This window comes from Phyllostomus hastatus, unplaced genomic scaffold (genome assembly GCF_019186645.2).
Source record: "Phyllostomus hastatus isolate PE091 unplaced genomic scaffold, TTU_PhHast_1.1 phas_contig_40, whole genome shotgun sequence".
Taxonomy (NCBI): domain Eukaryota; kingdom Metazoa; phylum Chordata; class Mammalia; order Chiroptera; family Phyllostomidae; genus Phyllostomus; species Phyllostomus hastatus.
This window is the reverse complement of record NW_025333872.1, coordinates 36,321,585-36,465,763: the sequence shown is the minus strand read 5'-3', so window position 1 is coordinate 36,465,763 and position 144,179 is coordinate 36,321,585. Positions and strand designations below refer to the sequence as shown.

At 36.1% G+C, this 144,179-nt stretch overlaps 1 protein-coding gene across 1 annotated transcript; it reads left to right on the top strand.

Annotated features, from left to right (window-relative positions):
* The first annotated feature begins 47,805 nt into the window (after positions 1-47,805).
* IBTK (inhibitor of Bruton tyrosine kinase) lies at positions 47,806-139,143 on the top strand. The gene is made up of 29 exons (XM_045843425.1): positions 47,806-47,985; positions 56,055-56,745; positions 63,099-63,195; positions 64,380-64,504; positions 67,265-67,375; positions 68,334-68,504; positions 69,700-69,817; positions 70,101-70,284; positions 70,670-70,793; positions 72,515-72,692; positions 75,863-76,037; positions 77,239-77,838; positions 78,641-78,727; positions 79,531-79,613; positions 79,695-79,732; positions 80,447-80,543; positions 89,180-89,281; positions 92,962-93,079; positions 95,591-95,651; positions 96,184-96,308; positions 100,640-100,752; positions 104,379-104,527; positions 108,197-108,360; positions 109,766-109,858; positions 110,388-110,531; positions 126,489-126,638; positions 136,223-136,294; positions 136,714-136,846; positions 137,900-139,143. The coding sequence occupies exons 2-29, from the start codon at positions 56,425-56,427 to the stop codon at positions 138,029-138,031; spliced, it is 4,065 nt and encodes a 1,354-aa protein (XP_045699381.1). The 5' UTR covers positions 47,806-47,985; positions 56,055-56,424; the 3' UTR covers positions 138,032-139,143.
* Positions 139,144-144,179: the final 5,036 nt, after the last annotated feature.

The window sequence follows — 144,179 nt, the reverse complement described above, 5'->3', positions numbered from 1 at the left end:
CTGCTCTGACCTAGAAGAATCTTTCAGGAGCTACAGACATAAGAGTGCACCCCAGCACAGGGTAGCCATGAATAGGAGAGCCTTGCAACCTAAAATGGATTTTGATGAGAAGCAGCAACAACAAATAGCAACAATTTTGGCTATGCATTAGTTGAAGAATGAATTTCTTTTTTTTCTTATAGTTTCTTTAAAGATTTTATTTATTTGTTTTTAGAGAAAGGGGAAGGGTGGGAGAAAGAAAGGGAGAGAAACACCCACGTGAGAGAGCAACATCAGTCAACTGCCTCTTGTACACATCCTGACTGAGGACCAGCTAGGCACGTGCCCTGACCAGAAGGAACCAGCGACCTTTTGCTTCGTGGAACGACACTCAGCCAACTGAGCTACACCAGTCAGGGTAAAGAGGAATTTCTAAAATTATGGTGAGGAGATTCTTGTGGTGATCTAGCTCCCACTCAAACATATTCTTAGTAGAGAAGAGAATAGAAGTAAAGAGGGAAAGGTGAACACAAGATTTCATTTTCTGTCTTCATGGATTTCTAAACAAATGAATAATTTCTTGTTGAAGACTTGCCTGTCTATTCATCCTTCTTTTCCACTTTATTTTGTATAATAGTTATAGTTACTTTGTTTATTGCTTATATTCATTTTATCAGAATCTATGCTCCCTGAAGGCATAAATTTCACCCACATTGTTCATAGCTATTGCCCCAGTGCCTAGAAGAGTGTCTGGCATTTAGTAGGTGCTCACTAAATACTTAATGAAAGAATGAATAAATCCCTTTTAGATTGTTGCCTTTCCACATTCATTGATAAATAAAGAATTATGTAATTTTAGAATTGTGTGCCCAAATATGACAACAAAATATTTAGGGAGATGGACCAAGATTGAATATCTACCTGCTAGTTATTTCTGGCTTTAAGATTAGGCAACTTAGTTACTGAGAGCTTCTGCAGTCATTGAGAGCTTCTGCTCTGGAATTGAACTATCTTGGTTTGAATTCTGTCCCTGCTACTTACTAACTGCAAAAACTTCAGCAAGTTAATTAATTTCTCTGTGCCTCAATTTTCTCCTCTGTGAAATGGGATAGTAGTAGGAAGGTAGCTCTGAATATGAAATATACCTAAAGTATTTGAAATGTGGTCTTGCATATAATATATAGAAACAACACTTATTGTAGTGGCTTTCCTGTGAATATCATGAGTTATTTCTCTTTTTTTCAGATTTTATTTCTTTCTTTCTTAGAGAGGGAAGGGAGGGAGAAAGAGAGAGAGAAACATCAATGTGCCATTGCTGGGGGTCATGGCCTGCAACCCAGGCATGTACCCTGACTGGGAATCGAACCTGCGACACTTTGGTTTGCAGCCCGTGCTTAATCCACTGAGCTATGCCAGCCAGGATGAGTTATTTCTTCCATCAATGGTGCTTTCAGTAGATCATAAACACACAGTTACATTTGTTTTCTTGACCTAAATCGGCATTTCTTGGATTACGCAGCTACATGAGCTTTTTGAGAATCAGGATATACAATTTGAGTACAGGAAAACAAAGGAGAGCCACTTCTGGACAATGATGCCCAGATCACAACAACAACAACAATGATGAAATTATAACTATGATTTGTTTAATATTTTTTAAACATTTTATTTATTTATTTTTAGGGAGGGAAGGGAGGGGGGGAGAGAGAAAGACAGAGAGACAGAGGGAGAGAGAGAGAGAGACACATCAATGTGGGGTTGCTGGGGGTTATAGCCTGCAACCCAGGAATGTACCCTGGCTGGGAATCGAACCTGGGACACTTTGGTTCCCAGCCCGCGCTCAATCCACTGAGCTACGCCAGCCAGGGCATTTGTTTAATATTTTATTCAAAACTATCTATCCATCCTTCTAACTAACCATCCATCTACCTACCAGATCTGCTTATTGATTGATCTATCTACCCATCTACCCATCCTACTGTAATTGTATGGCATTATCTATTAAGAAATTATTTATTTATGGATGTTTTCAATTTGAAACACATAGAGCAATAATGTGATGTCAGGTACCATTCTAAGCATTAGAGAAAATTTGCTATTTGTCAGTGTAAACACTCATATGTTCGCTTACTACTTTAGAAATTCTTTTTTAAAATTTCAAACTCAGAAACACACTTTTGTGGAGAGTTAATCTTAATGTTTTTGTTCTTGGTTTTTCTGATTCATATAAGTTTCACATAATCCTATTTCTGCCTTCTAGAGTTAACAGTGAAAGATCATCAGAATGGGTTTCAGTATTAATTAAATAATAGTATTCAAATGCAACCCAACTGTTCCAGCCGACATCCTTAAACTCTCCAAACTACTGGGGATATGCCATTTTATATCCCTCAAAATGAAAAAGTCTCGTCTCTGCTCCAAACACCTTTGAGGATTTTTCAATGACTCACAGTTCTCAGAGTTCTAGCTGGTTGCTTCTTTCACTTCTGCCTAACATTCCTCTTAGGGTGAGCAGAGCTTGCCATTCTCTTTCAAGGGCTTCGCCTGGGACCTCTAACTCTCTTCTTTCATGCCCCCTAGAGCACTGTTTTCATAAAGCTGTTACTTGTAGCTCATTTTAATGTTTTTTTCTGGGTGGGATAGTATGGTGAGAGAAGATGTGATGAAAGGAACGCAATACCAGTAATTTCAACAGAAAACACAAAATATTTTGAAATATTTTCAGACATCACTGTCCTGGGTATTTATGGCAATTTCCCACTATTGAGAATTTCTCACTGTTTGTCTTCTGCCTTATTTTAAGGTTCCTTTCTTCCATGATCCTCCATGATTTCCTTCCTCCCTGTTTCTCAGTCCCTTCACTCAGTTACTCCTCTTTTTAAAGTTTTTCTCAGAAACACAAACAGGAGGTCTGTTCAGAAAAAGTGCAGCCATGATTAATATAATGAGAACAGTTTGTGTGACATCAATATAACCTGGCAACCAAGGAGAGTGGACTGGAATGTACATGTGTGAACAATGACAACTTCACTGCACTAGTCAGTGGGGTCAGTAGACATCATTGAGTGAGCATGTTTACTGTGTGGCTGTCACATTCAAAATGACTGAATGAGTGGAGCAAAAAATCTGCATCAAATTTTGCTTTAAGTTTGAACATTCCTCCACAGAAACTATTCAGATGATTCAGAAGGCTCCATCTAGGGGCAACTGGTGACTGGCAACTTCATAAAAAAAAAATGTGCCTGCTCATGCTTCACATCTCCTGCAGAATTATTTGGCGAAACATCAAATCACCCAGATAATTCAGTCTCCCTCAGTCCAGATTTGGCACCCTGTGACTTCTGACATTCCCCAAAACTAAAATCACCTTTGTAAGGGAAGAGATTTCAGACCATTGATGAGATACAGGAAAATATGACGGGGCAACTGATGGCAACCAGGAGAATTGTGTGAGGTTCCTAGGCACCTACTTTGAAGGGGACTTTAGCCTTATCTTGCCTGGAAGCACTTTATCTACTGTTCCATTTCTAAATGATACCTTTGCAAAATAAAGTAATCTGGTTGTAGGTTCTTGCTTTTCATTACTTTGAATACTTCCTGCCAGTCCCTTCTTGCCTGCAAAGTTTCTTTTGAGAAATCAACTGACAGTCTTATGGGAACTCCATCGTAGGTAACTCTCTGCTTTTCTCTTGCTTCTTTTAAGATTCTTTATCTTTAACCTTTGACATTTTAATTATGATGTGTCTTGATGCGGCCCTCTTTGCATCCATCCTGTTTGGAACTTTCTGTGCTTCTTGGACTTGCATGTCTATTTCCTTCACCAAATTAGGGAAGTTTTCTTTCATTATTTTTTCAAATAAGTTTTCAATTTCTTGCTGTTTCTCTTCTGCTTCTGGCACCCCTATGATTTGGATGTTGGTACATTTAAAGTTGTCCGAAAGGCTCCTTACTCTATCCTTGTTTTATTTTATTTTTTTCACATTTTAATTGTTGTTCAAGTACAGTTATCTCCATTTTCTCTCCACCACTTCCCCCCACCCCAGCCATCCCCACTTCCCACCCTTGATCCTACCCCTCTTTGGCTTTGTCTATGTGTCCTTTATTCATGTTCCTGACACTTGCTGTTCTGATTGAATTTTTTCTTCCTTGTGTTCCAAATCTTTGATTTGATTCTCAGCTTCATCCACTCCACTGTTGATTCCCTATAAACTTTTCTGTATCTCACATAGTGTAAGCTTTATTTCTGCCTGTGTGTTTTTATGCTGTTGAAGTACCAAATGAGTCCCTTGAGCATCCTAATAACCAGTGTTTTGAACTCTACATATGATAGATTTCTTATATCATATAGATTTTGTTTAGGTGTTTTTCTTGACTTTTGTTCTGTTCTTTCATTTGGGCCATGTTTCTTTGTCTCCTCATTTTGTCAGCCTCCCTGTGTTTGTTTCTATGTATTAGGTAGAGCTGCTATGATTCCTTGTCTTACTAGCATGACCTAATGTAGAAAAGCACACCTGTAAGTTGAATGGGGGGGAGCCTTAGGTAATTTCAAGGGTGGGGCAACCCTTGTGAACTAGGTTGATGGAGTCTCAAATATGGTGCATCCGCTCTGTGGCTCTGTGTGGGGATGGCTCATAAAATGGACAATGGCCACTGCCTGGCATCTTTAGTTTTGCATGGGAAGAAGCTGTCCCCCATCACTCACCCTGGTGCCTGACACTTCAGTTCTCCCTGTATGATATCGGTGCCCTTCAAGCTGCTGCCCAAGTGCTGGTGCCCAGAGGGAGTGAGTCTGTGTAATTCTTAAGTCCATCTGCGGGCCCTTTAATAGGATACAGCTGAGAATTGTAGGTTCTCCCACTGACCCAACCCCCACTGATTTTTAAAGCCAGAAGTCATGGTGATTTATCTTCCTGGCACTGGAACTCTGGGCTGCATGGTCTGCTGTAGGGCTGGGATCTCTTGCTCCTGAGATATCCCTCCTGATTTTTATCTATCACATGTAGGTGTGGGACCACCCATTCCATTCCATATCTCTGTGCCTCTGCCCCTCCTACATGTCTGAATGAATGTGACTTCATTAATTCCTTGGTTGTTGGACTTCCATATAGCTTGATTTTCTGATGATTTGGTGTGATAGTTATTTTGTAGTTTAAATGTCAATTTTGCTGTGGTTGTGCAAGGAGGCAAGCCATGTTTACCTATGCCTCTCTCTTGACCAGAAGCCTATCTTCTATCTTCTTCAATAAATGTTTCTATTTTTCATAGTACATGGCTGGATACCTTCTGGACAGACCTCATATGTTCTTACTTTTTTCTCCCTCTTCCCCACTTCTTTCTCAGACAATGACAGGGTGGGCTTTCTTAACCAAGATAACCATCTCATTTGGATGCTTTCCTAAAAACAGTCATCTACCCCAGGATTGAATCATGACATTCCTCATAACAGTTCCAGAAATTATGTGTAGAAGGGGCTTTGTAAGTTTAATTTAATTGAAAGGGAATTGAGACAACTTGTCTTGAAATTGTGTTTGCATAGCAAATAAACAATGTTTAACTTAACTGTACATTAGCCAAAGACCTGACAGAAATCAGTATTCCATTCAAAGGGATTTAACTGAACAGAATTTAATAAAGGGATGGTTTTAGGAAGTATAGACAGGTTAGAGAAACCCACAAGGAATATGGAGGCACGCAGAGACAGTGGGAAGCCATTACACCCCTCCTAGGCCTAGAGGAGTAGGGGAAGAAAATAGTGGCTCTGAGCCTGGTGACAGCTGGATGTGAAAGAGCCAGTAAGAGCAGTTATCTTTGGGGTTACAGGCACCAAAGCAGGAAGAAATACCCTGACCTCTCATTCCTCTTGCCCTCCAAGCTTCTGCAGGTGCTCCCTATGGGTCAAATCTAACCAGAAGCCAGAGGGAAGCCTGGTGAAGTAAAATGTAGGGGTTTCCTACCAATGGCCAGAACAGATGGAGGTGGGGCCTGGGTAATAGAGAATAACTGGGAGGGACTGTACTTTATTTGGGATGATTTTGAAAGCAGAAACTGAGAAAGATCAAGGAGAGCTCAACCACTGTTGGCCACTTCCTAGCAGGCAGAAGCAACTACTGTCAAACTTTACTTCACACAGAAAATTTCCCCTTTTAATACACTACAAGGCTATTGGGGGGATTGGGGGGACAGAGGTTAGGCCTCACCTCCTTCCCTATTTCTGGGAAAAGGCCTGAGTTATGGGCAGAGCAAGGTACAAAGAAAGTTTTCAAGCAGTGTTCACCTTGATCTTATCACCAAGACCCCTACCTCCTTTGCACCACAGGTTAGCTCAAAACATTTGGTATTATAAAAAATAGAAAAGCAACTTTTGAAGCATTAAAACTAACCTGCAACAACTAATCCAGAAGTCAAGTTAAGCTTCAGAAGTCAAACACAATTGAGGCTGTACACTTTTGAACTTAAAATTCTTTTTTTTATTACATCTAAGCTCAAGCTCTCAACCAACCATGAGAAGAGTTTACATTACTCTTTGAAATCAGTGAGGCAAACACAGATTACCAAAAGCTGGAGAGAGGATACAGGGTTGATTCTTTCCTCGGGGCTGAATACTAATTTGAGGGAATGTCTTTGTTCTTTTCATAGGATGGATGCTGCAATATAAGCCCCTGGATACTTCCAGCCAACTTGGACTGCTGCCTGGCCCTTCATCTGATTGTGTCTGAAATTGCAAAGGGAGTAAAGGAAGAATGTCTGGATGAGAATTCCTGTTCAACTCAACTCCCTAGATGTGTCAGTGACTAGTTCAACTGCAGGGAGTAATCCTAGCATGAAGATATGGCTTCTGACCTGCATGTATCTGGCATATAGTATAGTGTCAGAGAGTATCATGAAATTTCTAAGTGGAGAATACTATCTTCTATGAAGTTAGCTCTGATATGACTTAAGGAATAAAAGAGAGAAGTAGCCTTGGACACACATGTTGCTCAAGCACCTCCTTCATATTTTTGGTGTCTAGGATATCCTGTAGAAGTAATTAATTAACTGACCAAATAATTACTTAATTAGATCCTAAAATCCAGTAAGGGTTGAGCTGAGTGCTTTGCATTAATCTCCTAAAAAAAAACAGAAACAAAAACCTGGAGGAGAGAGAATATGAATACGAATAAAAGAATGAGAATGTCTTATCCAAAGTTAATGCCTAGTAGACTGAATACAGGCAATCTTTAATTTTGAAACTCTCCTGACAGAATAGCATCTGATGCTTACTTCTGGATTCTCTCAATTTCAATATCCCTCCAGAGCTGCTTTTCCAGGAGACCATCTCAGCTTTTGACCTTTGAATTCTTCTCTCCAGCCTCCTTCTGACTGGTCAGTGTTCAGGGTTCTCAGCTAAGAACTTGAGAGTAGTGTTGTAGATTAACTAGCCCAGAGAGTCCTTTCCTTTCTCCATTCTTCTACCCTCCTTCCTCCAACCACCTGAAAAACTAAACTTTTAGATCCTGCTCAACCAGCATTTCTTTTGTGCTTTCCTGTGATACAGAACTCTTATTTTGTTGTCCTATTTGTTTGTATGTGAATCTTTCCCCATTTTCTCTCAGTCTTCCATCATTGGCATGACAATAAAACTCATGTTAATCAGTTTTGTATTTACAGCAGTTTTTATAATGCCTAACATACAGTAGGTACTCAATAAATTTTCATTGCGTGAATGAGAACTTGGCCATTATTTCTAAAATTGTGAGTCTGTTTTGTTAGAAAATAGAAGAGAATTCAGAGACATTTTTGCAGCACTCAAAGAACTATGGATATTCTTGACTTAATTAAATAGCTAAATATATAATTATATACTAAGTTGAGTCCCATACTAGATTTTATTATGGAAAAACAGTAACAGTATTAAAGGGTTAAGAAAAGCAGTAAGATGTATAGCTTTAAATGCACATTAGAGTCCAGCAGACCTGGGGTCTATTACTGGCTGTTCTGGTTGTTATTACTGCATAATGAATTGCCCCAACACTAACAGAGCAACAAGGCATTTCTCCCTCAGAGTCTGTCATGCACTTGCAGACGGCCATGAGGCTGCAGACACCTAAAGGCTTGGCTGCTCTGGAAACATGGCTGACAATTGATAGTGGGCTGATAACCAGACTACCTATATACGGCCTGTCTGGCATGGAGGTCTCAGGATAGTCAAATTTCCTACATGCCAGTTAGCTTCTGCCAAAATGAGCATCACCAAAGAGCCAGGTGGAAGTGACATCACCTTTTCTAACCTAGTATCAGGAGTCATACAGTATCATTTCCACTGGATTCTATGTTTTCTGGTGAATTACTAAGGCCAACCAAAGGAAGGGGACATAGACTCTCAATGGGAGAAATGTAAGAGAATTTGTACACTAGCTCTACCACCTAGTGTTTGAATATTCTAGGGAAAATTAGTCATTTGAGCTTTTCTATCTGTAAAATAGGATCCTAGTGAGGATTAAATAAGATAATGTATGCAAAACACTTAGCTCACAGTAAGCTCTGAAATGTTCTTTTATAATTGAGAGACAGCATATAGGCAAAATCCTTAAAGCCTAGAAAATGATATCCATAATTATATTATCTTGAAAACTGGGAAAAGACCTCTACTCTCTTGTATTTTTCTGTAAAAACTTCTTGTGGGATACCAGTGTCCCGTGGAACCATAATTTTAAAAGAATTACATTTTAACAATATTTTTATACATACAATCATTCCAAGTTACGATCAACTAACCCAAATGTGAACTTTTGGAATGCAACCCGTTTGTAACTACAAAGTGGTTTCCATATGTGTGCATGTATATGTGTTATGCAAATACATACAACCTTGCTATTCTGTCAAAAAATAAAAGAAAGAGAGAGAGAGAGAGAAAACGTTTACCAGAAAAAGTCTTTTTGTCACTGATGATATGACTTTGCATTATACTAAACAATACCAGGAGAGAGATTAATGGTTGATCTTCATTTAACACAAAAGCAAGAACTTTAAACACTATCAGAGCCTTTGCCAAAATGTCACATTGATTCAATAGCTAAAAATACAAATAGTAAAGAATAGAAAAATCATGGGTGAAGACAATCATCCTTCTAATCAATCTTTTATAAATTCCCTGTGAGTAATTAACTTTATGCAATACTGTCCAGTGTTCTAACTCCCTCCCTGTCCTTCCTCTTCCCTCAACCCAGAAATATTTGAAATTCAATAGAGAACTCTTGTCACAGAATTATATTAAAATATTTAATTAACAGAAAATTCTGCTTAGCAAGCTATCAAATACAAAGTGATTATTTGGCAACAGTTCCCAGGGATTTCTGAGCAACCTCTGTCCACTGAGCCATTCACTTGAATCACAATCTCTGTCTGACACAATGTTTGTCTTCCTGGGACGCTGTGACAGACTTTAGTTTGCAACCACTTTTATATGCAACTTCCCTGGGCTTTCTAGAACTCTTCACTTAGTGAATCTTCAAAGTAGCCAAGAATTTCTTCTTGTCATCTCTCCTCTCTATAAGCCCTTGCTCCATTTCTCTGGCTGTCATCTATTCACTCATCACCTTCTGGAAAACCATGGAATAAGGAAAACAGAGGGCTGTTCAACCTGGAGAGATATGAGAACTCTCTCTGCTGTTGCTAAGGGGAGGAGAACTTAAGACTCTTTGCTAGTGATCCCCTTCTTGCTTTTCTCTATGATAACTTTCTTGGGCAGAGTAATGTCCCTATCCTAGTTGTCCTTCCAACAGTCTTACTACCTTTCTCCATCTTCCAATGCTCCCTTACCCCACATCCCTGAACAGTCTCATTTTGTGAGATGTCCTGCATACACACAAATGGGATGGGAAAACCCACCTCCAACAATAACAATCTGAAATCAGCGAAGAAAGGAATACAATCCAGTCAATGTTGAATATTAATGAGTTATAAATGAATGGACCAACAGCCAAAGCTTCTCAGATCTCCTGGAAAGATTTCTGTCTTTGCTTTCTTGCCTAAATGATACCCATCTTCAAACACTGTCGTTGTTGTTCTTTTCCCTTTCAGGAACTGCTTTGCTTCACTGGCCTAATACTCCTTTGTTGACCAAGAATCCATTCAAGAATTGGGGAGGCAAAACTCTCTTCCCATTTCCCTTCTTAACAAAATATTTCTTTCAATAGGATATTTGCTTCGTTAGATTTAGTTTTATTATTTGAGCATATCCTTGTGGGTATATATATATATATATACATACACATATATATATACATATATATATACATACACACATATATATATATATATACATACACACACACACACATATATATATATATATATACACATATATATATATACATATATATATATACATATATATATACCTGGATTAAAGAATTGGTACTATTTCAGTAGGACAGTATGTTAATAATTGGTTTCTCTGATAAAATCAAGACTACCTACTATTTGGAAAGTTGTTAGTGGAATCAGAAGAACTGAGACACTGAACACTGTGGGATAAGACTGGTAGACCCTACACTGTTCTGCAGATCATGGCTACCAGTGACTTTAGAGGAAGGTTCTGCAAAGCCATTAGGAACTGTTGTACCCAAGTTAAGATATTGTAAAAGAATATCAAAGCAGGAATAGATCTTAGAAAATTATAGAAGAAAAGTGTTGATATGTGCTTTTCAGCTAATTAATATCTCCATTTTATATACTCAGTTGTTTATTATTTTTAATTGTGGTAAAAAGCATAAAACATAACATTCATCATCGTAACTTTTTTTAACTGTAAAGTTCAGTAGTGTTTACTCTGTCAACATTGTTGTGCCACAGAGCTCCAGCACTTTTTCATCCTGTAAAATTGAAACTGTGTTGTCTATTGAACAACTCCTATTCCCCACAACCCCCTAAGTCCCTGGCATCAGGATTCTACCTTCTGTTTCTATGAATTTGACTACTGCTTGTACTTCATATAAGTGGAATCATAGAGCATTGTCCTTTAGTAACTGGCTTATTTTACTTAGCATAATGTCCTCAAGATTCATCCATGCTGTAACATGTGAAAATTTTTTTTACTTTTTTTTTATTAATCATTGTTCATATACAGTTTTCTCCTTTTTACTCCCAATCCAGTTCCCCCTCCCACCCGCCCCCCTTCCCTCCCATTACCACCCTCCCCTTAGTCTATGACCATGTGTCCTTTAAGTTTGTTCCTGTGAACCCTTCCCACTGTCCCCTTAAATTCCCTCTTCTCTCCCCCTCCGGTCACCATCAGCCTGTCCTCTATTTCAGTGTCTTTGGTTACATTTTTGCTTGTTTCTTTGTTTTGTTATTTAGGTTCCTGTTAAAGGTGAGATCATATGGTATTTGTCTTTCACTGCCTGGCTTGTTTCACTTAGCATAATGTTTTCCAGCTCCATCCACGCTGTTGCATAGGGTAGGAGCTCCTTCTTTCTTTCTGCTGCATAGAATTCCATCGTGTAAATGTACCATAGTTTTTTTGATCCATTCATTTACTGATGGGCATCTTGGTTGCTTCCAGCATCTAGCTATTGTAAATTGTGCTGCTATGAACATTGGGATGCATAGGTTCTTTTGAATTGGTGTTTTAGTATTCTTAGGATAGAGTCCCAGTAGTGGAATTGCAGGGTCAAAAGGCAGATCCATTTTTAGTTTTCTGAGGAAGTTCCATATTGCTTTCCATAGTGGTTGTACCAGTCTGCAGTCCCACCAACAGTGCACTAGGGTCCCCTTTTCTCCACAACCTCTCCAACACTTGTTGTTTGTTGCTTTGTTTATGATGGCCATTCTGTCTGGTGTGAAGTGGTATCTCATTGTGGTTTTAATTTGCATCTCTCTGATAGCTAGCGATATTGAACATCGTTTCATGTGTCTTTGGATCCTCTGTATGTCCTCCTTGGAGAAGTGTCTATTCAAGTCCTTTGCCCACTTTTTTAATTGGATTCCTTGTCTTCTTAGAGTACAGTCGTGTAAGTTCTCTATATATTTTGGAGATTAGACCCTTGTCTGAGGTGTCATTGGCAAATATGTTTTCCCATACAGTTGGTTCTCTTTTAATTTTCATACTGTTTTCTTTAGCTGTGCAGAAGCTTTTAATTTTGATGAGGTCCCATTTGTTTATTCTTTCCTTTATGTCCCTTGCTCTAGGGGACATGTCATTAAAAAAGTCTCTTCGTGAAATATCTGAGATTTTCTTACCTACGTTCTCCTCTAGGACTTTAATAGTGTCATGTTTTATATTTAAGTCTTTTATCCACCTTGAATTAATTTTTGTATATGGTGTAAGTTGGTGCTCAAGTTTCATTTTTTTGCACGTGGCTGTCCAGTTCTCCCAACACCATTTGTTGAAGAGGCTATTTTTATTCCATTTTATATTGCTGCCTCCTTTGTCAAATATTAATTGACCATAGAGACTTGGGCTTATTTCTGGGCTCTCTGTTCTGTTCCATTGGTCTATGTGCCTGTTTTTATGCCAGTACCAGGCTGTTTTGATTACAGTAGCCTTGTAATATAGTTTAGTGTCGGGTATTGTGATCCCTCCTACTTTACTCTTCTTTCTCAATATTGCAGCAGCTATTTCGGGGTCGTTTATAATTCCATATAAATTTTTTGAAGTGTTTGTTCTATGTCTGTGAAATATGCCATTGGTACTTTAATAGGAATTGCATTGAATGTGTAAATTGCTTTGGGTAGTATGGACATTTTGATGATATTAATTCTTCCAATCCATGAACACGGTATATGTTTCCATTTGTTTGTGTCTTCCTTGATTTCTTTCTTCAGTGTTGTGTAGTTTTCTGAATACAGGTCTTTTACCTCTTTGGTTAGGTTTATTCCTAGATATTTTATTTTTTCTTTTTTGCTATTTCAAATGGGATTTTTTTCCTTGATCTCTGCTTCTGCTGTTTCATTGTTGGTGTACAGAAATGCCTTTGATTTCTGGATATTGACTTTGTATCCCGCTGTTTTGCCAAATTCATTTATTAGGTCAAGCAGTTTTTTGGTAGAGTCAATAGGATTTTCTATGTATACTATCATGTCATCTGCAAACAGTGATAGTTTTGTTTCCTCCTTTCCGATTTGGATGCCTTTTATTTCTTTTTTCTTGTCTGATTGCTGTGGCTAAAACTTCCAGTACTATATTGAATAGAAGTGGTGAAAGTGGACAGCCTTGTCTTGTTCCTGATCTTAATGGAAAAGGTTTTAATTTTTTGCCCATTGAGAATGATGTTGGCTGAAGGTCTCTCATATATGGCCTTTATTATGTTGAGGAATGCTCCCTCTATTCCCACTTTGCCGAGTGTTTTTATCATGAATGGGTGCTGTACCTTATCAAATGCTTTTTCTGCATCAATTGATATGATCATGTGGTTTTTGTCTTTGCTTTTGTTTATGTGATGTATTGCATTTACTGACTTGCGAATATTGAACCATCCTTGCATCCCTGGAATGAATCCCACTTGGTCATGGTGTATAATCTTTTTAATGTATTGTTGGATGCGGTTTGCCAGTATTTTGTTGAGGATTTTAGCGTCAATGTTCATCAGTGATATTGGCCTGAAGTTTTCTTTCTTTGTTGTGTCTTTATTTGGTTTTGGAATTAGGATGATGTTGGCCTCATAAAAAGAGTTTGGGAGACTCCCATTTTTTGGATTTTTTGGAATAGTCTGTGAAGGATAGGGGTTAGCTCTTCCTTAAATGCTTTGTAGAATTCTCCTGTGAAACCATCTGGTCCCAGGGCTTTTGTTTGTTGGGAGTTTTTTGATTACTGCTTCAATTTCTTTTGTTGTTATTGGTCTGTTCAGACTTTCTGCTTCTTTTTCATTGAGTTTTGGAAGATTGTATTTTTCTAGAAAGTTGTCCATTTCATCTAGGTTTTCAAATTTCTTGGCATACAGCTCTTTGTAGTAATTTCTTACACTCCTTTGTATTTCTGTGGTATCTGTTGTAATCTCTCCTCTTTCGTTTCTGATTGTGTTTATTTGGGTCTTCTCCCTTTTTTTCTTGATGAGTCTGCTTAAAGGCTTGTCGATTTTGTTTATCTTTTCAAAGAACCAGCTCTTGGGTTCATTGATCCTTAGAATTGTGCTTTTAGTCTCTATGTCATTTAATTCTGCTCTGATCTTGGTTATTTCCTTCCTTCTGCTTGCTCTGGGCTGTCTTCGTTGTTGTTCCTCGAGTTCTTGTAGACGTAGGGTTAGGTTGTTTGTTTGGAAAGTTTCTAACCTTTTTAGGTGGGCCTGTATCGCTATGAACTTCCCTCTCAGGACTGCCTTGGCTGTGTCCCATAAGTTTTGGGTTGTAGTGAGTTCGTTTTCATTTGTTTCCAGAAACCTTTTGATTTCTTCCCTAATATCATTCTTGACCCATTCATTGTTTAATAGCATGCTATTTCATCTCCATGATTTTGAGTGTTTTTGGTTTTTTTTCCCTTCGGGTTGGTTTCTAGCTTCAGTCCCTTGTGGTCTGAGAAAATGCTTAGTATGATTTCAATTTTCTTGAAATTCTTGAGGCTTGTTTTGTGTCCTATCATGTGGTCTATCTTTGAGAATGTTCCATGCACATTTGAAAAGAATGTATATTTAGCTTCTTTTGGATGGAGGGCTCGGTATATATCAGTAAAATCCATTTCATCAAGGGTATTGTTCAATGCCGCAGTATCTTTGTTGATATTTTGTTTAGAAGATCTGTCCATTTTTGATAGTGGGGTGTTAAAATCTCCCACTATAATTGTGTTGCTGTCCATATCTTTCTTGAAGTTCTCTAAGATTTTCTTTATGTATTTCGGTGCTCCTATGTTGGGTGCATATATATTTACAATATTTATGTCTTCTTGATGGATTCTTCCCTTGAGTATTATGAAGTGACCTTCTGGGTCTCTCTTTATGGACCTTTTTTGGAAGTCTATTTTGTCTGATATGAGTATTGCTACCCCAGCTTTTTTTTTCTTGACCATTTGCTTGGAAGATTTGTTTCCAGCCCTTCACTTTCAGCCTGTGTAGGTCTTTTATCCTGAGGTGGGTCTCTTGTAGACAGCAGATATGTGGGTCATTTTTTCTTATCCAATCAGCTATTCTATGTCTTTTGATTGGAGCATTTAATCCATTTACGTTTAAGGTTATTATTGATAGGTACTTATTCATTGTCCTTTATGTATGTGTGTTCCTCTCTCTCTCTCTCTCTCTCTCTCTCTCTCTCTCTCTCTCTCTCTCTCTCTCTTCTCTCCTCCTTAAAGCAGTCCTTTTAGAATCTCTTGCAGAGCTGGTTTGGTCGAGGTGTATTCTTTTAGACTTTTTTTTGTCTGGGAAGCTTCTTATTTGGCCTTCAATCTTGATCGAGAGCCTTGCTGGATATAGTAGCCTTGGTTGCAGACCTCTGGTTCTCATTACGTGAAGTATTTCTTGCCATTCTCTTCTGGCTTGAAGTGTTTCCATTGAGAAGTCAGCTGTTAGCCTTATTGGGGCTCCCTTGTATGTTATTTCCTTCTTCTCCCTTGCTGCCTTTAAGATTCTCTCTTTGTCTTGAAATTTTGTCATTTTAATTATGATGTGCCTTGGGGTGGGTCTCTTTGGGTTCCTCTTGATTGGGACTCTCTGTGTTTCCTGGATTTGTGTGACTTTTTCTCTCGTCAAATTAGGGAAGTTCTCCTTCATTACTTGTTCAACTAGGTTTTCGATCCCTTGCTCTTCTTCTTCACCTTCTGGTATCCCTATTATACGGATATTATTACGTTTCATATTGTCTTGCATTTCTCTTAATCCCTCCTCATTCTTTCTGAGCCTCTTTTCCTTTTCTTGCTCTTTCTGGATGCTGTTTTCTACTTTGTCCTCCAGCTCGCTAATCCGATCTTCTGCTTCATCAATCCTGCTTTTCATTCCTTCTACTGTGTTCTTCAGTTCAGAAATTGTATTCTTCATTTCCTCTTGACCTTTGTTGAGAGTTTCTATTTCCTTTTTCATGTTTATATAGTTTGCAGTGAGATTGATGTAGTTTCCCTCTAATTTGTGAAAGCTCATTGTGAGTTCATTGAACTTCCTGGTAATCATTGTTTTGAACTCACTATCTGATAGTTGGGTTGCCTCTATTTCATTTAGCATTTTTCCTGAGGCTTCCTTGTTTCCCTTGAGTTGGGGGTTGTTTCTTTGTTTTCTCATTGTTCGTGGGTTTCTTCTTTGTTCTTTTTGTTTGTTAATTTGAACAGTTCTGGTTCCCTGTATTTATGGTGTGAACTTCTGTGGTAGAATTTTTGTGTGTTTCAGTGGTGCAAACTCCTTCGTGTATCCTGGTGGTCACAGCTTCCCCCTACTCTTTTTTTGGATCAGTTGGAGGAGTAAGGCAAAATGGTTTAAAACAGCAAGATAGTATACTATGATATTTACTTTAGCAGCCAGTAGAGAAGAGATGGGTTATCCTTTGGCTCCTTATAGTGTAGCCGTGATCCTCCACCCCCCTATCCACGTTTTAGAAAGGATGGAAAGAAGGTAAGACTCTTATTGGGGACGAGAGGATTGTTAGTTGGATCTAGAAAGCTGTGAGGCTGTGGGAGGTCAGCTTCTAAGGTAGGGTTGGACTAAAGATTAGTATATAGGAGTAGTGAGTAACAGAATAGAGACAACCCCCCACAATAGTATAGTTCAGAAAATTGCAAAGTGGGCTGAGATCAGGTAGGGGTATTGAGAAGCATTTACAATTGTATAGACTAGGTCTTACTAGCAGTAATAGTAAAGTGACAGTCTTGTGGCAGAATCTATGAGGTCTAGATAACAAGAATAAAGAGTATAGAACCTTGAGAAGTGTATTAATGGAACGCAGATGAAGGATAGTAACTTATCAATATCTTGTGACTGAGATACCAGGGGGAACCTATCAAATGACAGTATAACCAGCCAAGCAAAGAAGATTATACAGAAAGAGAAAGAGTACCAAAATATTATTAAAATAAAAAATGTCGTAAAAGTGAGAAAAATATAATACAAATTTACAGTAACTTGCAAGATTAAAACAAAAGGAAAGAAAAGCAGAAGATGTGGTGCAGGAGAGCTAAATTTGGAGTGGAAAGAATAATATTAGGTTGAATGGAAGAGAAACATAAGGGATTGCGATATAAAAAATAATGAGAATTGAAAAAAAAGTCACATAAAACACAAGATAAAATCAGTCAACCAACAACAGCCAGAGAAACCAATAAAAACCAAACAAAACCAAGAAACAAACAAACAAACAAACAACAAACAAACAAAAAACCTCTTGTTGGTTTCTAACTGGCCAGACCAGTTTTTCTGATCTTGCTAGCTTCAGCTGGCTGAGGGGCCTTTGAAATGCTTCTCTCTCTCACAACCAGAACTCAGCAAGTCTGTCAGGTACCCGGGGCGCTCCAAGACACACTGGTGCGAGAAAGTGTCTTCCCGATGAAGGTGCGGGAGCCCAGCCGTTTCCAGCTCAGTGTTCCCCGCCAAACGGCTCTCTGACGGAATGTTGGCGCCTTTCCCGGCTCACCGGTCGGCTGGAAATCTCTGAGCCACCACTGAAGGAACGCACCCAGCCCCTCATCCCTCCTGGGATCGCAGCTTGCGATTCCTGCCTCCCTTTGGGGCGCGAGCCCAGCGCGGCCCGCTTGTGCTCACTACGGCTCTGCACTTCCACCGGGCTAAAGATGCCCCTGGTCCTGTTGGCTAGAGGCTCTCACTTCTCGGCCTCTGGGCGGGATTTCATATTCCCTGGGCGATTTTTTTCTCAGTCCAACTGGCCAATCTGTTCCTTCTAGCAACCCGTTCTCCCCTGGAGTTGCTCACCCCCGTATTCGGGGGAGGGAGGGAGCAGCAACTTCCCTCTCCCGGGATCCCTGGGGCAGAGCCCGGAGCACCGGGCGGGCCTGGGGATCTGCGCACCCCCAGAGCCCGTGCTGATTCTTGGGCCCCTTTTGTCCTGTATCTGTCTTCTTACCGTCTGGTTTTCCAATAATTTCTGATGTCCTGCTTTCAAAAGTGATTCGGCAACCCAGCCCACTTGCTCTGCCTCTCCACCGATCCGTGAGTTTCCCCCCTCTTCACAGAAGCCGAGAAAAACGCTGCCTACAGTAAGGCCGCCATCTTCCTCTCCAATTTTTTTTTACTTTTTAAGGCTGAATAATAATCCATTGTAAGAATAGATCACATTTTGTTTATCCATTCATCTGTTGATGGACATTTCAGTTGCTTTCACTTCTTGGCTATTGCGAATGGTGCTACTATAAACATGGGCATGCAAATATTTCTTTGAGACCCTGCTTTCAATTCTATCAGATATATACCCACAAGTGGAATTGCTGGGTCATATAGTAGTTGTATTTTTATTGTTTTGAGGAATTGCCATTTTGTTTTCCATAGCAACTGCACCATTTTACAATCCTACAAATAGTGCACAAATGTTTCTTTTCCCTCACATTCTCATTCTCTTGTTATTTCTTGTCTTTTTAATAATAGCCATTCTAATATGTGTGAGGTGATGTTTCATTGTGGCTTTGATTTGCATTTCTCTAATGATTAGTGATGTTGAGCATCTATTCATATGCTATTGACCATCTGTATATCATGTTTATAGAAATGTCTGTACAAGTCCTTTGCATATATTCCAGTTAGGGTTATTTGTTGTTTCTTTGTTGTTATTGAGTTGCAGGAGTTCTTTACATATTCTGAATATTAACCCCTATCAGATACATGATTTGCAAATATTCTCTCCCATTATGCATGTGGCTTTTCACTCTGTTGATTGTGCCTTTTGATGCACAGAAGTTTTAAAGTTGAATGTAGTCTCATTTGCCTGTATTTGTGTTTGATGCCTGTGCTTTTGTTATCACATCCAAGAAATTATTGCCAAATTCATTGTCATGAGGTTTTCTCTACATATTATCTTCTAAGAGTTGTATAGTTTGAGGTGTTACATTTAGGTCTTCTATTCATTTTGACTTAATTTTTGTATATGGTATAAGATAAGGGTCCAGCTTCATTCTTTTGCATGAGGATATTCAGTTTTCTCAGTATTGTTTGTTGTAGAGACTGTCTTTTATGCCTGTGTTCCAATGTAATTTTTTTTCAATCCTTGCCTGAGGACATGTGTTTATTGATTTGAGAGAGAGAGAGAGAGATGTGAGAGGGAAACATTGATCAGCTGCCTCCTCAGTGTGCACTGACTGGGGCTCAAACCTGCAACCTGGTTATGTGCCCTAGGAATCAAATCCACAAACTTTTGGCATATGGAATGATGCTTTAATCAACTGAGCCACCTTAACAGGGTTTTATTTTATTTTATTTTATTTATTTTATTTTATTTTGAGAGAGGAAGGGAGGGAGACAGATAGAGAGAGAAACACTGATATGCTTCTTGCATGACCCTAACTGGGGACCAGGTCTACAACCCAGGCATGTGCCCTGAATGGGAATCAAACTGGTGACCTTTCAATTTGCAGACCAGCACTTAATCCACTGAGCCATACCATCCAGGGCGAGGGCTGTATTTTTTAAATGAATGCAAGTCTACTGTGATTAAATGACACTGTATAAAGATTAAATCTGTGACCTCTTGTATCAGTCTACATGAATGTAAGTACTCTACCATTTTCTAATTGTATGATCTTCGACAACTTACCTTTCTGTGTCTCATTTTCTTTACCTGTAAAACAAAAATAATGATAGTATATCCCTCACAATGGAATTGTGAAGATTAAATAAAATAAACCTTGTTAGAAAATGCTTGATACATGTAGCTGTCCAGATCTCCCAATGCCATTTGTTGAAGAGGCTATTTTTACTCCATTTTATGCTTCTGTCCCCTTTGTTGAATATTAACTGACCATAAAGACTTGGGTTTATTTTTGGGCTCTCTATTCTGTTCCATTCATCTATGTGTCTGTTCTTATGCCAGTATTAGACTGTTTTGGTTACAGTGGCCTTGTAAAATGAAACTTGAACACCAACTTACGCCATATACAAAAATAAACTCAAGATGAAAAAAAGACTTAAATATAAGTCATGATTCCATAAAAGTCCTCGAGGAGACCATAGGCAGGAAAATGTCAGATATTCCATGCAGCAATATTTTCACTGATGTGTCCCCTAGAGCAAAGGACATAAAGGAAACAATAAACAAATGGGACTTCCTAAAAAAAAAAAAAAGCTCTGTACAGCTAAAGAAAACATCAAAATGAAAAGGGAACCAACTGTATAGGAAAATATGTTTGCCATATGAATGATACATCAGACAAAGGTTTGATCTCCAAAACAGATAAAGAACTCACATGACTCCACTTCAGGAAGACAAACAACCCAATTAAAAAATGGACAAAGTACCTGAACAGATACTTCTACCAGGAGGACATGAAGAGGGCCCAGAGACATATGAAAGGATGCTCAGCATCATGAGCCATCAGAGAGATGCAAATTAAAACTACAATGAGATACCACTTCACACTGGTGAGAATGGCCATCACAAACAAATCAACAAACAACAAGTGCTGAAGAGGATTCGGAGAAAAGGGAACCCTAGTTCACTGTTGGTAAGAATGCAGACTGGTGCAGCCACTGTGGAAAACAGTATGGAATTTCCTCAAAAAACTAAAAATGGATTTGCCTTTTGACCCAGCAATTCCACTGCTGGGATTATATCCTAAGAATCCTGAAACACCAGTTCAAAAGAACCTATGCACCCCAATGTACATAGCAGCACAATTAATAATAGCCAAGTGCTGGAAGCAACTTAAGTGCCCATTAGTAAATGAGTGGATAAAAAAAACTATGGAACATTTACACAATGGAATACTACACAGCAAAAAGAAAGGAGCTCCTACTGTTTGGGACAGCATGGATGGAACTGGAGAGCATTATGCTAGTGAAATAAGCCAGTCAGTGAAAGTACTATATGATCTCACCTATAAGTGGAACCTAATCAACAAAACAAACAAGCAAGCGTAATATAACCAGAGACATGGAAACAAAGAACAAATTGACAGTAACCAGAGGGGAGCGGGGAGGGAGATAACAGGGATAAGAAAGGAAAGGGCCGTCAAGGAACATGTATAAAGAAAGGACTTATGGACAAAGCCAAAGGGGCGAAAGATTGAGAGTGGGAGGTGGTGGTGGGTGGGGCGGGGGAAAGTGGTGGCGGGAAAATGGAGACAACTGTACTTGAACAACAATAGAAAAAAGAAAATGCCTGGTACATAAGAAGTACTCAGTAAATCTTAGCTTTTATTATTGCCTAAATTGATCCCTTTCACCATTTTACTAGGACATATCCAACACAATTATAGCTCTCTAAGGATCTTCAGATCACAGCAACATCCTCAATTCTAGATGCCACCAACACTAATCACACCTATGGTGTCCTTTTTATTGATGTTCCAACACCGGGAGGTTATGTTTCATTTTATCTTAGCCCCATAAAGCCACTTAGCTTGCTGCCTTCTACCCATCACACACTTTCCCTGAATGTAGGAAATAAAGAATGATCAATATTTGGAAAATATAAAAGAACGTAAAGGTCTCTGTAGTTTCTCAGAGTTGGTGTTCAGCATGTATTGATCCATTCGCCTAGAATAGATTCGAAAAGGATCAGAGAGTTTCCCCCCTTTTCTGTGTGGTCTGTTGTGAAGGACTGAGGTCAGATGGAGCATATGAGGGAAAACTGAAGCTTCCAGTACAGCTCAGCTTGACAGGCAGCTATCACAAAAATCTACCTGATTCTGAGATAGTGGCACTACCTATTTCTTTATCTGACCCGTAATGCTGCTTGCATATAGAAGAAACTCAACTTAAATGAAAATAAGTGTATTAACCATATTAACAGCAGAGTACATCAGAACAACCAGGAAGATTTCATAAATCTAAGCAAAGGTGAGCGTTAACATTTGTTCCATCTGGTGTCGCCTGGTGCAGCTGGGGTTAACTGTGTCTCTGTACTTTCAGTTCTTTTCAGATGAATTCTTTCTGTAAGAACTACTGGTTTTTTCCATTGTCTTTTGATCTTCTTCCCTTTCCATCTTAAAAGACCTCTGAAAAACCTGAAGTGTAAATGTTGTTTATTAAGATTGTTCTTGTCCTAATGTTAATGTAAATTATCCAGCTATGCTTGAGATATCAATGTCCAACTGATCTTAATATTAAAAAATGCAGCCATATTGCTGTTTTAATTAAATTGATAGCTATCTTTAGTTCACATTATTTCAACCCAGAAAAGAAAAATGTCAAAAGTGGATATTAAACATTAAGACAGCTTTTATTCTTAATAAAGTATACATCAGTATGTAATTATCAAATAAAAGGTTAATACTTCTTTTAAAACATTGGAACAGAATGATTGCATTGTCAGAGAATACTTCCATGGAAATTTTTAAAGACAAAGACTCTAAATAAATTGAATATTATTCTGATGGGTAATACTTCCAAAATATTCTAATTACTAACAAGATAAGACGTTTCCTTTACCTTTGAAAAGCTTTTCTTAATAAAATAAAGAACATGTATTCTATGGTTTTGAATCAAGACCTATAGACTTAATTATAGGCTTCTCTTATCTCTCTGATTAAAATTAAGTCAAAAGTAGGAGAATCACATTATTCAAATCAAATTTTGTGTGCATGTGCATGCACATGTATGTGTGTGAAATCATAACTCACTTTGAAAGTTTCTCCCCAATTGCTAAATCTAATCCTTGGGTATCATAGCTAGCAAGGTACATGGCAAGCACATACAAGAGGCTCATAAATATTTGAATAAGTGACCTGCTTTCTTTAAGTTTGTTTCTGAAAAAAATTTGTTTTCACCTTTTTTTTTAAAGATTGGACTTAGATGGATCCAATAAAGATGTTATACAGTCATTGTCCAGTCATTGATCCAAAGGTTGTCGATTATAAAGTTGCATGTACATATGTAATAAGGATAGTATTTTGGTGCTATTTGGTCCTGAGTAATTCTTTTTTATTTTTTAAGTTTTTCATTTTATTTTTTCCATTACCATTTAGTCCCCTTATACTTTTCCTCCTTCACAATCACACTGTTGTCCATGTCCGTGAGTATTTTTCCTTTTTTCTCAATCCCTCCACACTGAAACCTTCCCCTTAGCTGTCATCCTTCTCTATCTGTGAGTTTGTCTCTGTTTTGTTTGTTAGTTCAGTTTGTTCATTAGATTCCACATATGAGTGAAATCATATGGTATTTGTCTTTCTCTCACTAATCACCAGAGAAATGCAAATTAAAACCACATTGAGATATCCTCTCACACCTGTCTGAATGGCTATCATCAATAGATCAATAAACAACAAGGACTGGTGAGGATGTGGAGAAAAGGCAACCCTTTCACACTGTTAGTGGGAATGCAGACTGGTGCAGCCACTGTGGAAAGCAGTATGGAGATACCTCAAAAAATTAAAAATGGATCTGCATTTTGACCCAGCAACCCCACTTCTGGGAATATAGCCACAGGAACCCAAAATACTAATTCACAAGAACCTAAGCACCCCTATGTTCATTGCAGTGTTATTTACAATCACCGTGATATGGAAGCAGCACAAGTGGCCTTCAGTAGATGAGTAGATAAAACAACTATGGGACATTTACACAATGCAATACTACTTGGCTGTAAAAAAGAAGAAAATTTTACCCTTTGTAACAATATGGATGCACCTGGAGAGCATTATGTTAAGTGAAATAAACCAGTGAGAAAAAGGTCCTCAGTAGTTCTTGTTCCCAAGGTATAACAAGGCTCCCATATTTTAATCCAAGGGCTGGATTAAATCTGCTGGACTTGGCAGACTCAAATCAAAGTTTCTTTCAAGGTGTGGAGAGGACAACTCATCCAAAATTAAGGTCGAGCCACTGTGTTGAGTGCTATGAGGGAAAAGAAGGATATGATGTAGAGCAGGGGTGTCAAACTTGTTTTCACCAGGGGCCACATCAGCCTCGTGGCTGCCTTCAAAGGACCCAATGTAATTTCAACTCCTTAACAGTTCAGGAGTAGTTACATTTATGCAGTCCTAAAATTATTTCGGCCCTTTGAAGGCAACCTCGAGGCTGATGTGGCCTTCAGGGAAAATGAGTTTGGCACCCCTGACAAAGAGGAAGTCCCTTCCAGGGAGGGAAAAAAAAGTTTCTCCCCTCCCAGAGGAAGATGGTCACAAGTTGGATGCACAACTCTTAGGGTGGAGCTTTGAGGGAAGATGCAGGTGGCAATAGCTAAAGAGACAAAGTAGACTTTCCACTTATAACTTAGTGGACACTAGTTCAAAGACTACTTCAGACTACCTACCAGATGGCAAAGACCAATGGAAAATAATTAGCAAATGCCAAGTAACTGCATTTGCAAGAGTATTTTCCCAAATGATCCTGTCTTTGGAGTAACAGAGGGAAAAACATCCCCAAGAGGGAACAGAACTTTGAATTAGCAAAATATTTAGCATGAACACAACTGTATAATCCAGAAGATACTCTAATTGGGAAGTGAAAGTATCTCTACTTCTGCCAATAAACTGTCCGCTTAAAATGGTTAAAAATTTTGTATACTTTACAATTAAAAAAACTTTACCAACTTTATTCAATTTTTTTATCCTTATCTGAGGACATTTTTTTCCTCGTTGGTTTGAGAGAGAGAGAAAGAGGATGAGAAGAGCAAAGCAGTGAGAGAGAGAAAGAAATATCAATTGGTTGCTTTTTTGTATGTGCCCTGACCAGTGATCCAACCCTCAACCTGGGTATGTGCCCTGACCAGGAATTGAACCCAAAACCCTTTGGTCTACGGGACGATGCTCCAACAAACTGAGTCACACCAGCCAGGTCATATTTTATAATTTTAAAACATTAAAAATTAAATTTACTTCCCACCCCAGTTGTAGGAAGTAAAGAAGCTGTATTTCATTTGCTTATCTGATTATAATACAATTATTAACAAAATGTAACCCTGAACACCTCCCACACATGCACTCCTACACACATACTTCCTATTAAATTCATAAGGCTTTCAGTTCTAGGACCCTTTTCAAACTTTTATTTACTTATATTTATTTTTAGAGAGAGGAAAGAGAGGAACAGAAACATCACTGTGCAAGAGAAACACAAATTGGTTGCCTCTCACATGCCCCCAACCCAAGACCTGGACTTCAATCCAGGTTGTACCCTGACTGGGAATTGAGCCTTCAGCCTCTCAGTCTGAAGGCTGGTGCTCAGTCCACTGAGCCACACTAGGCAACACCAGCCAGGGCCAAACTTTTCTTTATTTTAAGGGATCTCCTTTTTGTAGGTGGAATTCCTCAGGTTTTGGGATTTTGGATATGATCTGGGACTGGATTTTTTTTCTTCTGAGTCCCAAAAGATCACATAATCACATTTACTCATATCTCACTGACGAATATAAAAATAAAATTAGCCTTGGGCCTGTATATTATAGCTTATCCTCCCTACTAATCTCAAAATCTAGAGTATTTGAGGAAGTGAGAGCTTTGAGGAAGTCATGTCTACAGATCACATTCCAAAGGGAACTTTGGAGGTGGTTGGTTGCACACACTTTTTTAACAATAATGTAAAGCCCCTCCGTATGTTTTGTTCACTCCCCCTCTCCATCTCTAATGCATACACTTGGAGCCAGTTTTCCACACTCGTGCTTTCTTCATATGTGGTAGGTGCTGTAACTGTCCACGTCAAAAACCTCTACCCCTAGAAACCAAGAAACCCAGGACACCTTGGCCCTGGCACAGCAATAGAGGTTGTGGGACAGAGACTCATTCCATAGTCTCCCCCAAACTTGACTTTCTCTTCCTCAAAATTTCTCTACCGTAAAAGATTTCCCAGGGACTCTGAAAATGTGCTCACTTGAAGTCAGCTGGATGATGGTTATACCTTTTTTGTAATTAGAGTCAATATACCAATATATTATACCCGGAAGCCTTCTTCACACAGCTAAGAGGAGTTGAACTGAGCAAGCTGTGGACTTTTTAGAAACTATTCCCTGTGTTTATTAACCACATAGTCTACTTTTGAAGCTGATCAGAATGATAATTCATAGCAACATCCAAGTTGCATGACATCTTTTGCCCAGTTGCTGGTGCCTCCCACTTTCTCACTTGCAACTCCCACAACTTCTCACTCACAGTTCATCCTTGTTCCTCTTTGCTGCCGTCCTCCGACTTTTCCACCATAAAATGCAGTGTTTACATCTCATTTCTCAGCAAAATTATGAGATGCATTGAGTGAATTCACATTAATAATATTTTAACACACAACACTTTAAAGTGTCTACAGACCATTTACCAAGGAACGCTAAATTATTTCAAATACTTGTGCCAAAAATAAATGAACCAAGGCTTTTCTGATGTAGTAGCCCAACATATTATTGTGGGTATAAACACAGCTCTGTGATCCTCCAAATTCAGCAATCCTCATTAGATTCTTTCTTCATTAGTGAAAGTAAAAAATGTTCCTCTATGATTTTTTCCATAACTTTCAGTGATGAAATAGGGCATTTGTTTCCTAAGGTAATTCAAACTAATATGAAACTCTTTTCTAATATACAAGTGCCTTTAGAACACCTTAGAATTATTGTAAATGATAAGTAGAATTTATTAAGGTTATAAATTAAAGAGAAATGCTACGTTTTGTTGTCATTAAAAAACAATTCATAGGTTAGTCTTTTCCCCCATATTTTGGCTTAGCAGTGACTCTGATTTTTTTTCTCCTTATTGTTTTCTTTGGTTCCAAGGTATTCCCAGCTGCTGAGAGTCACAAGTTCTGTGTGAATAGCTCCGTGACCTTTTGAGAGGAACCAATGTTTGTAAGCTAAAATATAAAGAAAAAAAGTGTTTACTGAATGTGTGCTGGAAGGAGAAGCCTCATTCGAATCAGCCCTCTTCCACCCCACCCCCGACCCCAACCCAAACTTCCCAACGACTCCTGTGTGTCTCTGTCTCTACCACCACCCCCACCCCCCACCCCTCACCCCCGGCCTTCCTGGACTAGTAGAACTGCTAGCTACAGGGATGTGGTCATCCACTCAGGATCTTTAATGTCTTTAAAATTCTCCCTCTGTGTCCTTTTGTCTCTTGCAGGGAGGAAGCAGCATCTGGCACCCCAGCTCCTGGGATGAGGAATCAAGAAGCAGCCAACCTGCCTTACGAAGTCAGGTGACCTGGGTTACTCCTACCTACCGCCAGCCACAGAAATTACATTTTGTCTGGATATGATCAGATGTCCTCAATTCCCCAGGCCTGAATGCACTTAACCTTGCTTCTCCAAACTGTTGTATATTCCTTACCCACACCCTCAGCCCCTCCATTCTTAGCTCTTAAAAAATATCACAGACACTGCAGTTATCACACATCTTCTGACTTTTCATCATAGCTTTGCATGCCCCTTTCAAATATTCTCTTCCTTTTTCTCTCTTTAACCTCGCAATTTTGCTTTTTTGGCAATCAACCAAAGATTTTTGTGTGCAACTTAAAAGAAATATTACAAGACAAACCCTCCCTGGTGTGAGAGCTACAGAATTATTTGCATATATAATTTCTCTCTGTGCCTTCTGCTAGCATGGACTTTTTTGTCTTCAACCCTTTGATGTAGCAAAAGAATAAATTATGGTATTACTGATAGAACATTAAACCAACAGCCTTCCGAGGCACCGGCAGTTTTAATGAAAACCAACGAAAATTCAAGATTGTACATTTTCTTGTAAATATATTTCTTTTTTCTGTCTGCTCTCTCACATATTATTAATTTGCTCACCTTGTTATTATTCAGTTTCCTATGTGCCAAATAATAAACCTGAAGCTGCCTTTGAGCCAGTCTCTCCCCAGTGGAACTGTACTTACTGATAGAAAATTAAGGTACTGGCAAATCCTTACATAGTATTCAGGGTTATAATTTAAAGATATAGTTAAATTAGTAAACTGCAGCAATTTCAAAAAGGCTAAATGAATTACCTTATCTAACATTTTAGACTAGTCTTTGGGAAGATGGGAAAAGTGGAAGTAAAGGTGTTTATATAGTGCCATCTAGTGGCAGATATATTTAAAAAGTTCTGTTTCATCTAGGGGTCTTTTCAATGAGCGGGAAAACAATTGCTGCTCTTAGGGAGAGGCTTGCAAATTCCAGGTTTTCCCTCCCTCCCTAGCTTCCTTTCTTCCTTCCTCCCTTCCTTCCTTCCTTCCTTCCTTCCTTCCTTCCTTCCTTCCTCCCTCCCTCCCTCCCTCCCTCCCTCCCTCCCTCCCTCCCTCCCTCCCTCCCTCCCTTCCTTCCTTCCTTCCTTCCTTCCTTCCTTCCTTCCTTCCTTCCTTCCTTCCTTTAGCTTCCTATGGGGATAATCCAATCCTGGGGCTCACTTTGTGTCAGTAAGAGTTTTAAGCATTAATCTGCTTTGCAGAGAGCCAAGAAATGAAAAAAGAAAATCAGAGAAATTACTACCTTTTGGTATTTTATTATTTTATTTTTTATTTTATTTATTTTATTGTTTTAATTTTTTATATGTTTATTGATTTTAGAGAGAGAGGAAGGGGAAGATAGAGAGAAACATCTATCAGCTGTCTCCCATCTGTGCCTCAACCAGGGATTAAACCCTCAACCCAGGGAGCTGATGTTACCAGTAATCAAACTCCTAACCTTTTGGTGCCCTAGATGATGCACCAACCAAATTTGTCACACCTGCCAGAGCACTATTTTGGTATTTTAATTTTTAGAGTTTTCCTTGCCACTCCACTTCTGTCTATCTCACTAAAACAAAACACTGATTCTGCTGGAAAATGTTAATAATCTAAGAAAATCTCAATGATCATACCAATTAAAATGTAACAATGCTTTCCTCTTCTAACTCTAGGAGTGGACTGGAATGCAGATGTGTGAACAATGACATCTTCATTGTACTAGTCAGTGGGGACTGTAGATGTCATTGAGTGAACATGTGTACTGTGTGGCCATCACATTCAAGATAACTGAACGAGTAGAGCAATGAATCTGCATTAAGCTTGAATATTACTCAAGGAAACTATTCAGATGATTCTGAAGGCCGCAGCTATGGGCAGTTGATTATTGGCAGCTTCATCAGGACAATGCGCCTGCTCATTCATCATATCTCATGCAGTTATTTGGCGAAACATCAAATCATCCAGGTGACTAAAACAAACTAAAATCACCCTTGAAAGGGAAGAGATTTCAGACCATTGATGAGATCCACGAAAATACAATAGGGCAGTTGATGGTAATTGGGAGAACTATGTGAGGACCCAAGGTTCCTACTTTGAAGGGGACTGAGGCATCATTGTCCTATGTACAATGTTTCTTGTATCTTGTATCTTCAATAAATGTCTCTATTTTTCATAGCACGTGGCTGGATACTTTCTGGACAGACCTCATCTTATGTGGAAATTTTTCCTTAAATAAACATAATCTTCCTCCATGGTTCCCTGACACTTGCCAAAGGGCTCCTTTGGTCTTAATATTTTCTTCATTAAGATACTCATAAATAGCCTGGCCAGTAGCTAAGTTGATTAGAGCATTGCCTGATACACGAAGGTTGAAGGTTGAAGTTTTGTTTCTTGGTCAGGGCACTTACAAGAATCAACCAAATTAATGCATAAATAAGTAGAATAATAAATCAATGTTTCTCTCTCTTTCCCTTCCTCCCTCTCCTTAAAATCAATCAATCAATAAATAAAAATTAAAGGCCTGACCTAGAGAATGTCAGGGCCACATTATGACTTTCATGGACCCTGGGCACTTCTGCCTTCATGGGCTGCTTCCTTCATAAAAATTTTAAAAAATTGTTTTTGAACTTTCAAAAGAATAAATAAATAAATATACTCATAATTATGAAGGTGAACATAACTTTTCAGGATGGTGGGTTTTAGAATGCTATACCTTTACCACGTTAATTAGAATGAGAGGGACTGAATGAGACATACCTGCGTAAGGAATTTCACTTAAAAAGAACCCTAAATGTCTATTTTTAATTTTAGCTAGTCTACTTCAGGCATACCTCACTCTGTGTGCTTTGCTTTGTTGTGTGTCATGGATATTGCATTTTTTACAAACTGAAGGCTAGACACACCACTAGCAAAAAAGATTACGACCCACTTTATTGCAATACTCGCTTTATTGTGGCAGTCTGGAACTGAACCCACGGTGTCTCCAAGGTATGCCTTTATAACATTTTCCTTTCAGCCACAGAAAAGTGATCTCTTGATCACTACCTGTATCCTCTGCCCCCTCAATTCAAGCATCCCATTTTATTGTTGGCATTAGCAGCTATTTCATAATTGCTAGTTAGAATGGATATGTAGTAAAATTTAAGCAGTCATTGAGATCTTTGTTGATTAAAGATTTGTAAGTTAAATACCAGTTTAGGGCATGGTGTTATTTGAAAGGGCCAATCTTCCGCAGCAGGAATTTTAGGGGAAGCATGCCAAGCAATGCTCACTTGGTGTCTGTTTCCAACCCTCTCTAGTGGTGCCAAGTTTGTTACAGGTTAGAAACTGAACATGATCAAGTAGCCCATTTCTAAAATGTAATCATTTAATTTTCACATAATTTTATGAAGTCAGTTTAATTATTTTATAATTATATAACCTGAAATTGTATGCTGCAAGATCATAAGAAATGCACTATCTTGCAACCTTAAATATGGAAAAATTGTAATCAAATCATATACAGAGATTCAATTAAAGTAATTCATAACCTGCCCTGGCTGGTGTGGCTCAGTGGTTTGAGTGCCAGCCTGTGAACTGAAAGGCTGCCGGTTCGATTGCTAGTCAGGGCACATGCCTGGGCTGTGGGCCAGGTCCCCACTGGGGCGCAGGCAAGAGGCAACTGATCTCTGTATGTCTTGTACATCAATGTTTCTTTACCTCTCTTTCTCCCTCCTTCCTCTTCTCTCTAAAAAGTAAATAAGCAAAATCTTTAAAGTAGAATATAATCTGTGTTGTTATCACTTTCTCTCCTTTCCAGGTGGGCATTAATTCAGAGCTTTCCTGTAGATATTGTTAGAAAAGATTTCCTTATATGTTTTTCTAGTTTCTCTTAGTTCTCGAACTTTCTAAAAAACTGTAAGACACTATTGTGTGCTGCTCTTAAAGTGTAATGATACCCAATAGTAAGACAGAATAGCAATTGTTCATGAGAAGACCCTCATCTCAGAACCTGTCTGCTCATCTCTGCTCCACTTTGCCAACAACGTGCAAATAGAATAGGTATCGATGCTGGGTGGTGGCCTGTGTAACCTCATACTACTTCTTAATAATCAGCTAAGCATGTCTATGATGTCCAAAAATATTTCTAGAATATATTGATTTTTTAATTAAAACTTAATGGGTTTTATGGACATTAGTAAGAGGGAAAAGGACATTTCACCTTTGAGATAAACTCAAACTCAGAACTCTAAGGATCCTCAGAAGGATTTTTATGCTTCAGGTGCCAAGGAGAAGTTGACTAAATGGGATGAACAGAAACAGATATTTGCATCTTCGTGGTCTGGAGTCCACAGTCTATAGTTATGTTGTTTGAAGAGGCAATGTAACTGTGTAGTTAGAAAATGGGACGGTGATTCTTGTGTGTTATGGGTAGGAGTGAGAGGAGGAATCACGGGCAGGAACTGGGAGGGACTGATATTACAGGCTCTATTCGGAAAGAAATCAGGGACTGCTTGGACATTGTGCTCTACAGGGAGAGGCCTCAAGGAGTGGGAAAGTCAGTGGAAGTGAAGCTGATAACTTGGGTGCTAGGGCTGTGGCACTGGGAGTCTACCTGAGGTGTGTGTACTGAGCACAGGTGGGGTGGGACTAGAGTGCTAGATGACAGACTTGCATGTCTATGAACAGGAACTGCATACTCTGCATTGCTATCAGTTAATCTACAAATTATAGAATTGTGAAATAGTTCAAAGACAGTGAAAGGCCCAGTGACCCTGTAGGATCAGCTAATTCACCTAGTTTTCTACTGAAGTCATCCAGTAATTGTTTTGGTCCATTCACAGTCTTTCACAATTTTTCCCTACATTGGCAATCATGGAAATAAAAGATCACTTTCAGATGCTGCACAAAATCCTTTTCATCCCTAAATTTCTTCACGAATAACTCTATTTAGAAGTTTTTTCTGATCCCTTTAGCTAATTGTGATATTTCCCTTTTGTGGCTCCACAGTTCCATTGTGTCTCTTTCATGGCAGTATTTCATTTGACCATCAGTAATAGTTATGTATCATTCCCCTTACTGGATTTTGTGTCTCATTTTTGAAGTCCCCTGCAGTAGCTATCAGAGTGCCTGGGTATGTAATGTGTTTAATAGATATGCTTCAAGGAATTTAGTGTAGTTCTTACATCCCATTCAGCTAGACCTAATTAGGTTTGTTTATAAATCGAGATGGCAGCTTCCTGCAAAGTAAGATCTGAAGAACTGATGTCTGCATAGAATTGTTTTCTACTGCATTAACATAAATTGAATAACCCCAGGCCTTGCTTGTTTAGATCCAGTCTATTCCCAAATTTCTCTCTCAAACAACTGTGAGTGCCTAAAATCATTTCCACCATTGAATTTACTAGTGAATTTAGTGAATTAAGACATCATCTCTAAAAGGCTGTTTTAGTACTCTGCTAGCCATTAGCTCCCATTAATAGATCAGCACAGAGTAGTTTACTAATTTAACAGGTCTCAGAAGGATAATAAAGAAAAGGAAGGGGCTCTGACTGGTGTGGCTCAATTGGTTAGATGACATCCTGCACAGCAAAAGGTCGTCAGTTCAATTCCCAGTCAGGGCACATACCTGGGTTGCAGCTTCCATACCTATTGGGAAGCACATGGGACATGTAGGACAGGGAACAGGTTGTTGTTTCTTTCTTACGTTGATGTTTCTCTCCCTCTCTTTCTCCCTCTCTTCCCCCTCTCTAAAAATAAATAAATAAAATCTTTAAAAAAAGAAAACGAAGGGCTTCTCACCTTCCTTTAAACAGTACATGAAGAAATAGAACACTTAGGAGGTGAGGATATGCTGGGTCTATAATTATTAAAGATGAAAAGAAGTCCTTCATGGCCATCATGAGAAGACTTTTTTGCCTTTTCCTCCAGTAAAATTAGAAGCTTAGAAAAATATTTCCATCAAAAAGTGAATAAAAACTTTTTTTAATTAAAAAAGTATTTTTAAGAGTGACTCTTGATTTTTGAAGCACAGGTTAGATCATAATCACCAGCTAATATTTATGGGTTGGTATTACACTGAAATTTTCTTTATGTCACTGGGTATGTGAACAGATCAAGTTTAAAACACTGCCTTTGAAACTAGAAATGACTGTACTGGGACCCAGAAACAGTTGGCATCCTGGCATAAAAGTCACTTGTACCAATTATTTATGCACTAAATGGGTATAGAATTCCAGGTTAAATTACCATGGTTTTGATTCAATTAGCTTTTGATTCAGTGCCTATGTCTTTAATGACAAAGTTATTCCAGGAAAAGTAGGGCTTCAGAAAAGTTTTACCTAGCTAATGTTTCCCTGAAGGGAGGAAGTGAATCACACGAAATTTACATTGACAAATAAAACCACAGTGCATGTCTACTCCCTGTGGATTTTAATTTGCAGCAACAATAAACTGCAAGTAATAGGCCTTAGGTCGAATGATTGATTATAAAGTTCAAATCAGACTTAAGAGGACTTGAGTTGAAAGAGACGAGGTGTCATAGGCCATGTGGTCTGAGAAGCCTTTCAAATGCCGCTCTTTTCACATGTTGATAGGGTGGTTTTATCTCCCACCCTAGATATCTTCATTTGAACCTTTTCATTTTAATTAATTTTTTCAACTCAAGTTGCACCCTGCACTCACAGCACCCAGGGGAAAGGGACAGTGAACATGACCAGGAGAAAGTTTTAACCTGTCAGAGTATGAATTTCCCAACTGAGACTTCCCCTTGGAGAACACTTTCTTCTCCAGATACACTGTTCATGCTGCTTTTTTTCCTCATCATTTATTCATTAACTTATTCTTTCATTTTTACATTGTTTTATTTATTCTTTCATGTTCACTTATTCATTTCTTCAATAAACAACACCTACTGAGAACCTGTTACAGGGTGCAGCCAAGAGGGGGGACCCCAAATGGGCATTTGAAATGGGGTCCAGAACTCAAGGTGTCCAGGAGATTTTAAGATGTCTCCATCCCTTCCCCCACAGGTGTGAGTTGGGGGAATGGGCACACAGAGCAAGAACATGCAGGGCAGCTTTGCAGCTAATTCATGGCATGGTCATTTAACATACCTATAGCCTTTGGCTGGTCACTTAGATATGCTAAATAGTTATGCTCTAGGCCAGGGAGATGGAAAGGGACCCCCTCAAGATGTGACTGGGGGGCAGGTCCCCCAAGTTACAGCGCCTGTGTGGGAGCTTGGAGAAGATTGGCTCCATGACATGGGGTCACACCTGCCCAGACCCACAATGGCAACCAGAAAAGCTAGAAAGGACAGCAGAGTTCTGGCATGTGAGGCCGAGTGTAGGAGTCAGAAATGGGGCTGCAGAGGAAGACTGGCGCGGGGATTTAAATCCAGACATGGCAGCCATTGAAGGGAGAAGCACATGGTTTTGGCTGAATGGGGACTCCTGTGGCCCTGGGAGAAAGGACCATGTGCCTTTGCCAGAGTGGGGACCCCCGCAGCTTTAGAAGGGGGAACCACCACCTGGTTTTAGCAGAGATCTCAGCGACACAGCTGAGGGTGCCAGGAACCCAGGGAGGTCTCCCAGTCAAGACGGAGTACTAAGTGGGAATAACCAGAGGACTGCCTAAGCCATGGACTTCTATTTCCTTTCCTGAGATATGGTACTCTGTACTGGGCAAAGGGGGAAGGAAGGACTGTGTGTGTTTGTGGGTGTTTTAAGGTACTTTGGGATTTTGGTGAAGACATTAGGTCACTACTTTAAGTTTGTATAGCATTAAATAAACATTTCCTTTCCTTTTCACGCATCTCTGGCATTGAGAGATGTCTTTCCTCTGGTGGCGGACATAAAGGACCTGGGGGCTTCTTTCAGTAATAGTATATCATCCCAGCCCCCTCTTGTTTGTTCTATAACAAACCTATGGTGTTTCTTAATGGAGATACTATTGGTATTTGGGGGAAATCATTCTTTGTGCAGGGCTGTCCAGTGTATTGTAAAAGATCTATTATCTTTAATAAATCCACAAAGCAGTTCTCAATTCCAGAGCAACCTAACCCTATGACAGACACACTTCCATTTCCAAACACCACAGGGGAAGAACCCTGGGTATGATCCACTGCTAGAAAGATTATCAGCTGAATAACACAAGGTTGTGGACCTCAAGAAGTTAGTAGGCTTGTAGAGAAAACAGATAAGTAAATACAACACAGTGAAACATGCTATGAAGAGATAAACACAAACTAATGACTCCTGGAGATATTCAACAAGCCTTCTCAGAGGAAGAAATGTTTAAGCTAAGTCTTTAAGCATAAGTAAAAATTAGCCAGATGAAGATTTCTAGGCATTAGAAGAGGTCCAAAGGCCATGTTAGAGTTCAGAAAAATTGTTCAGAAGAGCTGCAAGGAATGTCATGAAGGCTGGGTGCATGGAATTGGTGTTGGGGTAGTGGAGATTAAGAAGACAGAATATGTGATTGTAAGGAGGGTATTACAGGCCAGGCTGAAATACTTAAACTTTATTCTTAGGATAATGGGGCATGGAAGTAGTAGGATCAGATCTGAGTTACAATAATTCAGGAGAACAAATTCACTTTAATGAATTTCAGTGAATACTTAAATGGATACAGTAAGGACTGCTAACACCCTTCAGCCAACGCCCACTAAGACACACTTTTAGGTGAATGAGTTGGTTTTATTACTTGTGGCAAGGGAGAAAACACCAGGAGGAACTGAGGGGTGTTTCAGTAAGAGAGTGTTATAAAGAACCTATTAATCAGGTTTGAGCTTTAGTTGGGTAATTAGAGGAGAGTCTAAGAAAATGGGTGTTTACCCACTACAAAAAAGCAAAGATAAGTCTATGATTGGGTATCTCAATAAATCTTATCTATAGGGAGGGCAGATTAGAGGGAGGATGGGTAAAGAAGTAGTTGTCACCCCTGTCTGGTGTGGCTCGGGGGCTGAGTGCCAGCCTGCAAATTGAAATGTCACCAATTTGATTCCTAGTCTAGGGCCTGGGTTACAAGCCAGGTCTCCAGTAGGGGCCATGCAAGAGGCAACCACACGTTGATGTTTCTCTCCCTCTCTTTCTCCCTCCCTTCTCCTCTTTAGAAAAATAAATAAAGAAAATCTCCAAAAAATTAAAATAAAAGAAGTAGTTGTAGTTCATATTAGCTGTGAGAGTTTAGTGTAGGTTGACTTGGGGTTACGATTGAGTTGAGCATGTGCAACAAGAAGGTCAAGGGAATCATTCACTTAAATGAATGATTAAAATGATGGTATTGGACTCAATTGGCATGAGGGTACCTGGTAAAATTCTCCTTTTTTATATCTTATCTTCTTTGGGCAACATGTGCATTTTCCATGCTATTATCTAATCTAATTAAATTCAAATAAAGGATTATTTATAAGCATTGTACTGTGCTAAATTTTGTGAAAATATAAAAATCTAGGTTTCTGTTTCTAATACTTACATTATATCATTAAGGAGTTCACACACACACACCATTCACTCATTCATTTATTACATTTCCCCTTCCTTCCTTCCTTCCTTCCTTCCTTCCTTCCTCTCTTTCATGGAATTTATTGGGATGACATTGGTTAATAAAATTACATTGGTTTCAGGTATATAATCTATAATACATCATCTGTATATTGTATTGTGTGTTTATCACCCTCATATATTAAACTCTTATAAGCAAGACAAGACAAAATATGAGGAAGAACTCAAGTGAATTTTACAGATGGCAAGTGCAATGGGTTTGAAAGGAACTAGAAGGCAATCTGTGCTACTCGGCTAATGTGGGGTGATTAGAGGAAATTCCCCAGGGCTCTCTTTTCTCATTTAATATGTTAGCATTAGAGAGGGCAGCAGATTTACTTCTGATGTGCTTCTGATGTGAGAGAGAGATGAGGGATCTTTTTTACTTGCTCTGTGACCTTGAGCAAATCAACTGACCCCTTTGGGCATTATCTTTTTCATTTCAAACTTTTCCAAAAAAGATTTTATGTATTTATTTTTTTAGAGAGGAGGAAGGGAGGGAGTAAGAGAGGGAGAGAAACATGGACGTGCATGAGAAACATGCATGTGTGTGAGAAACATGGATCATTTGCCTCTTGCACAATTCCCAACTAGGGACCTGGCCCATAATCCAGGCATGTGCCCTTGTAACTGGGTGCAGCCAATGCGGGAGCCCAAATAGGGATTTGTAATGGGGTCCACAAGTCAGTGTCCAGGAAATATTAGAAAAAAAATATATATAGGATGTCCTCACCCCCACAAGTCAGCAGGGGAATGGGACGCGCGGGGAACAGGGCCTTTGAGAGTTATTTTGAATAGCAACAGTTTTGCAGATAACCCCTAGAATGGTCATTTAACATATGTATAACCTTTAACTGGTTTCATAGATATGTTAAACAACTGTGGTCAAGCTTGGAGCCAGGGGGATGGAGGGCGGTGACTTCAACCCATGAAGTAACTGGGAGGCAACTCCCCTTGGTTACAGAGCTTGTGTAAGAGATTGGAGATGATTGGCTCCACACCACAGGGCTACACCTGCCTAGACTTACTGTGGTAGCCCAGTAAAGCTGGAAAAATACAGGAATGCTAGCAGCTGTGGCCAATTGTGGGAGGAGTCAGAAATGGTGTGGCAGAGGAAGATTGGCGCTGGGATTTGAACCCAGGCATGGGAGCCATGTGGCGTCTTTTTGGGACCATGCAGCTTGGGCAGAGAAGAACCAAGGGTCTTTTGGGGACCGCTCAGCTTGGGCAGAGAAGAACCACGGACTTCTATTTCTTTTTCTGAGATACGGTACCCCAGACTGGGTAGAGGGGGAAGGAAGGACTGTGCATTTGTGGTTATACTAAAGGACTTTGGGATCTCATTGAAGACATTAAGTTATTACTCTTAAGTTTGTAGAACTCTTTAAATAAATAATCCCTTTGCTTTTCACCAATCCCTGGCATTGAGAGACATCTTTCCCTGAGCACAAGGGTGGGTCCTTTCGGCAAAAATATATCGTTCACCTTCCCTGCCCCAGTCTGTTCTACAACACCCTGATGAGGAATTACAACAGCAATCTTTTAATTCACAGACTGGCTGGCATTCAACCTACTGAGCCACACCAGCCAGGGCTCATTTCAAATTTTTTATAATAATTTGTATTCCCATTTCTTTCTCGGGGGTTATTATAACAAATCAAAATATTAATGGGAAACAAAGGATATTAAAGTAACTTCTAAACTGGAAAGCACCAAAGAAAATTAGGCAATGATGATTGTTAAATCTAGGCAGGCCTAGGAGGAATGAAAATTACCAGGCAAGAAAATGGCACTGTGGGAAGCTGCCTGCAGCCCCTACCCAGGAAGATTAGGGTCTGGGGTGGGCTTATCTGGCATAACAGGATGCAGCTTTCACCCAGCAACCAGCTCTAGCCAATCAGACTCTAATACCCCAAACACAGGTTTTTGCATTTAAAAACCCTGCTCTAAGAACAACCGAGCAAGTCCCAACCTTCCTTGGTTAGCTCCACTTTCCACCATGAGTACTAACCTCCCTTGGTTGGCTCCCCATCCTCCCTTGGTTGGCCCCACTTTCCCTCTTATTCCCCACTAATAACCCCTGCTCTCCTTAGTACTCCTAAGCTCTCTGTGTCATCCGGTTTCTTGAGCAGCTCTGACCTAACAATGATGATAATTCATGCTGGCCCTTGGCACACCCAGAGATACCCCAACTTCCCAGCTTTTTTATTTTGTTTTACTTTGTGGTTTTTGTTGTTGTTGTCAGAAATTTTAAATATGTAATGGTGAAAATTTTAGAAGGTATACAAGGAACAGTGACAAGACAGAATAATTGTTATACAAGTCATAACATGGGTGCCTCTGTGATCCTCTCTATCATGATCATTTTGGAAAGCCTCATTGTACAATTATGTAAAATTTTAGAAAGTGCTTATTCAGTTACATTTTATTTACAAATGTAAAACTAGTATCAAGAGATGGATGTATCATAAAACTGGCCATTTCTGTTTGGAGAGAAGAAAAATTCTATTTAAATCAAGTTGCTTGTGTAGGTCTCCTTTTGTAAACCTTGTGAATTAATTTCTTCATATTGTAATCTGACTGAACTGGGTACACATCCCAATACCAACAAGGATTCCAACTCCCATATACATTAATGCAAGGCAGTAATAAGTGTAATAGGGGAAATATTGACTATGGGGTCCTTAAAGATCCTGCCCTGGCTCTCTTCCTCATTATTCTTTTACTTAGGTTAAGATAATTTCTATAAGTCTTCTTTTTTTCTTCTGAACTAGACATTTCATGTTTTTCTCTTGCTTTCTTCTCTCGTCCTTTGCTTTGTCCTCTCGTCCATTCCTCATCTTCTTATACTATAAGGTAATTGCAAAGCTCTTTTCAACATCCCCCTTTCAGAGCCCTTATTGAAGCATATTTAGCAGCAGCAGGGGTTCCCAAGCAGCCTTCCTACCATGTAAGAACCAGTATGGTCCACTCGTAGAGGGTGGGAAGGAGAGCAGTACTGTACGTCATTAGTGAAGTAGTGAAGAAAAATCCATATCCTGACACAAATGTATGCACGGGAGTTCTGGTTTCTTAGGGATTCAGGGAAACAAAAAAGTCAGAAGGTGAGGGTTATCAATAATTGTAAGGTAGCCCAGACTTCTGTTCTTCCTGCTTCCAGAGGTAACAGAGCAGCTATGATCAGGCTCATAACAAAGAAATTCTTGAGGGGTGTTGCATATCCATTTATTACTCTTTAGCCTGATATCAATTTCTTAGTGGCTCTAGTGTGTAGGGATATGTTTTAGCTTTATTTATCACTTCTCAAAGTCCCTCAGAAATTAAAGATGCAATTGAAACTATCAGAATAAAAATCAGCCAGCATTCAAAACTGTGAACAACAGAGTCCACATTGTCTAGTTTATGGAGAAAAGGAATGCTATTAAAATACTGGGCTCCTTAACAACTCTCCAGGAGGGGTTTATAATCAGGTTTACAGGCTACATGCCTGGGAATATTAGGCTACTAGGCTTTCCAGTGAAGACTCTGTCTACCCTTTCTTCTTCTGGACTGAGGAATGGAGGCTTGCACTTTTGCATTGTCAGCAGTGGATATGAGATTCAACTGCTAGGGCATCTATCCTGCCTGCCATTGAAATCTGGATGCTTTTTCAAAAAAATGTATTTCTACGTCTTTACTTTTTAGAAAAGCATTTTATTTTGCAATAATTATAGATTTCCAGGAAAAATAACTTGGAGAGGTCCCTTGTGCCCACCACCCAGTTTCTCCTCATAGTTACATTTTACAACACAGTAACTCAAATTCAAAACAAATTGGCATTGGTACAATCCATAGGTCCTACTACAGATTCAGATTTTACCATTTCTATGTGCAACCATTTGTGTATGTGTATTTGTGTACAGGTTTATGCAAATGTGTAGGTTCATGTAACCACCACTCCAATTCATATACAAAAATCGTCTATCACCACAAAGATCTTTGTTTGGCTACCCTTTTAAAGTTGCACCTACTTCCTCCTGTCTCTAAACCCTTACAAGTATTACTCTATCTCCACTTCTTTACTTTGGTCATTTCAAGAATGTTATGTAAGTAGAATAATGTATGATCTTTTGAGTTTATTTTTTCAATCAGCATATTGCCCTTCAGATCAATATAGGTAATTGTGTATATCAACAGTTAGTTCTTTTTTTATTGTGTAATAGTATTCCACAGTAAGAATATACCATGGCTTAACTGTTCACCCATTGAAGGACATTCTGGTTGTTTTTAGTTTTGGGCTATTAGAAATAAGGTTACTATGAATATTCATGTGCAGGTTCTCTGGTCAACTTTTGAACCAATGTCTTCCTCAGGCAAGTCTGCTTGCCTGAGGAACAGAGCCCAGGCCAGGGTTTATGCTTAAGCCTACAGATCTGTTATCTTCATTGGCTCCTACAAGTCATTTTCAGTATAATTTTGAACATCTACAAAGTAGATACAAGTGTATAATGAACACCTGTGTCCATCACTCAACTTTAACAATTATCATTCTGTCATTTTTTTCATTTATACCTGCACCTACTCTCCCAGTAACACTTGATTATTTTGAAGCAGATCCCAGATAATATAGTTTTATCTGTGGATATTTCAATGTATATCTCTGAAAACTAAGAACTCTTTAAAAATAACTAAAATGCCAGTATACCAACATCACACTTAGGGTTCCTCTAGAATCGGACCCTGAAAACAAAGACTTGAATGCAAATAGTCTATTTGAAAGGAGGAGTGGGGGAATTGAGACAGAAAAGGAAAGGTTGTAAGTTAGACACTGGCAGAAGACTGCTGTAGCAAGCATTAACTCCTCAGAACCTGCAGGCAGCCACATGAGTAGGCAGAGGATTTTGGCAGGCAGAGAGAGCCCTCAGGCAAAGAAATGCAGGTGCTGCCAACTGAGTTCTGGATAACATGCACTGAAGTGGGAAGGGCAGGGACTATAGGCCCTGGGGACTGACAGCATCTCCCACACAAGCCTAAAAACAATTAACAATTAACTAGCCAGTGATCCAATTTCCCCTAGTATATCATAATCTTTTTTTTCACAGATTACATGTCCTAATCATGACCCAAATGAAATTCATGCATTATCATTGATTTACATGCTTTTTAAATCTCTTTTCCTTCAACTCTTCATTTTGAAATTTTTAAACATACAACAAACATGAAAGAATTTCCATGTAACTATACTATAATACTATCACTATGTATCTGCTATGAATATACCATTACCATTTTTAATATACATGCTTTATCACATATCTATCATCTATCGATCTCTTTGTTCAAATTATATTTCTTGATGCATTTTATAGTATACCAGCACCTGTGAAACAAGAGCAGGCTAATTTGTTAGCTTTGCAAGTATGGTATAATCTCAAACCCTGGAAATTATTCACAATTCTCAAATTTTTTCCTGATAACTAATTATAGCAAGGGGTTTATCAATGTTGATAGTTTCAAAGAACAAACTTTGGCTTTGCTATAGTTCTCTATTGGTTTTCTATATTCAATTTCATTGACTTCTGTTCTTCTGAATATTATTTTCTTCTACCTACTTTGGATTTACTTATCTTTTTCTAGCTTCTAAATGTAGAAAGATTAGATCAGCAATTTGACTCTAATGTTTCTAGGCATAGTTATCTTTGTATTTATCATTCCTAAGTTTTGCTGAGCTTCTTGGATCTGTAATTTTACATCTCTCAGTATGCTGGTTTTTCTAAAGTATTTGGTGATTCTAGGTTTTGTGATCATCTATCTATGTTTTAGAGGTTCATTTTTTAAAATGTGCTTATAGAGGAAGCTATGTTTGTTGTATATTCTCCCTGGGGGAGGAATAAGATCTGTGGCCACCACTCGAATAGCTATCAGTAATAGAGGTATGGGGAAGGGTGAGCTGTGCTGCTGAACAGGAAGAGCTAGTGGCTCAGATTCTAAGTATCCTATGTTTCCTGATTATTCCAGAAGTCACCTGCCACATGAGTACTGTCCTATATGCTACCTAGAGATAGATTACAGGTATCTCTGTTGCTGTCATGGAGCGGGGGATAAGGAAGCTTCAGCTGGCCCACTGCTTCTACTATGATACTTCACTAAATTTCTTTGTGGTTTAGTGTAGACTCCTTGCTTCTTATAGCCACTTGTAGATGTGAAACTCTTTTGTTGCTGCTACTACATTTCATAGTAGTCTTGTTTTCTTTTTGTTCAGAGGTGTCAATCTTTTCTTCTGTTCAATCAAGTCTTCTAGCCATCTGTCAGGGAATCCTCATAAGTACTGGACCATCAGTGGCTAACTTTCTTGTTTTCCAATGCACTTGTGAATTTATTTTTAATATGTCTTTTCTGGCAGGTTCAGGGGTTTGTGGCATAAAGAAAAAGCTACAGTAGGTGTTCAGTCTGCCATTTTTAAATTAAACTTGTTTTTCTTTTTTTTAAGCAAGCAGTGGTAATATTTATGTTAAAGCCTGTTTAACTGTGCAGTTAGGTATAGGGATTCAGAGCTAGTCATCCTAAGATGTGCATCTGTGGTATGTGGATTGTTTTGAGCTAAAGTCAACTTTAGTTGCAGGCTCCAGAGAAACATCTGCCCTTCCCCTAACTACCTAGAAGAACTTGAATTAGGGGGCTTGCCCATAGGGCAAGGACCATCTTCTATTTACTAAACATCTGCTCTCCATATGGTCCTGCAATAACCCTTTGACGCCCCCAAGGTACCTGACCTCATCCCTAGCTCAGAATGTCTTATATACCCATTTTCCTTTTCTGTCTTTTAACCTTTTAATCTCCCGTGCATGTGGGGCCTCTGACTGTCATGTATGGGTTCCCATATATATGTGTACATTAAACATAGTTATTTTCTTTTGCTACTTTGTCTCATGTCTATTTGATTATTAGACCAGCCAAAAGAACCTTGAGGAGAGAGGAAAGTTTTTTTCTCCCCACACAGATAAAGAAGGAACACAAGCAATTCTGGGCAAGATGGGATGAGAAAGCAATATCATAAATTCCTAGTCATAGCAAAGGGGAGAATTTGCTGTGTTCATATTGTTCTGATTATAAAAGAATACTAAAGCTTACTGAATCACTGGTTCGATACCTCACAAGCTTTGCTTGTTTTATGTAGGCTTTGAATTTCCCTTGAATTTCTCCAGTACTAGCCTTGAGTTTTTAGATTTGTTGAAACTTTTAAGTTGATATAGTCCTAAAGCTACGTTCAAATGCTGCCATCTTGTGGGCCACTTTTTGTGGAAGCATCCCATTCCTCAATTGCTCTCAGGCAAATACATTCGTCCAAAAGAGTTGAGGTGTGTCAACTTTCATTAAGTGCAAAGTGTTCTATTAAGAGAGCTTTACAAGTAAGCATCTCACTTAAACCTCATAAGAACTTTATAAAGGAAGTACAATTAAACCCATGTTAGAGATGAAGAAACCAAGGCGTAGAGGGGTTATGTAACTTGCCTGGTTACATGAGGTTTCGCAGCTGGTAAGAATAGAAGTAAATTTTATATCTAGGCAGTCTGCCTCCACAGCCCTTGCTTTTCCAGCATCCACATGTAAAAACTAATAAATCTAAAAACAATATAGTGTGTTATAATATGGGTAAGTTATAGGAGTAGTAGAGAGGAGGGGACAACTATTAGGAAAGGGCATCAGGGGAAGCTTCACAGTTGGTGAGGAGGCGGTTTCCTATAAATGGGGATTTGAAGGATAATCATTACATAGAAGAATGTGGCTGGGACCACATCTCTTAGATGTAATAATAAACCCAATAAGTTGTCTGTTGTTTCATCTGCCCAAACCCTGCCTTTTGTAGAGGAACTACTCTTCACTCTGCTTCAACATATGACTCTAATAGAGGTTGTCAATCAGGATATTCTTGACTCCTCACCTAATCTGAACCAATATGAGCTCATCAGGAGACCCTGGAATTGTGCTTGAGGTAGAGGATTCAGTGCTCTCTTCCGTAATGGAAAAGCTGAGGTGTGTGTCCAAAAGCTCCAACCAGCCAAGAATTTTCATATCGAAAACAGTCCAGAGTAGAAGAGAATGAAGCCAAACAATAAGGTTTTAGTCATCTCTAGGCAGCTCTTTTGCTGACATTCCTGTAGTAATAACCATTCTTGCAGAACCTAATCAGGTTTGGGTTTTGATCTATTGAAACCATACAGATTCTAATATTCTCTCTTTTGTCATCAGCTGAAGTAGGTGATATCCTGGCATTTCTTACCTCTATACAACTTAAATGACAGCAAAATACGTTTTGATTATAGATAGCCTTATTCATTTATTTTGAAAAAAAAAGCATTTAGGAGTTTATTACACATGCTATGTGGCTTAAAAACATTTCTGCAGTGCTTTACTCTGCCCTCATCTCCAATTCTATTCCTGCTACCTGGACTATTCTTTTTCTGCTTCTACCTATCTAAATCACTGCAATCTTTTAAAGCCATCTCTAGACTTATTTCTTCCTTTAAGTCTACTTTAGTGTGCTGAAGGCCAGGAGAAGAGGGAGGGTAGTAGCTGTGTGGAGGTGGGTAAAGGGTGAGAAAATGGGGGACATCTGTAATAGTGTCAATAATAAACACTTTTTTAAAGAGAAGTTTCTTCCCTGGCTGGTATGGTTCAGTGGATTGAGTACCGGTCTGTGAACCAGATGATTGCTGGTTCGATTCCTAGTCAGGGCACATGCCTAGGTTGCAGGCCAGGTCCGCAGTGGGCAGTGTGTGAGAGGCAAGTGATGGATGTTTCTCTCATACATAGATGTTTTTCTCCCTTTCTTGCTCCCTTCCCCTCTCTCTAAAAATAAATATTAAAATCTAAAAAAAGTTTAAAAAAGAAATTCTAGTCGACTATTTTCCAAATTCTGATTCTTTAAAATCAATCAAGTAACATTTAATTATTGCAAATACAAAAATAAATTATGAAATTCAAAATGATAGAAAATAAGAATCACTGATAATTTCACAGGGATAATCATTGTGATTGGTATATTTCCTTTTCTTCTATGTGTAAACACAAAAAAAGTTTTAAAAGTCAAGCGAGCCCTGGCTGGCGTAGCTCAGTGGATTGAGCGTGGGCTGTGAACCAAAGTGTCACAGGTTCGATTCTCAGTCAGGGTACATGCCTGGGTTGCAGGCCACAGCCCCCAGCAACTGCACATTGATGTTTCTCTCTCTCTCTCTTTCTCCCTCCCTTCCCTCTCTAAAAATAAATAAATACAATCTTAAAAAAAAAGTCAAGCGAAAATGACTAATTTTGATCTCTTCCTTTCCTAACCACATCTACAATGCATTTTTCATTTAATTGTATTTTGTTTGTACTATTTCCTAACCATTTCAATATTCTGTCCTGAAAATAACCAGTATCTTTGAAGGCACCTAACTTTCCAGGGAAATAGAGAGTAATTACACATCCATTGGTCCATAAAGATCTTTTCTTTTTTGCTTCATCTAGATATCTTCTACTCATTCTTCAGATCTTAGTTCAAGTGTCACTTCTTTGGGAAGTCAGATTAAATTTATCATAATATTCTTTGCAGTACTTGTAAAAATTACAATCAGTTTTTACATTTGAGATTATCTGGGTCTGTATATATTTTTGTTCACTATTGGATCCCCGGTGCTTAACACAGGTGCCTGGCACTTGGCAATTGTTAAAACGAATGAATGACTGTTTTGAGTAATTCCACTGCTTGGGAAATACTTTTTTACTTATAAAAAGTAACATTTGCTATTTATGATGTGTCATTGTGTGGTAGGTATTCTACTACATGCTATACATCTCTATCCATATAATTGCATTTTCATGACCCTAAAATTCACTATTGCCCCTATTTTACAAACGAGGAAACTGAGGCTTCACAAAAGCAAATTACCTTGCCTGAATCCAAATAGGCATCAGATAAAAGATGTAAACTTAGGTCAATGCATTTATCTACATTATTAGCTTTACTTGACATTACTGGCTTCTTTGTTAATGAATATACTAGCCATCATAGGCATAACTTATTTTCAAAATCACTTGTTAAAGTAGGAAGTAAGGCACCTAGAATAAGGGGCAAGGAGACAGAGTATTGTATTGAAAAGGGTAACAGGAGAGTTAGTTATTTTCCCTAACCAGCCCTATGGCTCTGGAATTCCACAAGGAAGGCTACAAATAGAGAGTAAAGTGCAACTCCTTCATTTTACAGATGAGAAACTACAGGTTTGCGTCATTGACAGCGTGGCAGAGCTGTATGCCCAACCCCTAACTTGTAGTGTTCTTTGCTCTTGGTCACATTGCCTTCTTTAAACAAACACTGAGTGCCTACTGTATGAGGCATCCCGCAGCAGTTTCGTTTTCCATTCGGCAATATAGATTATTGGCTATTTTCCTCCCCACCCACCCCTTTTTTTTATTTGACCACTTTTAAAACGCTCCATTGGATGCAGACTTAAAGAGTAATGCAAGCCTTAGGTCAGCACAGAGTAGTGTGACCTGGTGAGTGGCTTGACTCAGGTCTGCCGCCGTTCACACAGCAGACCTATGGAGGCAGTGACACATTCTGACCAAGGGAGTACCTCCCAGATAATCTAGGTGTATGTGCAAGTCATAAAGGGGCGAGGCTGTGTCCCTTCTGGACAGAGCCTTTGGCATTCCGTTGACCCCACTAATAGGGCAACAGGAGGAAACAATTCTGTGCCAGATCTCTTTTTGTCTTCTGCTGTGTGTGGTGACCGGCAGCCGAACGCATTTGGCCAAGTCTCCAGAGCTCTGTCTCTCCACCCAAGTTTATCCTGAATTCTGAGTCTCCAGCTGTCCAGAGAGCAACATTCCTGCTTTCGTGACAGTAGATTCCAAAAGGGCATTTCCACCACAGCTGCTGGCCCTGAGTCCCTAGCCGCTCCCTTTCCCCGCCCCCTGGCACCACCCATTGCCCCAGGCCTGTGGGGTTGAGCTCCCTCTAAGCTCTAAGGGAAAAGCCAAAGCTTCGGAGCTGCCACGCGACGCCTTCTGGGCAGACAGCAACCAATCTTCATGAGGCATATACAAGCCCCAGCCAATCAACGCCTCTCTTATTACTGAGTACAGCCCTCCCCGGCCCTTTCTCCCCGGGCCCCTTCCCGGTGCCTGTAGTTTCGGTTGTAGCTGCAGCTGCCAACAGAGCGCCTCCGGGTCTGGGTCCCGTTCTCTGCTGGCGCCCTTCAGTTCCTCCCATTCGCTTCACTGAGGATGAATTCCTGTGTGGCCTTGTGCCCAACCCACGGAGACCGCCGGCGCACTTTCATCTAGCGACTGGTAGGGAGGGCTCGGCACTGCCTGACAGGGTGGGAAGGACTGAGGGGAAGGCGCCCCTTCACCCGGGGGCCAGCGGGACAGTATTCCCTTTCCACAGAGTGCGGGTGGACCGTGGTGAGGGGACCAAGCATCGCTGATACCCAGTCTCGGCGCCAGACGATGCGGGGCGGGCGCAGTGTCTGGGATCTGCAGCCTTAGTCCCACCACCTCCCTCAGCTAATGAATGGTCTTCTGGCGGGCTAAGTTGTGGACCTGCCTGACACGCCCTCCAACGCTATGGTTTTGCTAGTTTCAGATAGTTTTCCTGAACCACTTCCTTTAGAGCCCTGAACCTTAAATGTGAAGCCATTCCTCGAGATGTTTTCCCCTGCGTGGGGTCACACAGTTTTAGTCCACTCCTGTGGATCCTACTCTTAAATTCAGTGTGAGTTGACTGAGTGGAAAAGGACTGGTTCTTTTTGGGAAGGATAGGGGACAGAGGATAGAGGATTGTTGTATCATGTTTTTGGGCTCTAAAGAAATTTTAAATAGTAGGAACCCAATTCTGTGACTATAAATAAGGTTGATTTTTTTTTCAACAACAATATTCTATTTCTTATTAAAGGTTTTCTACCTGCATTTTAAGGGAGTATTTTGGGTAGAGTAGAATAGGTAATCTAGAGTCTTCCTTTCTACCTGTGATTTTTGGATGGATTACTTAAACTTCTACACCAATTTCCTCATTGTAAAATGGAGCCAATCCTGTTATAACTCCTAGTTATACAGGAGTAATAACTAGGCTGAAAAGAGCACTGAATTAGTTAATATGTGTAAAACAATATGATTGTACACATACAGTTTGAAAGGTGGTAGATACTTGTTAAGTCATGGTCAGATTCGCAGCCCTGTAAAAGTTTGGGTGAAAAACATCCCAAGCAGAATGCTTATAGTTTTCCATATAGTTTGTCATATAGTTTTGCCATTTTCTAACCTGCATACCAATATGTAGGTCCGTTTCCCCCTTTTTCTCAATATTGTTAGGTGCTTATGTATGAATGAATTGCCTTGTTTTTTTCAGAACAACTCAGGAGATAAATAGTTGTTAACAGCTTTTCACAAGTGAGAGATTTGAAGCTTAGAATTGTGACCTGCCCAGGGTCATTTAGCTAGTTAGTGGTGTACCTGGATTACTAGCTTAGGTGTTCAATATCCAGAGTCTGAACTTTGTATGCTAATTGGCATCCTCTTCCTGAAGTCACAAGACTATTTTTAGTATATGAAATACAGGCATACTTTGTTTTATTGCACTTCACAGATGTGATTTTTACTAACAAAAAGATTATGACTCATTTTATTGTGGCCTCGGAGAATAGCATGATCAGATTTGTGCTTTAAGAAGAACTGAACTCTTAACCAAGCACGAGTAGGATTGTGAGCCATTGTTGAGGGCTCAACCTCCACTGACTAACACCTGTGTGGTGGACCAGTCTTCATGGTTCGAATAATTGCCTGTAGTTAGATATACTCCTCCAACTCAGTTTCTTAGAAACACTTTGTCTTCATCACATATAAAGCCCATTTTTAAAAAGATTTTATATTTATTTATTTTTAGAGAGAGAGGGGAATGAGGAAGAGAGGGAGAGAAACAATGATGTGTGAGAGATACTTCAAACTGGTTGCCTCTTGCACACCCCAGCCAGGGACCTGGCCTGAAATCCAGGCATATGTCCTGACTGAAAATTGAACTGGTGACCTTTCAGTTCACAGGCTAACATTCAATCCACTAAGCCAAACCAGCCAGGACTAAAGTACATTTTTAACTTTAATTTTTATTTGTTTTTTTGTTTAGGTTTGTTTTTCTAATTTCCATGGTATATAATCCTTACTTTCCTTCCTGGTTGCTTAATCTGTAATCAGCCAGAAACCTGGGAGTTATCACATCTTTCAAGATCCTAAATTTGTCTCAGAATTGCTTATTTTCTTTATCTCTAAAAAGGGCAGATAAGGCTGTCCATAATCTCGTCCATCTTTGTGTATATATTAGGCCTCACTCATTTCTGTCTTCTGAATTACTTATAATTTTCAGAATGGACCAGGGTGATCCTAGAGCTTTTTATATTGACTGTTTTCTCTGCGTGAAATGTCCATCCACCCTGAATTTACCAGGCAAACGTACTCATTTTAAGTCTTAGTTTAAACATCTCCTGTGTCAGGTCCTTCCTAGACCCCTTTTGTCCACTCCCTTATTCCTATGAGTCACTTGTTTTGTCTTAACCATAATATGTTTATAATCATGATATATTTTAATTACTTGCTTAAATAAAATCAGTCTCCTCCACCAAACTGCTACTGTTTGATGGTAGAGAATGGGTAATAGATAATAAATTGTATTGAATCAATGCAGTTGGTAAATGAGCTAAACCTGTGCCCTGACCGGTGTGGCTCAGTTGGTTGGGCATCATCCCGCAAAACGAAAGGTTTGATTCCTGGTCAGGGCACATACCTGGGATGAAGGCTTTGTACTTGGTTGGGGAGTTTAGAAGAGGCAACTGATCAATCTTCTTCCTCTCTCCCTCCCTACCCCTCTCTAAAAATAAGTAAAATTAAAAAAAGACTAGTTGTCATATTTAAAAATAAAAAGAGCTATACTTTCACCTAAGTATTATTCATGAACCTATATTTATCATCTCATCTACTTACTTTTGTATTCCTAGTACTTTGTGCCCTACTGTGTGGATGCACTGTGAAACAGTGTAGTGTTGTAGAAGTAGCTTTGACTCGACTGTTAAACAGACCTGTGTTTGAATTCTAACTCTTTTACTGGTGGTATGATTTGGGTGGTTTACATAACTTCTCTGTGACATAAAATATTGTGGGGGGGGCTCTGCCCACAGGCTTTCCCTCCCCTCCCCACCCCATCCCCTTCCCCCCACCCCATCTGCCACAGAGTAGAATAAGTCTACCAAGACATGATCTGCTTGGGGAGAAAAGGTAGCCAATCTCTCAAAGGAGAAGGGCCAGGACCCTTTTCTTCAGTGGGCTTTTATTGGGTTCAGTTTGTACAGGAATACAGGTAAAGCTCATCAATCATTGTCAGGCAGTAAGGATCAAACAATAGATAACATGATAAGAACTCTGAGGGCTTATTCTGAGTCAGGGTCTGTTAACTAAAAGGCTATAAAACTTTGGGAAGCAAACTCATTTCCTGCTTGGACCCTTATCAGAAAATTAAGGGCATTCTTAGCAAAGCAGGTTTCACAGGATCTTATGCATTCTTTCTTAGGCCTGATCACCCCTGGGGAACCTGCCCTTTCCAGCACGGGGCTGCACCACCCTCTGTCATTGTTTCAGGCTTAAGTCAGGCAGGGGAAGTAAGGCAGCCAAGAGATTAGGAGACTTCTCACAGACAGAATGAGGACTCAGTCTATGTAGAAACCGAGGGACAAAGGTCCATAACCCCCTTTTGCTATAGCTCCCCAGGTCCTTCCCTGGGGTTCACCATGATCATGCCTGTCTTAGGTCATGCCTCCCTTGAGGAATCTTACCTGTCATTGGCTAACTGGTCATGCACTGGGGGCCAAACAGGGTGAAGTAAAAGGGGCAGAGGCAGCCCCAGAGAGAGAAGCTTTGTCTCCTTAGTGGCTTATGTCCCGAAGGTTGCTCACTTAGCCTTAGCCATGCAGGAGTTACAACTTCTAAAACCAGGCAGGGTGGTTCCCAACAAAATATTCAGTATGTATTAGATGCTTAATATGTATTTCCTTTTGTTTCTTTGTCTTCAGTAACCATTTGTTGAATGCACGAATGAGATTTATACTAGGTATTGCAAATATAGGAGCCTGGAATTTAGGAGAGACATGAGGGCAGGAAACAGATTTGGGGATTATGAGCGTGTAACATGAGAGATTGAAATTATCCAGGGGGAATATCAAGTAGAGTGGAAAAGAAGACTGAAGATGGAACATTGAAAGAAGCCCAGCATTTAAAGATCAGGGGAAGAGGTAATAGTGCCTTTGGAAGAAGTGATAGGAGAGAAAGATCTCTTGCTTAAATGCTTCATTGGTTCCTTGTGCTTTCAGCATCCCTTTAGATTTCTGTAGGAGAGTGTGCTGTTGATGAATCAATGGGACAGTCAAGTAAGATAAGAACTGAAAATACCCAAAAGTATTTGGCAGTTTCAAGGTCATTGTTTCATGGTTTCATTGGAGAAGTGTACAAGGAAACTAGGTAGTGGAGGTGGTAGAACTCAACTGTGAACTTTGGGATTAAAAATGTGTTACCTTTTCATTGCTGAAGAAATAATAGTAATAAAAACTGTTTTCCTGAATGCATATTTGGTGCCAGGCACCATGCTTAGCAGTTTTATTTATTTATCATTACAGTGACTCTGAGGTTGGTGGTATTGCCTCTGTTTTCAGATGAAGAAATGAGGGCTTGGAGAGATTATGTAATTTTTAGAGTTACATAATTGGTAACAGCTGGCATTGCTATATTTGAATAGAAATGTGTAGGGCTCTAATAAATGCTACTCAGTCACTTCTGTATTAATGTATTAATGTTCATAGTATTTGTTCTCTGTGTGCTTCTCTCTATATGTAGATATATACTTTAGGTGACACTACTTTTATATTTAACATTTTATTTTCTCTTTAAATGTTCAAATTACATATAGTAATAAATTAGGGAATTCTTTTCTGCTGTATCTTAAATTCTTTTATGCAGGGTTTGAGTGGTTCACCAATAAGTAGTTTGTTTCAGGTATTTCAAAGACAACTGAAAACACAATGATGACAAAATTTTAGAGCCTCAACAGAATGAAATTAACTAAATTGAATTTTGCCATATACCATATGTTCCATTTTTAACATTTTTAAACTACTCAAGACTGTGGTACCATTTTCTTTATGTCACTTTGTGGTTCAAATTAATATTCTAAGGGGGAATGTTTTTTATAAGTACTATATTAAATTATAAAACTTACAGACTTGAAATAGAACTGGAGCTATAAAGATGAGGAATCTTCTAGTTCTATGCTATCATTTCCCAATGGGGAATCAGAATAGTTAAAAACTAGTTAGATTTAGGGGTTCTGACTCTTAGTACAGTTTGGAGTAGGAGTGGACATTGCAGATTTGGAATGTTTCATATTTGTGTGGCAAACAAAAATTTCCCCTATACATATAGAAAACTCATGTATGTCCCTCTATATAGTCTTTTAATAACTTTTTCCTTGTCAAAGTATACATATATGTGTGTGTATATATATTTTTTAAGATTTTATTTACTTATAGAGAGGGGTGAAGGGAGGGAGAAAAAGAGGGAGAGAAACATCAATGTGTGAAAGATACATCGATGGTTGGTGGCCTTTCATGCTCCTCAACTAGGGACCTGACCTGCAACCCAGGCATGTACCCTGAATGGGAATCAAACCAGTGACCTTTTAGGTTCACAGGCTGGTGCTCAATTCACTGAGCCACACGAGCCAGGGCCAAAGTATATATTTTAAAAGCAAAATGAATAAAACATTTTGAAGAATATAAGTATTTATAATAGTTTGATATCTTGTAGAAGAGAATTAACATACAATTTCTACTATAAAAACTTAAAATATCTAGGCAGTATGAATGAATTGACTACTCATTTAAAATCTAGAGGACAAAAATACTGAAAGAGAAGACAAATAATTAGAAGATATTAAATAAAAAGATGATGAGAGATGCTTAGGATAAAGTAGTATACTCTAGACATAAAATAATATATTGGTGGTTAGATTTCTAACAGGCAGTGAAGAAACAGAAGAACAGTAGGTTATCAAATAGTTGACAAGTGATATTGTATTTCTCCATATCTGAATAAAGCAAAGCGGATAGGGTAGCATTTTGGAAAAAAGGAAGCTAGAGGCTCATATATGATGATTGAGTTTTCTATACTTTCCTGTGACCTCTCCAATCAATATATTAGCATATATTTCTATTTTTTAGACATTTGTTTTTGAATAGGTATATATGCACATGGTAAAGCATTAAAAAGGGGTTCATAGTAATGAGTCTGCCTTTCATTTCTGGCACCAACCATTGGTGTCCTTCCTCAGAACAACCACTATTAACCATTTTCTTATGTATTCTTCTGGACATCTTTGATAGGTATGTACAAATGATATTACAAATGCATCTCATTTTAAAAGATATTTTACAATATATCCTTTATATTATTTGATAGAAATTATATAATTGGTTCATTCTTTTCGATACATATATAATATTCTATTGCATGGACATACCATAATTTCTTTTAACTATTTAGGTTTTTTCCATGTTTTACTCTTCTAAACACTGATACAATGAATGTCCTTGTACTTATGCCATTTTGCACACAGGTATATTTTTATGGGATAAATTTCTAGGATTAAAATTGTCTGGGTCAGAAGGAATGTATATTTTACATCTTGATAAATAACGGGTTGGCCAAAAAGTTCATTTTTGTCTGTACAGTGGCTGTAGTAGTGGTTAGTTGTCTTTAACTTCATTTGAAACAATTTTGTTAGATTGTATTATGACAGCTGTCATATCAGTGTGCATTTAAAAAAACTTACCAAAATTGGTGAGAATTTGTTTAGCCGTTTTAATATTGAAGATGGAAGACAATACATAACATTAGCGGCATATTATGCTTTATTATTTCAAGAAAGGTAAAGATGCAACTGAAATGCAAAAAAAGATTTGTGCAGTGTATAGAGAAGGTGCTGTGACAGATTGAACATGTCAAAGTGGTTTGCGAAGTTTCTTGGTACTTTTGACATTTGGTCACGTAATTCTTTGCTGTGGGGCTGTTTTATGCATTGGAAGATGTTCTAGCAGCACCCCAGCCTCTAGCCAGTAGAAGCCAATAGTGGGAGATAGCTGACATACTCCAAATATCCAAATTGATAAAGTCATTGGTGAAAATGAAAAATGTGTCTTTTATTTTACGGAAAAAAACTATGGGCTTTTGTCCAAGCTAATACTCTTAAATTGCTCTCCATAGAGGTGTTTCTAATTTATACTCTCACCAACCAGGGTGTAGAGTTCACATTTCTCCAGGACTTTATCAATACATAGTAATATCAACCTTTTTAATTTTTGCCATTCTGATAGGTGAAAAATGCACCTATCATAGTTTTAATTTGCATTTCTTATGTATGAAGTAAGGCTCTCTTTAAAAATCCATTTAAATTTCCTTTTTTTTTTTTTTTTGAGAAATGTGATCATGTTTTTTGATTTTTATTCTGTTGGCCTAATGATTTGTAGAGAATATAAAGGAAGATTTTTCTTATTTTTTTGTTTTTAAATTTTTTTCATGAATGTTTTAAAGTGATTGAATTTGTTAATTTTTTGCTTATAACTTTTTGGATTTCAGGTCATACTAAGGAAGTCCTTTTTTTGCTTTGAGATTGTAAAAAAAGTCTGTATTTTCATCTAGTGCTCTAGTGCTTTTATGTCATTTTTTTATGTTTGTCTTTGAGCCATCTAGAATTTATATGGGTTGAAGGAATAAAGTAAGTATTTAAAGTTTTTTTTTTCCATGTAGCTCTCTAGTTGTTTTGACACTTGTTCTTTAATTATCATCTCCTATGATGAAGGACTTTCTAGGTAGAAAGAACATCAATTAGTACAATATCTGGGACTCAATAAAAACTAAGTGTTGAGAGTGTTGGTTATTGTGGTGGTGGTGTTTTTAGTTTTAAGGGGTAAAGTTTTGAGATGAGAGTCCTGTAAAGATGGTAGAGTCAAGTGTGTTTATAAATTGTGGGGACATAGCCAGAAGAGTGTAAAAATACAGGAAAGAAGAGCGAAAGTTTTGAAAGAAAAGAGTTGGACTCCAAAGTATAGACTAGAGGTTAGCCTTAAACATGAGACTGAAGAAAAGCTGGTGAGGATGACTGATATTGACATGTATCAGTAGAATACACTAGATGTGAAGGTGAAAGTTGTTAGACCTTTTTTTGAAATAGGAATTAAAGGCAGTTAAATATAGAAGTAGTTGTATTGTGAAGTACTTGAGGAGAGTGAGAGATTTTGTATTTTTACTTTCTCTTTCCCCTTCTCTTACAGGTCATCCTTGCAATTATGGATATTTAAGAGGATCAGACAGTGTGGAGGGGGAGTTCCCCTCCTCACTCCCCCTTGGTGCTTGACTCCAGGAATAATTTATAAACTGTGGGAAGATTTTTTAAAAAAGAACTTGTATTTGATATAAACTTTATAGTGCTATTTATAACTTTTTGATTTAAGTGCCAAAATCAATTATACAAAGATTTATAGTTTTGTACTCTTGCTATGAGGGTTTAAATTATAATCCTAAACAGGCCATTTATTCTCTCTACATTTTTCTGAATAGCACCTTTATGTCCTGGTTTTTTCATTTTTAAAAATTAGTTTCATTGACTATTCTGAAGAAGTAAGCAGTATAAAAACAATTAGGATGAATTCTTCCATCCCTGACTGCACATCAAAGTGTCGATCCCTGAAGCATGCTTTGGATGTCCTTTCTGTGATAACCAAGGGGAGTGAAAGCCAGATTAAGGCCTTTCTCTCCAGTCACTGTTATAATGCTGCAACTATCACGGATGCCTTTGGCAGAAATGCCCTCCACCTTGTTTCCTCCTGTGGGAAGAAAGGAGTGTTAGAATGGCTTCTTGAGAAAGGAGTGGATCCATTGGTGAAAGATAAGGAGTCAGGATGGACAGCTTTGCATAGAAGCATATTTTATGGACATATTGATTGTGTTTGGTCTCTACTGAAGGTAAGTGTAATTTGTTTATTTAAAACTATTATGGTTTTGTTTTTGAAAGAAGGAAAATAGACTATATCCCTATTTTATCCCACCAGAAATTATGTTGCCTCAAGATAGTCTTTTGATCCTGACGATTTTGGTAATATATGGGTGGCAGTAGCCAGAGAGCCATATTAAACTAATTCAACTTAACTTCATAACCAGTTTGGAAAGATTAGTGCGTCAGATGCTTCTGCTGAACCATTTCATGTCATCTTGGCCTTTCTTATCTCTTACTCCAGCCCCAGCTGTGGTGACCAGCCTACACAGGCTTCTAGCCGTTTCTGTAGGTTTAATCTGCATTTTGTTCCTAGTGTATGCTGCAATGCCTCTTATTTTATTCCTTCCAGCTTGGCAAATGAATGACGAGTCAAAAGTACAGGAGCGTTAAAGCCCCTGTAGAGCAACTCGCATTAATGAAGAATGAGACCTTGTGGTAAATACTTCCTCCTTTTGTCCCTTGATTGGACAGTTATTCTCTGATGTATTTTATAAGGTCCCCAGAATGTCCTGGTCAGATCATGCACTAACATCCTTAATAGTGGCCTCCTCGATAACACATTCTTATATTGGTTTTTCCTCCTCCCTTGATTTACTCTTTTGGTTTCTTACCACTGCATTCTAGGCTGTCTTCCCATGGAAATCACCTGCATACCAGTCTGTCTTATGCTTTGCTTTTGCAGAAGACAGTCAAAACAACCAAAACCAATTTTCTGTATTTGCAATCAGACATCTCCAGTAGTATTAACAGTGGAATAGATTTGTCTGAAGTCCATTTGCTTCTTGTTGTAGGGCACTAACATGAAATTCTCAGGCTTATAAAACTGGTGTATGGGTAGATGCTTTTTAATAAGCTAATGAACTTATCTGCTGTTTTAGGGCTATGTAAAGAGCTGATTTTTAAAGAAATGAGATAGACTACAGCTAGTTCTCCTACCTTTAGAGTTTAAGATGTGCACATTAAAGTGTCAGAGCCTACCATTTCTAGGGAGCTCTAAAATAAAGAAAAAATCCCTAGTTCTTTATTCAGGTTGTAGCTACTTAGGATAATGCAAATGTACATAGTTTAATAAGTTTAGTGTCCAGTTGGTATAAATAAAGTTTAGGACATATTGATAGAACTTACAAAATAAACTCTCCAGAGATCTAAGTATCTGGGATCCATTTGTTATTCATAGCTTGCAACACCATGCACTGGACCCTGAACTTCATATCCTGAAAAAGGCCAAGCTCATGTCTTCCCACATGAATTTGTTTGTTTATTTGTTTATTTTGATTTAATTTTATTGTAATTTTTTTCCTTCAACACTTAGTCCCCTTATACCCTGTTCTCCCCAGCACTCACCATACTGTTGTCCATGTCCGTGAATCCTTTTTCCTTTTTACTCAATGCCTTCGCAACCTCAACTCTCCCTCCCCCGCAAAAAAGCTATCATCCTGCTCTCCCTCTATGAGTTTGTCCCCATGTTCTTTGTTCAATTTGTTCATTAGATTCCACATATGAGTGAAATCATATGGTACTTGTCTTTCTCTGACTGGTTTATTTCATTTAGTATAATGTTCTTCAGGTCCATCCATACTGTTGCAAAGGGTAAAATTTTCTTCTTTTTTTAGGGCCGAATAGTATTCCATTGTGTAAATGTCCCATAGTAGCTTTATCCACTCATCTACTGATGGACACATGGGCTGATTCCATTTCTTGGCAATTGTAAATAACACTGCAACGAACATAGTGGTGCTTAGGTTCTTTTGAATTAGTGTTTTGGGATTCTTTGGCTATATTCCCTGAAGTGGGATCGCTGGGTCAAAAAGCAGATCCATTTTCAGTTTTTTGAGGTATCTCCATTCCATACTGCTTACCATAGTGGCTGCACCAGTCTGCATTCCCACCAACATTGCAAAAGGGTATACCCTTTTCTCCACATCCTTACCAGCCCTTGTTGTTTGTTGATTTACTGATGATAGCTATTCTGACTGGTGTGGGAGGATATCTCATTGTGGTTTTAATTTGCATTTTTCTGATGATTAGTGGCATTGAGCATCTGTTCATATGTCTGAGGCCATCTGTATGTCCTCTTTGGCGAAGCGTGTATTTAAGTTTTTTGCCCATTTTTTAATTGGGTTGGTTGGTTGCTGTTGAGTTTTGTAAGTTCTTTATACAGTTTGGATATTAACCCATAAGATATATCAGTGAATGTGTTCTTTCAGTCTGTGTGTTGTCTTTTTATTTTGTTGATGATTTCCTTTGCTGTACAAAAACTTTTTAGTTTGATGTAGTCCCATTTATTTACTTTTTTCTTTTGTTTCCCTTCCTAGGGAGATATATCTGATAAAATAGTTCTATGAGCAATGTCCAAGATTTTGCTGCCTATGTTTTGTTTTTTTTTTTTTTTTTTTAAATTTCCTGAGGTATGTTTGTGGCTGCTTCTGTAAATAGTATCTGTGTCCATGCACTTCCAAAATGTACTTGTACATACAAGTACTTGTACTTGTAACATTGTACATATGTATTTTTGGAACTGGAAAGGTTGGTGTTTGTACTGCCTGTCACTACCAGAACCTATAAGTAGAGTCAAGGATTGAATATTTATGGGCACTTTGTTCAGATGTCTGGGGAAGTAAGAAGACAGTGGGTTATGTACCCTTGAAAACCATCTTAACCACTGCTTATGTTTTATTCTACAATTTTTATGGTTTTGGGCCTAACATTTAAGTCTTCAATCCATTTTGAATTTATTGTGTGTGGTGTAAGAAAGTGGTCTAGTTTCATTTTTCTACACATATCTGTCCAATTTTCCCATCCACATTTATTTAATACACTATCTTTAGACAGTTGTATGTGCTTGCTTCCTCTGTCAAATATTGACAATAAAGGTATGGATTTATTTCTGGGCTCTATTTTGTTCCATTGATCTGTGTGTCTGTGTTTATGCCCGTACCAGACTGTTTTGATTACTGTGGTCTTGTAGTATATTTTGATATTAGGTAATGTGATTCCTCCAACTTTGTTGTTCTTTCTCAGGATTACAGTTGCTATGTGGGCCCTTTTGTTGTTCCATATAAATTTTTGAAATATTTGTTCTAGATCTGTGAAATATATCATTGGAATCTTGATAGGAATTGCGTTGAATCTATAGATTGCTTTGGGTAGTACGGACATTTTAATATTCTTTCTATCCATGAACACAGTATGTGCTTCTACTTATTTATGTCTTCTTCAGTTTCTTTCTTCAGTGTCTTAATTTTTTAAGTCTTTTTATATTCTTGGTTAGGTTAATTCATCGGTATTTTATTCTTTTTGTAGCAATCCCAGATGGATTTATTATGCCTAACTTTTTAAAATTGGTAGTCGACATACAATTTTAAATTTATTAAAATCTTAGATCACTTCTGATTTTTGTTTTACTTATTTGCTCACTAACTTGAGTGTTTAATGTTCATTGACAGTCCTTGTGAAATCAGATATTGTAACCATCTGGAGCAAAGAAAATTTAAAATTGGTTTTAGTTCATTAAAATCCTTTGTTACGAGGTAAGAGGAGATTTCTCTTTCCTGAGTAATCCAAAACAGGGTATGCCAACATGTTCCAGTTAAGAGTTTAAAAACTATAGTTCATCTCACCCTGTAACTATCCAGGCTGTTGTTGTGTGTGGACAGACAGTGATGACTCTCACCAGCTAAAAGAGAGGAGTCTTAGTAATTGTTCAATGTCTTATTAAACTACCAGGAAATATTAGAAGTTGTACTTGAAAAGGAGCACATTTTATACTTAAAAAGCTCTAATGAAGTAACAATGATATGAATTGAACATAGCTCTCCTTTGCCACATTATAATTTAAAAGACAGAAAATGTGGTAGAGAAAGGATGTGATAACTGCCTTTAATAGGTGGGATGGAATGTTCTATTTCATGTTTGAATTTTATTGTAGAGATATAAAACTAAGTTCATCCTTTAAATTCATCCTTAAAGCACACACACGAGACCAAAATTAAACAATTCTATAAAAATTTTAAGGAAACACATGAAAACATGTATCACACAAATAAGAATTATAAGAATAGAATTGTCTTAATGTCAGTAATTGATGCAGTAGTGACGCAGATCCTGGCTCCTGGGGTCTGCAGCATTATGGATGAGATGTGAGACAAATTCACAGGGACTGCTGAGTCCTGTGGAGGAAAAGGGATGGTGTAGCCACTCTCTCAAGAGGAGAGTGCCCCAACCCTTGCCTTGCCAGGCTTTTTTTTGGGGGTTCAATTTGCACAGGAATAAAGTTCATCAATCATTGTCAGGCAGAAATGATTAAGCAATAGATAACATTCAAAGAAATCTGAGGTCTTATTCTGAGTCAGGGACAGATAGTTAAAAGTCCATAAAACTTTGGGGAACAAACTTACTTCCTGCTTGGTCCCTTATTATTTACATTGAGGGTTTTAGCAAAATAGGTTTCATAGGATTTTATGCACTCCTTCCTAGGCCCAATCACCCTAGGGAACCCACCCTTTCAAGCACAGGGCAGCACCCACCTCCCACATTATTTCAGGCTTAAGTCATTGTCTCTGGCTTAAGTTAGGCAGGGGAAGTAAGGCAGTCAAGAGATTAGAAGACTACTTGCAGACAGAATGAGGACTTGGGCTATGTCAAAGCTGAACGGTGAGGGTCCATCACCCCCTTTTTCTATAGCCCCCAAAGTCCTTCCCTGGGGGCCCTGTGATCGTCCTTGTCTTAGGTCATCCCTCCCTTGAGGAATAACCGATCAAGTGATGGGGGCCAGGCAGGGTAAAGTAAAAGGAGCAGAGGCAGTACCCCTGCCAGAGAGATAACCTTTGTCTTTTTAGTGGCTTATGTCCCGAAGGTTGCTCACTTAGCCTTAGCCATGCAGGGGTTACAACTTCTGAAACCACGCAAGGCAGTTCCCAGCACAGTAGAATCCAAGGCAAAAAGATGTGGAGCATAATTGATCACACTGTGTTTGGGAAGAGTAAATCCTAATTGTAGGTAGTTTTCTGCCGTTGCCTTGAAATCTTTACAGCCATTACCTGGACACAGGATGTTGCTCTTTATATACCAAACAGTGTGCATGTGTGTGTGTGCACACTGACACAGAGCCTCAGCTAGTCTTCTAGGCAACCCTGTGGGGGGGCTCCGCCTGCAAGGCCCCCCTGTCCACCACAGATGAGAATGAGTCTACCAAGACATGATCTATTTGAGGAGAGGTGGCCAGTCTCTTAAAGGAGAAGGACCAGGGTCCTTCTGAGCCTTCTGGAGCTTTTCTTAGTGGGCTTTTATTGGGTTCAGTTTGCACAGGAATACAGGTAAAGCTCATCAGTCATTGTCAGGCAGTAAGGATCAAACAATACATAACATGCAAAGAACTCTGAGGGCTTACTCTGAGTCAGGATCAGTTAGCTAAAAGGCTCTAAAACTTTGAGAAGCAAACTCATTTCCTGCTTGGACCTTTATCAGAAAATTGAGGGCATTCTTAGCAAAACAGGTTTCACAGGATCTTATGTATTCTTTCTAGGCCTGATCACCCCCCAGGAAACAGCCCTTTCCAGCACAGGGCTGTACCACCCTCTGTCATTGTTTCAGGCTTAAGTCAGGCAGGGGGAGTAAGGCAGCCAAGAGATTAGGAAACTTCTCACAGACAGAATGAGTACTCAGGCTATGTCAAAGCCAAGGGGTAAGGGTCCATTACCCCTTTTTTCTATAGCCCCCTAAGTCCTTCCCCGGGGACCCCTTCATGACCATGACTGTCTTAGGTTGTTCCTCCCTTGAAGAATCTTACCCATCATTGGCTAACCGGCCAGGCTCAGGGCCTAACACAGTGAAGTAAAGGGGGCAGAGGCAGCACCCGTGCCAGGGAGATAAGCTTTGTCACCTTAGTGGCTTAGTGGCAGCACCCGTGCCAGGGAGATAAGCTTTGTCTCCTTAGTGGCTTAGGGTCCCAAGGTCTCTCACTCAGCCTTAGCCACAGGGGATTATAGTTTCTGAAGCTAGGCAGGGCAGTTCCCAACACAACCCAAACTGTCCTACCATGGAAAACTTGCACATCTAGTTCATTTTGATTTTAAAAGTTATTTATTCATGTTTTCGAGTCTTTAGTCCACCAAAAATTGGATATTTGATAATTCTTAGTTCTCTTCTGTGTGTGAAAAAAAATGTGCATGGTCATAGGAGATAATGGTCATTAAATGTTTTTTTTAAATGTATTCATGATCTTAATCATCTGGATTTTTAATTAAGAAGAATTAGAAAGTACTGATTATAGGTAAATGGTTATACATACAAATATATATACACATTTTTTTTTCATTTTTAGCACGGTGTTAGTTTGTATATTCAAGATAAAGAAGGCTTGTCAGCTTTGGATCTTGTAATGAAGGATAGACCAACTCATGTAGTATTCAAAAATACTGGTAAGAAAATTTTATGTATATATGTGTGTGTAAAATATATGCATATATGTATGGAATGGGATATACACACATATACATATTTGTATGTATATATTTATATATTTGTGTATGTATAGTCCATTAAGATACAGCTTAGACACTTTTAATGAAATTTTATTTTTGTTAAAATATCTGAGGAAATTTGTGTATATATCTATCTGCAAAGAACTTTTACTTTGGTATATGTTGGTTGATAATTTTGATTCTGTTCAGAACATTCCTATTTATTTTGCATTTTTCAGTTTTAATGTACATTATGTCTATAAGAATAAAGACACAGCCTAAAGAGGGGAGGCATTTAGAATTGTAACTACTATAAAGTCATTAATGTGCATCCAGAAAGTAACGTCAACAATTAAGGTACAGGGAAAAAAGAAGTGATTTTTCTACCTACATATTCTTCTAATTCTTCTTATCCCTCCAATTTGTTTGCCCCTTGAGATCTGGAAATGGAAATTGGCTTTAGAAGAGAAAAGATTTAAATGGGATATTCTATAACTTAAATTTAACTAATGATCAAGCTAAATAAAGACTCATTCTTTTTTTTTTTATTTCTACCTTGGATACAATATTGCAGGTTACAATTATAAAGGAATTACACAGCCTTCCAAAATCAAAATGAAGATGTATATCATAAACTTAGCTGTGATTAAGTTTTAGCCCAGTTTAATAATGGGTGCCCTAATCGGTAGTGTTATTTTGTATCTGTCAAAAGCAAACTTTTGAAAGTTAGTGCTTCTGTAGGAATAGTAATATCACATTTGCTTCATTTATAACCTTATATATATTTTTTAATAACATGTTTAAATAACTATATTCCTCATGGGCACTAAGTGGATATGGCAGGTGTGTTTTACTCATCTGGCAGTTAAACTTTAGCTGCTTAAGAAACAAAGAACAAACATTAGATTGCTTACATTGAGACTGGTCTGTGCTGATTTGGATTTTCTGATTTCCATTCCTAGATTATATAATGTATTAGTAGATTAATTATTTAAAAGAGAGTGTTGGCAATAGCTTTCTAAATATGGTAAATTAGTTCCTGTAAAGAGTCATATATAAGGTAAAGTGATTAGTGGGATATATCTATAATTGAACTGTACTAATGTTTGTTTTAAAATATGAAAAACTAATTTTCATTTTAGATCCTACAGATGTCTACACTTGGGGAGATAATACAAATTTCACCCTGGGTCATGGAAGCCAGAATAGCAAACATCATCCAGAGTTGGTGGATCTGTTCTCCAGGAGTGGGATTTATATTAAGCAGGTATTTTGAAGTGCAATCTAAATACTTTTAGAAATTAAAAAGAATTTTTGCATTTGGTAGCTCATCTTTTCATTTAGATTATGTTAACTTTGTTGAAGGTCTGATAACATTTTTGAAAGAAGAAATCTATAAAAGAACTTTACTAATTTATTTTAGATTTTGTTAGTTAGCCTTAATCATATTTACACTGTGTACAATGCCACAAAACTATGAGATTTGTCAAGCACTGTTAGAAATTAGAAGGCATTATACATATTTTGATTTAACTTTAAAAAGTAGAGCATCTGTTGATTTTCTAGTTTTTGTTTCTGTTTAACAAAAATTAGAGTTTTTCTAGTTTTTCTCAAGTGAATTCATTGTTGAAACTCAGTGTTACCAGTTTTAGGTAAGTGAAACTGAGTTCTCAAATATAAGTGATTGTAAAATTAATTGACATGATTGTAAAGTTTTGGTCTTTGGTCTTCTATCATTATGCTGTATGTTATCTTCCACTTCTGTGGATGAGTATATTGACATAAGTCATCTTCCTTTGACATAAGTCATCTTCCTCTATACCCCTTTGTGTGTGTGTGTGCGTGTGCGTATTAAACTGAGCTTGAACAGGTTTTCAGAATCCTTAAAATGGTATTCCACCCATCAGTAGCCACTAATGATTGAGCAGAGTTGGGGCACTTTAGAAAGATAACCTGTTTTCTTTTTTTTTTTTTTTTAAGATTTTATTTATTCATTTCTAGAGAGGGAAGGGAGGGAGAAAGAGAGAGAGAGAGAGAAACATCAATGTGCGGTTGCTGGGGGTCATGGCCTGCAACCCAGGTATGTACCCTGACTGGGAACCGAACCTGCAACACTGGTTCGCAGCCCGCACTCAATCCACTGAGCTACGCCAGCCAGGAGATAACCTGTTTCCTTTTCAGGTTTCATGAACTGAGATTTTTTTTTCAGGGGCAGGGATTTTTACATAAGAGTGAAGAAATAATGGTAACATTAAGAAAGCAGAGGCTGATTGTACCTTCAGATCCCAAGATATATGTGCTATATAAAAATTGAGCCTATTCCACTTAGAAGAGTTGTAGATGAAACAGTACATCCAGAGAGAATGCTACATTTCAGTTAAGGCAAGGGAATGAGTAATTTGTGAAGAGATTAAGGATGTAAGGTGTTTTATTTATCAGTGAATGAGGGTTGAAGCAGACACTAAGGCCAGGTTTTAAAGGAAGAAAAACAGTCTAAATTTCCATCAGAAAAGAGGAAGCAAGTTTATGGGAATATTTACTGAGCATCAGTTATAGGCATGGGCAAAAGTAGGTTTACAGTTGTGAGTAGGTGAAACAGTTTATTCTTGTATTATTATTTATTTGTATTACAACTGTAAACCTACTTTTTTCCACTGCTGTATATAGAGAGCCCTATTAGTTACTGAAAAGGGCTGATTCTGGAGTATAGTACCAAATGAATTAACTACCATGGGGCAGAGATTGTTAATATTAGCATAATATATTCCTGTGGATAAGGATGCAAAGCTGTGATCAGTTATTTCCTTAAAAAAGTTGAAGGTCTTAAATTCTGGTTGTGGTTGATATAGTAGAACTCAGAAGTTGTAGAATGGCATTCTAATATTGAATATAAAATTGAACAATGTATTTCTGATTTTAGAAATTGATCATTTTCTTTCAGATTTTAACTGTATTATAAAATTAAATACAATTTTGAGTTTTATTTTAGATTTTTCAGATATTGTACAGCTCAATGAGATAATGGCTTTTTCATTATTTATAATAGGCACATATCTTTCTAGAGCTTGCCAACTGGTTTAAGGGTATGTATAAATAGAGCTTTCAATTCAGTTGATAAACTGAACTGAATTTTCTTATTTTCTAAAGGAACTTGACTTTCTGAAAAATAATTCTAGGATTTCATTATTTCTTAACATCTTTTTATTTCATAAGTTAGAAATATTTATAGATGACATAAGAAATATAAATGCAAATAATTTTTCAAAATAAGAAAAAAAATTGTTAAGTGGTATTAATGTAAAGGAATACACTGCACATTAGATGCACTGAAAAACAGCACAGTGTGGCCTGATGGTTAAGTACGTGAATATTTGAAACTTCTCTTGGTTTCCAGTTATTGCCTTCTGCTAATGCAGTTCAACCATTTTAGTGCCTACGTCTTCTGGTGAGAATATGTGAATATGTAAGTGTAATATTAAAGATACATTAGAAAAAATTAGAAGTACAAAAAGGACAAGAAGTATAAAAAAAACTTTACAGTGTTTAACCCACATTCCTCATGTATAGGTAGTGTTTTTAAAAAATACTTTTAACCTTAATATATTTCCATTATTTTCTTTAATAACATTATCACTATTTGGTAATCTTTACATCTCATTTTGCAGTCGGCTCAGCTCTTGCTATTGGGGATTTTATGAAATTGGAAAACAACTGGCTATTACTTTTTGTAGCTGAAGACTTAAGATTTGCATTTTCCTTTGTTAAGTTTCTTCTGTGGGTAACACATGCTTAATTCCTTCTTTGTTCTTTTTTCTATATATCTGTTTTTAGACATAGTTTAAAAGTATGTATATTTTTAATTTTTATTACAGAAAGCTTTAAATGTGTACAAAGTAGAAAGAGTAGTATGAGTCCCCTTGTACCTATCATCCAGCTTAAATAGTAAGCAATAATTTATTATTTCTTTTATAAAATAAAGAATATTTAATTCAGAGAATTTGAATAATATTCTCTTTTTTCCCTATAGGTGGTGCTTTGTAAATTTCACTCAGTGTTTCTGTCTCAGAAAGGGCAGGTCTATACCTGTGGTCATGGTCCCGGAGGACGTTTAGGCCATGCAGATGAACAGACATGCTTGGTAATTGAAATGTTTAGGTAACTTTAGTAAAATTTTGATAAACGGGAAGCTTTAGTTCACTAAAAAAAAGGTTTTGACCAACTAGAAGGAAGAAAATAATATACCAATTGATCATGGTTTTTTAAAAATCAGTGATTTTTCTGGTATATTATGTTCAAATTAAAAATTTAGATATGATGCTATATTCTAGAGCATCAAGGGAAAATTTTCTTATAGCAAATATTGAGAAGGGAGTACTGGTATATTTACTGTTGATTAAGGGTTCTTTAAAAAGGAGAGAAAACTATTGTCATAGCTTCCATTTTTTGAGGGTTTATTATATTCTAGGCATTGTTCATAAACCTGTAACAGCCCTGTGACATTATAGGCATTATTATCCTCTTTTTATACACAGTGACAATAACAACAATCATTTATGGATTGCTTACTTAGTGCCAGAGACTGTTGTATTTTATACTTACCAACTTATTACTCCTAACATCAATCCAGTTATCATCTAAAATAAAATTATTTTGTATTCAGGTGAAGGAATTGAACTACTGAGAGGTTAAAAGACCTGATTGAGATCAAATAGCTAGTAAATGTCTCTTTGAAGGGATTCCTGTGTTTTTGATTCCTGTAACTTTGTTTCCTGTATTTTTATTTATTTCTTTAATACAACAATGAATTCTTTGGCTGAAAAGCTCCCTGTATTTATACCAAACAGATTTGCACTTGGTATATAATAAGGACTAAAAAATCATTTGTTGAATCAAATTGTTTTATCAAAATGTCTTACTGGGGTTTTGTGTTTTACAAATAAACTAGTGTCTTATTAAACTCATCTGTTCTTTGCTGAATTGTAGAACTTACCATGATAGACCATATACCAGTCATGTCATTTGAGATACAGTATCATATTCTATTTATATATGTATGTAAGTGGTTTTAATATGCTAAGGTTAATTTTGTTTTGTAGGTCCCTAGGCTTGTGGAAGGACTGAGTGGTCATAATTGTTCCCAAGTGGCAGCTGCTGAGGATCATACTGTTGTGTTAACTGAAGATGGATGTGTATATACATTTGGTGTCAATACTTATCATCAATTAGGAATTATTCCTCCACCTTCCAGTTGTAATGTACCTAGACAGGTAAACTTCTCTTTTTTAAACAATAAGGTGATTATTTGCTGTAAAACCTATATGGACCAAAAGATGGAAGGTATTGACAGAGCAACTTATTTTATGTTCATTGCTTATATATATTTCACAGGAGAAATCAAGTACAGTACAAGTTAGCATTTGTTTGGAGTAAGAAAGAAAGCATTTGGGATATTAGACACCAAACTGCCTTAGATTAACTCCTAAGTATTCATAAGCTGAGGGGTACCCAGATTTTTGGGGTTTAAGTCCTCCTTAACAAAAAAAACACCAACTTTGTAAATACAAAATGGGCTATGCAAGTGAGGCACCTAGAAGCCTAAGCTTATTGGCTTCATAGTAAAGCAGCCTCTGTGTAGAAATCTCACCTGGTAAGTTGGTGTGAAGGAATATAGGCCCAAAAGCCACTGCTCTTTGTTCTAACTTTCCCCCTCACATTTGTACAACCACCACCAGAAGGTACCCTCTCTTCAGCTTCAGGAACCTAGTATACTGAGCTGGGACTGGTGCTGTAAATTAATGTTTCTAGAATCATCACCCATAACAAATGTGTTTTCAGCTCATAACATTTGCATTTTAGATGTTAAATTTCTTCACTGGATTTAATCCTCTGGATTTAAAATTATTATTAGATTCATATTTTCATATTAATAAGCTTTTAAATCCAATGATTTTCCAGTTGGGAGGACTAATGAATTAATAGAAATTATCCCAAAATAATTGGAGGTAGTCTCTAATTGTACTTTTTTTTTTCCAACTTTGGAATTTGTGGATATTTAATCATTTTGTAGATTTCTTTAGGAATGGTAGAATATTATTCCCATTCTTATTCTCATTGTGTGGCTACCTCAGAGCTCTGGGTTGATAGGGATATATCTAGTATTCTCAACTGGGAGCAGTTTTGCTCACCAGGAGCTGTTTGGCCATGTCTAGATATAATTTTAGTTGTCACTACTTGGGGCAGGAGTGAGAGTGGTGCTACTGGCATCCAGCGGGTGGAGTCTGGGGATGTTGTAAACCTCCTACAATAATACTCAAGGCAGTTCCCCACAACAAAGAATCATCTGGCCCAAAATGCTATTAGTACCATTCTTGAGAGACCCTGGTTATGCTACATATAAAAGCACCATATTTTCTAATAAGACTGAGAATGCTAAACTGCAGTCTTATTTGTCTTTTGGAATAGATGCAGGCAAAATACCTGAAAGGAAGAACAATCATTGGAGTAGCAGCAGGCAGGTTTCATACAGTGCTGTGGACTAGAGAAGCTGTTTACACAATGGGACTAAATGGTGGACAACTGGGTAAGAAATCCTTGATGACACTATCTGAAAAATAAATTGGATTCTTTTTTTTTTTAAATTTTATTTATTCTTTAGAGAGGGAAGGGAGGGAGAAAGAGAGAGAGAGAAACATCAATGTGTGGTTGCTGGGGGTCATGGCCTGCAACCCAGGCATGTACCCTGACTGGGAATCAAACCTGTGACACTTTGGTTCGCAGCCTGCGCTCAATTCACTGAGCTACACCAGCCAGGAAATTGGATTCTTAAAATGGGTACTTTATGATTTATTTGTGTAACTTTTTAGGTTATTTACTAGATCCCAATGGAGAAAAGTGTGTAACTGCTCCTCGTCAAGTCTCTGCCCTTCATCATAAGGACATCATTACTCTATCTTTGGTTGCTGCAAGTGATGGGGCCACAGTCTGTGTTACCACCAGTGGAGATATTTACTTACTTACAGACTATCAGTGCAAGAAGATGGCTTCTAAGTATGTGTATTTCTGTGAAAGAACCTTAACTTTAGTAATAGTTTAACTCTTCCAGCAAATATCAGTATCAGCTTTATGCTATGTTCTGAAATGCCAAATGGAGAAAACCAAGGATTTCTCTATTTTGTTTTGAGGTTAAAAATTTTTATTTGCTGTTAAGATGCAAATAGGTTTAGGATCTTTTAGCCTTGTCAGTTATTTAAACTGGAGTGAATGCATGCATTAGAAAGTGGGGGGGGGGGGGGGTGCAAGGATACCAAAGGCTGCATCATCTTACTTCACTTTTCACAGTAATTGCCTTAGGTTATTGTTTGAAGAGTAATTTCTTTCAAATTGAGCATGTATATTTTAGAGAACATATTAATCTAGAATTTTTTTTTCCTAGACAGCTAAACTTGAAAAAGGTTCTTATATCTGGGGGGCGTATGGAATACAAGGTTGATCCTGAACATTTCAAAGAAAATGAGGGTGAAAAAATCTGTATTCTTGCATTGGATGAAGCTGGAAGGGTGAGTATTTCTGTGATAGTGATGACTCCTATTGACTTTGATCCTGTACTTATTCTGACCTCCAGTACTAATTTGTGTGGAGCTGGTATTTCAAAGAAATTATGATGACCTTCAACTAATGTGGCATAGTACTACTTTGTTAAACTGTAGTTTAAAGTATCATTTACTGTGTTTAAAATGGAAATAAGTGATGGATTGTTTTATCTGTATACAGTATTGATAAATGATACTGAATTGCATAAACCTGAACTATGTTATATAACAACTCTTAAAAAAAACTAATCAGGCAATATTAAAAATTTGATGTATAATTGGAAAATTTTCCCCAGATTTAGTTTTAAACAAATGTACATAAAGTATATATAAGCAGAGATTATAATTATTGTTCTAGATCACTATATAAAGAATTTTACCTTTTTTATTTAAGTAAATACTGTAGTTTTCATTTTAGTTCCATGTACAAACATACCAGTATATTTCTTAATAAAATTGGTAATTTAAAAATATATATTATACATTAATATACATTGAAAAAATTTTACACTTTGACTAGAATAAAACAGATTGTTTTCTGTTTTTTGCTTATAAAATATACAGTAAGAATGATTTTTCTGAGGTTTATAAAGTACTGCAAATTTTGACATTTTAGAAATCGAAGAATTCGAATCATAAAGCTTTACCTACTGGTACACTACAGGCATAAATCTACCCTAGTTAATCATTTTAATAGAAGGAAATACATTTAAGCATTAAAGCTCTAATTTGTACTAATGGAAGCAGAGGCATGGGATTACATAAAAACTTGAGTATTAAAAACTTACGTTAGACTTTGGGGTGTGTTTCATTTATATTAATACAGATCTAGCTTATATCTCTGGATATCTACTTTCTGTAAAGTTAGTCTTCCTATAAAAACCAAGCTGTGAAGGAATCGTTCAGTCAATATAGGGTTTTTGGGGTTTTTTTGTGCGTAACTTTTGATTGACTGTTGTAGATACCATTTTGTGCTTTACTTTTCTTAATTATGAGGGGGTTGAACTTTTAAAATCAGCAGCGTTAGTTTTTCAAATGAAATATTATTTGGAATGCAGATCTCTGGAGCAGATGCAAGATGCAAGGGTTGCTGCTCTGAGTCAAACTGGGTTGGGAAGCCCAGCACTCCATGGCATCATTTTTCAGTGGCCTTGAGCAGCAACCCCTAAGCCATTTCTCAGGAACACTGGTCTGCAGAACTACTAGGAAATCTTTGAGCTCTATGAGGTTGTTTTCAGTTTCTAAAATTTTGTTTTAGTTATATAATTTAGTTATATATACTTTTTTTTTCTTGAGAGTCAGATTTGGATTTTCATAGGATGATTTTCATTCCTCTTATAAATAGATGAGATAGTACTATAGCAAACTTGATATCTAAGTTTTACCTTTAGGATTTTTTTCTTTACCATTGTAGCAGATCTATATATGTAAAACAAGCAATACTGAAAATTACTTCTTAAGACTGTCTTTGAAGCATATTTAGTGCTTCCTGTTTGCTTAATGTACTTTTCTTGAAAGACAGTTTAAAACCATCTTAACTTTTATAGTATCTATGTTCTTCTGCAGAAGAATGAACATTGAAACATAAATTAGAGCTTTTATTTTAGAACTGTCACTTCTTGATTTCAATTTTTGGTTGATCAGATGCTATTTTGCTTTATATTCCAATGTAATTTGGTTTATTTTAGGTGTTCTGCTGGAGATCAGTCAGCAGTTCTCTGAAGCAGTGTCGATGGGCTTATCCACGCCAAGTCTTCGTTTCTGATATTGCTTTAAATAGGAATGAAATTCTACTTGTCACACAGGATGGAGAAGGATTTAGAGGGAAATGGTTTGAAGAAAAAAAAAAGAGTTCTGAAAAGAAAGGTGAGTTTGTGTATATGAATGGCACATGAAAGTTCCTTTTGGTTAACCTTTAACTTCACAAGTATTTATTGTTAGGTTTAATTAACAAGTGTTAATAGATGTCTCTTTTGATTTTGATTTGCTTGCGTACAGTTAAATAGGGAATTTGATCTATTGATCTATTTAAACCTGGAGTTTTTTATTTTTATCTGTCTCAGCATACCCTGAGGTCATGGTACATTCTTTTTTTTTTATTTTTTTTAAGATTTTATTTATTTATTTTTAGACAGAGGGGAAGGGAGGGAGAAAGAGAAGGAGAGAACATCAATGTGTGGTTGCATCTCTTGCACTCCCTACTAGGGATAGGGGACCTGGCCTGTAATCCATGCATGTGCCCTGACTAGGAATTGAACCAATGATCCTTTGGTTCTCAGGCTGGCACTCAGTCCACTGAGCCACACCAGCCAGGGCTCATGGTACATTCTTATCAGTAATAGTGGCTTACTCTTGCTAATTGCTAGCTTTTACTTTAGGTTTAGGCGTAGGGAAATATAAATTTAAAAATCAAACAAACAAAAACAATTCCAGACATTTGCGAACCATCTTGTAAGCCCCCTTTTTTATCTTTTGCCCCAAATTGAGAATTTAGTAACTATATTTTTGTTTTGTTTTTTATATATCTGCATATATAAAATAAAAAATTTTTAAAGGTATATCTTGTGACTTAGATGAAAATCACAGGAAAAATAAAGCTTCTAGGTTCATTAAGAATTTTAAGAAGTGCAGGGTTTTTAAACAATTGCTGAATCATTGAAGGCAAATTTAATTCATTCCTTGATGAATATAAAGGATACCTTTAAGATACCACCAGTGAAAATAGAAATTATTCATTATGTAGTTCATTCTTAATTATCTGATTATAAATTTATAAACTTGTGGATTACTTAGGTTACTTTTTTGTTTAACTCAGGTTAGTGACTTTTCTCTTTCACCCATCATTAATAATTAGTTGATTTTTTTCTCCCAGAAAAATTAGAATTTATTTACCTCTATATATCTCATTGCTCTTACCCTAGCCTAAGTCAGATAAACTACTGAAAACGTAATTGTTTTTATTTCCATTCTTGTTTCTTTTTATCTATTCTCAAGTGATGACCAGAGTGGACTTTTAAGATCTGATCCTGATATTACTATGTTTAAAAATTCTTTAATGGTTTTCTCATTACTAACACATGCCTATAAGGCCCCTGCTCTGACTCTTGTTTATGTCTCTGAACTCATCTGGAGTTTTCTTTCTTTCCCTCACTACTCTCAAGTCACATTGACCTTCAGGGTCAGTCTTGTCCAGTGGCGATTACTTCTAGGGCCTTTTCTAATTTTTTATACCTTAATTTATACTTGATCAGTGATGTTTTTCACTGATTCCTCAATCTAAACTGAGTAAACCTGTTTCACTTTTAATATTCCCTTTGTATTTTCATCATGAGACTTGTTTTTACTTGTTTTTATGTATTTATCTTTGTGATTAATTTTTTATCTTATCTGTGTATTTATTCTCACTTGAGGGTGTGCTTCTTGATTTTGGAGAGAGGGGATGGGAGGAAGAAAGAGAGGGAGAGAAATATCCATGTGAGAGAGAAACATCAGTTTGCTACACTTTGTATGTGCCCCATCTGGGGACTGAACCAACAACCTTTTGGTTTGCCAGATGATGCCCAAGCAACTAGGCCACACTAGCCAGGGCTGTGATTAATTTTTTAAATGTTTATCTCCTGTCAAACTATAAAAGGGCAAGGACCATGTCTGTTCTGCTATATCCTTAGCATTCCTGGCACATAGTAGTCATCTGTTGAATGAAGAAATCAGTTATGGTATGCATAAAGAATATTTATAATTATTCAGATAATTATAAACATTCATCAAAATCATAAAGCTACAAAGGAATGTTTTTGTGTAATCAGTTTAATTTCTTTTATTTATTTATAAATTAGTCAAGTTTGTAAACATTTAAGGTATATTTACTATATGCCAGTTATAGGGCTAGGTTTTAATAATACAAAAATATATAAGATGGGCCCCTGTTCTGAGACACTCATAAATTTGTAGGTGCATAGATATGTATATAACTATTTGCAGTTCATGGACATGTCTAAGTATTTTTGAGAGTATCAAAACTGGAATAACTGAGTGTTGGGGGAAGATTATTAAACTCCCTGAGATGGAAATAGAGTGAGAGTAAACAGAATGCATGTTCAAGTTATAAATGTTGGAAGTCCGTAGAATTGTGTCTTAGTTATATTTAGTAGTCTAACACTGAACTCATACATCCACATCTGCTTTTCAGTGTTTCAATTGAAGTAAATGGTAATCTTTGACACCCCATGTTCCTTTACCCTCTATATTCAGTTAATCACCAAATTTTGTCACTTTTGTCTCAAATGTTTCTGAAATCTTTCCATTTTCTATAGCTTTATTACTATAACCTCAGTCTATATCATTTCTTTTTTTCTGCATTCTGAGGTTTTTAAATAACCTCTTTGGTTTTATTTACTTTAAACATTTTCATACTGCAAGGAGAATAGTTTTTTCCATGCAAATGTCATACTTTTCTTTCTTAGCTTTGATATGACTTGTTTTGATATTATCATTGTTTAATGTCTGTCTTTTTTTGCTAGAACTGTAGGGTCATGCCTATCTTGTTCACTCCTATATCACTAGAGATCAACTGATGACCACTATATTACAGTAGCATAGTGTAGTCGCTCAGATATTTGCTGAATAAATGGGAAAAGGGAGAAGAGGAAAGGAGGGAACAAATAAAGAATCAATTATGAAGATGCTAATTTATATATTTTTAATGCACGCTGAGGAATTTTAAAAACCAGTTTAACACTAGATTTGCTTTTTGGAAAGATAACTTTGGTTGCAATATAGGGGATTTTTGTTGAAAGAGATAAATTCATGGACAATTGAGAATTGACTCGCCAAAATTTCCTGTATAATACAATCAACATATAGGGTGCAAATTGTGTTAAGGAGGAAGAGGATATAGTTTTTCAAAAGGACTTAATGCATGCAAAAGATGTTCCCATATTTTCTTAACTGTTTTTCTATTCTGTTTACTCCTAAATCATTTTAACAGTTTTAATAAAGTCTTGACTAGTGGGAATTTATTTTCTTCTTTTTTGCAGAAATTTTATCAAACCTTCAAAATTCCTCATCGGATGTGTCTTGTGTCTCTGATGTAAATAGTATGTATGAAAGAATTCGACTTGAGAAACTAACTTTTGCCCATAGAGCTGTTAGCGTCAGCACAGATCCAAATGGATGCAACTTTGCAATCCTGCAGTCAGACCCTAAAACAAGGTATACTTATATATATTACATTTCCCTTTTTAGAAGGAACAGTCACCGGGTTTTCTTTTGTTTTCCATAGCTCCTGGACCAAATTTAATTGAAGAGCTGTTGCCATGTCTTATAGAGACTTGAGACATGATCATGTTACCAGGATAACTCAAAGGTGGAATTTATTATACCGGGAATGATGAGTGTTCCTTGTAGTTTGTAAAACTGATATTTATTGAAAATATTGAAGATATATATACATATATATGTTTATTATATATAGACACACGATTTCTGTCTTTAGTACTTTATGATGTACTCTGAGCTCTCAGATTCTGAGAAATATAATATTTGTTACGTAGTTTGCAGTAATTTTTGACCCTTGAATATGATGAGACTTGATAAAAGAAGAAGTAGAGTGATCTGTAGGGCAGTGTGAATCTCTATATAAATCTTCTAAGTCATTAGTAGAGAGATGGCATGTTAAGATAAATATCAAGGTACTACTGAAAAGTAAAGAAGTTCTGAAAATAGGGTGACCATTTGTCCTGTTTTGCCCAGGTCTTTCCTGTTTATAGCACTGAAAGTCTCATTTCCCAGGAAACCCCTCTGTCCCAGGCACACTAGGAAGGTTGGTCCCCCATATCTGGAATGGTAAAAAGTAGATTGGGCAGGTGTGATCGCATTCTTATGGTACTGAAAAAGTCAGGGTTACAGACCAATTGTGTGTCTGTGTGTACATTTATCTTTACTTCCTTGAGTTTCTGACCTATGCTGGGACTGGGACCTGAAGTATTTACTCAGTTCTTTGTATGTTTATTTTTCTTCACTTGTAAAATAAACAGACATAAAAGAGGAAAAGTTTGAGAACTATGCTCTTTGTTGAGTTTTTTTTATAATTTTTATCATTTAAAAATTTCTTCACTTAAAACTTATATCTAGTGTTTTTTTTTTTTAGAAAAAGAAAACACTACTTTTAGAGGAGAACTTAATTCTAATCATTTTAGTGTAGAAGAAAATAACAAAGAGAAAAAGGAATAGAAAAAATTTAAAGGGTGATACAGCATCTAAGACTGCAGTATTATATTTTAGGAAATGCCAAATTTAAAATTTTCCAAATACTGTATAAAAAAGAAATTGCACTTTAAAATAAGAATTGGCTAGGGATGCTTTAAAAATTTCTTTTTCTTGAAAGTAAAAGTGATTTTTGTTTCATTTCTAGCCTTTATGAAATTCCAGCTGTGTCTTCATCATCCTTTTTTGAAGAGTTTGGCAAACTGTTGAAGGAAACAGATGAAATGGACAGCATTCATGATGTGACATTTCAAGTTGACAACAGAATCTTCCCTGCTCATAAATATATTTTGGCATTGCGTTCTGACTTTTTTCAGAAATTATTCCTTTCAGATGGTTCTTCTTTAGACTTTACAGGTGTTTACCGGAAAGAAGAAGATGCTGTAGGATGCCCTCTCTTTGTGGTAGAGAAGGTTCATCCTGACTTGTTTGAATACCTTTTACAATTTATTTACACAGATACCTGTGACTTTTTAACTCATGGCTTCAAGCCAAGAATAAATTTAAACAAAAAACCAGAAGAATATCAGGGTACTCCAAATTCTCACTTGAATAAAGTGAATTCTCATGAAGATAATCAGAAGTCAGCATTTGAAGTATATAAAAGTAATCAAGCTCATACAATTAGTGAAAAGCAGAAAAGCAAACCCAAATCTTCCAAAAAAGTGAAAAGTGTTGGGGAAGATGATCCCGTAGGAATGTTGCAAAATGTTGCAAGGAAATTTGGTTTCAGTACTTTGAGTAGTAGGTATGGATGGCTCCTGCTTAATATCTTTTCTTGTATCTTATGTCCTCTCTTAAAAATTATCTTTTCCTTTGCTTTGCTGTTCTTCTCTTTCTCTCTCCCTACCCCCTTTTTGTGGGAAGGTACATTTTTTCTCCCTCCATTTTCTGCTAAAGCTGTCTCTGTGGGACTCTGAATTAAAACATGAAAGTGTGGGAAGGCTGTTACTTGGTTTGAACCCTCTGTGGTGTTTGTGTAACAGATCTGGACTGGCAGGCAGTGTGGTTACTGTAGAGCACTGTCTTTGGAGTTAGAAAGACTGTATATGTCTCTTAGCTTTACTATAACTAGTTGGGGCAAATTTCTTAGATTCTTTGAACTTCAGTTCCTCAGTATACAAAATGGGAGGGATAACAATAACCTTATATTGTTGGTATAGTTTTGTGTAAAGTGGATAAGATAGTATTTGTCATATTATAAACAAGACTTTGGAATTCTCTATTTTAAAGTATTTCTGTTGCCTATGGCAGTGTAACCTTAGTTGCAGGGTGGAAGCAGGTGAGCAGTGTACATTCTCTATTTAAAAACAGTAAAAGGCTTCATCTATAGCTTTGATTTTTATCAGTAATTATATTGAATGTACTTTGAATTCTAAGTAAAATTGAAGGAGAATGTATGATTCTTTATCACAGAGTGGGAGTTCTTTGAGATATTTTACAGGTGATATATAATCATGTTCAGATGTAAGCTAATTGTTGGGTTTTTGTTTGTTTTGCTAGGGGAATATATACACCAGTTGCTAATTTTTATCTATTCTTGTTGATAGGTTAGATGGAGTCAGATTTGAAAATGAGAAAATTAATATTATTGACAAGAAAACTGGTAACAAACCAAAGCTAAATCAGGGAAAATGGTAAGTTAAAAAATGAAGGTAATTTTTTATCTTTAGATTTTGGGACCTAAGTATGGAAATAGAGCTCATCTTACATATGAAATAAAATGTTTATGTAGATACATTTTTGCCTTGACTAGTATTCTTCACTTTTGGAAATGTTGGAGAGTTGTTGAGGTAAATGGGTAAAGTATTTACTGTTTAATAGACGTTGGTACAATTCATGTTTTGATTACTTTCTAATTAAGAAAGGAATTTTTAATTTTTATTTTTTCTTGCCTGAATTTTATATTTTTTTGATCAGTAGGAAATGAAAAACCAAACTGATTATGCCTCTCATCATTATGATGATTCCTTTGTAAATCTCTTCAGTAATAAATATACTATACTAAATATATTTGTTATTAAATATTTTGATTTTAGTGAAAATTTTAGAGAAGGAGAAACTGGAGATATCAGGATTAAGCTTAGCACAGAATGGGTTGTATAAATAAGCGAACTAAAGCTCTTTGACTGTGATGTCACTTACCATTATATCATTAACCTTTGGCTTGTAATAAAAAAATAAAATTAGAAGAATGAATTGTTTGAATATTTATCTGAATTCCGTTTCCTTTTCAAATATTATCATTATTGTAAGGCCCTTATCTTCCTTAAAGTGGAAGGAGATGAACTGCTTTATTTGTGTATATACCCTCAAGTTATTCTCATCTACCTTTCATGAAGAACTAGTCAAAAACTAAGCCAAATCCTATAATGAATTTTCTTATTTGCTCAACATGTAAAGAAATTGCTCTTGCTTTAATTAAACATTTTTCTGGCAGCTCATTTCTGTGTGATGTGACCATGAAGTCAGTGGATGGAAAGGAATTCCCTTGTCATAAATGTGTTCTTTGTGCTAGACTTGGTAGGTATACTTTTTCTCAGTTGTTGATTTATTTGTTTAGTATTTCACTATTCTTACTGAACTGAATTTTTTTTCTTTCAGAATATTTTCATAGTATGTTGAGTAGCTCATGGATTGAGGTAAGATTTAAGTAGAAACCACCTAGGCCTATAACAATGCTTATGTAGATTTGGGGCAGATTATATACTAAAGAAAGTCAAAATGGGAACCTGTATTTTAACTCAGTTTTTCTTTTATATTGAATTTATTTATGCTTAATCCTATCAGAAAATAACAACACTTAGAAACGAAAATACTGCAAAAAAGCCACTTAAATCAATATTTCTCCATTATTTAAAAATTTGGAATACAATATATTTCTTTTTTCTCAATTCTTATTGATCCTTTTTATGTTATAAGGCAATTTAAAATTAAATGTGTTTTAATTTTAGCATTTTAACTTTGTGCTTTATAAATGTTATATTCTTTTGCATTTGATGTGATTTCTCTTCAAAGTTTTTTGTACCAGTTTCAGTCAGAATATAGTGGTATTTTGTGGTTTAAAATGAAATGTTTTAGCCCTGACCAGTATGCCTCAGTTGGTTGGGCGATGTCCTGCAAAGTGAAAAGTCACCAGTTTAATTTCAGTCAGGGTACCTGCCTGCATTGGGTTGCAGGCTAGGTCACGATCAGGGCATGTACAAGAGGCAACCAATCTGTTTCTCTCTCACATTGATGTTTCTCTCCCTCTCTTTCTCCCTCCTTTCCCTCTCTCTAAAAATAAATAAATAAAATCTTTAAAAATATATAATTATATGATTACTTTATCTTTTTAAATTTTACTTTATTTTTAGGCTTCCAGTTGTGCAGCTTTGGAAATGCCAATACATTCTGACATACTGAAAGTTATTTTGGACTACCTCTATACTGATGAAGCTGTGGTAATAAAAGGTATTAATAAGAGTTAGGATATTTTAGGTCTTTAAGCTATAATTTGATCATGGTAAAATCAGCATGAATCTTCTACTCTTAATTGAAATGAGTCATCAACAGAAGCTTAATCTAGAGTTAGCAATAGGGATGATTACTAATGGTAAAGAAGTGGAAAAAGAAAGTTTTCATTATCTATGTGAAAATGAACTGTATAAGAATTATATTTAATGGTTGAGATAAGATTTAAAGTTTTATACACAACTGTTTCTATGATTAAGATGAGGAATTGACAATAGGGAGTATAGTTTTGACCAATAGTCTGTAAAAGTGTTTTTTTTGGGGGGGTGGTTTGTGTATGTGTGTGTGTTTTTTGTTTTTTTGTTTGTTTGTTTGTTTTTACCTATTGTAGTGATGTGAGTGTAGTGAAGATTTTTACCTTGTGATGTGTCTGAAGTTCAGGTTTGCCTTCAAGATCCTGATTTCAATTCCTTGGGCTAAATACCTGAAAGGAGAATTGCAGTATCATATGATATTTCTATTTTTAATTTTTGGAGGAACCTTCATATGTTTTTCATAGTGGCTGCACCAATTTAATTCCCAACGGTGCACCAATGATCCCTCCACATTTTCCTCAATATTTTTGTTTTTTTGATACTAGCTATTCTAACAGGTGTCAGGTGACATCTCATTGTGGTTTTGATTTGCATTTCCCTGATGATTATATACTGTATACACTGAGCACTTTTTCATATACCTTGTTGGCCATTTGTATGTCTTCTTTGAAGAAATGTCTATTGAGGTCTTCTGCCCATTTTTAAATTGAGTTATTGTTTTTTTGTTATTGAGTTGTAGGAGTTCTTATATATTTTGGATATTAACCCCTTATCAGATATTTTCTCCCATTCCAAAGGGGTTGTCTCTTCATGTGGGTTTTTTTTCTTTTCCTGTGTAGAGCTTTTTAGTTTCATGTAAACTTACCTGTTTATTTTTGTGGTTTTGGTATCATATCTGAAAAATTATTACCAGGATTAATGTTGAGGAGCTTTTCCTTCTAACAGTTTTATGGTTTCAGTCTTACATTTAAATCTTTAATCCATTTTGAGTTGATTTTTGTGTATGGTTTAAGATGTGGGTGCACTTTCATTCTTTTTCATATAGATATTCAATTTTCCTCATATTCTATTGAAGAGACCTTTCCCCATTTTGTAATCTTGACATTTTAGTAAAATAGTTGACTGTATATATGAAGGTTTATTTCTGGGCTCTATTTTGTTTCACTGGTCAGTGTGTCTGTGTTTATACTAATATATTACTGTAGCTAGAGTTACTGTAATAGAGTTTAAAATTGGGGAGTGCCCCACCTCCAGTTTTGTGCTTTTTTCCTCAAGCTTGCTATGCAGGTTGTTTTTTTTTTGTGGTTCCATATGAATTTTAGAATAGCTTTTTTCATTTTTGTGAAAAATACCATTGGAATTTTGATAGGATTTAATTGAATCTGTAGATTGCTTTGATTAGAATGGGCCTTTTAACAGTATATTGCAGTAAGTTCTCCCAGTCATGAACATAGTTTATCTTTCCACTTATTTGTGTCTTTTCTTTATACCTTTCCTTGATACTTTATAGTCTCAAGCATACAGATAGTTTATCTCCTTGGTTAAATATATTTATGTGTTTTATATTGATATAATTGTAAATGGGAGTTTTTTCTTAGTTACTTTTAGGGATAGTTCATTGGGCTTAGAAAAGCAACTGATTTTTTTTTGTTGGTTTTGATTTGTGTCCTTCGACTTGACTGAATTTATTCTAATGGCTTTTTATTGGAATTTTTAGAGTTTCTGTATATAAGATCTTGTCACCTGCACACAGGACAGTTCAACTTTATGTTTTCCAAATTGGATGCCATTTATTTATTTTTCTTGTACAATTGCTCTGGCCAGGACTTCCAGTACTGTAGTGTATGGATCTCCTTGATTTTAGGGTGATCAGCTTTCATATTTTTAGTATAGAGTATTATGTTAACTGTGGGATTGTCATATATGACCTTTATTGTGTTGAGGTATGTTCCTTCTATCATACCTAATTTTTAAAATATATTTTATTGATTATGCTATTACAGTTGTCCCGTCCCCCACACACTTTATTCCCCTCTGCCCTGCACACCCCTCCCACCCGCATTCCCCGCCTTTAGTTCATGTCCAAGGGTCATACATATACATTCTTTGGCTTTTACATTTCCTATACTATTCTTAACCTTCCCCTGTCTATTTTGTACTTACCATTCATGATACTTATTCTCTGTACCTTTTCCCCCTCTCTCCCCGTCCCACTCTCCCACTGAGAACCCTCCATGTGCTCTCCATTTCTGTGATTCTGTTCCTGTTCTAGTTTGTTTGCTTAGTTTGTTTTTGTTTTTGCTTTTTTTTTAGGTGCAGTTGTTAATAACTGTTTTCATTTTACTGTTCATAGTTTTGATCTCCTTTTTCTTAGATAAGGCCCTTTAACGTTTATATAATAAGGGCTGGATGATGATGAACTCCTTTAACTTTACCTTATCTGAGAAGCACTTTATCTGCCCTTCCATTCTAAATGATAGCTTTGCTGGATAGAGTAATCTTGGATGTAGGTCCTTGCCTTTCATGACTTTGAATACTTCTTTCCAGCCCCTTCTTGTCTGCAAGGTTTATTTTAAGAAATAAGCTGACAGTCATGTGGGAATTCCTTTGTAGGTAACTGTCTCCTTTTCTCTTGCTGCTTTTAAGATTCTCTCCTTATCTTTAATTTTGGGTAATATAATTATGATGTGCCTTGGTGTGTTCCTCCTTGGGACTCTGAGCTTCCTGGACTTCCTGAAAGTCTATTTCTTTTGGCAGATTGGAGAAATTCTCCTTTATTATTTTTTTCAAATTTTCAGTTTCTTGTTCTTCCTTTTCTCCTTCTGGCATCCCTTTGATTCAGATATTGTAATGTTTAAAGATGTCCTAGAGGTTCCTAAGCCTCTCATTTTTTAGAATTCTTGTTTCTTCATTTTGTTCTGGTCGAATGTTTCTTCCTTCTGCTCCAAACTGTTGATTTGAGTCCTGTTTTCCTTCCTGTCACTGTTGATTCCTTATATATTTTGCTTTATTTCACTTTGGGTAGCCTTCATTTGTTCCTTCATTTTGCAACCATGCTCAATCAGTTCTGTGAGCATCCTGGTTACCAATGTTTTGAACTGTGCATCTGATAAGTTGGCTATCTCTTCATTGTTAGTTGTATTTTTTCTGGAGATTTGATCTGATCTTTTATTTCGGCCATTTCCTCTCAGCACACCTGTTATGTAGTAAGGAGTGGAGCCTTAGGTGTTCACCAGGACAGGGCAACTCATGTCGCTTCATTGTGGCACTGTATGTGGGGGAGGGGTCTGAGAGGGAACAGTGCTGCTTGTTCCACTCTCTGCCAGTTTTCAGTCACTTCCCCTGCTACCCACAATCAAGTTGGGCCCTTCTGGTACTGATTCCCAGGTAGATGGGCTCGTGTATGTTCTGGAATCCTGTAGGTCTCTCCAATGAACTCTCCTGTGAGGCTGGGAGCTTCTCCCACTGCTTCAGCCCCCACACGTGTTTTCAGTCAGAGGCATTGAGGCTTTATTTCCACTCGCTGAAACCCTGGGTTGTGTGGTCTGTCTTGCTCCCCAGTTCCTCCCGGTTTATCTGCGCATGAATGTGGAACTGCCCTGTCCACCAGCCACCGCCTTACCTTGACATATATGACCTTTATTGTGTTGAGGTATATTCCTTCTATCATACCTAATTTTTGACCGCCCAGCTGCCCGTCTCCACCCCTCCTACCTGTCTGGATGAATGTTTCTTGTTTAACTCCTTGGTTGTCAGACTTCCATAAAGTTCAATATTCTGTCAGTTCTGGTTGTTTTTTGTTTTTGAATTTGTCGTTATCCTTCTTTTGGTTGTGTGAGGAGGCACAGTGTGTCTGCTTATACCTCTATCTTGGCCGGAAGTTTATCTTTCCTAATTTTGCTGAGAGTTTTGATCATGAATGGATATTGAATTTTGTTGTATACACTTTCTGCATCGATCAAGATCATATAATTTTTATCCTTCATTTGGTTAATCTGGTGTATCATATTTATTGATTTGGACATGTTGAATCATCTTTGCATCCCAGACATAAATTCTACTTGGTTATGGTGTATGATTCTTCTCTATGCTGTTGAATTTGGATTACTAGTATTTTATTGAGGACTTTTTCCTTGTATATAAATTAGGGATGCTGTTCTGTAATTTTCTTGTAGAGTCTGCATCTGCCTTTGATACCAGGATAATGCTGGTCTCATAAAATGAGTTTGAAAGTGTTCCTTCCTCTTCATTTTTTTTTTAGATGAGAAGGGTTGATGTTTATTTTTCTTTAAATGTTTGGTGGAATTTACTTGAAGCCATCTAGTCTTTTTGGGGAGATTTTTGATTACTGATTCAATCTTTTTCTTCTGTTACTGGTCTCTTTAGATTTTCTATTTCCTTATGATTCAATCATGGTATGTTGTACATTTGTAGGAATTTACTCATTTGTTTTAGATTGTCCAGTTCATGAGCATATATTTGTTCATAGTAGTGTCTTATGACCTTTTGTATTTCTGTGATATTACTTGTAATTTATCCCCTTTCGTTTATAATTTTATGTGAGCCCTCTTTTCTTGGTCTACCTAAGAGTTTGTTAATTTTGTTTCTTATCAAACAACTAACTTTTTTAAAACTACATTTTATTCATTACGATAAAATAGTCCCAATTTTTCCTCCTTTGCCCCCCTCTATCCAGCAACCTCCATTCCCTCAGGCAATCCTGACATCATTGTTTATGTCCATGGGCCATGCATATAAGTTCTTCTACTCCATTTCCTGTACTGTACTTTACATCCCCATGGGTATTCTGTAACTACCTATTTATACTTCTTAATCCCCTCACCTCTTCATCCATTTGCCCGCAACCCCCTCCCATCTGGCAACCAGCAAAGCGCTCTCTGTATCCGTGATTCTGTCTCTGTTCTTGTTTATTTAGTTTGTGTTTCAGATTCATTGTTGATAGATGTGTATCTATTGCCATTTAATTGTTCAGAGTTGATCTTCTTTTGCTTAAATAAGTCCCTTTAACATTTAATATACTAATGGTTTGGTGATGAACTCCTTTAGTTTTTTCTTGTCTGGGAAACTCTTTATCTGCCCTTTGATTTTATATGATAATTTTCTGGGTAGAGCAGTCTTGGCTGTAGGTCCCTGTTCTTCATGACTTTGAACATTTCTGCCAATCCCTTCTAGCCTGCAAAGTTTCTTTTGAGAATTCAGCTGCTGGTCTTATGGGAACTCCCTTGTGAGTAACTTACGGTAACTTTTCTCTTGCTGCAATTAGGGAAGGTTTTTTTTTTTCTTCATTATTTTTTTAAATAAATTTCCAGTTTCTTGTTTTTTCTCTTCTTCTTCCAGTACCGCCATGATGTAAATATTGATATGCTTGAAGTTGTCCAGGGCTTCTTATACTAGCTCGTTTTTCTGGATTCTTTTCTCTCCTTGTTCTCATTGGTTGTTTTTTGCTTATGTTCCAAATCCTTGATTGGACTCTCAACTTCATCCACTCTACCGTTGTTTCCCTGTAAATTGTTCTTCATTTCAATTAGTGTATCCTTCATTTCTAACTCTTTTTTATGCTTTTGAGGTCTTACTGAGTTACTTGAGCATCCTTATAACCAGTGTTTTGAACTCTGCATCTGGTGTATTACTTATCTCCATTTTGCCTAGCTCTTTTTCTGGAGTTTTGATCTGTTCTTTTATTTGAGCTGTGTGGTTTTTTTTGTTTGTTTGTTTGTTTTTTTGTCTCATTGTTTTGGCAATCTCCCTGGATTTGTTTCTATGTATTAGGTAGAGCTGCTTTGACTCCATGTCTTGGTAGTGTGGCCTAATGTAGTAGGTGTCCTGTAGGGTCCAGTGGCACAGCCTCTCCTATCACTTAAGCTGGGTACTCGAGGTGTGCCCTCCATATGGGCTGAGTATACTCTCCTCTTGTAGTTGAGTCCTTGTTGCTATTGGCATATCAATGGGAGGGATTTACCCAGGCCATTCAGGTTCAAGGACTGGCTTACCAGTCCTTGTGACCACTTACCACAAACCTGCACCATCCTTAGAGGATCTGCTGTGCAGGGGCAGGGTGGTAGTGCTGTAATGTGGTATGTAGCTGTCCACTGGATGCACTGGCTCTGGAGTTTCCTGTGTGTTGCAGGCCAAGGTCAGCCTCCACCTGAGTTTTGCCTGGGGCCACCCTGCCTGAGCTATAAAACAATCTGAGATGTCTGCTACTTGTGCTGGGCTTGGATATTCCCAGGCAAAACCAAGCTGTGAACCTAGGCTGGTTGCTGCTAGTGCTGGGCCTGGGACCACTTAGCAACAGGTATAGGGTTAGGGGGCTCACTGAGGCTGGCTGTTGTTAATTTGAGAGGATTTAGGAAGTTTTGAAGCATAAGCCAAGACCAGCCATTCACATGGAGAAGCCACTGTTAACAGTCTGGTTGGGCCTGTAAGTTGTGGGGTACAGAGCCTCAGGGAAGCTCTAGGGCAGGGCAAACAGTGTTACCCAGGTTGATGGAGTTTCAGATATGGTACCCACCTGCTGGCTTTGTGGCTTTGTACGAGCATAGTTCAAAAGGAACAATGGCCTTTGCCTGCCTTTTTGTCTTGGAGAAAGCTGTCCCCAAGTTCTCGCCTTAATGCCAAACACTTCAGTTCCTCCCAGTATGCCACTGATGCCTTTTAAGCTGCTACCTTGGTTCTGGAGTTCAGAGAGACTGAGTCTGAGTAGGTGAGTTGGTGTGTGGGTTCTTTAAGAGGAACCTCTTGGGGCTCCAGAAGTTTCTTCCACCGACTGAGTCCCTCCTGCTGTTTGTAGCCAGAAGTTATGAGGACTTACTTCCTGGCACTGGTACCCTGGGCTGGTGGGCCTGGTGTGGGGCTGGGACTCCTCACTCCTTAGATATCCCTCCTGAGTTTTTATAGACCACAGATGGATGTGGGGCCATTCTGTTCTGTGTCTCTACTCCTTCTACCAGTATGGATGGATGTGGTTTCTGTAATTCAGTAGTTATTGTACTTTCATTCAACTTGTTTTCTGATGGTTCTAAGTGATGATAGTTGTCCTATAGTTTGTTTGTTGTGATTTTTGTGTGGTTTTTGTGTGGTCCTTGTGTGCAAGGATGCTGTGTTTACCTACATGTCCATCTTTACCAGAAGTCCAAACAACCCTTATTTTGTTGATTTTTTTCTATTGTTTTTTTTCTCTCTCTCTTTTTTTTTTTTTTGTATGTAGTTTACTGATTTCTGCTGTAATTTTTCTCTTCTTCTAACTTTGGACTTCATTTGTTCTTTTCTAGTTCTTTGTTATATAAAAAGCCTTAAAGATTTTCTTTCGAATTCTTCTTAGTTAAGACATTTATCAGTATAAACTTTCTTGTTAGAACTTTTTAAACTTTATACCATCAGTTTTGGCATGTTGTGTTTTCATTTTCATATGTCTCCAAAGGTATTTTTTTGCTTTCTCTTTGATTCTTTTTTTGACTTACTAGTTGTTAGGATTGTGTTGATTAATTTCCACATAGGTACATTTTCCAATTTTTCTCTTGTTATTTAGATTTTTGCCTTTTTAGTAGCAGAAGATACTAAGTATTATTTCAGATCTTTTAAAATTGTTGTTTGTTTGGTAGCCTAATATATGATCATTTCTGGAGAATGTTTTGTGTACACTTGAGAAAAATACATTTTTGCTTCTGTTAGGTGGAATGCTCTGAATATGTCTAAATAGGAAAAGTTGCAGTGTTCCAAAACTCTAACCAAGATTTATCTAAATTTCTTGAGTCGGCATTGCCCATATTATTGTCTGGGTAATTTTTTGAATTCTGAAAAAGTTGATTTTGATAATTTTTTTTTGCAGTCTTCTCATTGCTTTTCCAGAGGAGGAGAATTTTGAAGTAGTCCTTATTCTGCCATTCCCAATGACTTCATCTCTGCTTTATTCTTTAAAATGTTTCTTTTACTTCATTTTTTCTTCTTAACCATTTCTCCCCCTTTCTTCCTTTGGTGTTTTTGTTTTTTTCTATGTACATTATTCTGGTGTGGCTCAGGGGCATTTCTTAAGGCCATTAGTATGCTGGACCAATAGGTTATTTTAAATTAAGGAATTTTTTTAAAAAAGTATTCTTAGGTCACCAGTTTTGTTTTAAATAAGGAATGCCCCTCCTCCCTTTTCTCATACACACACACACACACACACACTCATACATGCTAATATATACCTATATTAAATTTGATGTTGAGATATGACTTTTCCCTCTGTTTATTAATTTGAGAAATATTTGTTTAACAACATGGGAGATTTTAAATAAGTCAGGCATTGTAGTAGGCCTCTCAACTAAAAATATCAATTCGGGTTGCTCATTTTATGATCCCACTGTGAACCAGGGCATGTTTTGATACTACTATTTATAATGTTTGCCATTCTAACACTTAGAAAATAATTACTATAATTCTTCTAATGTCTTAATTACTTGAATATGTTTTCCTAGGTGTAATGTTTATAAAGTAATAAAGAGTGATGCTTATTCTTTCCTTTTTTTTTTTTTTTAGAATCTCAAAATGTAGATTTTATTTGTAGTGTTCTTGTGGTGGCTGATCAGCTTCTTATAACTCGACTAAAAGAGATTTGTGAAGTAGCATTAACTGAAAACCGTGAGTATTTTTGAATTAGAAATATGGCATGTTTTTAGGTTGGTCCAGGATTATCGTATTGACTTTTGATGCCATTTATGGTAAAATGCACCAGTATTTTTTTGTATCATAAAAAATAACAAAACACTTAAATTCATGTCATCAGTTGAAAGCACATCCTTATTTCAGAGATGTTACTGTATGAAAATATGTACATCTTAGAATTGAAATACGTTACTTTTTTAAAAATGTCACAAAACTTGAAATAATAAAGGTGGTGTGACATTTATTCTGGAATTTCAAAGATGAGTTTGGAAGCAGAAATTTTTTACCCTTGTCCTGGTCTTGACTGTAAGTCAGTGAGGTCTGTCCAGAAAAAGCCCAGCTATTGTTAATATAACGAGAACGGTTTGTGCAACATTAATGTAACCTGGCAGCCAAGGAGAGTGGATTGGAATGCACATGCACGAACAGGGACGACTTCATTGTACTAGTCAGTGGGGACAGTAGATGCCATAGAGTGAGCATGTATATTGTGAGGCCATTGCATTCAAAGCAACTGAGCAAGAAGAGCCAAAAATCTACAGCAGATTTTGTGTTAAGCTTGAACATTCCTCTGTAGAAAGGATTCAGATGATTCAGATTAAGGCCATAGCTATGGGCAAGTAGTGATTGGCAGCTTCATCGGGATACTGCCTGTTCATTTATGATGTCTCGTGCAGAGTTTTTTAGCAAAGCATCAAATCATCCAGGTGACTCAGCCCCCCTGCAGCCCAGATTTGGCACCCTGTGACTTCCGATTTTTCCCAAAACTAAAGTCATCTTTGAAGGGGGATTTCAGACCATTGATGAGATTCAGGAAAATGCTATGAGACAACTCACGGCAATTGGGAGAACTGTGTGAGGACTGAAGGTGCCTACTTTGAAGGGGACTGAGGCATCATTATCCTCTATACAATGTTTCTTGTCTCTTGTATCTTCTGCGATAAATGTCTCTATTTTTCATACTATGTGGCTGGATACCTTCTGGACAGACCTCATTTGTTTAGCTACTCATTTCTTACTTTTTGCTGGAATGTTTATGTAACTGTTTCATTAATATAATTGATCAAAATACATCTCTTTTCTCTTAAACTTTTCTTTCTTTCTCTGTTCATCATTTAATTGCATGGCTTTTCTCCTGAAAACTCAACCTTGCCAGGGTTTTTTTTGTTTTGTTTTGTTTTGTGGGGTTTTTTTTGTTATTTTGTTTTTTTATACTGAGGTTATTTTGGTTATGAAAATTAATGCACTTTAACTACATTGATCACATTTCTCCCACCTTTTTATTGTGACCAAACTAGTTGAATTCAGTGTTATCTGTGTCCTCTGTGTAATGTCACAGTAGTCTTTTTAGTTCTCTCTCTTCTAACTTCTATCTTCCTGTGGAAGTAATTATTGCCTTCCCCTGTTCAAATATTTTTAATTGCTTATTCTATGATAACAAAAGTTCCCTAGCCTGATAACAAAAGTTCTGTGAGTTTCTGATTTTATCCTTGTTCTCATTCCTTGCCACATTTCCAGTTGAGGAAGTGTGAAGAGATTTCCTGTCAAATTTTTCTAATTTGTACTTGCTAAATTGGGTTGGCCAAAAAGTCTTTTTTTTTTTTTTTTTTTTTTTTTTCGTACAATGTCTCTAGTAGTGCTTTAAGTACTGGAATGAAGTCTTTAACTTTATTCGGAGCAATTTTGGTACATTGTATTGTGATAGCTGTCACAACTGATGAGGGTTTAAAAAAGTCTCATCAAAATCAGTGAATTTTTGTGCAGCCATTTCAACATTAAAGATGGGAGAAAACACAACATTTTTGGTGTATTATGCTTTATTATTTCAAGAAAGGTAAAAATGCAATTGAAGTGCAAAAAAAAAAAAGATCTGTGCAGTGTATGTAGAAGGTGCTGTGATGACGGAACATGTCAAAAGTGATTTGCAAAGTTTCTTGGTACTACTGACATTTTGACCGTAATTCTTTGTTGTGGGGCTGTCTTATGTATTGGAAGATGTCTAGCAGCACCCCCCAGCCTCTATCCACTAGAAGCCAAGAGTGGGAGAGAGCTGACATACTCCACATATCCAAATCAATAAAGTTATTGGTGAAAATGAAAAATGTGCCTATTATTTTACAGAAAAAAAAAACATAATGGACTTTTTAGCCAACTCAATAGTTTTTGTCTTAGCTCTAGTGTCCTATTTATGTAATTTTTTAAAGCCCTGTGGAGTATCTTTTGAGTTTTCAAAAAGAGTAATACCTTTGACCTTTTAAGCAAGAAAAGGGAAATACATATGTATATAAAACAAAGGACACAACGTGCAATAGTTATAAAGTGTCCATATAGGTGACATTTTTAATTGTTCAGTTCACTTTCCTGGCATCCCTTGAATATTACTTTCTTGGACCCTGCTACAGAGTTGTCTCTTTTAATGAAATCCTTGATCTTCCTATAATGTAGCAAGAGAATTGTTTGGTCTTTAGTTACTGGGCAACCTTGTTCCCAACTGAACAATTCCAAATATTTATATGATCCATTTTAATTTCTTTGGGTTCATCATTCATTAATTGGAATTTGAGGTTTCTCAGCAGTGAGACAGACTATTACTGGTTGCAGTTACCACTTTTTTTTTGTGGAAAATACTGTTCTTTTTAAGATTTTATTTATTTTTAAAGAGGGGAAGGGATGGAGAAAGAGAGGGAGAGAAACATCAATGTGTGGTTGCCTCTCAAGTGCCCCCAACTGGGGACCTGGCCCACAATCCAGACATGTGCCCTGACTGGGAATCGAAGCATTGACCCTTTGGTTCGAAGTCCAGTGCTCAGTCCACTGAGCCACACCAGCCAGGGCTGCAGTTACAACTTTTGACAGAGTCACTAAGGGAAAGAAGAAAGAAATAGAGGGAGGAAACCTGGCATAGAAGACAGTTGTATTCCTCTGTTGACTGGGACTCAGAGTAAATAAGAAAAAGAATGGAAGAGATTTGGGAAGCCAAAGTTACATGCTAGGTAGGTAGGATATTTTGTAACAATTTTCTAGCAAAATGTACTTTATATTAAAGTTACTAGCATTGCAATAAAATCCAGAATCCTTTATACAGTATGTGAAATTCTGCATGGGCATGAATAATATGGTAAGGTAAAGATGTACTTATTTTCCAAATATTTAGTGTGTGGATATGTTTATATATGTAAATCTACCCACATAAATTGATAGATTACTTGACATAAATATATTTTATAGAATGATTTTACAAGTTTCTATTAGTCTTAAGAATAGCTTTGATTTTATAGAGGGAATGACTATTCTGTTCTATACAAATGAAAAGGACAGCTGTTTGCTGATAAAAGTTAAAAATACTCAAAATATTAAATGGAAGATCACTGTTTCTTATGTGTTTGCTTTTAGATGACACTCTATGCACCTGTATTTTCTCTGCTTAAAATTTATATGTGCTTATTTTTTTCTCATAACCAATCATTTAAAATTAGTTTGGTATATTAGAATGAAAAATGGGTTCTATATTTGTCCTTGTATTAGTTAATTTTGGCAAGAAACTACTTTCAATTTTCCTTGTTCTAAATTTAGACAACTTTAGAAATAAGTATATTTCATTTTCTGTAGTATCATGCCTTTTATCTAATTTTGCATGTTATTTTCTTCCTTTGTAGTTACCCTTAAGAATGCTGCTATGCTACTAGAATTTGCAGCAATGTATAATGCTGAGCAATTGAAACTGTCTTGTTTACAGTTTATAGGACTGAATATGGCAGCTTTACTTGAAGCAAGGTAAGTTGGATGTATATATTATATGAACATTGCAAAAGTGATTATTTATAAATGATAGCAGCTATATTAGTAATTTTAAAGTGAACAATGATAAATTCTAGCTTTGTAGAAAAATATGAAATGTATGAGGATTTAATCATTCTATGAACATTTGAGTGCCTATTATATGCTAGCTGTTAGTAAGATACAAAAATGAACAAAATGGACAAAATCCTTGCTCTCAGTGGAGCTTACATTCTGGTTAGAAAGTTGTGGGACAGTATCACAAGTGTATTTGTTATATGTATGCATATCTCTTGGCTTGTTTAAGTTGATTTGTAACTATATAATTGTGATCTTGGCATTTGGAAATTATCTATAATACTGGTACTTAATTACTTTACATGTAAGCATGCATAAAATTTGTTAATGGTTGATTTCTGTTTTATCTGTGTATTTAATCTCTTTAAGACATTTCCTGTCAAATTTAGGCTACAGGGAATGGTGTGAAAAATTCGTTACCTGTAGTTTGTAGGAAACTGATAGTGCTGAAGGCTTTATGTAGAAATCAGTGACTGATGAAATGTTCCTTATGAAAAATGACACATTTTACATAAAAAATCAGATAAATATATATACCCTGTTTTGTAAGTTAATGTTTCATATTATGAGGATTTGAGGATTACCCAGATGAAACTGATATATGTTAATGATTTAGGAGTCATAGACATTTCAGAATTAGAGGGATCTTGGAAATTTCATTCTTTTGTTTTCAGTAGTTTTAGCAGTGGAATTTTTAATGAAATATATTTACAGATTTTTAAGTAAAGTCAATATTTTATTGCATTTACTCAATATCCAGTCAGTGGTGAACAAAATGAATGTTTTGGTGAACACAGATTTGAAATTAGAGATCTTGGTGTCAGTTTGCACTTTTAAAACTTTAATATCCAAAATATTTCTGTGTTTTGTGTTAGTCATAGTAATAATAATTAAAACTGCTATTATTATTAATAATAATAAAAGTATGAATGATAACTAATACTGATGTGCCAGACAACATTCTAAAAGTTTTCATGAACACTTATGAAGTAGATTCTGTTTATGTCTTCATATTAAAGATGGAAAAACCCAAGGAAATTTTTATATGTAAAGAATCAAGAACATCTTGACTTATATAATTTATTACAAAAACAGTTTTTAATAATTTACCTTTCAAAGTTATGATAATCTTTAATGGAACTATTCCAAAACTGATAGAAATAAAAGTGTTCCACTAACAGATTCTTAGTAATTGCATCTTTAGGGTTCTGTTTAGAGGATATGGTATTTTGGCAGTTGAATCATTTGTTATTTTGTAAAGAATGCTTTTCAAGTTCAAATTAATATTATGGGATGTTAGAAAATGTCATTTGAAAATGCCCCTGGTATTTTAGTGTGAGAGCTTGGGTAGAGTTTCAGAATAAAGTTAATTTCTTTATTGACAGAACATTAGTAATTTTAGTCATAGTAGCTTTTTTAACCAAATTAAGCTCATTCAGTTTGTCAGATAGGAATCAACCAAAATGTAAAATAAGCACCAAACCTACTGAAAGTATGATATTTAAAAATGATGTATCATACTGCTATTGTTTAATTACTGTATTGTGGGAAGTATGTCAACTGAACTATTCATATTAAGGATGACACATGCGTGATTATGTCAGTATTGAGGTAATTTTGCAGGAGTAGACAAGTATACTGGCTTTAAAATAAAGATTTGTACAAATTTAACTATTCCTAATCAAATATGTGTTTGCTAGAAAAAGTGTAAGTAAATATGCACAGAAAAAGGAGGGCACACCAATATCAACATAGCATCACAAATTAATTAATTTCAAAATGTTAAAACTGGTGTGGTCCAGAGTTGAATATGCAAGTTGTTTTAGATTAGTTGTAAAAATAGTTAAAATATATTTCAGAATGTAAACTTTTAAATTTTCACTGATGCTTCTTTGGAACCAGAGAGTTCCTTAAAATCTACTTTGAATTCTATTGATCTAGCCCAAATTTATTTTACACATGAATAATTCAAACCAAGAGAGGTACAGTGAGTTGCTCAAAGTCATGCAGGTACTTGGTAGCCGTGATAATTCTAGATAAATTTTAGGTGTTCTGATAGTTAGGTTATTGTTCTATCAATATAAGTGCTCCTTTCATAGTTAAAGAATTTAATTTGTGGAAAATGAAAGTTGAAAAAGAATGTGTACTTGTTATTTCATTACAGTAATAAAGATTTTTCTATCACTTTTAAGAATTGCTTGAGTTTTTACCTTAAGCATTTAAGTATTTGTGCTGTTTATTTGAAATATACAACTATACATACTTTCTAAAAGATTTTGTAACAGCTAGATATTAATTCTTTAAATATAACTGTTGCTTATTCAGCAATATAAAATACCTCTGCATGTTTGAAAATCTTGACATTAGTCTTGAAAATCTTGTATTAAGTTACTTTAGTATTAAGATAAAATTTTGTGTTTAACTTGTTAGGTCTCTTGATGTTTTAAGTGTTGGTGTTTTGAAGGATCTTTCTGTATTTTACCGAAAAATGGTAAGATTTATGTTTTTTCAGTGATATTACCAAATAAAACAGTATATTAGGCCAGACTTCTTAATGGAATAATTTCCTAATCAATTCTAATACATTAGGATCTCTTAGAAAATAGGACTTGGTATTTCTTTTCAGATCCCATAGATGAGAATGACCGTCAGAATTCAAGATATTAAATAAGATTAGTATCTTATAATTCCTTATAAATGAAAGCTTCTGAGTCTTTTATTATTTACTGTTTACCAAAGGTCAGGACAGTGCAAAAGCCTGGATTCACATGATCCCTAACAAATAGGTTAATTTGCATTTTTAATGAAAGGGAGCTTTTTAGTCAAGGTTTTTTGTTTTGTATAAGTTAATGGAATTCATTTTAATCAGCCCTTCCCCCTTGATTTAAATTTAGGATATCATTAGGCATTCTAGACTTTTTCTAGTTAATGTCACCGCATGTTTAAACAAATGGGATATTATACCAATTTTAAAAAATCTTTGTAAATTTTGCATTTAAAAGGTGACAACTTGTTTTCTGCAGATTCCCGCAATGGCTAGAAGAGTCATTACACCATATCAAGATGGACCAGATATTAGCTATTTGGAACTACTGGAAGAGGGAGATATTTTTTTGAAAGAGGAAATAAATAATGAACAAAATTACTCGTAAGCTGTTTCCTATTTTCTTCTCCTTTCCTTCCTCTCTGCCTCGCCGGCCATCCCAGAGCCTGGAAACTTTTATAATGATATTGAAAGAAAAGAATTGAGAAACATGACATAAAATGTATGTATTTATGCTCATTCTTAGACTTGATATAGAACAAAGTAAATGAATAATTTATATTTGCAGAATGGGGGAAAAGGTACAGGGAGTAAGAAGCATAATAGGTAGGTACAGAATAGACAGGGGGATGTTAAGCATAGTATAGGAAATGGAGAAGCCAAAGAACTTGTATGTACAACCCATGGACATGAACTAGGGGGAGGGAATGCTGAAGGGAGGCAGGGTGCAGGGTAGAGGGGGATAAAGGAGAGGGAAAAAATGGGACAACTGTAATAGTATAATCAATAAAATGTACTAAATAAAACAAAACAAAATTACATATAAATATGAAAGGAATATAGCCCTCAGGCTATGCTTGTTGGGTAGAATTAGTACATTTATCTTTATTTTTTGTCATTTATTTTTTAAATTATATTTTATTGATTATGCTATTATAATTGTCCTGAATTGTCCCCCTTTGTGCCATTCCACCCAGCAGCCCCCACTCCCTCAGGCAATCCCCCACCAAAGTTCATGTCCATGGGTCCTGTGTTTAAGTTCTTTGGCTACTCCATTTCCTATACTGTACTTTACATCCCTGTGGCTATCTGTAACTACCTGTTTGTACTTCTTAATCCACTTACATCCTCACCCATTCCCCCACACCCCTCTCCCATGTCACAGCCAGCAAACTGCTCTTTGTATCCATCATTCTGTCTCTGTTCTTGTTTGCTTAGTTTGTATTTCAGATTCAGTTGTTGATAGATTTGTACTCATTGTCATTTTATTGTTCAGAGTTGATCTTCTTTTGCTTAAATAAGTCCCTTTTCATATACTGATGGTTTGGTGATGATGAACTCCTTTAGATTTTTCTTGTCTGGGAAACTATTTATCTGCCCTTTGATTCTAAATGACAGCTTTGCTGGATAGAGCAATCTTGGCTATAGATACTTGTTCTTCATGACTTTGAATATTTCTGCCAATCGCTTCTAGCCTGCAAAGTTTCTTTTGAGAAATCAGCTGATAATCTTATGGGAACGCCCCTGTAAGTAACTAACTTCTTTTCTCATGCTGCTATTAAGATTCTTTATCTTTAACCTTTGCATTTTAATTATGATGTGTCTTGGAGTGGGCCTCTTTGCATGCATCTTGTTTTGGACTCTGTGCTTCCTGGACTTGCATGTCTATTTCCTCCACCAAATTAGGGAAGTTTTCTTTCATTTTCTTTTCAAATAGATTTCCAATATCTTGATCTTTCTCTTCTCCTTCTGGCACCCCTATGATATATGGTTGGATGTCTTGAAGTTGTCCCAGAGGCTGTTTATACTACCCTCATTTTGTTTTTTTTTTTCTTCCTGTTGTTCTGATTGGTTCTTTTTTGCTTATGTTCCAAATCAGTGATTTGATTCTCAGCTTTATCCATTCTACCATTGTTGCCCTGTAAATTGCTCTTTATTTCAATTAGTGTATTTTTCATTTCTGACTGGATCTTTTTTATGCTGCTGAGGTCCTCACTAAGTTCCTTGAGCATCGTTATAACTGGTGTTTTGAACTCTGCATCTGATAGATTGCTTATCTCCATTTCATTTAGTTCTTTTTCTGGAGTTTTGATCTGTTCTTTCATTTGGGCCTGTTTCTTTGTCTCCTCATTTTGGCAGCCTCCCTGTGTTTGTTTCTATGTATTAGATAGAACTGCTTTGACTCCTTGTCTTGATAGTGTGGCCTAATGTAGTAGGTGTCCTGTAGAATCCAGCAACATGGCCTCTCCTATCACCCAAGCTGGGTATTTGAGGTGTACCCTTTGTGTGGGCTGAGTACACCCTTTTCTTGTAGTTGAGCTTTGGTTGCTGTTGGCAGATCAATGGGAGGGATTTACACAGGCCAGTCAGCTCCAAGGACTGGCTCTGACCAGTGACTACCAACCTCCATCCTCTGTGGAGGGTCAGTTGTGCAGGGGCAGGGTCATGGTGCTGTGAAATGGTCTGTAACTATCCACTGGGTGCACTGGCTTTGGGGTTTCCTGGGTGGTGCCGGCCATAGTCAGCCCCTTCCTGTGTTTTCCCAGGGCCACTGTGCCTGAGCTATATAGTAATCTGAGATGACTGCTGCTAGTGCTGGGCTTAGAGATTCCCAGGCAAAGCCAAGCTGTGAATCTAGGCTGGTGGCTGCTAGTGCTGGGCCTCACTAAGGATAGATGTTGCTTGTTTGAAAGGATTTAGGAAGTGGTGCATCATTAGCCAAGACCAACCATATGGAAAAGCAGCTAGGGTAGGCCCGTAAGTTGGGTAGAGCAGAGTCTCTGGGGATCTCCAAGGCTGGCCAAACAGTGTTAGCCAGGTTGATGGAGTCTCAGACATGACATCTGCTTGTAGGCTCAGTGGCTCTGTGGAGGAGGGATTATAGAAGGGACAATGGCCTCTGCTCACCTTGATGCCAGACACTTCAGTTTCTCCCTGTATGCCACTGATGCCTTTCAAGCTGCTACTCTGGTGCTGGAGTTCAGAGGGACTGAGTCTGAATTGGGTGAGTCAGTGTGTGGGTTCTTTAAGAGGAACCTCTTGGGACTCCAGAAGTTTCTTCCACCAACTGAGTCCCTCCTGCTGTTTGCAGCCAGAAGTTATGAGGACTTATCTTCCTGGCACTGGTACCTTAGGCTGGGAGGCCTGGTGTGGGGCTTGGTCTCCTCACTCCTGAGTTATCCCTCCTGAATTTTTATCCACTACATGCGGGAATGGGACCAGCCCATTCCATGTCTGTGTCCCTCCTACCAGTCCCGATGGATGTGATTTCTTTAATTCTATAGTTGTCATACTTGCTTTCAACTTGATCTCAGATGGTTCTGAATAATTGTCCTATTTTTATTTGTAATTTTGTTTGGGTGTACAAAGAAGGGAGCCATGTCTGTCTGTACCACCATCTTGATCAGGAGCCCATATTTATCTTAACTACTTTCCTAAACGCTGCTGAGGTTAAAGAAATAAAAAAAGCATAATGAGCTAAGGCCCAAAGAAGAGGAAAGGGGAAGATAGCAGTCAGGAAATACTGTTCATTTTGGAAACTAGAAAGAGGTTTCCTAGCATTTAATGACTTAAAATAGGAAAACACTAAAAGAGAATTCTGGAAAGTCTTAAGAAATTAGAGGAATCAGGTTTATGAAGACCAAAGTGGGTGGTTGGATTTAGAAAAGAGCATTTCCTTTTTCTGAACCCTATGCAACCAAGTGATTGACCGTCCTCCACCTTGGTATGAAGATTAGAGATTTGCCCTCTGGAGAGGATAAACTAGAGGAGAGCATTGAGCCACTTCTAGATTTTTTTTCCATAGAGAACTTGACTGAGTTCTAGACATGCGGCCTACCATGACTAATGTTTGGGAGTTCTCCAACGAGTATCCCAGGTTCTAGGCATATCCTTGTAGTGGGGCCAACCATTTGACAAGCTCTCTTAGATTCCAGTTCATGTTTTAGTTGTTCCAGTTCATGACTCACTTATCAACTGTTAGTAGAATTACTTCTACTTGGTAAATGACCTGTTAAAATCTTTGCTTTGGTTGTTTAAGTCATTTACTATATATATGTGGTGTGTGTATTTGTGTAGTAGTGTACTCTGTAGCTCACTAAAAAATGTCTTGAGTTCCAGATAAATTCTTTTTTTAATCCTTTTTCTAGCATTTGGTAGCATTTGGGATACTTGGAAGGTTATAGGTATCTGACTTAGATGTATGCTGTTATTATATTAAAAATTTATAATAAAATTGTTAGCATTGACAAATGTTACCCTTTGCAAAATAATAGTATTCACAGCTGACCTGTATAACTGTTGATGAATTATATAGTAAGTAATTTTTAGTAAAAAAAGGGGATAGTTGTAGTTCTCATAGGTAATTTTATTTTCCTTTCCTGATTAATAATACTTAATTTAGGGAGTTAAGCATTCCCTGAAATGCTTTAAAAGTTATCAGCAAATATTTCTCATTCAAGATTATAGTTTATAATAGCTTTTGTGTGAACATGTGTAGTATATTACTTTTCAAAGGATTTCTTGTAACCATCTTGTTTCTGACTTTTACAAAAATTCCACTATCAGGACAGGTAGTAGTATCACACTGTGAAGTTGAGTAATTTGCTCCAGACCACATAGATAAATGTGACTACAGCATGCGTATCCACATGTTTTCTCAACATACATAGTTCTTTTATTTTTTAAAAATGACTTTTATGTGTGCTCTTTCCTAGGGAAAGTATGTTCAAGAAGGCAAGAACAAAAGCAAAAAAGAAGCCACGTAAGCGTTCAGATAGTTCTGGCGGTTATAACCTTTCAGATATTATTCAGAGCCTACCATCTACAGGTTAGTGCAAAGTGTTTTAAAATAGATTTCTGGATCTGATCTTTCATGTCTTAATCATTATCTAATTCATTTAATTGGTACTAAATACTATTATATGCTGTCTGCTGGGGCTGGTGAAAGAAAATTGTCTTGGGGGCTACAGAAAATGATAGTACTTGTAATACTCTGAAGTTTGCTGTGGAACAAGCAAACTAATCTGAGAAACTCGATAGGAAGTGTCTCTTAGAGGAAAGTGATACCGGAGCTAGATCTTGAAGAATGAAGAGAAGTTAGCCAAAAAAAAAGGAGGCAGATAGACCTACTTAGAGAAGGGGATAATTTGTTTCCAAGCCTTTAGGCAATAGAAAGAACTGCACTTTTCTTTTGCATGTAGTTGAGCATTGCCTGGCCATGTAAGGTGTGTGCAGATAGGAAGGAGATAGGTTAGAAAGGGTTGTATTTTGGAGGGTATTGCATGTCAAACTGAGGTATTTGGATTTTATTCTGAAGGCTGTTGTTAGCTTTGGATGGGTTTTTAAGCAGTATGTGACTGGATAAGATTTATGCTTTTAGAGAGGCCACTCTGTCCAGTGGCATGCAAGGTTAGTGGAGGTAGGCAGAATATGACAGAATGTTATCATGTGGATTCAGTTCATATATATCAGTGCTCTGAGGGAAATGTCAAGTGAGATGCTATTCATGTGCATGAGGAGGTATATAATCCATAGTAGAAAACAACATATTTTCTATCTAGGTATTATGTTAGCCTGTTTGAAAGTACAGGTTATGTAGTTTTTCTGCAATTTTTTCCTTGTTTTTTATTTTGAAAATATTTAACTTACTGAAAAAACGGAAGAAAAATACCATAACACCTTATACCCTTATACTTCATCCACATTGTTGTTTACCTCTTACCACATTTGCTTTTTCTTGCCGTCTTTCTGTTCCATGCTCTCTTCCCTCATCCTCCAACACTCTGCACGCACACTTTAAAAAACCGGTTCATTCACTTGGAAGTAAACTGTAGATGTGACATTTCCCCCTAAATGTTTATGTGAATGTCCTGAGAATAAGAATATTCTACACAACCACAAGACCATGATCACATCTAAGGCAATTACATTAATTCATTATTATTATTATTATCTACAGATACGGTTTATATCCAGATTTTCCTAATTGTCTAAAAATATTTTTATAACTTTTTTTTGTTTTAGCTTTTTAAAAAATCTGGTGTCCTATCAAGGTTGATTTTACATTTTCTTATTAAAATCTTTATCTTTTTAAATTGTATTGTTTATACTATTACAGTTGTCCCAATTTATCCTCCTTGTCCCCTCCACCCAGCCCCACCCCCCTCAGGCTATCCCCACACCATTGTTTATGGGTTGTGCATGTATATTCTTTGGCTACTCTATTCCCTATGCTGTACTTTACATCCCCATGAGTATTCTGTGACTGCCGATTTGTACTTCTTAATCCCTTCACCTTTTTAATGTTAATATCTTTTAACTAAGATTAGCACTCCTCAAGTCATTTTGTTTTGGAAAGATCAGGCCAGGGGAATTACAGTGTCCCACATTCCAGGCTTATCTGATTTGATTCAGATTAAATTATCTAAATCTTTGATTTCTTTAGATAGAAATATGAACTGACCATAAAATAGTGACATTACAGTATGGCTTTCAGAAACGATAGGTGTATCTATAGCAGTAAGATACAACCTGATAAAATTTCTGTCAGCATATTTTCAGTCAACCTTGTACAGGTAACTTTGAAAAATACAACTGCACATTGTTTTGTGTTCCTGTGGGAAATAAATAGCTGCAATTCAGGGCAAAGAAATAATATCTTTTATGTTTAATAAAATACTACAAATGAGTGACTTGACATGCTTGATAAATCTCAAAGCAATAAATAAGAACAGTTATTTTAGATAACAAAAGATGTAAAAAGATAAGCAGTGAAGAAGAATGGTTTCCCAGTTACCAAATTCCTCTCCTGATTTCTGTTTTAGGACTTAAAATTTTTTAAGTTTGTGATTTTATCCTCTCTGTGTTGTATGAATTACCTCTAGTCCTTAGAAGAAGGCATGGGTGGGTTGATGATAGGATGAAAGAATGTATAGACAGACAGTTTTGAGACTTGATTTTCCAGTCACCTTAAAAAACTTATGGAAAAGTAGATACTGGGTTTGTTTTAAATAATGTTATTGTTAGCACATGTGTTAGTCATAGCATTTCGAAGCTGGAAGAGACATTAGTAATGAACTAATTTATATCCCTTTTTTTAAGTTAAGGGTATGGGCTTAGAAAACTTATGTGATTTGAGGTAGTGACCAACAGAAATAGATTTATATTCTGATCACAGTTTTATATTATTCCTGCTGTACCACTCTTTATGTGGCCAAATCAGATAATGATTGAAAGGTCACATTTAATTGGGGACCTAAAAAATGTATTTTGGAAGAAACTTTGAGTATGAGGCAAATTTCATCAAGATAATTTGTAAAGGTTTAACATTTATTTGAGTTTATCTTTAAAATTAGAAGACATTCTGTGAAAAATACTTTTTTTTACCCAAAATAATTGTTAGCTCCTTTAATCATCCTCTTTATTAGATTTATTTCTGATTGACTTTTGGTAGCATTTCAGTATTAAATATGGTCTTTTAGATAAAAGTTTGCCTCTCAAAAATATTTAAAATATTATGGTGGAAAAAGTCTGAATGTTATTTCCAAACTCCATTTTAGTAATGATTGCCACAAAAGAGGTATATATCTTGTCAAGGTGATTCACTCTAAAAAGAATAACACTTATTTGAATATATAAGAGATAATATCTCTTGTTTTTATATCAGTTGTACAGTTTTTAGTTATAGCCATATAACATGTTTATTTTGCTACTTCATTTAGATTGAACTAAATTTTCAGTATGTGAAAATAAACACATGTTTACTTTTTATTTTGTTTGTATTTGAAATGATTCTAATCTGCTAATGAATCTGGATACTAGGTGTGGCAGGGAGACAAGTATTTAGCCTTCTTAGGAGGAGAAATGGTGTTTTCATAACTACTCTGATGCTTTAGGTGATGATGAACTAATAAAAATAGGTCTTAATCCACAATTTTTTTCTTTGGCAGAAGGAAACCTAATATAGAACACAGTTGACTTCAGCAGAGTCTCTGCTACTGGGCCAGTCTGCTAGCTAGATGAGAAGTGCTCGTCCCACACAGTCTGCCTCTGTGTGGGTGCAGAGACCTCTGTACAGAGAGACAGATGTGAACGGGAAAGGGCAGGGGTCTAGAGTTTATTTCGTCTTCCTTCTTTATTTTTATGTGGAAAATAAATTTCTGAATTGCTTTTTAAAGCAGATCCCAAAGAACTGTCATCTTCTTGGGATCATTTCATAATTGGTATATAATTGAAACTTGTTTTAAGTCTAGATTTTAAATCTTCATGTCAGTTTTCATTTCAACTGATTTCTTCATTTAGCTTGAATTATTAAGAGTTTGGTATAGTGACTATAATTTAAATATCAAGTCTGGATAAATGGAAGTCTTTGGCTTTATTTGGTTTATTGAATGTGATACATGTATGTTTAATGTACATATATATAACTACATATTTTTTAAATTTACGTTTTAGGATTATTAAAGTCTGGTAAGACCAATTCCGTGGAATCTCTTCTGGAACTGATGACATCAGACTCTGAAGGAAGCTATGTGGGAGTGGGTAGTCCTAGAGATTTACCATCCCCTGATTTCACAACAGGATTTCATTCAGATAAGATTGAGGTTTGTTTTTACTCGTCTATTAATGTACTTTTTTCTTAACTTAAAATTTAAGTTTATAGACAGTTTATCTTTCATTTTATGTTATTTTTACTTTAAAACACTGTCCTGGCTGGTTTATAATAAAATATAATTGATATAATACATGTAGTAAGTTTTTTAAAATTTGTATGTTTCTAGTTTTAAAGATTTTCATATTTTAGTTTATTTTATTCATTATCCTATTACAGTTGTCCCAGTTTTCCCCTCTTTGTCCCCCTCTGCCCAGTATGCCTTTCCTTCCTTCCAGCAATCCTCCCCGTCCCTTAGTTCATGTCCATGGGTTGTGCATATAAGTTCTTTGGTTTCTCCATTTCCTATACTATTCTTAATATCCCCCTATTTTGTACTTACCAATTATGCTTCTTAATCCGTGCACCTTTTCCCCCATTTTCCCCCTTACCCCTTCCAGCTGATAACCCTCCGTGTAATCTCCATTTCTGTGATTCTATTCCTGTTCTGGTTGTTTGCTTAGATTGTTTTTGTTTTTAACGTTCAGTTGTTGATAGTTGTGATCTTGTAGTTTTAATGTTCATAGTTTTGATCTTCTTTTTCTTAAATAAGTCCCATTAACATTTCATGTAATAATGGCTTGGTGATGATGAATTCCTTTAGCTTTACCTTGTCTGGGAAGCACTTTAGCTACCCTTCCATTCTAAATGAGGGGCTTTGCTGGATAGAATAATCTTGGCTATAGGTCCTTGCTTTTCATCACTTTGAATTCTTCCTGTCAGTCCCTTCTTGCCTATAAAGTTCCTTTTGAGAAATCAGCTGATAGTCTTACGGGAACTCCTTTGTAGGTAACTCTCTGCTTTTCTCTTGCTGCTTTTAAGTTTCTCTCTTTATCTTTAACCTTTGGCATTTTAATTATGATGTGTCTTGTTATGGACCTCTTTGGAACCAACTTGTTTGGAACTCTCTGTGTTTCCCGGACTTGTATGTCTATTTCCTTCACCAAATTAAGGAAGTTTTCTTTTATTATTTTTTCAAAAAGGTTTTCAATTTCTTGTTCTTCCTCTTCTGCTTCTGGTACACCTGGGATTTGGATGTTTGTACATTTAAAGTTGTCCCAGAGGTTCCTAAGCCTATCCTCATTTTTTTTTTTTGAATTCTTGTTTCTTCATTCTGTTCTGGTTAAATATTTCTTTCTTTTGTTCCAAATCATTGATTTGAGTCCTGGTTTCCCTCCATTCACTATTGGTTCCCTGTGTATTTTTATTTCACTTAGTGTATCCTTCATTTCTTCCTTTATTTTGTAGCCATACTCAGTGAGTTCTCTGAGCATCCTAATCACCAGCGCTGCTTTTGATAGGTTGGCTATCTCCATTTTACGTAATTCTTTTTCTGGAGTTTTGTTCCGTTCTTTCATTTGGGCCATATTTCTTTGCCTTCTCACTTTGGCAGCCTCTCTGTGTTTGATTCTGTGTTAGGTAGAGCTGCTTTGACTCCCTAGCTTAGTAGCGTGGTCTATGTAGAAAAGGTACCTCTAAATTGTTTGGAGCTGATTTTTGGGTAATTGCCAGGGTGGGGCAATCTGCTTCACCATTTGTGTCTCTCTGTTGGGGTTGGAGGGTGGGGCTCGGAGATGGGACTGTGCTGCTGCCTTTCCTCTGGAGGTCTTCCTCACACTCGTCTGCTTCAGTCACCTCACCCACCTACCATATGCGATTAGTTCCACTCCAGCTGCTGCAGTAGGGTTTGCATATATTCTAAGCTTGTGTGGGCCCTTTAAGAGGCAGAAAGCCCCCAGTTTCTTCCATTGCCCCAACTCCTACTAGTTTTTATAGCAAGAGGTAATGGGAGTTTATTTTCCCCGTGCTGGAAGCCTGGGCTATGCAGTCTGCTTTGGGGCTAGATCACTCGCTAGCAAGGTATCCCTCCTGACTTTTATCTACCGCATGTGAATGTGGGTCCATCCTTTCTCCCGCCACTACCATCACCGCTTCTCCATGCCACACCACCTCTCCACCCCCCTCTGTGACTCTGCCCCTCTTACCCTTCTGAATAAATGTGCTGCTTTAAATCATTGGTTGTTGGACTTCCATAGAGCTCAGTTTTTGATGGTTCTGGGTATTACTTGTTTTTGAGATCGAGTTGTAATTCTATCCTTGTGCAAGGAGATGAAGCATGTCTACCTGCACCTTCATCTTGACCCAAAGTTAGTTTTAAAGATATTAATGGCAGTTTTGAGCACTCTATGATGTTTTATGTCTAATCTTTCTACAACTAAAATTCATATTTATGTAAAATATAGGAATACTGTATAGATATATTGGAGAATATATTTATAGCTAAATTACTTGAAAATTATTTTGTGTAATATCACTTAACACCAGCTATATATCGTCAAAGGAAAACTATTTTGAAAGTAAGTCTAATTTCAATTCTGCAGTCTCTTTTTCTCCATGGTGTTAACTGAAGCAATATAATCTGGAATGGAGTTCTAATTTAGCACAGTTCACATTAAGATTCAGAACTCCTAGTCTGTTCAACTCTGGGAGGCCATTTTTTAAGACATTTCTTGTTTGATTCCACGATTGTGAATCTATAGGAAAGGAAAATGTTGAACTTACTAGATACAAAGTCATTTTTTTCTAACCTCTGTACATACTCAGAACATTAGAACTAGAAATTTCTAAGACAGTGGGAGGTTTACCCTTTCTTAGAATCTTTTAGGCCTCAAGGATTTCTTTTATTTATTTATTTATTTATTTATTTGTTTGTTTATTTATTTATGATTTTTTTTTCCCCCCCTGGCCCATGTGGCTCAGTTGGTGGAAGCATCCTCCTGTAACTGTAAGATTGTGGGCTGACTTTTCAGTCAGGGCACATACCTGGTTTGCAGGTTCAATCCCTCCCATAGATCTGGGCGCATGGGAGGCAACCAATCAATGTCTCTCTCTCATGTTGATATTTCTCTCCTTTCCTCTCTCCCTGTGGAATAAAAAATGTCCTCAGGTGAGGATCAAAATAATAATAATAAAAATAAATAAATGGGTTTTTTAAAATGTAAGATAGAAATTGTGGGGGTAATTCGTATGAACACTAGGATTGGTCTGGAGTACAGTTGAGGTATAAAGGAAGGTTGAAGGTATGCTGTGAATATCTGGCAAGAATAGAAGAATCTTATATGGCAGTAGAAATACCATTTTAACAACTTCAATTTGGATATTAGCAATAGTTTTAGGGTCTTTTTTGAAGTGTCAATATTATGTGAGTTTAATTTTATAAGTATTTCAATACATTCAGAGTGAATTATACATTTTTACTAAACTTCCATTTTGTCTGATATTAAAATCTTGGACTTTCATTTTGAAGTTACTGCTTTATATGTTACTGGAACAACTTATATTTATTTACATTTTTGTTTAGTACTATGTAAATAGGGATTTAATATGCAAACTTATTTCCCTAGAAGTTATTTCTAAAGCTCAAAATAATTGAGTTATAGTCGCTGAACCAGTTTGAGAACTGGCTAAGGCACTAAACTCTGTAGAACTGAATTGGAAGTGCTAGATGATAGTTGTCATATGTATGGCTTTACTCTTTAACATTTCAGTACCAACTTGTGTTAGCTGCTCTAGGTGCTTCCTCTTTTGTTCACATTTTAAATGTTATTTTTTTTACCCTCAGGGGAAAATGAAACCATATGTTAATGGCACACCTCCTGCATATTTCAGAGAAGATTTAAAACCATGGGAAAAATCACCAATACTTAAAATTTCTGCTGCACAACCCATTCCAAGTAACAGAATTGATAATTCAAACTCTTGTAGTTGGGTTGCTGGCTCTCTCAGGTAGGATTTTCATTTTGGGCCATACCTGTTAGTCTGAAAAAATATCATTCATTTTTAGTCAAATGAATATTTTTAATGAAGCACATTTAAAAATTTTAATACAGATTTATAATATAAACAGAAAATTACCTAAAAGCATACAAATTACTAACTGGCTAAAATAAGCTCTTTTTTTATTGTCAGATAAAATTTAATTGCCTTTATATTGTCATCAGTGAATACTAGTAAATACTGTTACACAAATATAATGACTTTGTATCAGCTCTTTTTGGGGAGGGATAGTATATATTAGTTAAAAATATCACCCAGAAGACCATTTTGTCATTTTTAGGCTTACTTTATCTTTTTTTTTTTTTTAGCACATTAAAGGGGTATTTAAGATCACATAAACTGTATTGTTATTCACAGTTAATTTTCAGAGGATATTTATCTATTGTTATACTGTGCTTTTAACTTAAACTATTTTATTTATATTTTTCTTTTATTTAGAAGTCAGTTTTTAAAACTGAAGGAGTAGATAGATATAATTAAAATGCAGTATTTTTTTCAGTGTTTATTGAGCTTTTGTTTCATCTTTATATACCTACTGTGGTTTATAATATTCTTAAACTTTTAATTGACTTACAATTACATTATTTGGATTTGTGTCATTGTTTTGAAACATACTGCATTTTGCATAGTTGGAATGAAGATTTATTTTGTCCCAGTGTTTGTTGCTTCATGGTCTAAAGGTAGTTTGAAATTTAGTCTCAAATTTTTTTGTCTAAATAAATATTTGTGAGAACACCTACTAGCATTTTCTAATCACTACTGTTAGACTATTTTAAAAACATGTTTTAATAATACATTGGGGAAAAGTCAGAAAAATAGATTGGCTATTTCTAAAGATTATAGGATTTTTTTCTCATTATGGTGTAACTCCCTCTCATTCTGGTGGGTCTCTAATATTGTTGAGCATCCCCAAGCTTTTCATTAAATGTTTTTTCTTAGCATTAGACAGCAGTAAGAATTTTGTTTGTTAAAAATAAAAGGAAGAATGTAATTTTTAAGTTTCATTGGTCTTGAAGGATAAGAATTTAGATAGAACTTTGAGTCCATCTATCTGAGTTAGGTAAGTCGTGAGTTTTTCTGTTTCTTGGCTTGTTTTTTTCTTTAAGAGTTTCAGTTATATTACTTAACCATTATGAATTTGGATGCATTTTAGTTAGTAGTTATTTATGTATGTATATATGTAAAATTAGTTCTTATTCAAAATATCTTTTTTAAAGTTGGCCACAGCTGATGAAACAGACCTAAATTGTCCTCTTATTATAAATCTTGTATGTGATTTTCTTTTTCAGTGAAGTTTCAAGTAGGGCTTTATGGATAAATGAATGCTTTGTAAAGTAACTTTTATATCTTTTAGTCCTGTCAGCCCTCCTGTCATGAATCTCAGAACAATCATGCAAATTGAAGAAAATAGACAAAAATGTGGAGCAACACCAAAGACAAATTTGGGGTTAGTTTAAAAAATGATAAAAAAGGAGAGAGCATGTTGTGTTGTAGTTCTGCCCTAAAGAATTGGAAATACCAGCTTCACCTTTCCTATTATTTTTCTGCATTTTATGTTCAAGTTAATTATAAGCTATTTTCTAGGTAGTTCAGCCTCCATAACATATTTTCTAATAATGAGCTAAAGACTTAGTTAGGTTGATAGTCCAGCTCTTGTGGAATACAATATTTAATGCCAGAAATTTGCCTTTAAAGTGATCATTGTAGACTAGTTCTGATGCATGTGTATTAATAAGTAGGAGACTCACTTGATCACTGGTAGTATAAACTGATATTATCACTGTCAAAACTTTGTGGCCATTTTGATTCAACAATAGTAAAACCATATCAAATAAATAGAAAATTACCTGTAATCTTCATTAAGCAGAAATTAATGTTAATTGGTTTCATTCAATTTCTAATAAAATGATTTCTTATGGAATTAAACTTTCTCAGAAGTAGTGAAACTAACTGGTTTAATTTAACTTAATTTCTAGCAAAGTGATTTCTCTTGGAGTTAAGCTTTCTCAGAAGCAACGGAAAATGATTGCAATGACTACCAAAGAAAATAATTCAGGAATGAACAACATGGAAACAGGTTTAACTGTTCTTCCAAAAACCTCAAAACCAGCACATGCATGGTATGGTCTGATTTTTAATAAAATAAGCGTAGATCTGTGCCTTATTAGCTTTTAAGGTAGTTCTTGGCTTTTAGATCTTATTTTCCCATCTTTTCAAATATTTCATTTTCATCTTTGTTTTTAGTTAAAAAAAGTTCCTCGGGAAATAAACACAATTTTCTTTTTGTTTGTTTTGACAAGTATATTGTGGTTTTCAAGTTTTTCATGTGTAGGTATATTATTTTTGGTATTTTAATTAGTGTTTATAGAGAAAGCATTTTAAAAGAGCCTTTTTTTTCCATTTTCTATAATAAATATACAGGGGTGGGCAAAAGTAGGTTAAAAGTTATAAGTACATAAAACACAGTTTATTCATATATTATTATTTATTTATTAATTATTGTATTATTTGAGCCCTTATGGGATTGCACCTAAGAGCATTGTGCCACTGTGACATTCTTTTGAGTTAATAAAAAACTGTTGTAATAATCATAATATGCATGTCTTTTTTCATATGAGTAGCTATAAGCCTACTTTTGCCAACAAATGCCTGTATATTATGGAAAAATATGATAAAAGCAAACTTTTTACCATCTTAATTTGTCTTTCTGTGTGCATCGTGGATATCTTTACATTTTTCTAATCAAAGATTGTCATTGTTTCTTTTTAAAGCATAACCATTTATATAATAGTATATATAGTATAATAGTATATAATAGTATATTATATAAATTTTCTCCATTAGAATTTACCCATAATGGCAGCATTAATAGGAGTAATCTTCCAAAAAATCAGACAGCAATTTTGAGATGTGCAAAATATGTTGTATTTTCTGTTCCTCTCTAATTCTTCCTTTTCTTTGTGACTTATATAATAATTGGCAATCAATACTAGAGCAAAACTACCAGGGTGGTACAGAGGGCAAGAAGGACATCATTAGAACCTTGTTTCTTACAAGCATTGAATAGAATCTTGGAAGCTACTTTAGGATTGGGGGAATCCCTTCACTGCTTCCAATGCCACATTTTTCTCTTTGCAAGAGGAAATATTTTTCCCAATTAAAGTGTTAATTTTTTTGAGAGAATGATAATTCATTTTATTTTGAGTGCCACCAATGAGATTAAATCAGTGTCTTTTAGCCACTAGTAGATCTAAAGTATGATAACAGAAAAAGATACAAGAGGTGGGAAAACCCAAGTAAAAAAGAAAAGAATATGTAAGACTTTAGAGAATGGGTTTAGTAGAATGTTTTATTTGTATTAGTTTTGTACCTTCTACATGGGAGGCACTGTTCTTGTTTTTGGTGATAAGGCAATGTATAAGACTGATTTGGTCTCTGCTTCATAGGCTTTACGGAATAGTTGTGTTTTCCCTAATCAAAAGAATGGAAAAGATTTTAAAAAAAACCAGTTCTCAAGATACTAAATTTATGGTCATATGAGAGAATTAACTAAGCACATGAGAAAGCTTTGGGCTTAGTGATACAGATTTAGTCATGCCATCAATCAGTTTTCTCATTTAAAAACAAAAAGTGACCAAAAAAGGAACAAACAATGATCACTCAAAGTAGGGAATCCAACTAATGGACATGCTGAATTTCTTGAGGTTGGATTTCAGCCCTAATTAAAAATTTTAAATCAAATTAAAATGCAGTCATAGTTTAAATTCGATAGTATGGTAGTGCTGCAAGGCTTATAATGAAAGAAAACAGCCCCCAGCCCCAAACCTTCCCTCTTATGTCTGGTTAATTAAGATTCATGATATCAATCATGAATGTTATTATATTTCCTTGTTTTGAATTTTTCCATTTTCTTTCCCCAGAATAACTAATTTCTTCAATTTTTCCCTTGCTTTTTATGTACTCATCACTAATTTTCCCGAAAACTCTAAAGCATAAAGCATAACTCTTACCAATGTGGTAAAACGTAACAGGTAATCTATCAATTTTGCTTGTTTTCATGGGGTTATCTTTCTTAGAGCCCTGTGGTCCCTGGTCTGAATGGGGTCTTTTCTAGGCCTGCTGAATATCTGTCATCTTAAGACTCCCCTTACCTGTCATCCAGGGAATTTCCCTTGCTTCCCTACAATGTTTGATCCCCAGTTTCCTAGATCCTGTGGGTTTTTCTTTTTTTGTTTCTTTGTTTCCTCTTGATACAGCACAGCTCCAGTAGTTTTCTGACACAGGGTATATAGGACATATATTTATGGAGCTGTCATATTTATGAAAATGTTTTTATTTTCTTCATTCTTGACTGGTAGATTGAAACAATTCTAAGTTGGAAATCATTTGAAGGGTTTGTTTTTTACAGCTTGAGGTTCTGAGACTTCATTTTCCCGACACTGGAACCCTGTATTGCATAGTCTGTCTCACTCCCTACTTGTTACTCCCAGTTTATCTGCAGGTGAATGTGTGACTGCCCAGTCTGCCAGCTGCCACCTGGCTCCTATCCTCCAGCCATTGCCTTGTTATGCATCCTCTCTGCCCTCACTGCTTGTCTCCACCCTCCTGCCAGTCTGGATGAATGTTTCTTCTTTAACACCTTGGTTGTTGGACTTTATACAGTTCAATTTTCAGGCAGTTCTAGTTGTTTTTTGTTTTTAAATTGATTGTTATCCTTCTTTTGGTTTGCAAGGAGGCAAAGTATATCTACTTACACCTCCACCTTGGCCAGAACTACTGAGTGGCTTCTTTGGCTTAATTGTACATTGATAAGATTCATCGATGTAGTTGAATTTAGTCATAATTCACTTTTTCACTATTGTGTATATATCCTATAAAAAACCTATATTTTATTCATTTACTGCTATAAACATTTAGGTGGTTTTCAGTTCTTGGATTTTACTAACAATAATACGAACATTCTGATACATGTTGCCTGGTGCATACTAAAGAGTGAAAAATTTATAGTGCACAGTTATCTTTAACAGTGTATGTTGAATAGGATACTAGAGAATGACATTACCAGCAGACAGAAAGAGCTCTTGGCAAATAAAGATTTTACTAGTTGAAATAAAAAACTCAGTAGAAGTGTTGTAAGAAAAAATATGAGAAATATCCTAGAAAGTAGAATCAGAAGATAATTATGAGGGCAGGAGATGAGCGAAAGAAAGAAAATTAGAGATATCTAGGAAGAGCAACAGCCAGCTAATGTGAATTCTCAAGAAAATAGTGAAAACTATCAAACAGTATGTAATATGCTCCTAGAACATAAAGAAATGCTGTTCCCAATTTAAAAAGCCAATCAAGTAGGCAGCACATATATCAAAAAAGAACCAAGGAACATTACTGTAAAATTTCAGAACACAAGGGATTAAAACAAACAAACAAACAAACAAACAAACAAAAAACCCTTTATGCTTTTAGAAAAAAAGGCAGGCAGGGAAGAAACTGGTAGCATATAAAAAGTTAGGAACTGAAATGACATTAGACTTCCCAGCAGTTTTGCAGCAGTGGAAGAAACAGCCAGTCTCTCAGGAGAGTCTGTTGGAGGGACCGATAGGATCCTAGAACATACACAAGCCCACTCACGCAGGAATCAGCACCAGGGTAGCACCTGGAGGGGTGCAATTCGCTTGTGGGAAGCAGGAGAAGTGACTGAAAGTGGAGCAAGAGCTGGGCAAGTGGAATTGTTCCCTCTCTGACCCCTCCTCATAACCTCTGGCTATAAAAACCTGTTGGGATTGTGGCAGCTGAAGAAACTGCCAGTCTCTCAGAAGAGTCCGTTTGATGGGCCCACGGGGTCCTAGAAAGTACACAAGCCCACCAACTTGGGGAATCAGCACCAGGGCAACAACTGGAAGGGCCACCAGTTGTTTGTGGGAAGTAGGGAAGTGACTGAAAAGTGGCTGCTTGCAAGAGCTGAGCAAACAGCATTCTTCCCTCTCTGACCCTCCCACATACAGCTCCACAAAATGGTGAAGTGGGTTGCCCTGCCCTGGTAAATACCTAAGGCTCCGCCCCTTACAAAATAACAGGTGCACCAAAACAAAGAAATGTGGCACAAATGAAAGAACAGATCAAAACTCCAGAAAAAGAATTAAGCGACAAGCAGATAGCCAACCTATCTGAGGCAGATTTCAAAACACTGGTAATCAGGATGCTCAGAGAATTAATTGAGTACAGCCGCAAAATAAACAAGTGAAGGCTATACAAAGTGAAATAAAAATATACAGGGAACTAACAGTGAAGGGAAGGAAACCGGGACTCAAATCAACAATTTGGAATGGAAGAACATTCAACTGGAACAGAATGAAGAAACAAGAATTTTTAAAAAATGAGAGGCTTAGGAACCTCTGGGACAACTTTAAATGTACCAACATCTGAATCATGGGGGTACCAGAAGGAGAAGAGGAAGAGCAAGAAATTGAAAACTCATTTGAAAAAATAATAACAGAAAGCTTCCTTAATTTGGTGAAGGAAATAGACATGCAAGTCTAGGAAGCATAGAGAGTCCCAAACAAGATGGATACAAAAGAGGCCCACTGCAGGACACATCATAGTTAAAATGCCAAAGATTAAAGATAGAGAATCCTAAAAGCAGTAAGAAAAAAGGAGTTACTTACAAAGAAGTTACCATAAGACTATCAGTTGATTTCTGAAAAGAAATCATGCAGGCAAGAAGGGGCTGGAAACAAGTGTTCAAAGTGATGAAAAACAAGGACTCACATCCAAGATTACTCCATCCAGCAAATCTATCATTTAGAAGGGAAGGGCAGTTAAAGTGCTTTCCAGATAAGGTAAAGTTCAAAATGATGAACAGTAAAATGACAACAAATTCACAACTATCAACAACTGAACCTAAAAAACATGAAAACAAGCAAACTAGAACAGTAACAGAATCACAGAAATGGAGATCACATGGAGGGTTATCAGTGGGGAGTGGGATGGGAGAGAATGGGGGAAAAGGTATAGAGAATAAGAAACATATTTGGTAGGTACAAAATGGAGAGGGGGAGGTTAAGAATAGTATAGGAAATGAAAAAGCCAAAGAACTTGTATTATGTATGACCCATGAACATGAACTAAGTAGAGGATGATGCTGGAGGGAATGGGAGTAGCAGGCTAGGGTAGCATAATTGATAATATATACTTGTAAAAAGGCCACTCAGCAAAAATAAAAAAGTATATGGTAAGAGAGGCAGGTCCAAGATGATAGTAGCATTCATGGATGCTGAGCTCACTCCCTCCTCAAGAACACATCTAATGTACACCTGTATTTAGAGCAGTTCCTCCTGAGAGACAGTTATGGGCCAATTGAATAGCTTCTGCACAAACAAACAAGAGAGACAGTCTGCCTAGAAAAGAACAGGTACCACAAAAGGTCTCCAGGAGCTGAGGAATCAGTGAATGCTGTTTACATTTTCCCTGAATGTGGATAGCAGTTGGGAGCTCCATCTAGTATCTCTGGCCAACTGGCTTATAGGGCACTGGGGTGCATTTATAGCCATCCTTCCTGGAGGTAGATCGAGCAGAAACAAGGGGGGTCTGTAGCTTTCATACAAGAGTCCCCTTTAACCAGAGAGTGATCCAGCAGGTACAGCACTTGCTTTTCCAAGTATCTAGTGGGCTGTGCACACAAGAGACCAGCCTCAAGAGAGGGCACAGCTAACAATGCTACAATACCCACCTGTAGGACTACCCTGAGGAGAGGAAGGGCAGAGGTAGTGGGGCAGTGCTCTGTGCCTATGTGGGGCTGTCGCTCCTGGGGAGAGAGTATGGAGCTAGCAAAATGCTGCAGCACCTACACACAGGACTGCTCTACAGAGGAAGTGTGGAGGTAGTAGGGGCACTGCTGCACACGTATGTACCTCTCCTGACTACAACGGGCTTGGTAAATATACAATAATCATAGTGAGTCAACCACTAAAAAAGGTAATAGCAATGTTAAAGACAATAGTAGCAAAATTAACTATAATTACAATAAATTATTAGGGGACACACACACATACACACACAAAACCCTTGACATCAAAAACAGAAAAGTGGAGAGGAGAGTAAAATACATGAATCCACTTTTAGAATGTAATTAAAGTTAAATGCCTATTAGCTTAAAGTAGATGTCTATAGATATGGGTGGATATGTATACAAACCTCACAATAACCATAAATCAAATATGTACAAAAAATATACACACAAAACAAAGAATGGAATCCAATCAGAACATGAAAGAAAACCAACAAATTGAAGGCGATCAAGAGAAAAAGAAAGGAACAGTGAAGAACAACTAAAATAGCAATAAGCACATACGTATCAATAATTACTCTAAATGTGAATGGACTCATTACTTCAATTAAAGGACATAGAGTGGCAGAATGGATAAAAACACATGACCCAGTGGTAAGCTGCTTACATGAAATCTACTTGAGATTGAAAGACACACACACACACTGAAAGTGAAGGGACAGAAGGTGATATTCCATGCAAGCAGAAATGGAAGGAAAACTGGAGTAACAACACTTAACAAAGACAAAACAGACGTCATTTTTAAGGGGTCAATCCAAGATGAGGATATAACAGTTGTAAATATTTACACATCCAACATATGAGCACCTAAGTATATAGCGCAAATATTAATGGACATAAAGGCTGAAATTAACTGTAATTGTATAATAGTTGGGGACTTTAATACTCCAGTTAGCCCAGTGGATAGATCATTCAGACAGAAAATTAATAAAAAATAATGGACTTAAATGCTACATTAGATCAGTTTGACTTGATAGACATTAATAGAGTATTTCACTAAAAAAATAAAACCCCAAAAACCTGTAGATTACATATTTTTCTCAAGTACACATGGAACATTTTTCACAATAACATACTAGGCCAAAAAACAAGCATTAGTGATTTCAAGAAGATTGAAATTATATCAAGCATATTTTCTGACCACAGTAGCCTGAAACTAGAAATCAACTACGAGGAAAAAATTGAGAAGAAGAACACAAGTATGTGGATGTTAAATAGCAGCCTTCTAAGCCACCAGTGGATCAAAGTGGAAATCAGAAACTACCTTGAGACAAATTAAAATGAAAAACACTTTATAAAATGTGTTAGATGCAACAGAAGCAGTTATAAGACTAAAGTTTGTAGCTATGCAGGAACATTCTCAAATAACCTAAATTTACACCTAAAGAATCTAGAAAGAGAACAATAAAACCCAAAATAAGGGGAAGGAAGGAAATTATAAAGGAAGATCAGAACAGAAATAAATTAAATAGAAAATAGAATATTTATATGGAACTGGGAAAGACCATGAAAAGCCAAAGCATTCTTGAGAAAGAAGAACATGGGTGAAGGTATATAATGCTCTCTGAATTCAAACCACACTGCAAAGCTATAATAATCAAAGCAGTATGGTATGGGCACAAAAAACACAGATCAATGGAACTGAATTGAGACCCCAGGAAAAAACTTTGCTTATATGGTCTACTACATATATGACAAAGGAGGTAAGAATAAAAATGGAGTAATGACAGTATCTGCAGCAAGTGGTGTTGGGAAAAATGAACAGTTACATGCAAAAGCTGAAACTGGACCATTCTCATCATATACAAAAATAAATTCAAAATGGCTTAAAGACCAGAAAACACAGATAATAAACTATGGACATCAATGTAAGTAAAATCATTTTTGATAATGTCTTTGCAAGCAAGGAAAACAAAAGCAAAAATAAATGAAACTTCATTAAAAAAAATCTACACAGAAGGAAACCGTCAAGAAAACAAAAGGACAACCTACTTAGTCGGGGAATATATTCAGATGATATATGCAATAAGGGGTTGATTTCCAAAATGTATAACAAATGCATACAACTCAATAATGAAACAACTAACTGATGCCAAAGAAATATAAAGCATTGTAAGAAAATATGAACATGTCAACAAATAGTCAACAAATAGGACAATTTGGATGAAACATACAAACTCCTAGAAACATAATTTTACAAAACTGAATCAGGAAGAATGAGAGAATCTGGACATCTGTATATTGTATTCTGTTCACCACTCCAAATATTATATTGGGTTAGCCAAAATATGTTACATTTTTTCTGTAAAATGCACATTTTTTCATTTTCACCAGTAACTATTGATTTGGTATTAGGAGTATGTTGGCTATCTGCTGATATTGGTTTCTAGTGGGTAGAGGTCAGGAGTGCTGCTAAACATCTTCCAATGCGTAAGACAGCCTCACAGCAAAGAATCACTTGGCCAAAACATCAATAGGACCAAGAAACTTCACAGACCACTTTTGACACAGTTGATCAGAGCACCTTCTCCATATACTGCACAAATCTTTTTTTTTGTGTGTTTTAATTGCATTTTTATTTTTTCTGAAATAATAAAGAATAATAGAAAAACAGTATGCAGATTCCTCACAAACCTAAAAATAGATCTACCATATGACTCAGCAATCCTACTCCTGGAAATTAATCTGAAGAAAATGAAAATACTAATTAGAAAAAGTGTATGCATTGCTACATTCATTGCAGCATTATTTACATTAGGCAAGGTATGGAAGCAACCTAGGTGTCCACTGATACAGATGACTGCATAAAAAAGATGTGATGTGTGTGAGATCACACAATAGAATATTACACAGAAATAAATAATGAAATCTTGCTATTTGTGATGCAGATAGACCTAGAGGATATGCTAAGTGAAATAAGCCAGGCAGTGAAAGATAGGTGGTTTCATTTATGGAGAATAAAAAAATAAAACAAAAACAGATTCAAACAAATCAAAGGGATGGTTTCTAGAAGGGAAGTGGTGAAGAGTTGGGTGAAAAACATGAAGGAATGTAGTCACTAGTATTGTGATAAGTTCACATGGTGACAGATGAATTTCTGGAATTAGTGGAGTGATAATGTAAGGTAGAAAAATGTCAAGTCACTATATTGTGTGCTTGAAACTAAAATAACTATTATACACCAATTATACTTAGATGAAAAAATTTAAAAAATAAAATTAACTGACTATAATCATGTTAAAACCTGTGATTACATTAATACAAGTTAAAAATACTCATTGATTTAAGTTCTGATTGGAAGCTCTGTGTTCCTGTGTGAAACAGGTTGACTTGTAGTTGTGAAATGTGGGATGACTTCGTAGTCTTCTTAGAGGATCCCTAAATGTCAGTATCTTTGTGTCTTTTCTCTTGAGACGGTCAGTTTCGCTAAAGGAGAGTCTTTTATTTATTCTTTTATAAGATTTTATTTATTTTTTAGAGAGGGAAGGGGGGGGGGAGAGAGAGAGAGAGAGGGAGAGGAAGAGAGAGAGAGGGAGGGAGAGAAACATCAATGTGCGGTTGCTGGGGGTCATGGCCTGCAACCCAGGCATGTACCCTGACTGGGAATCGAACCTGCAACACTTTGGTTCGCAGCCCATGCTCAATCCATTGAGCTATACCAGTCAGGGCTGTCTTTTACTTTTTTATATTTGTTTGCCAGCATTCTGTTAGCTGATCAGGGTAATAAGAAGGTTGGGTTCTCACCATTCAATATGCATTTTCTCATCTCATTCAGTGTTTAGACTCAGTCCTTCCTGCCTTTATTAGTAGTGATTTTCAATCAAATTTTCCTCTACCGAGATAAAAGAGGTGCAATTTTCTGACCACATGGAGATAGTAAGAATATATGATATTCTCTGTCACTCCATAAGTAAACTTTAAACTTTTTCATATTTACATCCTCATGCCCATTTTAGGATGTTATACATAAGATGGGTCTAGTGTGGAGCCTTTTCATGGTTCTGGGCTTTATTACACTGTACCACCATCTCACTTCACTCTAGTTCTTTTCCATCCTCTCAAAGTATAGTACTAGTTTTAGTCTGCCATTGGCTTAATGCTTTATTCTTTTTGCTTTTTGGGTTTATGTATTTCTGATGACCCCTTGTCCACCTAATAAGGGATTTCAGGGGAAAGAATTAATGCAGCCATTTATCTGAAACTTCAGATTTCGATTTTCAAATTTAGGAAAAATTTTTCTCCAGTGATTTGGTAACGTGAGGTCAGACTTCCACACTGAAGAGACTATCTAAATTTTAAAAGAATTCTGTTGTGATATATTAAAGAGAATTCTAAAAACATGGGAAATAGATGCCAAAAAATTTATTCAAAGTATAGTCAGAGTATTTTTTATTGAAAAATAATTTGGCGACTATGAGATGTAAGAGATGTTTATTATACATTTGTTTTATGGAAATATGATTGGAAAAGTTAAATACAAACAAATGTATAATGGATTTTATAACAAAGGAAATGTGTTTTGGGATACCAAGAATATTGATCTTAATGGACCAGTTATAGATAATTTTGTTCTGAATTATCAAAGATATATCTTCATTGCCTTAAAATTAATCACTTATGCCCTTTCTATGATTTCTTGCAACTGTAGTTTTGATATCTGAAGGATCTTTTAAAGTTCATTTCTCATAAATTCCTTTTTTAAAAGATGTTATTTATTTATTTTTAGAAAAGGGAAGGAAGGGAGAAAGAGAGGGAGATGAACATCAATGTGTGGTTGCTCCTTGCTCAACCCCACTGGGGACCTGGCCCACAACCCAGGCATGAGCCCTGATTGGGAATTGAACCAACAACCTTTGGTTTGCAGTCTGGCACTCAATCCACTGAGCTACACCAGCCAAGGCTTTGTAAATTCTTGGAATTTATGTACTGCTTTTATTTGTACTCATTAAAAAGTGGGCTAAGGTAACAAAATATGTATGTAAGATATATGTCAATATGTTTATATAAATAATATACATAATAAAATTAGCACATATAAAATAATAGATATATAATTTATTATTTGGTTATAGAAATTTTATCCTAAGTTAATGGCACAGATTAGAAAACATTGGTTAGAAATTTTAAGAACATTTACATAAAATGGTTGATTGGTATTCCTGGACTTTTATTTATATTTAGTATAAATGGAAATAATCATTATTAGGTTAATTTTCTTGAATTCTTAGAGTGCTACAAGTTTAGTATATCACTTGATTTTTAATCAGATATACATAGGGTGTAAATACATGTAAGCATATGCTTGAAGAAGTTAAAAAATGGAACAAATTTGTTTTTCTGACCACGTTCCTTGTAAATGTTGATCTGAACAAAGTTGGTAGAATTTAAACTACTCTGCTTCGAAAAATTAATCTGATTTATAGATTGTATTTACAGAATGTATTCATTCCTGTAGTGATTTACTGTTAAGCTTTAAAAATACTTCTGAAAGGAACATCATCCTGATGAATTATTTAATGCAATTTTATTTCCTTAGATGTTTTTATACTATGTTTATTTTAACATTAAGGTTAATGTGCAATTAATTAGCAAATTATCAATACAAATTAGCCCTCTAAGTCTGCTGCTGGTTGTAATAAGGATTTTCACTAGTTTGTTCACACATTATTCACCTAATCCATATGACTCCCAGTATGTAGTCGTACTCCTGCTGCTTGCAGTTGGGTATGACAATAAGTATTAAAGACAACTGATTCTTGCATTAGAATGAAGTTCTAGCCAATCCAGTTTTAAATCTAATGTGAAAACACCCAAGTGTACATAGGAGTTGGCCACTTTTCATTGTCCAGTGTTTTACTTGGAGAAATAAATCTTCAGTGGAAGAATGCAGAGTCTTTGTGGCCTGGCTTGATTTATAAATGTGAATTCTGCCAAATTCCATTTAGAGCTAGCCTATAAGTTGTAGACTAATTTCAGTTATTTAACTTTTTAGAGCTAGGAATTTTATTCATTAAAGTAAAATTTTCAGGGTGCTTTAGCTGAGAAACAAATCTTGATTAATTTGTTATGTGCTGCAAATATCTACAAGTGCTTCTCCATGAAGTTTCTCTGGCTACTAAGATAGAAAACAGCTTTAGCCTATGAGTTACAAGAGCAAAATCACAGGAAATCAGACATACTTTCAAATTATGGCATGATCACTGGAAAGAATAACAACTCATTTAAAGAAATCTGCATAAGACATTTTATAGGTAACTATTGGGCATGATTAATGAACATGTGAGTTTGATCTTTTCTAAGTACTGTTAGCTGTATATACTAAAGGCGGTGTTATAAGTACCTTTTTAAAAAATAACTTTTAGGATATAAATCACCACATCTAGAAGTTCCCAAATTCCTAGTAGGGTGAATCTGATAACTTGTGCTCTTTTACATGTCATTGTGAAGTTTCCTTAATAGGAGACAGTTTGTAGATTTTCTGGCAAGAGTATTTGTCAGCTTGTTCCCAAATGACTAATGACACATTGTACTTTACACCACAGTTACCTTGTTTGCTAGTAGAAACCTTCTGGTATTTGTGCTTTTGGGAGGAGAAAGGAACTGGTAAGGAAATGGGGAGTGGTTATTTTGTGTATATATATAATTTTTCTACATTCTGTTGTATATATGTGTTTGAGGGGAAATTTTGTGATAAATTCAAAGTCAGGTGAGTTTCTTTTGAAGAAATATTTTTAACCTGAATACTAGTAGGTCAACTTTCTTATACAAATCTATAAAGAAAATTTCTCTCATAATGAGCTAAGGTTTTACTTAAGGTAAATGACTTAAATGTGGACACAGCAGTAGAGTACAGTGATTAAGCTGGGGTTCTGAATTTAAATCATGGAAATCTTATTTGGTAGCATTGTGAACTTAGATCAGTTATTTAACCTTTTTCTGTCTGTATTTTCTTGTCTGTAAATAGAGCTAAAAACAGTACTTATTTCACAAAGACGTGAGTGTTTCACAGTACATATATCATAGGAGTTGATAACTGGAATACATTTAGCACCACCAATATTGTATTAACAAATATATAAAGGACCCTGAAACACCAGTATAAAAGAACCTTTGCACCCTGATGTTCATAGCAGCATAATTTACAATAGCTAAGTGCTGGAAGCAACCTAGATGCCCATCAGTAAGTGAATGGATCAAAAAACTATGGTACATTTACACAATGGAATTCTATGCAGCAGAAAGAAGGAAGGCGCTCCTGCCCTTGCAACAGCATGGATGGAGCTGGAAAGCATTATGCTAAGCAAAATAAGCCAGGCAGTGAAAGACAAATACCATATGATCTCACTTTTAACAGGAACCTAAACAACAAAACAAACAAGCAAAATATAGTCAAAGACACTGAAATAGAGGACAGGCTGACAGTGACCAAAGGGGAGAGAAGAGGGAATTTCAGGGGAGAATGGGAAGGGTTTACAGGAACAAATTTAAAGGACACAGGGACAAAAACTTGGGGGGGGGGTTGTAATGGGAGGGAAGTGGGGAGGGATGGGTAGGTGAGCTGGAATGGGAGTAAAAGGCAGAAAACTGTACTTGAACAATGATTGAAATAAAATAAAATAAAATAAAATAAATATATAAATGTTAGCTATTATTATTTACTTAAATAATTTTATAATATAGCCACATGGTTTTTAAAAATAAATCACTAATTTCCTTAATATGTATTAAGTTTTTGGTGTGATTGTTTTTAAGAAAAATCTGTATGTGAAGCAATTTGTGTTCATTTAATCTTTACTGAGTAAGTAGAAATTTGGTAAAAATTTTTAGCTAATCTTGTTACGAATGAATGGATGGGTACTTAGCTCATATGTTAACAAAACAAAGTGTGAATCATCATTTTCCTCCCATCTTTGTTACCTTTGACATTTTATAAGGAATGTTGTTTTGATTTCTTATGGAAAGCAGTGGTAGACCAGAAGGCAAATTACAAGTTTTGAGATCTTAAGAATTGGGTTTGGATCCCAGTTCTGCCTTATCTTTAGTGATTTTATGGTTGTTGAGATCCACGAACTTTGGTTGTACATTTTTTGTGGTGATGAAAATACTCTGTCAAGATTGTTATTGTAAGGATTAAATGACATGATACGTGTAAAAATGCTTTTGCAAATATGGTTTGTCCAGAAGCAGGTCCAAATGTGTTATTAAACAAGATATGGAAATTTAGAAGGCCTTGCTTCTTCATGGGGTACCCTAAATATAGGTGGGGCAAAAGTAGGTCTACAGTTGTGAGTATGCAAAACACAGAGTTTATTCTTACCTTGTTATTTATTAATTATTGTATTATTTTCCATATGATCAACTGTAAGCCTACTTTTGCCCTACCCTAGAGTTTATGAACTTAATCTAGGTGTGGATTTTATGGTATCTTCAAACTATGAATTTAACTTTTGGGGGAAGTATCTGGTTAGCATTTGTATTCACTTATTAACATGGCCATTTTGTTTCCAAGTAAATAAAATGGAAAAAATTAAAATTAGACTAGGAAATAGTTTACATTATTATTGTTCATAATTTTGACTAATGTTACAGATTCTGAAAATGATGCTAAGGGTACATTGTAGTTTGTACAATGTATGAAATAACGAAAGTTTCTTTTTCAATTATTTTTTTCCAAGTTAGTCACACCTTAGGAAGGAAAGACATGCTAAGCCTATTAACTGATTTTATTGCTTCATGTCAGAACTTGTGTGTTCTCATTTTCTTCTTTTTCTCATAAATCAAGGTAGTTTTGTTAAATGTGAAAATTGTGGATAGTGACAGACTTACATAGCATTTCTCTGAATCAGGTACTGTTTTAAATGCTTAAGTTAACATTTGATCCTCATAACTGTTAAGATGAAGGGGATGGTATTAGTATCTCTGTGTTATTGATGAGGAAACTGAAGCACAGAGGTTAGGTAACTTCCCAAAGTCAAAGCTAATGTATTATAGAGCCAAGATTTGAACTCAGTCTAGCAACAGAGTATTTGTACCTAATCCTGACTATTACCCTACAAATCTGTTTCACATTCTTATTCTTTTAAGATTTTCTTTATTTTTTAGAAAGAGGGGAAGGGAGATTGAAAGAGAGGGAAGAATCATTGATGTGCAGTCGGTGACCCCTCACACATTTACAACCAGGGACCCATTTTCCAACCCAGGCATGTGCCCTGACCAGGAATAGAACCAGCAACCTTTCACTTTGTGAGATGATGTCCACCTCTCTCAGCCACTCCAATAAGGGCCCTTTTTACATTCTTGATTTTAAAGTAAAAGATTGATTGCCAAATATAAAAATATTCTGATACCATATAAATTTAAGCATGAAATCTTTGGAAGCTAAAATAATCTCCATAGGTAATTTTTAATGTTTTGCCTATTTTTTCATGGAATTGTTCTGAAATTAATTCCAATCTTAACTAATACTTGAAGTATTACATCTATGTTGTGTGTCATTGCTTTTATGTTTTCTGTTATTTAGATCAACTTAAGTTATTTATTTGTTTATTTATTTATTTATTTATTTTTAGAGACGGAAGGGAGGGAGATAGAGAGAGAGAGAAAAACATCAATGTGTGGTTGCTGGGGGTTATGGCCTGCAACCCAAGCATGTACCCTGTCTGGGAATCGAACCTGCGATACTTTGGTTCGCAGCCTGTGCTCAATCCACTGAGCTACACCAGCCAGGGCTTTCAACTTAAGTTCTATTTCCTAAATTCTCTCCATGTAAAATCAGGTTTAAATTTTAAATGACTTTTTGTTGAAACATATATGCATTTAGAAGTATAGTTAAAAGTGTGTAGGTTGATGAAGTTTTACAAACTGAAAATCTTGTGCAGCCAGAACTCAAATCAAGAAGTAAAATTGCCAGCATTATTTAGAAGTAACGTTTCATCTGCTGAGCTTAATTATTTAATTTATTAAGCATTGTTTTTCTTGTTACCTGTGACATAATTGTAATAGCTGTTACTAATGTCATTGCTATCATTCAATATCTATGTTAACTTGCATTTATTTTATCACATAATTTTGATTAGTTCATCACAGTTAACAATGTTTTCGAACATTGTACTGAAAACAGTAATTACATAATGTAAAATTTTTTATCTACATTCTCTCCTGTATGCCCTATGACTTCCAGCACTGACCTTTTTAAAAAGGAACTTTTTAATATGATCTCTGTTGTCTTTTACAGGACATCTTCTCTGCATTCATTTTCATCCAAGTCATTCTGGGATTTCTTAGTAGAAGGAAAAAAATCTATTACTGGGCATAGTTCAGGAGATCACGTCAAAAAAGTTTGTTTTAAAGGAATTGAAAATTCCCAGGCTCCAAAAGTTATAAGGTAATAAAATAAACTTACGCATTTTCTACCTTAAAATGTTCTGTGGTGGTTTTATGTTCTGAAATAATCTTTAAATACTTATTAAGCAGATTTTTTTAATCCTTTCTTGAAGATGTTTATTGATTTTTGGGAGGGACAGGGGGAGAGAAACAGCGATGAGACATTGATCAGTTGCCTCCCATATGTGCCCCAAATGGGGTTGGAACCTGTAACCTAGGCATGTGCCCTGACTGGAAATCAGACCCACACCTTTTGGTGTATGAGATGACGCTCCAGCCAACTGAGCCATGCAACCAGGGCAGTGAGGCAGATTTTTACATTTTTTTACATTCAGAATTAATGCGTATTTTTGAAGCTTTATTTTTATATAATTGGCTTATAATAAACTGTATATATTTAAAACATATAGTTTGAAGTTTTGGCATGTGCATATTTAATGGGTATTAAACCATTATCATCAACCACATTCAAGACAGTGAATATAACTATCATTTTCAGAAGTTTCCCCATGCCCTTTGGTAATCCCTTCCTCCCTTTCCCATCCTGCTGCCTGTACAATTACTAATCTGCTTCTGTCAGCATAGACTGTCTTGTGTATTCTAGAGTTTTGTATCGATGGATTCCTTCATTATATACTTTTTTTAAAATCTGTTTTTTTATTCAGCATATATTTTGAGATTTATCCAAATTATTATGTGTATCATTAGTTCATTCCATTTTATTGCTGAATAGTATTTTATTTATGGATATAAAACAGTCTGTTTATCTGCATCTGATGAGGGATGTTTGGGGGTTTCCAGTTTTTGTATAGCTATTTTTGATACTGGTTTTTAAACTCCAGTATATTTTCAAAAGAGGTTTTATATTTTAAGTTTACACATGTAATCTCTTAAATGTTGTTAAGCTTTGGCAGTGAAAATGTTTATATCTAGCTACATTTGAGTGCCACTTGTACATATACACAGGCATATACGTGTGTTTTGTGTCTATTACATATGTAATTATAAACAAATGTTTTAAAATAAACCTGTACTCAGAAAAGTGTAAGACATTGAAGAAAGGAATCAAAGAAGATACTGATAAATGGAAGCGTAGATTGTGCTCATGAATAGGAAGAATTTATGTCATTAAAATGTCCATGCTACCCCAAAGCAATCTATAGAGTCAACACAATTCCTCTTGAAATACCAATGGCTTATCTTGCAAAACAAGAACAAATAATCCAAAAATTTGTATGGAAACACAGAAGACCCTGGAAAAAATTAGAAAAGAAGAACAAAGTGGGAGGTATCACACTACCTGATATTAAACTGTACATTGCTGTAGTAATCAAAAAAGCGAGGTACTGGCATAAAAACAGACACATAGATCAGTGGAACTGACCAGAGAGCCCAGAAATAAACCCCTGCATATATTAATTTGTCAGTTAATTTATGATAAAGGGAGCAAGAACATGCAATGGGGTAAAAGACAGTCTATTCAATAAATAGTGTTGGGAAAGTTGGACAGATACATGCACAAAAATGAAACTAAACCACTTTCTTACACCACATACAAAAATAAACTGAAAATGGATTAAAGACTTAAACCTGAAACCATAAAGCACCTAGAAGAAAATATAGGCATTAAAAATTTCTGACATTTCTTTTAGCAGTATTTTTTCTGACATATCTTCTTAGGCAAGGGAAACAAAAGAAAAAATAAATGGGACTCTATCAGAATAAAAATTTTTGCCCAATAAGGGAAACCATTAATAAAATGAAAAGACAGCATAATGAATGGGAGAAGATATTCACCAGTGAAACATCTGATAAGAGGTTTATATCCAAAATGTATAAAGAACTCAGATAACTTAACACCAGAAAAATAACCCAATTAAAAAGTGGGCAAAGACTGAATAGACACTTCTGCAAAGAACACATACAGATGGCCAATAGACACATGAAAAGATGCTCAACATCATTAATCAGAGAAATGAAAATCAAAGCCACAATGAGATACAACCTCACACCTCTCAGAATGGCTATCATCAATAATTCAGCCAAGAGCAAATGTTGGCAAGTATGTGGAATAAAGGGAACCCTAGTCCACTGTTGATGGGAAAGCAGATTGATGCAGCCACTATGGAAAATAGTATGGAAGTTCTTCAAAAAATAAATGGAATTTTCTAATGATACATCAGTTCTTCTTCTGGGTATATATCTGAAGACACCCCAAACATTAACTGAAAAGAACATATACATGTCTGTGTTCATTGAAGCATTATTTATAATAGCCAAGCTATGAAAGCAACCAAAGTGCAGATCAATAGACGAGTGGATAAAAAAACAGTGGTACATATACACAGTGGAATACTGAGTTATCAAAAGAGTAATACCTTACCTAGAGGGTATTGGGCTAAATCAAATAAGTCAGAGAAAGACAAATAATATTATTTTACTTATATGTGGAACGTATAGAACAAAATAAACGAAGTAGAAACAGACTCATAGATTACAGAGAACAGACTGACAATTGACAGGAGGGGTTTGGGGGGCTGGATGAAAAAGGTGAAGGGTTTAATAAGTACATATTGGTAATTACAGAGTAGTCATGGAGATGTCAATTACAGCATAGGGAATATAGTTTATATCATAATAACTATGTATTGGGTCAGGTGTGTACTTGAAATACCAGGAGGACTACTGGTAAAGACATGATTTTTTAACCAGTTTGCTGTATACCTGGTACTAATACAGAATAATATTGCATGTAAACTATAATTGAAAAAGAAAAGTAGTCATGTACACATCTCTCATTAAGTTTGTCTATTCTAGACAAACTTTTTAATTAGAAAAAAATTTTAAATTGTTTTTTATTATTCTCTGTAATTACCCTATATCTATTATATTTTTATTTTATTTTTAAAGATTTTTATTTATTTTCAGATGGAGGGCAATGGAGGGAGAATGATAGGGAGGGAAACATCAATTAGTTGTGTCTCACATGTCCCCCAGCTGAGGACCTGGTCTGCAACCCAAGCATGTGCCCTGACAGGGAATCAAACCAGTGACCTTTCAGTTCCCAGGCTGGCACTCAACCCACTAAGCCACATCAGCCAGGGCTACATCTATTATATTTTTAAAAACAATATGGTGCATAATCTTTTTTTGAAATAAGAAAAACATAATATCATTGGTTTTGTAAGTTATATGATGATGTCCTGTAGACCAAGAAAAGTAAATTCTTTATTTTCCTACCATGAGACACTATTTGCCTCTATCTGTATTCCTCTTACCCTTTTTGTTTTGCAGAAGAGTTACCCTTCCAATCCAAGGCTAGTATTTTTACCTTTGCTTGTGTCTTAACTCTGTTATACTTCAGAAGCCTTAAACTATAAACTATCCCTCTCTTTTCTTACAACCTTTTCCTTTTAAGTAGATTCTTCCCATCTGGTTTTCAACATGCTCAGGTCTGTCATGTGGTCTGGGTAAGATAATCAGTCCCTTACTCAGCCCCGTACTCTGTTCTGGCAGTTGTCCTGTCATTACCAATCTTATACTCCCTTCACAGCCAGATTCCTCAAAGAGCTGTCAGCTCTCACTCAGTTCATAATATATTCTGCCTTCCAGTCCCATTGCTCACTGAAACAGGCTAAGTTTATCAGTGCTCTCCATATTGCCAACACTTTTTATACGGACTCATTGTACTTGAAGTTCAGTTACAGGTCATCTCATTTAACTTTTTTTTCCCTACTCTATTTCATAAGCTTCTATGTTCAGTTATCAGCTACACACTATAGACTCAGAATTTATATTGCCTACCCACAACTATCATCTGAGCTTTGGACTTCGTTATCCAACTACCTTCTTGATATCCTATTCTGTTTGGATGTTCAGAAATACCTTGAATTTTATGTCAAAATCCAAACTTAATGTTTTCCTCATACCTCCCTCTTAAAACCAAAATCAAACAAACATGATGAAACATTGAACAGCCCATTCTTCCTTGATAAATGGCATTTGCAAGTCTTTAAATATCCATCTTTCTCACCGATGTCCAGTCTGTCTTCAAGACATGGTGGTCTTATCTCTTCAGTATTTCTCAAATCCACATACTGAACTTTACCTCCACTGCTGTCATCCTCATTCAGACTATTGTCATCATTCACCTGGTCACCTGAGTAAGCGTCCCAACTGGTCTTGCCATTGCATTCCTTTCCTTCAATATACTGAGCCAATGTGTTCTCTTTAAAATGTAGATTTTACTGCTCTTAGGATAAAAGCTGTAATTCTTATATGGTCTTCAAGGCCTCTGCCATCCTCTTTAGCTTTATCTTTTAACAATCTCTGTACTCTAGCCATCTTGGCCTTCTCTTGGTTTCTCAAGTGCCATTTACTTCTTTCCACCTACCTACCCTTTGACTAGAGTTGACTGTGAGTTTTTCAGCCTCTATTCAGTCATATTCTTTGGAGTTGTCTGGCTTCCTTTTTTGAGTTAGTTTCTTGTTACATATGTTCTCAGTGCACTTTTCACTCTTCACGCTTTTCGTAGTTATACTTTTTGTTAGTGGGATTCTTTGATGTTTTCTGCTACAGGTATTTTAATGTCTGTATATTCAACTACATAGTTCAATGGGAGCAGGGAAGATTGCTCTCTTTGCGCACCACCAATGCTTAGAATGTTTTCGTGCATGTAGCAGGTGTTCAGTGAGCATTTGGTGAATGATGGGATGAATAAATGAAATAAAATTGCAGCTCTGTTTCAAGTAACATTTGTTTCTAATGTAGCAAGTTATATTGTATTTCTTAGATGTGTAAATTTTAAAGTATGAAGTATTAAGTTTCTGTAATTTTTTAATATTTTAAATATTAAAACTAATTTCTTTGGATAAATATTTTTGTCATAGACCTCTTAAAATATTAAGGACCTGTGGTTTCATAGTTGATCACTAGAGTGTGCTATAACATCAGGGCTCTTAATTGTGGAAAGTGGTGGATGCTGTTACACTACTTTGGAAATTTTAAAGGAGTATATAATAGTATCAGGCCATGCATAAATGAGTGTTTGATAAGTGGAAGTTGATGTTTCACATAGCTCTGTATTATTATCTGATCACTGAGAAAGAAAATAGCTTGAGGGTTTTTTTTTATTTTATCATAGAAAATATGTAATCATAACTGAGTTTTAAAAGGAAATAATAAACCATAACATACATAGTAAATTATTAAGTAATTCATTAACTTATGGGACACCTGATATATGTACAACATTCTGGCCTCTTGAGTGTATATAAAAGTATGATACAGAGGCCCATTCTTAAATGTGTTTGAAATATAGTTGGTAAGTCTCCTTATGCACACACGGAAGTTATATGACAGAGTGAGAATGAAATTGCAGTTCAATTTCACCTAATTCATGTCCTGGTTCCAGCCCATTCTCTCAATATTTATCATCTTAGTTATAACAGTCACTTCTATTCCAATGTCAATGTGAATGTGGTAGGTGTATGCAAAAAACTAAAATTAGCTGTAGACGTCTACAATAATACCTTCTAAAAATTTCTTGAACAGTCAAAAGAAAAACAGAAATTACTGTACAATTTAACAGTATTAAAGAAGTCACAGAGCAACATCTGATTAAGTGCCAGATGAGTGGTTCAGATGAGGAAAAAGTGGCTGGGCTAGAATTGTAAGGGAAAACTTCATTGAAGAAGGACTTGAGTATAGTTCATAAACATTTTTTGTACTCAGTCCCAAATATCTGATCATTATCTTTATGGCCATATAAATAATACTAGAAAAAACTAATGATATATTTTATTGCCACAAGTTTTTGAAAATAGGATGGGATTTTTAAAAGAGAAGAAAGGGCAGTATAAACAGAGGAAATAGTGGGAATTAAAGCAAGAAGAGAGAGGAATGCTTATGGTCCTTTAGGGAATGGAGAGGCGGGCAGTACAGAGATTAGGGAGCTCATCTCAGGAAATTCCACAATTTCCTATGTAATTTTCCACAATTAAAGACTAGGAAAATCTAAGAATTGAAGTATTATTTGGGGGTGTTAAAATGTAGAAAAGAGGGATTTATGCATTTTCTCTTTATTTGTTACTTATGTGTTTTTTTCATTTTAAAATGTTTTCTTTCATTTTCCTTTCACTAAATACCTCCTTATGTAATTTTGAGCACAAAATGTGATCTTATGTTTCTAATTAGTAAGAAAAACTACTTGTGAGACAAAAATTGTTATATCAACTCTAATCTTACACAGAAATCTTTGTAGTTAAGCCAGTATAAAATTCTTTTTGAAAAAGTAAGCTATATGAACAAAAAGTAATTTGGTTGTTTTCTTAAAGTCTAAATTCAGCAAAATTAATGCTCTTCAGTTTGAACAGCAATATTTGAAAGAAGATTTTTCTGTAATATTTATGTTTTTATTTTTTAGAAGGCTAAATTTTATACAAATCATCTATTGGGATACCTATTTCTGTGTTGCACATACTGTAAGCTTAATAGTGCTATATTTATTATCTAAAAGCTTAGAATATTTTTTATATTTGCTTAATCATAACTCTATTTTAGTTAATAATTTTTACTTCGTTCTAAGATGAAATTCTGACAGACTTTAAGTTGTTTTGATAAATTTATAATCAATGAGGTTATCCATGGAAATATCATTATTAGATTATAATTTTCTACTGCAATTATAATTTTATGAAACAGATTTAAGTTGCAGTCTAATGGTTATAAAAGGCCTCTGTGAACCTTTGTGAACCTCAATTTCCTCATGTATGAAATACAGTAATGCCTATCTTATAGGTTTATTATAAGGCCTAATGTATATGAAAGTACTTTATAAATTATAAAATATTTCATAAGTAAGTTATACTTAAGCTCTGATTGCTTAACTTTGATTTAGCAAGGCCTATATAAGAAAGATACTTTAGTCTTAATATCAAATTCTGTTAGCCAGTGACATACCATTTTCTAACACAGAGCTTGTAGCTGCTACTTCTTAACAATTAAATAATAATTGGTTCTGCATTTTTAATTTCTTAGACACACTTTAGCTAATCTCTGGACATCAGGATGATTTTTGAGCACCACTTAAGTCATTATATGTTTGTTCTAAATTAAGCCTATAATCTTCACCTTAGACTTACTTTAGGTCCTTTCAAGGAACTTAAGGGAGTTTGCATTCGGTCTTTCTCTAATGTAGTTAGTTATCCATTCCATCAGAATGTAGATTTTTTCCATTTATTTTATAGCTGTTTTAATCTAGATTTTCATCATCTGATACATTTATCCCAACAGTTCACTAGTTCATCTTTTTGGCTTCATTTTTCTCCTAGTTATCTTTTATTTCATCCTAGAGACTAATTTTTGAATGTCATAGGTCAGGTATCCAGTAAGTTTCCAGTCATAGAACTTCATTAAAACTAAGAACCCTGTAACTTTACCTATTTTCATTTCAGTTTGTACTTCATTACCTACATTACTGGTAAGAAAAAGTTACCAGTAATTAAAAGAATAGGGACATTTTCTAAAAAAGAAAATGACAACAACAAAAACTCTGCTTTTATTTTTATCATGTTCTTAAAATCTTTTGGCTTCCTGCTTGGGTTGCTTTGTTTCACGTGTTCTGCTAGACACTGAGATACATAGATGAATGAAACACAGTCCTATACATTGAGAAACCAGTTTAGTAGTTAAAACAGACATGTAAACAAGCATAACACAGCGTGTGAAAGCTCTATAATACTAATTGTGTTGTAGTACCAGAGAGAAGGTGATATTTGAACCAATCCTTAAAGCCTGACAAGACATTTGTAGTGCAGTGTGTTCTAGACTAAGGGGAATACTAGAAATAAAGATAACTTTGTGATAATGGAGAAAACATTGAACTCTGAGTGAAAAAGGTCTGGATTTGAGTTCTCTCTCTGCCACGTACCCAGTTTGTGAATCAGGCATATTGTATAATATTCTGAGTCTTAGTTTCCCAGTCAGTATAAGGGAAAAAATACATGTTCTCTTTCACAAAGTATTGCAAAGATTAAGTGAGATAAGTCTAAACATTTTAGCTTTCACTGCATTTGTATTCTGGCCCTTCTGTTTCATTTTGACTTTATTTATTTCCCTTTTAATCTCTTCCACATTCTTCTGTTTATTGATGAGAACAGCCTACTTTTACTTAAGCCACCAAAATCTTTTACCAGTGCTTGTATTTGTACAACTAAAACCCTATCTCAATGTCACTTTCCTCAGTATTAATGTCATTTCTTCAGTGATGTCCACAGCATATACCCACTTCCTGTTATGTTTATTTTTTCTGTGAATCTATAGCACTTTGTACATATTGGTATAGATATCAATTACAGTACTCTCATGCTGTTTTATCATTGCTTAAACAGATTTTAAAATCTTCCTCCCAATGTTTTTGAGAGGGAGGATCTGAGTTTTAATTAGCCTGATTTTCAGCACCATACTGCTGCCAGTAACTGCATAAATGAATACGGAAGTCAGTATTTTATACTGTTTGTACACTCTCAGACTTTGTTGTTATAGACCTGTCTAGGCCTATATTTGCTCATTGCTCAAAGAGGGCATTTGATTAATTTTGATAATCTCTAAGTATCTTTCTCACTTTAAAATTCCATAATTTGGCCCATCTCTTTAGTACGTTTGTTAATTTTTTCCTTTATAGGAATGCTTTCTACTGCCCTCATCCTACACCCCCTTTTTAAAATTGTCTTCTGCTTTTGAGGCCCTCCCAAAGGACCAAATCCTTTTGATTTTTATAATCCTTATGGTCAATAGATCTCAGTTTGCTAGATACTGTCTTAAATTCTTTTCTGTTGTATTATTTATGCCATTTTATATCTTGTTTCCTCATCCAGTTTGTGAGTTCTTAGATCATGTCATATAATTCTGCCTTATCCATAATCTCTACCTTATCAAAGAATTGACTATATTTTAGTCACTCACGAAATTTAGACTATGTATCAGTTACTCACAAAATCTGGTTGCAAATTATGTCTCACACACACACACACACACACACACACACACACACACAGAGTCCTCATTTAATGCCATTGATGGGCTCTGTACCTTTAAGAGAAATGAGGTATAATGAAACCAATTTCACCATAGGCTGATTTTAAAAATAAGAGTTAAGTTCCTACAGCATCTCATCAGCGTTATAATTAAACAACATTGAATAAAATGATATTATTCTAGGCCTTGCTATATTTTGAAACAGTGCTAATTTGTCACTTTTTAGTTATAAAATACCAATGTTAAACATCTTCACAAAGTTGTCTTTATTTCTTAATGTATGTCTGATTACAAGAAATGGCTATATGAATATTATTTTTAAAAATAGGCCATTTCTTGCAACATCTTCCCTTATGGTATTTTATATACAAAATTGTTTAAGTACCTATAGATTTTTTCTTTGCTTGTAATTTTAAAGATAAGTCTGACTGCATACATTAATTTGTCCCTGAGTCAGGGAATTACAATTCTTTCTTTGTATTTCTACAAAAAGCAATTTTACTAATGTTTCTAGAAGCTTTAATTTTCAGTTTGGCATTTGTTTTGCAGATGCTCTACTCATGGTACCCCAGGACCTGAAGGCAGCCACGTTTCAGATGCCCCACTTCTAGACAGCCACAAGTAAGGTTAATTGATTAGCTTTGGGGCCTCCAAAGGTAGGCTATTGCTTAGCACTGAAAGAGAATATGAAGAAATTGGGAGTAGTATGATACTAAATAGAATGTTTTATCTGAAAACTCTCTGCTCCAAAGTTTGAGTTACTTTTGTATAGACTCAGTGTAACAACAATATTGCATCTGCCCCATCTCACTTTCTAGGTGTTTTCTAAAATTTTCTCTATAGCACTGATCCAAGTAAAATGTTCTTTTTTTCTGTTTCTCACTTTATTATTCTGTAAATGGAATGCAAAAGCTTTCAAGTTCCTTATGTTGTAGGTCACTGGGAAAAAATGTAACACATTAAAGAGTATTTTGGAGGAGATAATTGGATGAGAAATTTGGGAAGATGAGTGAAAACTCATTGTGTTATTATTCTCTCAGTCCCTGGTTATCTTCTTCATTGGCTGCTCCTCCTGGGGTAGCCCCAGTCACTTTCGCATCGATTGTAGAAGAGGAACTACAGCAGGAAGCAGCGCTTATCAGGAGTCGAGAAAAACCCTTGGCTTTGATTCAGGTAAAGACTGTGCCTATGCGGGTTTCATTTTGGGAAGACCTACACTATTTTATCCTTACATCTTAAGAAAATTATGTTTGTTTGCTTTGTGTAAGTGCATATATTTATCAGAGTAAAATATATAAGTAAACTGAAATTCAACAATTAAGTATTAATTGATGTATTGAGGATAACTAATTTAGAACTAATAAATTGTGATAAAGCTAATATTTTTAGCACTAGTGATTCTTTAAACTATTTTAAAAGTGACCTGCAGAGAACTTGATATTATCTAGTGTATTACACATTCCCCAGAAGTCCAGTGAGCATTATTAAGAGTTCTTAAAGCAACACATACCAATTCTGGCTTACTTAAAGAAAAAGGGGTTTATTTGAGGATAGTTTGTAGAAAATATTCAGCTTGTAGAATCTATTTATTAGGACTGCCCTGCTGGATTGAGTGCTGGCCTGTGAATCAAAGGGTTGCTGGTTCAATTCCTAGTTGGGGCACATGCCTGGGTTGCGGCTGATCAATGTATCTCTTGCACATCTCCCTCACTTCTTCCCTTCCCCATCTCCAAATAAATAAATAAATAAATAAATGAAATGAAATGAAATGAAATCTTCAAATCTTTAAAAAAAGGAGTTGTTGGTTAAAAAAAAAGATTCCACAGACAAGCAGAAAGACCAGACAGCCAGGCTTGGAAACAAAGACCCATTGTTGCCCTAGAAACCTTACAAGCAAGAGTTTGAAGACCTATACAGTAATAGAAATTAACCTCACAGAATGAAGGTATTGGAATGAATGAATTTCAACTACTATTTGCAGTTTCTTTTTTTCTTCTACTGAAGATTAAAATTCAAGGAGAGGTGGGTATCTGATTATCCTAGTTCAGGCCTCAAGCCTTCTTGCCAAGGGAATAGTAGGATACCTAATTTGATTCCACTATGTTGTATCCATAGAAAGTGGGAGTTCCACAGAAGGAAATTGGAACAGTATTATAATCTTGCTTAGTTAATAATTAAAAGAGTAAAGCAAGTTTTCCTTTTTTTTTTCCCCTTCCCTCTTTTCAGATTGAGGAGCATGCAATACAAGAGTTACTGGTTTTCTATGAGGCATTTGGCAACCCTGATGAGTTTGTCGTTGTTGAGAGGACACCTCAGGGACCACTGGCAGTACCTATGTGGAATAAGCATGGATGCTAGTTTTCTGTGGAATTGAGATGCATTTTTCATAAGTCGTGATTGTAACAAAGAAAAGCTGTGGAAAGGAATTCTTAAAATTTAGTAACATCATTCTAAATAGAATAAGAAAGATCTAATTTCTGTACTTCAGTTTCAGCATATAATATTTGTATGATTAAAAAGAAATTACTTAGAATGGTGATTTTAGTAATTTTATGTAAAAGTGTGTGAGAAGAAAAACTAGATTAAGTTTAAATTAAATCATTTCTTCTGAATAGGTCTGAAAAGAAAATGGGAGCGATTGAAGTGTAAAACGTAAGAGTGGTACATGAAAAACTTGCCATTTGAAAATTTGGGATAAATAATTTAGAAGATTTTTGCCAAATACCTGTTGTCACTTCTTTTTGATATAACATTGATGAGCTTAAAGTAGTAGTATTAGCCATTACTTTGATCCATTAATGGCCAAAGTTTTGTGTTTACTATAGTAGTTATGTTTCATTCTTGTGTCTTTTTTTGATCAAGCTATGAATGTTGTAGTCTATTTAAAGCTTGAACTGCTCAAATACTATATTATTTCAGCTGGGATAGTATATTCTCTATTTTGCATTTAACTGTGGAGTACAGTGCAAAGGAAATATGAACACTTCTGAACATCTCAGTCCAAGATAATAGTTCCTTTATAAGATTTGGAGTCATTATGGGTTGTTTCTTGGTGGGGAAAGACCTTATAAAAGCTTAATTGTGACAGAATCCGTTTTCTAAAGTGTTGAAATTTTCTGAAACAAATGCTTAATTATATAAGAACAAAATCATTTAGAAGGTTGGTTTACAGTTAACAATATTATGTAATCAGAAATTCTCTGAGACTAGATTATATGAGTAGACATAAACATTATGTGTTTTCTTTACAGTATGCTGTTTGGTTTATTTTTGAGTAAATTTTTTTAAATCTGTGCTCCAGTACCTAGACAAATTGAGATAGTCAGTGTTCTAGTTTCTAGGACATCAGCCTAGGGGAATATACAGGAAATTCAGATGATGGGAATATGGTTGAAACTAACTCAATAATCGAGGTTTACCTGAAAGAAGTAAACTTGTAAGCAAATGTGCAATAAAAAATTTTGATCACTGCTGTGTGTTTGATATCTTGTACTTATGGACATCTATTATAGGAGGAATTACTAATTTTATTACTAATTAGTAAAGAAGGATACCTCTTAATTATTAGTAATTAGTAATTAACTAATTATTAAGTGAATGCTGTATCTATTCCTTGACCACTTAAAAGAGGGCAGTTGTCCTAAAAATGCACCTGTGAAAGGTTTTATATTATGTGTCTGAGTAAATTGAGAAGAAATGAATTTTGTTTTATTGGTGTTGCAGTAAAGGGGCCTTCTGAGTAATTTATTTGAAGCCTTGACTCTTACATGTATATTGGCATATCGAATACTTAAAGATGCAATGAAGTGATGATGATTTTTATGGGGTACTTCATGCTGCTTGGGAGCCACACTAAAGGGCCTTTGTTGGATGAGACTGGAAGGAGGGACAAGGGCTGGCCGAATCTGTGGGGCCTTGAGCCTTAACAAACCTTAATCCGAAGTTGTATTTTATGGACTGTTTTATATGGTGAGGTATTCTATTAAATTTCCTTTCAAAAGAGTTAATTTGCTAGTAAAATTAAAGATAAGTACTGCTAGAAACTATTAATTCATAAGCAATTCCATGAAGATAGCAACCTGATGCACTGCCACTACAGAGCCCAGGAAAGTGGTGGTGTTTTCCTCTGTGACATGATTCTGCCTGCAGTTATTACGGTAGTTCACCTTTAATCACATGGCTCTACGAGAGACTTAGTAGAATTGAAGAAAACTAGTAATGGGCAACTTAGAGGGTCAGTGGGATAGAGGAGACAGGTCTTTAAGATTAAGCAAAAACAATCATAGAATTATTTAGCCTGCAATGATAGGTGAGGAATTGAGGGTAGGGCATAGGTGTCAGATTGGAATATGCTTAAAATTTGCAAAACCAAGTCTATCAGTGAGGTAAATTCAAATTTGTTGACAAAATTAAAGATTCAGGACTTTTCTTAAAGTTCTAAAGAGGTGGCTTTTAAAATAAATATTAAGATAATTCTACTTTTGCCCTGGCTGGCATAGCTCAGTGGATTGAGCTCGGGCTGTGAACCAAAGCATCGCAGGTTCGATTCCCAGTCAGGGCACATGCCTGGGTTGCAGACCACGGCACCCAGCAACCGCACATTGATGTTTCTCTCTCTCCTTCTCCCTCCCTTCCCTCTCTAAAAATAAATAAATAAAATCTTTAAAAAAAAGATAATTCTACTTTTTACATAGAACAATAACAGATACAGTTAGTTGAGCAAGGTGTAGCTGGATAATACTTGGGTTGGTTCTGTAACTCTCGGAGGCTGGGGCAAGTGTGTTTGTTCATGATAAAGGGGTTGATAGCAGTTTCGTAAAATTTTAGATCTGAAGAATTCCTACAGATTATCTTTGTGTATTCCCTTTCATTTTATAAATTGGAGAAAGTGACTAATGAGAATGAGGTCTTCTATCTTTTGTCTGGTTCCCCTATGACTACACCAGAATGCCTCTTAGAAATGCATTACCTGCAGAAATTGAGCCAAGACTGAGAAAATATAATTTTTAAAAAGCTCTTAGTAAAAATAAATGTAAGCTCCAGAAGCTTCCAAAATTGGCAGTATAGAGATGTTTTCAGAAGAAACTACAACAATCTTCCATCAAGGAATTGGGGACAGGTAATTCAAGATACCCAAACAACCTGGTCTTTTTCCTGCACACATGATCGTCAAACTCTGTCTCAGTCCTTACGTATTTCATTTTCATGTACATGTCTACTTGGCTAGCATTTCATTTGTGTCAAAACTGAATTCTTGCCATCCCTAAACTCCGATCTTTTTTATTTATTATTTCTTATTCTGTTATTTTCCCAAATCATTCTGGCTGAACTTTTGGATTCTTTGTCTCTTCCCATTTTGTGTATGGGTGTATGTATATTCTTTGTCTGCAATATCTTAATCTTTTCCATTTCATTCTTATTACTATTATTGTGTTTCATGTCCTTCATTATTTTCAGAAGTTCTCAAATATTTTGGTCTCAGTACCCCTTTATACTGATAAAAATTATTTGGGACCCTAAAGAACTTTTCTTTATATGGATTACATCTATTCATATTTAATGTACTCAAAATTAGAACAAACTTTAAATATTTAATTCATATAAAATCATAAACCATTGTATGCAAACATAAATTATAACAATTTAATGAAAATATAACTATTTTATAAAATATAGCAGGAAGAATGGGATTATTTTATATTTTTATACATAAAAATTACCTCAGGTTTGGGTCTTTACCTCCTGGTTTAATACAGGACTCCTAGATTCTTGTATCTGCCTCTGCATTCATTCTCTTTTGATATCACATGTCTTACAGCATATGAAAACTGGAAAAACTGAGGTTGGAAAAGGCAAATAATGTGTTATGAAAACAGCTTTGATCTCACCAACTTATGAAAGGTTGACTTGGTTGAGAATCATTGCATTAGTCCCTTAACTTCTGATACCCTTTTCTCCAATTCCCTGGTCCAGTCCATTAAGCTCATTACCTCCCAAAACTAATAGCCCCAAAGTATATGGCTTGTCTTTTCCCTGCTCTGAAAACAAATTACTTCTCTACACTTTAAGTTCGTGTATCTTCAGCTTGGCCTTCAAGTGTTTTTTTATTTATTTTTTCATCTGTACATTGTAGTGGTCGAGTTAAACCTGATGACCTCTTTCTCCCAAATAGGCTTCAAGCTTTTCTCATGCAAATATCTACTGTTGTTTTTTTTTCAACATACTGAAATTTTACCTATTCCTGACTAAGGCAACCCAAATTCTATTTCCTTTTTAAAGTTTTTCTTTTGTTTTTCTCATATCCCCTCAAAAATAAAATAAAAGCCGTAGCATACACAGATCGATTGTTATTTCCTTTTAACACTTTATACCTTTTAGAGTCCTTTGTCAAGTTCTGCCATTATTTTTATTTTTCTATTAGTCACTGAATTACTTATATTTTGAAGGTATGGATTAAGCCTTCTTTTCATTCTTGTATGTGTGTATTTAAATTCTTAAAATCTTGAACCATAAAAGAGAAGTACACAAGAAAAAAAAATTCAGCTCAGTGATTTATCAGTAGGTCAATAAGTGGACCATTAACAGCATTGCAAAAAGAGGTGCTTGATTTGATTTACTAATATTTCATTGAGGATTTCTGCTATAATTCGTGAGGGATATTGTTCTGTGGTTTGCTTTCTTTTTCTGGCTTTGAAATCAGTATAATAATGGCCTTTTAGAATTAGTTGAGAAATAATCCCATTTCTACTTTCTAGAAGTGTTTGTAAGTGATATTATTTATTATTTAAGTATTTGATAGTGAAGCCATCTGGGTATTTTTTTTTATTTTGTTATTTTTTTTGTTTTGTTATTTTTTTTATTTTGCAATTACAGCTGACATACAATAGTAGTTTCAGATGTACAACATAGTGATAAGACAATTATATAATTTACAAAGTGACCACTCTGATAAATCTGGTACCCACCTGACACCTGTATGAATTTTTCTTTATGGAAAGATTTTTAATTATTCAGTTTCTGTTTCTTTACATGTTACAGGTCTAGTGAGTTTTCTATGTTCTAAAATATTTTTTTTATATTCTTGAATCAGTTTTAATAATTTGTCTCTAGGAATTTTTCGATTTAATTTAAGTTGTCTAATTTATTGGCATAAAGTTGTTCATAGTATTTTCTAATCCTTTTAATTTCTGTAAGGTTGGTAGTGAGGTTCCCTTTTCACTCTTTATTTTGGTGATTTTTGTTTTCTCTTCTTTTCCCGTGATCTTATCAGTTTTGTTGAGCTATGCACAGAAGCAACTTTGGTGTTACCTTTGATTTTTCCCTGTTTTCCTATTCTTTTTTCATTGGTTTCAACCTTGATCTTCATCTTTATTTTTTTTCTGCTTCCTTTAGCTTTAATTTACTGTTCTTTTTCTAGATATTTTAGCTTAGATTTTTGATTTAAGATCATTTCTTAATGATCTTAAAGTTCATTTCTTAAAGATCATTTCTTAATGATCTCAAAGTTCATTTATCCAATTATAGGTATTTAAAGCTTTAAGTTTACCATTAAGCACTGCTTTGGCTGTATTCCGTAAGCTTCTACATGTTCTATTTTCATTTTCATTCAGTTGAAAATATTTTCTAATTTCTTTCAGATTTCTTCTTTGAATCATGGATTATTTAAAAGTATATCATTTAATTTCAAAATATTTAGCCCCAAATTCTTGTGGTGTTGATTTCTAATTTTGTTAAATTTGTACAATTTATTTTATATTGCTTTAATCCTTTAAAATTCATTGAGATGTGTTTTATCACCTAACCATGGTCTATCCTGCAGAATGTTCCATGTGTTAGTGAGAAAAACATGAATGTATTGATATCAGCCTCTTAAGAAAATAGTAGCTTATAGGACTTTATATACAGATTCCTATATTGAGGATACCAACTTGTTACCTAAGTAAAGGACAAAAATAGATGCTGAAGAACAAAAGAGGTAGGTCTGTGCTGTATATCTTCTACGTGCTCCTCAGATCCATTCTCTGTGCTCCCCACTACTGTCTCATAGTTTGAACTTCAGGATGTAATCAACCAGCTAATTTTTTCTCTGGCTTCTCATTACTTTAGCTGGTTTGGATTACTAGCCTCACACTGGCATATTGACAGAAGGAAAGAGGAAAGAGAAAGCAGCTTTTTTTTTTTCTTTCACCTCTATGGTGTTGTTATGGACTGCCCTCCACTCATAGGAAGGCTATAGCTCCTCTCCACACAGCACTCTCTCCAGATTCTGGTAAATGTTTTCCCTCACCCACATCACATCCAGGAATGGCAAAGGTGCTCCCATTGTTTCTAGCCTAGGTTACTGTAATATACATTACAGTTTTCACAAATCCTACCCACACTTTAAAAAAGAGTCCATTAATGATTTACCCAAGTTGAGAGTACTGTCTTCTGCTGGGACCTGATAACAGAGATGATCTGACTAATGGAGAAAAAGTAGCGGAATGTAGAGATATTTTACCTACAA

Excerpts from the sequence above, each read along its gene's own strand:
- IBTK (XM_045843425.1), top strand. The coding sequence starts at position 56,425 with ATGAATTCTTCCATCCCTGACTGCACATCAAAGTGTCGATCCCTGAAG. Across the intron at positions 89,282-92,961 it reads AGTAGCATTAACTGAAAACC|TTACCCTTAAGAATGCTGCT; the intron begins GTGAGTATTTTT and ends CTTCCTTTGTAG. Across the intron at positions 100,753-104,378 it reads TCAGAGCCTACCATCTACAG|GATTATTAAAGTCTGGTAAG; the intron begins GTTAGTGCAAAG and ends TTTACGTTTTAG.